At 39.2% G+C, this 103,217-nt stretch overlaps 1 long non-coding RNA gene across 1 annotated transcript; it reads left to right on the top strand.

Annotated features, from left to right (window-relative positions):
- The first annotated feature begins 28,470 nt into the window (after positions 1 to 28,470).
- Positions 28,471 to 96,136, top strand: LOC103278162 (uncharacterized). Its single transcript, XR_010001982.1, has 5 exons — positions 28,471 to 29,058; positions 37,725 to 37,896; positions 83,975 to 84,082; positions 87,577 to 87,793; positions 89,717 to 96,136. It is a non-coding gene; the product is annotated as an uncharacterized LOC103278162 (long non-coding RNA).
- The last annotated feature ends 7,081 nt before the right edge of the window (positions 96,137 to 103,217 follow it).

The raw sequence follows: 103,217 nt of genomic DNA, 5'->3' as shown, positions 1-103,217 counted from the left end.
GTCAGCAGTCCAGCTGGCACAAGGGTTTAACCTATTGTGCTACCGGGGGCTCCATGGGGAAAAGGTGAAACAGACATAATGCGGGATCCATTCACACTGCACTATTACATTGTTTTGTTCCACTTTTATTGGCCATGGTTTGATGCTATGAAAATCTTGGCCTGATAGTGTGCTAGGGCACTAGAAATCTCTGGTGAATTCTAGATGTCCCTCCCTAAACCATGGCAGTTAAATTAGAATAATAGCAATATATTTCTATAGGTAAAGGATAAAGCTATTCCCTTGACATTAAGTCTAGTCGTGTCCAGCTCTGCGGGTTGGTGCTCATTTCCATTTCTAAGCCAAAGAGCCGGTGTTGTCCATAGACACTTCCAGAGACATGTGGCCGGCATGACTGCATGGAGCGCCCTTACCTTCCCGCTGAAGCGGTACCTATTGATCTACTCACATTTCAATGTTTTTGAACTGCTAGGTTGGCAGAAGCTGGGGCTAACAGCGTGAGCTCACGCCGCTCCCCGGATTTGAACAGCTAACCTTTCAATCAGCAAGTTCAGCAGCTCAGCAGTTTAACCTGCTGCATCACCGGGGGCTCCATATTTCTATAGTGTGATAAATAAACAGATAACCTAGAATGCTGATAAAAATCCCTGAGCCTTAAAATTGGACCATTTCTCAAATCACGGCTTTGCTTTGCAGTGGCCTTTTCCCACAACTTTGACAACTGGCTTCTTTGTTCTGAAAGGCTCTAAGCTAAACATTCATTGGGACAACTCACTGGAATTTGTACAGGCAGTAGAAAACTTTGATAGGATCTGGCCAAATATGGTTAGGGCCCACCTAAAGGCCTACAGCATATAGCCCTTGGCCTACTTTCAAAAGCATGTTCCAAATGAACAATTCAGACCTTTGGCAAGAATGTGTTGTCCCTTCTCAGGAAGCTGGCTGGACCAGGCTGAAGTGGGGTGGGGTAAAAAGGAAGTGGGTGTCAGCAAAAGGGTGTCAGGGGAAAGGGGTGGCCCTGGGCATTTTGGGGTTTAGACCTCACTTGCTAATGGCTTCAGCCCTGTATGTTCATAACTTGCATATAAACCCAACACTGGATGGATTCCAGCAGAAAAATAACATATCTTATGGCATGTATGGCTATGGTTGTAAGGAGAATAACAATGAGAATAAATAAATATTTCTCCCCAGCACACTATACAAATGCTTACCTATCATTGCAGATGTTGATACTGATTAAGGGCTTGCTGTACCCAGTTTGAGACCTGGAGCCCATTCACACTCACCTAGAAAAGTGTGAACAGAATCCTCGGACAACTGTGCCTAACAATTTGTCTAATTCCAGCCTGCCAAGAGATAGAGCTTTTGTTTATTCTGTGAATCATCAACAGTTTTCCTTCCAATTGAATTTTCTTTTCAACTTTGAAAGAGACGGTAATGATGTGTGGTATTGAGATGGGGTTTGAGGTGGTGGTGGATCTGGCTGAGGGCATCATCTTTATTTCTTAATGTGTATGTTCTGTCTTTCTTCAACAGAGCTTTAAACAAGGGGGCTGGGATCAAGACAGTAGTCAGAGCCAAGCCTACTTTGCTTCAACAAGGTTGTTCCATCATGCATCTTCAGGACATAGCCCTTGGGTAATTGTGCATGTAGTTGGCTTCACAACTTTAATTACACTTGGAAGAGGCTAATTGTTTGGACCCATTACAGTCTTGGTTCAATCCTGACTTTGGAAACAAAACCATTTTGGTAGACCTGTTTGGGTCTTTTTTCCATCTGAAATGAATGGGAGTAATGTGAACTGTTAATTTTCTTGGACATCTCAGTAACTTTTGTCACTTTATTACAGTTTGGTCACATGATCAATAGCCAGCCATGCTAACTAGTTGTTTGGGGAATTGTAGAACAAAAAAGGAACATTTCTATATTTTGCTACTTGCCATGTGATTTTTCTGGATAGCCAGCAAGATGTGATGTGAATTTAAGTCACAGAGGTCCATTGTTCTGAATGTTATAGGAATGGAAGAAAGCTATGCTTTCATATCCAGTATGCCAGCTTCTCAGAGCCACTTGGTCAGCCCCTGTGGGAAATAGTCTAAAGTTAATATTATAGTCTTAAATGACTGTTCTTTTGCTATTGTAGGGTTCCTTGGGGTAGGGTTTTGTCACCTATCTTGCTGGACCATATGACACTATTGGCAGTAATTTCCAGATACATTGTTCACTAATATGTTTAACTGCTGTTTTAGTTGCAGTGTGATCTAACAGTAGCACAGGTAGGTCTCAACTGGTACCAAGTTGTAAAAATAAACAGTAATTATATATTCTGTTAAAAGAGAACATCCCTGCTCTGCTCATCCACCTTTCTCAAGAAAGATATTACTTTGATCATTTGAGCATTGTCCTGGAGATGGCTTTGCTTTTAAATGGTCAGAGGTATGTATTACTGGAGACTAAAATCTCTCAGTTTCCTTCAAGATAACATACATGGTACAGTTTATTTTGGGATCAACCTGGACCCAGCTGGCATCTTTCTATATGGCACAAATATCTGCTCCAATATGTAAATGTATTTGAATGGAGAATTGCGCTTGGCCTTTTCAGTTCTGATTGTGAAATTGTGAAACTTTTCCTGGATTGACCAGCCAGTGCACGTCCCCTTGACTTCTAGAAATGAAGGTTAAACATTGTTTTGGTAAACACATTAGGAGCTGCTCTTGCTTGTTTCATTATATTAGTTGTTACAGGCATTTTAGAAATATATGTATACACTTTATGATTATAATTTCACTAAAATTCCAGTGTATATTGAGCCTCATTCAAATTTCAAAACCTTTTTCTGAAGTGTGAACTGAAGACTACAGAGCAGAGGATCAAAACATAAATGTGCTAATAAATCTTCCTTCACTTCATGAGACAAAGGAAATCTCACCCATGGACCTGAGGACTGCAGAGGAAAACAGAGGTATTTGAGGATAGTAGGTTATGGGGATTGGTTGGGGCTTCTGGGAAACTGGGGACTGAAGACTAATCTATATGGAGGATCAGCAGTTGAGAACTTGTTGAAGGTGCATGTTCTGAAGATGCATGAAGTGTTGGATGTGGCTTTAGCTGGGGAGATGCCCTCTTTGAGTTGTATTGAAGATATACTGTACAATACAGTGAATAACCTGCAAGAACTTGGTACAAGTAAAAAGGCTAATGAAATTAGAAATATTTACCATTAAATTCATGACTTGTTTGCTATCTCTTCTGGGATCGATACAGTTTTAATGAATGCAATGTTGGCAGCTATGTTAACAGCCACATGGAGTGCACCCCATGCAACTGTTTCTTTGCTTTATTTTGTTGATATTGAGCACATTTTTCAGTATGGATCTTTGTGATGTGCCTCTCCCCTGTAACCGAAAGAGTTTTACCTGCTCATTTGGCCATGGAACTATAGTTTGTGACAGCAGGGAATGTAAGGTATGATAATAGCCTCCTATTTAGCCTAATTGAATTTCTTTTGTTGGATAATTTTCATCAGGGATTATCTTGTTTACTAAATCGCTCAGATTTACAGTTTAAAATTGAGGATTTTTTTTTGGGGGGGGGGGAGGATAAGGAATTGGAAAACTTTTTCAGCTTCCTTAGTACTTTTCCTTGGACTTTATAAATCAAAGATTACGGAGACAAAGGGAAAAGGACATTTTAAAAATTAGAAGAAAATTTCATTTTCTAGAAACTAGAGAAAACTGTCCATTTTGACTAAAGCCCATATCACATGATATTATATTTTGTGTTTAGAAGATTTGTATGGGAAGTTCATATACATGTAACATTTCATAAGTTATTTCCCCCCCAGATTTGTTTAGCTGTCTCCCATAAAAGCAGGATTTTAAGTTGTATACAATTATATTAATATTATATTATCCTATGTTTTATTGATTATTCAATAGATACTTTTCTTTTCTCCCCAAGCATCCTGTTAAAAATTAAGATAAAAGCATAGCTTAAAACTTACTTTGCAAAAATTACAAAAACAATTCCACAGCAATTCTGTTTAAAATGCATGATCAGAAGAATTTAAAATAAAATTTAAAAGCAATTAAAAGGATACAAGAAAAACAGAGCATCCAACTATTAAACACTGGACTGCCACATTATTAAAAATCAAATGCCTCCTCTTAAAAGGGTCTTTCTCTGCCAACAGAAAGAAAACAAGGAACGGGACTAACTGGACTACCCATGGAAGCGAGTTGTACAATCTGGGAGCAGCCACTGGGAAGACTCTCTCTTGTGTCTTCACCAAATAGGTCTTAGATAGTGGAAGCACTAATTAATCTTCCCCCCAATCTTAACATATAGGCTGGCTTGTGTAGGGGGAAATATCTCACTTTTCTTCAGGCATTATTGTCTAGAGAAAATATTTTAATATATTTAGATAGGTGGCTATCTAGTGATGAAATCAAATTGGGGTGTTGAGAAAGTAGATTAAGTGGAATTCATTCCATTGTTTCACTGTGTACCCTCTTCAGAGCTTAGATAAATTACTTGGGGAGACTACAACTCCCAATTCTGGAAGTTCTAATCTTTAAAACGTAGCTTTTCGAAATTGTGATATGTAGACACAGCCTGAGCCTGAAATCTATGGAACTTCCTCCCATAGGAAGCTTGGTTGGCACCACCTAGACCCTCTTTTTGCCAGCAGGGATGTTAAACAGTAAGGTTTAACATGCCTTTAGCTCATTGTGGAAGAAGGAAATTCAGTGGGTATGATGTACTTCTAACATTTAATATATGTCAAATTTATTTTTCATTGTTTCAAATGCACTCTTTAATTGAACGGGTTATTTAATGCTTTTTAAAAAAAGTTTTGTACTACCTACTGTTTAAGCTATTTTGTTCTAACAGCCATTTTGGGTCCCATATTGAGAGGAAGGCAGGATATTAACCAAACAAAGAAACAAATACAATAAGTTGATCACCAGGGTCAACATCAAGAGTTGGCACTGTAAGGAGGACCCTGTTGTTCTTTCTCAGTCCTGTTGTTTCCTATTCACCTGCCATACCTCTGTGTACAGTCAGTTATGAAAACATCTTTCACATGCTGCATGCTGCTCCTTTGGGCAGTTTGATGCACATGGGGAGAGGAGTCAGGATACAAACAAGGATTCCAAGACCCATCTGTCTAGTGACAGATACCTAACTCACCTTCTTCTTGTTGCCTTGCAGTGTACCTCCCATTTTGAGCAGTGTTTTTACCTCCAGGAGAGTTAGGAGTGGCCACAAGGGAGTTGGGACTCCCAGGGGAGCAGGCCTATAGCGAGGGAGGGGGGGGGGTTAGGGGTTCAACCCCCCCCCCCGAAATTTTTCAGGTTAAAAAAAACCTGGTTTACTCATGAATTTTAACTGGTTAACCAAATCCCCATGCTAAGTCTATGAGACGCAAAGCATTAAGAGTCCCTCCAGGCACAAACTCAAGCAGATATTGACAGGTCTGTAGCCGGAGGAGGGGGTGCTAGGAGTTCAACCCCCCCCCCCCCCCCGAAAATTTCAAAACCCCTCCCAAAATTTTTTTCTGGCTACGGCCCTGCAGGGGAGGGATTGTCAACATTTACCCATCCCTTCATTAACCACTATACGATATTGTCATACTATACAGTCATTGCATTATGATTCTTCTTTATCAGCCATGTGTACATTCTGTGGAATCCTGAAGTTTGCTGTTTGGTAAGGCACTAAAGATCTCTGGGAATTCTAAATATCTCCCTCCCCAAACCACAAATCCCAGAATTCAATAGAATGTTGCCATGATAGTTAAAGCAGAATTTAAATGCTTTAATCTATTGTCATATGTTGTCAATTTGATATGCGATGTTTTATATATGTGAGGCATCGAATTTTGCCATTGATTATGTTGTGAACCGCTTTCAGTCCCCCCAGGGGTGAGAAAATCGGTATATAAATGCAACAAATAAATAAATAAACAAACTATAGTGTGTTGTCTCCAAGTCAAGATGGAATTTTCTATAAAAACAGTATTTAATTATCATTTTATGAAATGAGCTATATATAAGCTATATCAGCTCCTTCTTTATATGACAACGTCAGTTGCAAATTGACATTTCATCAACTCTTTTGAACATTCAGACTTTCCTCAGGTTTGCTATGGAACTGGCTCCTTTTAAGTGAACATATTAAAGTTTTAAATAGTTTACAGAGAGTGCTGGACCTGTCTTTACCTTATACTGGAATTTCAGTCATCTCGAGTTCAGACAACTTGTTTGAATATGTTTGCAATACAACTGGTGAGGGCAGGGGATATAGATAACAGAGGCGATCCCAAGGGGAGAGTGCCCTGCATTTCCCAATCGTGAGTACATTTGTGTGCTCTGAAGTAAGCACACAAATAGAAAAAAAAATGCATGGTTCTCTGATGGGAAACTGGTTTGAAAAGTGACACTAAAAAGTTTTTAATTCATTTAATTCATTTGAACAGAATTCACTGTAGAGTGTCAATTCAGCCAAAGTTAAGTATTTCACTATTACAATTTACTATTGTTGGCTTACTCCATAACTATAACTTGTTCTTACGCTATAATTCATATGCAAATGTTGTTCCTTCATGCACAAGGTGTGATCTCCTTGAATGTGTTACAACTAGTCATTCAAGGTTCTGAAAAGATCAGGATATTAACTCATTGTTCAATGAGTAGAAGGAATGTAGTTAAACCTTTCATGCTTTTGCATAGTAGGACACATAAGTCATTCCCCATGGGCCATCTAGACTTGAGAACACTCTGCTGCTTCTCATGTATGTACTAGCATTGACTAACTTGGTGTAGGCAGAGGATCATTTTGTCAATTAAAATTGTTTTTTTTTAATTTTAAATAGTTACATACTATGGTTCATTGCAGAGAAATGGATGAAGTGACACTGTTAAAGTTGTTCCTCCTATTAAAATTAAATGGCTGTATAATATTTGATCTCTGCTCTGAGTAGACGAGAAGCTAATAATTATGACAAATGGAAGGCTAGCTACAAATATTCAGATAATAAAGCAAACAAATAGAACTTAAAGTAAATTTGTTCCTGACCCCTCCCCCCAATGTCGTTCTTCACTATATGTAGACAGGCAGGCAGACATTGGAGTATTAAGCAATCAAACTTTATAAATATATTAGCAAAATACAGCAGTTTTCTCAGAGACGCTTCTACCTTTTTCAGATCCTTTAAATAAAAGAAAGCAGCATTGAGAGTGGCAGTTTAGAAAACTATCACCAACATTCTTCAGTGGGTAATGGGTTAAGTATTCTCGTCCAGGTTGAGACCATGTAATGCTTAAGATCTTAATTCTTTGGAGCCAGAAATTCTTCTTCATACCCAAAGTACTCAAAAAAGGTAACACCTCAAGTTGAAACACAGACAAATCAGATAGATTGTGGTGTTTGGAGTTAAAATGGCATGCCACAGATTGCTCAAGTATTCTGGTCAGAATTGCAAACTTGTGATTCCTGAAATGTTTATGTAGATTGCAGGTTGTTTCCCCATCTACTGGAAATGACATCTTGTACTTCTTCATTCAAAGACATAGATAAGATTGTATAACCAACAGGAGATGTTTTGTTTAATATGATGGGTCCTGTCAATCACTGGTGACTTGTCTTCTTAAGATATACACAGATAATGAAGAATTTGGAATCGCAAGGGTCTGAATCCAAGGTTGCTGACTGGTGTTTTAAAAACAGCTTTTACCAGCAATATCCATAGATTAGGTGGCTGGTGTAAAACTATAATGAAGGGCTTGCTTGTGGCTCTTGCTCAGGGCAAAAGAGAGCTCGCATAGTGTAGTGGTTTGAGCACTGGACCACAACTCTGGAGACCAGATTTGAATCCCTGCTCAGCTGTGGAAACCCAGTGGGCGACCTTGGGTAAATTGTGCTTTTTCACATTAGAGGGAGGCTATGACAACCCCCTTCTGAACAAATCTTGTCAAGACAACTATAGAGTCACTGTAAGTTGGAAATGACATGAAGGTACACAAGAACAAACAAAGTACAAGGGTGAAGCAGGGAATTCTTCATGGAGACAATTGTTCAGGTCAGGCTATGGTATGGGGTGGCCACTAAAAAGAAGTAATGTGTAATCAAAACAGCATTGGGTCAAACAGGACTCAGAATTGCCTATGCTAATTTATAAATATGGTTGCAAAGTTAGCAAAATGACTATCAATTTATTAGAAATGCACACTTTGCCTTAGTGGAGGAAACTACTCACGGGCCTGTATGCCTGTTCCATCATTGTTGATTAACATCTTCAAGGTACAAGTTCATCTTTAACTGGTCCTGCACAGCTGCCCTTCCAAAAGAAGATTCCTTCAAATAGAAAGGACACATGGCCACCCTATTTTATTGGCTTCTGGCAAGAAAGAGCAGAAGGTTGGATTTGGTTGAATTTTCGAAGGCTATTTAGAGGCTAGAAGCATTGCCTATTCTTGCCACTGGACCTCTCTATAATGCTTTTCCCCCCAAAGCAAAGACATGTGAATAGAGGTATTTAATCCAAACCAAGTTCTCATACATGTGCCATACTTCTTATTTTAGTAACTTCTGTGAACTTTCTCAGAACAATGGGGTCCATGAGGAATTCAACACCAAAGAAAGTATAGTAGAAGCAAATAATACTGGTAAACTTTGCTTGCTTCCTCAGTTTCCCTGTTCTGTGTACTACTACTATTACTACTACTCATAATATGCGATACAAGGCTTTAAAGATCAAACTGCAAAGACTCTGGCACAGGCCAGTAAAGGTGGTCCCAGTGGTGATCGGCACACTGGGTGCAGTGCCTAAAGACCTTGGCCAGCACTTGAAAACAATTGGCAATCTGTCAGCTGCAAAAGGCCACCCTACTCAGATGTGCACGCATTATTCGCCGATACAGCACATGGTACTAGACACTTGGGAGGTGTCTGATGTGTGATCCAATACAACAGCCAGCATAGATGATGATGATGATAATAATAATAATAATAATAATAATAATAATAATAATAATAATTATTTCTATACTGCCCTATCTCCCCGATGGGGACTCATGTCTATAGCATGAAATCCCTCATTCTGCATTCTGCCAGATCTGCTCTTGCTCTCACTTCCTTTTTAGCTCACCCCTTCTTTGCATTGGCTTTGATTCTGCTTGTATAGTCTAGCAAGCTTTGTGTGGGTGAGGAAAGTTGGAGAGAAGCATAGGGCCAAGGAAGATCAAGCAGTAAAATAAAGTCTTGATGACATATTTCAGATTTTGTGGACTATAGGTTATCTCCTTGTCAAGGGCACTGCTGTAGTCTGGGAAAGTCTGAAAGAATTTCCTCCTGTTTCTGACAGAAAACACAGATCAACAAACATTTGGGCCTTCATTTCAGTTACTTTCCAAGTGCAAGTGTGCCTTGTTTACATTTTAAAAATCCATTAACTGCCTATCCTTTTTCTTCTCATTTCATCTCCTCTTGTAATGATTTCCCACAGATTGAAACCAACTGTTTTTTAAATAAAGAATATGCAGAAGATCCAAAAAATGATGCGTACAATGCTTAATAATTTATTCATTTTTTAGCATGCCCAAATCTGTCTTTGCATTTCCTCCTGCAAAGTGTACTCCCTTTCATTTGTTACTGTGTGGACTCTTCTCACAGTGTATTCAACTTGTGGGAAGAAAAGGAATGACTGCTGCCTTTTGAGGCATTTTCATATTTTAAAAAGTTTATACTAGGCTGGAGTGTGGGTTTTTTGGTCAAAGCATGATGTGGGTCTTTGTGCATCTGATATCCTGGTATTTTAACCACACTAAACAATCCTATGTAGCTTCTCTCAACCATTCACCCGCCCCATGGGGCAAACTACCTTCCTCTTATAAACTTGAATAATAATAAGGAGCTGTGTCCTCCTACAGAGGTAGAAAGTGGGCTGGCAAAGACAGCAGATTTTGGGGTGTCATAAAAGCACAGCAAATTTACAGTAGTTGCTACTGTATTTTTGCTCCCTAGCAGTGGCAAGCAACTACTAAAGACCGATGAACTCTTTTTATCTTCTTGGGCGCTCTTAATAAGAAGCAATGTAATCCAGTTGGTTCAGGATCTGCATGGAAAGGCTCTGCTCACATTTCCTCCAGCTGATTTTCAGAGCCATCTCTCTCATTACATCTTGTCACATTCTGTATTTTTCAGAGGCCTGTGGGGCTGTAATGGGGAGGAGGGGATAAGGAAGTAAGCCTTTCCCAGCCTCATTGCATATCATTCAATATAGCATTGTGTACATTTCTAAAAATGGATATGTACTTTTCTTAAAATGTTAGGAAACTGCTGTATTTTCAAAGATTTGGTATTCATAGTGAGTTTCCTTTGTATGTGCATAACACATAATTCTGTCATATACTCTTATGTGTTGAAAAAGACCACCCTAGGATCTGGCATCCTAAAAAATTAAAAATGGTTATTCTAGACAAGGAGGGTTTTCTTTTCCATTCCAATTTAAGACAAGGAGATGCAAAATACCAATGTAAATCCCCTTCTGTAGGGCTATCAAGCATCAACACGTAAGTTGCGTCGCCAATTTCTATGGGGATGCTGTCTTTTTTGACGCAGACCTCCTAATGCACTTCATAAATGTGAGTTTGAATGGAACGTCATGCTAAAAACATCCAATAATAACTTTCACAGACCATTAAGATTTAAAGCTACAGTGTGAGAGTTTATTACAAAGGAGCCCTGAGGTGTTGTACTTTCCTAATATCGGCATATGCTTTAAGCTGGAAAGTTAGTTTTGCCCAAGGGAGTTATTTGTCCTGAAGTATGAGGTAAGATTTTGCTTTGGCTGTATATTTATGGTCTGAATGAGGCTGCCATTGCCTTGTACCTTTGTGTTGCAAGGAAACCAGGAATCCAACAGGAAGGAGCAGACGATGGCCATTTCCCTTCTTGCACTTATTATAATGAAAACACTTGCAGAGTACTATTATTTATACAACCCAAGGCTTTATGGCTTTCTACTTTTCTCCACTACAGTTCTGGAAAAAATGAGTCCCTTTGATAACTCCCAGAATCCTTCAACTAGCATGCCCATGTTGAGTGGGGAGGTTCTGGCAGACGGCCATCAGCTGGTGTCTAGTTTTGTTATTGTGCTAGCATGAAGCTAATTCTGCTAGCTGTTGTGTATTTTCAGAGTTAAGAGTAATATGCAATTGGGCCATTGATTGTGTAAAGCAGTTGCATACTGATTATGCAACTAATAGGTTTTTTCATGCCAGGACTGACTTGAGAAACTGCAAGTCACTTCTGCTGTGAGAGAATTGGTTGTCTGCAAGGATGTTGCCCAGGGGACGCCTGGATGTTTTGATGTTTTTACCATCCTTGTGAGAGGCTTCTCTCATGTCCCTGCATGGAGCTGGAGCTAATAGAGGGAGCTCACCCGCACTCTCCCTGGGGTTGGATTCGAACCGGCAACCTTTAGGTCAGCAACCCAGCCTTCAAATCATCAGTCCTGCCCGCACAAGGGCGTAACCCATTGTGCCACTGGGGGCTCCAATAATAGGCCGTGAGACTGATTCCCAACTTGTTGGACAATTCAACAAGCTGTGCTAGGGAGGTTTTTAATTTGTCAACATTAAGCTGGATACATACTGTCCAAAGTAATCTTTTCAAGTTCTGTCCCCCCACCCCTAAAAACCAATTGTATTTTAGCAAAGTTAAGATATGTACTCCTGAAAACCTCTTCTACCTCTTGGTCATGGATTATATTATTTCAATTGCATAAAGATTGACTTTCTGTATTTTACAAATACTGTATTGTTCAGTGTTCCATACACTGCAACCTTTCAGAGATGAGAACTAGGACATGTGTGGCCACACAGCCTCAGTGTGCAGTCAAGGTGGCAACATTTATTAATGAGGAACAATGGGCAAGCAAGGAAAAGCTTTTACCCAAGTCTACTGGGAGGGGTAAGATTTTGCCCCTTTCTTTCCTCTCCCTGCTGCAGAATTAACAGTGTAAACTACTTCCCTACTTTGAGCTCAGTTTGCAACAGCTGAAGTGAGCTGTGGGGAAGGGGAAGGAGAAGAGAGAAATTTACTTTTAAGAGCACTTCAAAAGTAGGATGACATAATATTAACCAGGACAGTCCCTGAACAATTGGGAAGTATGATCTTGCCCATTCATTCCGCTCTTCTCCCTTTAGTTCTCAATAGCAAGTCAGAATTTCATGCTTCAGCCTGTTCCCCCCCCCCCCCCCCAAGTATTTTTGGTACTTCTCCAAACCTCAGTGTATGGGTGTTGTTGTTTTGTCTATGTAAGCAATGTTACTAACAAACGGAGCCCTCAAACAGAGTGTGATGGTGACAGACAGACAGGGAGATTGTGATATGGATATGCAAACATTCCATTCTAATTCTGAGGCAAGAAATCTAGGCTGATCATTAAACTACTGGAAAAAGACTGGGCCTTACTCCAGTTATTATAGTTCTATCTACACCAGATCTAGCAAATCAACTGACAAAGTCAACATTTATGTAATTTCCATTGATTCAGTGGGTTTGCTCTAGTTGGGACTAGCCATTGTAGTTAGATATTGGCAGAAGAAAAGTTTTGTATTACTACTGATATAAAATTTCTCTTGTGTTTCAAACAGCACTCAATTTTCCAGAAATAATTGTTTTTAAAAATAGCATGCAACAGTATAGTCACTAGAGCTGTGTTTTATATGCCTACAGTTTTTCCTTTTCTTTCCTCTCCCCCAATATTTTCCCCATTACATAGCTTTACAGTGTTTTTCATAGAGCTGTCCAAGGTACTGAATATATTTTGTAGATAAGGTTCAGCACTTTAGATAGTTCATTTAAAGTTCAAAATAAAACTGACTGAGTTCCCTGTCACATTGACAGGAAAGCCACACCAACCTCTACTGCTGTAGTATGGTGGAGGCATGTTATACACATTGATGACATGAACTGTGTACATACTCACTACATTTGTAGAGGTGGGTCTTTGCCTTAACAGCATTTACAAGTCATCTTTCCAGTAACAATTGCTGAACACAACACACAAAGCTTATCAAATTTTCTGGTGCACCCTTCAAGTGTAAATAATATGTGCTGAACTTATGCATCAGACCCCAAGTTTTCATATCCAATGGTATCACCTCCACCATTTTATTCTTGCCTGTTTTTATTTCTGCCTGGCTCAACTGGTTGATCTTGGTTCTAGTAAAATTTTGATTTTCAAATTTATATTTAATATAGATTTAATGTTCTGTATAATAATATACATAATATAATAATTATTATATTAATATAAATAACAACATAATTATTATTATAATATATATTTTGTTATCTGACATTTTGCGTATCCTGCAATCACTAGCAGTATGATTGTTTCCTTATCTGTTCAGTATTCCCCTCCTCCCTCTTTTTCCTCCTCCTGAAGCATAAGTTTTCATTTTGACAAGCAAGGGTTAGCTTAGAAGCAAAGAAAAGATAATACCCCCAACTTTTCTTTTTTCTTTGCATAAAATGAGATAAATGGAAGGCAAATGAGGAAGGGGGTTGAGAGGTCATGCAGGCACATTCCTAACTGTAGAACTATTGAGTGAAGGAAGATTAGACACTCTCTCAGTGGAGTTTATCAGGAATAGTGAAACACCTTTGCATACTTCTCCACCATTTAACAGCAGCAGAAGCAGTTTTGAACTCAGCCAAGAGGCTAAAGCAACATCACCAATCCAAAGTGAAACAACAGACATGTTGAAAAAGAAGCCAAATGTGAACAGAGATCCTTATCTCCCTTCTAGTAATTCAGTGTCAATGTACCTTGGCATGCTACCTCAACCAAACAATAAAGGGAGACAGTGGGAAGATTAGGGGCAAGCAAGAGCCCATGGTGTCCTTGTGCCTTCTCCTTTTCTGTCCTTTATCTTTGCTTCCTTCACTTTTCAAAGGTGATGTATTCATCTCAAAATCTCTTCTTCTTGTGACTTGCATGTATGCCTCATTGGGGTGACTTTGTAAAAAATGAAGTCAAGATGCTGACAGTATACAAGATGTGCTTCATTCAATCCAGGTTTTTTTAAAAAAAGAAAACTCGAGTTACATGTGATTCCTAGCCAAACCCGTCTTTGAAAAGGGAATTCTTCAGTGATAATGCATTCCAAAAAATGGGCCAATTCTGTTTTTGCTCTTCTTTATCTCAGTGCTAATTTCAATAGATTGCCTATACATTCCGGATCTCATCACCTCCATAGGTCTTGCAAGAGCCAATATGGAATAGTGGTTTGAGTGTTAGACCAGAATTCTGGGAGATAAGAATTTGAATCCCTACTTAGCCATGCAAACCCATTGAATGGCCATGGGCAAGTCCTATTTTCTCAGTCTCAGAGGTATTCAGTGCCAAATTCCCACCAAATAAATATGATGTCAGTGTACATGTATGGGTATCTCCTTAAGCTGTTGCCATCAACATGCAGGCATTGAGCATGCAACATTTGGAGTGGGGAAAGGAGAGAGATGGAACACAGCAGGGTATACATACTCCACAAAGTGCAAAAATCAATTGTAATTCCACATATACTTCATAGTGGAAGCTTGAGAAAGGATAATGATGAAGTTAAAAGATAAATCACCCAGCAACTCCATTTGTAAGACAATAACCTGGAAAGCTAGAAAGTATTTCATTCACATTCAGAAAATAAATAAGAGGCAAAGCTGTGGAAGTCTACTGGGGGCCCTCCTACACAGCCATATAACCCAAAATATCAAGGCAGGAAATCCCACAATATCTGCTTTAAACTGAATATATGGTAGTGTGGACATTATCTGAGTATGGACTCAGGTAACCCAATTCAAAGCAGATATTGTGAGATTTTCTGCCTTGACATTTTGGGTTATCTGGCTGTGTGGAAGGGCCCTGGGTTTAAATGGACAAGATTATTAATTGCAAAGGGTATTTTCAAAGTAAAATATAAATTCCCTAAGTAATTATCTCCAGTGTTCAACGAGGGCTGCTATTATAGTGAAAGAAGGAGCCCTCCTGCACCACTGGGTAAACTCTGGCACAAGAGCAATAGCAGTCAAGTTTCTGGCCTTATTGTTGTCCAGCCCACAATTTGCATAGGCAATTTCAAGTATTTGCCTGACAGCCTTATTGAGCAATTTAACCCTCTGAAATATCAAGGCACTTTCAGAAGCACATTTTATCCTTGGAAAGAATCACATCTAGACTCTCACTTAGGAAAACAAGAAAGCTAGGCCTCAACCTAATAGTTCCAACTATAGTGTAGTTCTATTAAATCAATGGGAATCAAGTATGTTAACATGTATGTAAGCCTCAATTAGTCGGTGGAATTGCTCTTGACTGAAATGAGGCCCTAGTAATTATAATATGAAATACATTGTGTTTGGAGAAAGTATAAGAATCCTTAAGGTGGACATGCAGGGGTCAGCCTCTTGAGATCCAAACCAAAATGTTCTTACAAAAAAAGAGATATTCAAATGTGGACAAAATGGTGGAAATGTCATTGGCAACTTTATGATTTTTCCACCTATGAATTGGAAAGAAGATCAGCATGTCTCATAAAAAATAATCTAGGCAATGCTGAGCTGGGTGCAAAAGTAATACTCTGACCACCAGCTAACAGGGAGCAACATTAACCTGAATTTGTGTGGAAACATTTACTAGGTTAGTATATCTTTCAATGTTTCTACAGTGAGTGGTCATTCTGGCCAGTTTTATTTTTTCATTGTAGACCAAGAGAAATGCAAGGCAGATTATATAGATATAGATTAATTTAGTTATTTTAAAGTTTTTGCTGTCTCTTCTAAAGCAACAGCCTTACATTTTGGGCACATTTCAACAATATATATTGAAAATTAAGAGAACAAAGAGAAAATCCAAAAGAATCAAGTGCACCCTTGATCAAGAAAGACAGAATAGCTGGAATCCTAAATTCTGTCATGTACTATGGTGCCATTTATTCATCAGACATTCATCAGCCACAAAATATTACAGAAATGTAATATTTGTCAGATTTTTGTGTCAGGAGTGACTTAAGAAACTGGAAGTTGCTTCTTGGTGTGAGAGAATTGGCCGTCTGCAAGGATGGTGCCCAGGGGATGCCCGGATATTTTTGATGTGTTTACCATCCTTGTGGGAGGCTTCTCTCATGTCCTTGCATGGAGCTGGAGCTGACATAGGGAACTCATCCTCACTTTCCCCTGGTTGGATTCGAACCAGCAACCTTCAGGTCGGCAACCCAACCTACAAGTCATCAGTCCTGCTGGCACAAGGGTTTAACTCACTGCACCACTAGGGGATCCATTTGTCAGATAACACTATGCAACAAAACTTGAAAAATGTTCTGTTCCTGTTTTGAAAGAGCTATTCTTGTTTATATGTATGGTACTTACTTTGAAAGTAATTGTTATACTCCAGAATCTTAGTTTTTGTGGCTGCCACAAATTATGTTGAATTGGTTGAGAGTCTATGAGATATTCATTGAGAAACTATAGTAAGATGTACTGCAGGATGTCCTGTAAAAACAAAGTTTTTCGCTTTAATAAACCTTTTCCATGATTTTTATGATAGAACCAATTAGAAAATGACATTTATAACCCAGGAACAAAAATTGTGTTACATAGTGTAATAGTCAGATAACAAGGGAAAGAGAATATTATTATTATGATTTTATACTGTTATATTTTTGTTTGTTTTATATTGTTTTATGATTATGTTATTTGAATATTAATATGTTCTTTTTAACTATGTCGTTGAGTTTCCCCATGTGAGCCGCCTTCGGGGAGATGGAGGCGGGATAAAATAATAATAATAATAATAATAATAATAATAATAATAATCTTCTTCTTCTTCTTCCATTTTGATTAATTTTGAATCAAAATGTTACACTTCATAAGGACATAAAAAGAAACCCTGTTGGATTAAAGCAATGGGGTATTCCGATCTTTTTTTTAAATTTTTTACATTGGTCATCCAAATGCCTGTAGGAAGCCTGGTACAGGACATGAGTAGATAATCTCTTGTCTCTCTCTCTGTTTTCTGCCCTTTAGTTACCAGTTCAGAAGATGACCTCTCTAGTTATCCCATGACTGATAGGTCATGATATGATTGCTCAGAAGTATTTGGTGAGGGACTGATCGAAAGCTTTCTGAATATCTGAGTAAACTTTGTCTATCAGATCCCCCTATCCAGAGGTTTACTGATACTCCCAAAGAACTGTAAAATGTCAGTGAGACAGAACCATGTTAGTTCTTCTCAACAATTCTTCAATAATATTATTTTTAATCATGGTTTCTGCCAAGTCAGAGTACAATCCTAACTGGCCAAAATGGTCAAGTGACAGCTAAATGGCATCTATTCTGGCCTAAAAATGGCAGAAATTACACCTTCCCCCAACTCATTGAGTGGGAACAAGGGAGAGGACATGCTCACAGATACCTTCCTCAGAGAGGCCAGGATGGCCCTGTCCTTGCTTGCCTTTCATCTGCAGATAAAATTTCTCTGCCATCAGGCATTTATAAACTGATGAGGATTGGGATTTTAAGGGCAGTGTGATTAGGTGTGGATAAAGTTTAATATTTTAAATGTTTAATAATTTTAATAATGTAAATTGTTTAATTGTTTTTTTTTAATTTTTTTACTTTATATTTTATTGTATTTTTAATTAACATTGTGGGTTTTTTTTTAACTTCCTACAGTCAGCACATTTTCAAATTAAGGATGCTTTGTTAATATCAAGTGTACACATTAAATTAATCAGCCTCTAATTTTCGGATTTCCCCATTCTCTGGGATCACTCTTTTAAAATGGTCATCCAACTTACCACTTTCCAGCCCTGTATCACCATGGCCGTCCTTTGAGACGTTTTGTACATATTTGTTAAAAATCAGCAATTTTAAATTTCTCTATGAACTGTTGGGTGGATAGCATCTGGTCCCAGTGATTTGTTAGTATCCAATTTGTCAATAAAGTCTACAATTTAATATCTATAATTTAATATTACTATCCTCACACTATCAGGCATTTATAAACTGATGAGGATTGGGATTTTAAGGGCAGTGTGATTAGGTGTGGATAAAGTTTAATATTTTAAATGTTTAATAATTTTAATAATGTAAATTGTTTAATTGTTTTTTTTTAATTTTTTTACTTTATATTTTATTGTATTTTTAATTAACATTGTGGGGTTTTTTTTAACTTCCTACAGTCAGCACATTTTCAAATTAAGGATGCTTTGTTAATATCAAGTGTACACATTAAATTAATCAGCCTCTAATTTTCGGATTTCCCCATTCTCTGGGATCACTCTTTTAAAATGGTCATCCAACTTACCACTTTCCAGCCCTGTATCACCATGGCCATCCTTTGAGACGTTTTGTACATATTTGTTAAAAATCAGCAATTTTAAATTTCTCTATGAACTGTTGGGTGGATAGCATCTGGTCCCAGTGATTTGTTAGTATCCAATTTGTCAATAAAGTCTACAATTTAATATCCTCACACTATTGTGATATTGGCTGCTATATAAGTATGCAATTGTCCTAAGTGAACTGAGAAGGCAAATAGAAACAGATTAACCTGAACTAAATTGCCTTTATCTTGCTTAAAGGAGTTGGCATAATGATGGCTCAGTTTCTGAATACGCCTATCATATCCAGAATCTCATGGAATTGTTGCTGCTTTGAGAAGAAGGTTTGAACAAGCTGAAGTGACAAGAAACTATTACAATGGCAAGTCAATCCTCAAAGGTGCAATTCACCTATTAGCTGGATCTTGCTTGGATGAGATTTGAAAGACACTTTGCTCACTTGATTGCTCAAAGGAGAATATTTTCTCTGGTCAGGTCAGAACACAGCTAATGGTAGATACTGCAGTGTTTAATTTTAAATACTTCTCCAGTCTCATGGCAGACCTTTGAACAGAAGTCTGTTTGGAAGCAGTGTGTGGCAGTGAGCAACTCTTTCTCACCCCTATTCTTAGGTGGCACCAAAATGGACCCTTGATTTGATCCCTTCATAAATTTCAACCATCCTGTACCTATATCCATGTTTCATTGCAGAATGTGACTGGCTTTTACAGTGTTTGTATATGCAGTAGAAAAATAAACAACAAGGCCATTAAAGATTGTGTTCTGTGAGATGAATGCTATTTTCAATATGGATGTTCAAGTTTTTGGTGACTTGCCTCTAAAGTTGCCTCTAAAGTATTTTGGTGATGTGATTGACTTATTTTCTCAACAGTTCTGGTATACTAGGTTGACTTATCAAAGCATATGTATCAATGTATCATTGCTCATAGGCAGTGCATAACCAACAGGGAATAGAACTATCTGTTAATAAAGGGGAATGTTTGTTAATTAAAATGACCCATAATCAAGCTGCCTACTTTATAATCAGAACTAATCTCATGTTTTTTTTTACTTTGCATTTTATGTGCTGCATGCACAAACCCAGGCTGTGTCTGTGCAAACAGTAGAACTAGCCAATAAGTAGGAATAGAGAGGCAAAATGTCTGGAGTTTCCCATGGCCTGGAAGTGACTCCCTTCCTGGCTTTGAAGAGCCACAGGTATGTTGTTAATGTCCAGCCCTCTCGCCAAAAGGCTATAAAATGTCTTTTCATCTTCTGTTATGTAAGTATCTACCATATAAGAAGGCTGTTATTACAAAGGCAACCACACTGAAAAAGGCTTCATTTACTCAGAATATCTGCATTAGAGGGTTGTGATGTCTCCTTGTGCTTTCGAGGTTACGGAGTTGCTTGTGGAGAGGAAAAGCTGGCACATCTTTGAATAACATGGGACTTTCAGCTAAACCAAAGTGGGATCTTCTTCAGAGTGCAAACATTATGAATGATGGTCTGTATGCATCATGCTCAGGTAGGTTTGACATATCTTCCTCATAAACAAATACAGCATGAGATTGTGACCAGGCCTGAGAAAACTAAGGTCAGATGTTGGAGCTCATGTGAGCATCAAAGGGGGCCAGGGAGATCTAAGATCAAATCTGTACATGATTGTGAGGTTCCTTGGGTGAATTTAGGCCAATAATTTTCCCTTAGTCAGAAGTTGAGAAAATTATATTTTTCAAGTTCAAGAATTGCCCAGCCATCCTGGCATACTCTCCAAAATAATATATGGGACACACATGGACAAATGTGGCCCAAATGACAAAAGTTATTAATGAGGAAGAACACAAAGGGTAGGAGAAATTGCAGCAGATGACTTTTGCTTGAATTGACTGGGTAGGGCTAGGTTTGCTTCCCTCTTCTGAGTTAAATCAGTAATAACGTTTGCATTTTGAACTCAATTTGCAACAACTGAATTATACTAAGGACAAGGGGGGAAAATAAGAGGAGGAAGAGAGAGAAAAAAATGGCTGAAAAAGTGGAAAGACAATTATTTGGGACTGTCCGCAACAAATTAGATAGAGACTATAGCATGGCCAATTGGTCAAGGTGGTAGAAGGTTATAGTTCTAATTCTGTTACTTTAGGGTGTATCTGCACTGTAGTTGGACACCACTTGAACTGCCATGGCTCAATGCTATGGAATCCTGGAATTTGTAGTTTGGTAAAGCACCACCACTTTTTGGCAGAGAAAGCTAAAGATCTTGTATTGGCTACAATGATAGTTGGAAACAAGATCACACCACTTCCAGCATGCTGAAATCAATACCTCAATGTGAGCCACCACTGGCCTACTTGGACACAATGGAACGTAATTGGCTCATGTTTCACAGGTTCACAGGTTCACAGTTGTCACAGGTGATCTGGGAAAAAAATCAGGTTTATTTCCACTTCCTTCCTGGACCGCCCATCGTATCCTCATTTGCCTTGGAAAACACTTCCTTTGTGAGCATCCTGTCCAAAAGCGAAAGAACAAACTGTGGAAAACATATAATTTATCAGCAGCAATTCAGTGCTAAAGGACATAACTACAGCTTTACTGTAACCTTTGGGTTTCTTCCTTGGTAAAAGAGCCTTGCTGCCTCACATGAGCAACTCACGTCATGGGCACAGGTTCAATATCCTTGAAGGTGAATCTGGTATGGAAATTGTCGGAGCAACACTTCGAGGAAATGTAGCTTTATGAAATCCTTGCTGTAAATGTTTTGACACCCCTGTTGTTCAGAAAAAGACAATGGGTGGCTTTGAGGATCCTGATGTCAAGTAGCTGTCACAGGAACTCATATGCCTTAACAACTTAAAATTATATCCCACTCAAAACAGCTATTCAGACTGACATCAAAGAGGGGGAAATGCGTACAGGTCAAGGAGTTTAATTTCCATACAACTTGTACTTCGATTTCTCATGCCGTGTACAGTAATGAATGACTCAAATGGCCACGGGCAACATTGTAATCAGAGCTTCTTGTGGATGAAGTGAAAATACAGCAGAGGTCTCTCTTTAGTAATGATCCTACCCCAAGATACAGTGATTGGTGACCTGAGATGCCTTCATTGTTCCTATGGCTGCTTAAAGCACTTTTAGGGTGTTTTTAAAGTTCAAAAAAAGAAAAGAAAGAATATAGTAGTATATATGGAATTTAGAATGGTTTGTTGCCTCTTTTGAAAACTAAAACCTTTTAATTAAAAACATTTAAAAAATGAGAACCTCAGGAAATCCTTTATTTAACTTCTTTCCAGATGTATCTGATATGTATCCTACCATTACTTTGAGAAGATGCATAAGGTGGTTTAAATAGTTTTTATTATTGTGTTGAATTTAATGGTTGCACTGTTTATCAGTTAATTTTTAAAATAGCATTCATATCTAGGCTGTGTTGTGACCAAAATGCATTTTGTGCCCTTAGTCTTACAGCTCCTAAATGGACGTGACTGCCAGCTGTGTGGCAGTCTTTTTAGTTAGAATTCCTCTGTGAGGCGAGAATGCTTACTGAACCTCTCCTTATCATGCATTTTTAAAAAACCTGCAAAAGTCAATGACAACTGTAAATATCTTTCTTTCTGCACATTCCTTGGGAATGGCCTTCAGGTGTTATCTCTGAATGTTCCAAGACAGCAAGAGTGTGGAAAAATAAGTGAACTCACCAACAGAGTCTATTTATATACAATAAAGCCCTTTTTCATTTTGTCTTTAACCATAGATCTCTCCCCCCCCCCCCCCCCCCAAAAAAGAAAATAATCTGATGGGGAATTAACCACAAAATATAAGGCAAATAGCTTTGTATTTTTCTCAAAAAGCTAATTTTGGGGTAGATTGGGAATTTGCAGAAGGTGGGACACTTGAAACTTTTTTAAGGAACCTAATTATCCCCTTGAGGTCATTAAAAAAATTATTCTATAGTCATTTCTTAAAATATTGTTCTCTCGAGTTCTCGTGGCCATGGCTCCATATCAGCAAGAAGGTGAATCCACTCTTGGTTTTAGCCTGAATCTTAGAGAGTTATACTCCAAATAGGCTCAACACCCTAGAAAACTCATTTGGACTAAAATCTGGAGGAAACCATCAACTATAACTGTCAAATACTACCCAAGGATAAAATAAGTTGAAAAGGTAATGTATCAAATCCAATCCAAAATAACTTTACTGGAAAATATATAATTTCTTCCCCAACTCTGTACCATCTCCCTTTCCACCACATATTCTTGCATTGCATGTATAATCTGTACACAGATGATGTCCAACTTTGTCACTCCTTCCTATCTGTTACGAAGGAGGCTGTTTAGGTCTTGTTTATCTCCCTGGATGAGGGAGAACAAAATGAAACTGAATCCAGACAAGACAGAGATCCTCCTGATCAGACACAAGGCCAAATAGGGCATAGGGTTACAGCCTGTGTTGGATGGGGTTACATTCTTCCTGAAGATGCAGGTTTGCTGCTTGGGAGTTCTCCTGGACTAATCACTGAGCCTGGAACCTCAGGTTTCAGCGGTGGCCAGGGGAGCTTTTGCACAAGTAAAACTTGTGCACCAGCTGCACCCGTATCTTGGGAAGTCTGGCTTGGCCATGGTGGTCCATGCTCTTGTTACATCCCGTATAGACTACTGCAACACACTCTACGTGAGGTTGCCTTTGAAGACTGTTCAGAAGCTCCAATTGGTCCAGCAGCTAGGATGTTCACCGGAGCTACGTACAGAGAGCACACAACTCCCCTGCTGCGTCAGCTCCACTGACTGCCAGTTTGCTTCTGAACACAATTCAAAGTGCTGGGTTTAGCCTATAAAGCCCTAAATAGTTCCGGCCCAACTTACCTATCTGAACGTATCTCTCTCTATTAACCATCTTGGAGATTAAGATAATCTGGAAAGACCCTGCTTTTGGTCCTGCCTACTTTGCAAGTGCGGCTGGTGGGGACGAGAGACAGGACCTTCTCAGTGGTGGCCCCTTGGCCATGGAACTCCCTCTCTAGCAACATTAGATCAGCCCCCTCCTTCTTAGCCTTCAGAAGAAAAGTATAAACCTGCATCTGGGATCAGAGCTTTGGAGAATAGTGTAGTGCAATAACTGAATTTGGCACATGTGCAATGGATACGGAAGGGTCTCAGACTACGATTTTTGGATGGCGTGATTTTAATATTGAATATTTAAAATGTTAATATGTATTGTAAGCTTAATTTTGCATGTATTACGGCAATGAATAACTGACACATGTAAGCCGCCTTAAGTTCTCTTCGGGGTAGAGAAAGGCAGGGTATAAATAGGGTAAATACCTAAATAAATTAAAAAAATTGTTAGCCAGCAGTAGCATGTCTTCCACTTTGAAGTCTTGAAGATAAAAATGTGCACAAGCAATTTATTTCTGGGCAGAATTCAACAAGCTTTTCATGACCTATAAATATATATTGGATTCAGACTGCATCTCCCTCTATGACTCGGACTTTTGAGATCATTGCAGAATGGCTTTCTTATGGTCTCAGGTACATTTGGGTAAAACACAGGAGACAACTGTTTCCATACTGTGACATTTTCTCCAATGAGAAGCTCTCTTTTTCACAGGACTTTTTGTTAAGAAAAGCACTTTCATCTTTTAATATAGTGGTTCTCAACCTGTGGGTCCCCAGGTGTTTTGGCCTATAATTCCCAGAAGTCCCAGCCAGTTTACCAGCTGTTAGGATTTCTGGGAGTTGAAGGACAAAACATCTGGGGACCCACAGGTTGAGAACCACTGTTTTAATAGATTGTGTTTGTTTGGGTGCAGCAGGGTTTTCCTAATCGCGTTGTACTTTTAACTATGGCGCAAACATAATTTAAAATTCATTTTAATTGGATTGTTTATTTAAATGTTAATATTCTTGAACTACAGTGGGATTTGATTCCAGGACCTCCATGCATACTAAAATCCACGGATACTCAAGTCCCATTGTATACAATGAGGTAGCAAAATAGTGTCTCTTATATAAAATTACCAAAGCAAGATTTACTTTTCGGATTTTTTTCAATATTTTCAAGCTGTGAATAGTTGAATCACAGGTGCAGAATCCATGGATAAGGATGGTCAACTGTATTCATTTTTTTGTTGCAATGTATTTTAATCTATTCTGGAATCTGCCTTTGATCCCACATTAGCAGGAAAAGGAACTCCAGCGGGGATATGTTCCCAGCCAGACTGGAGCTATCTTAAACTATGGATATGACCATAGAATCATCTGAATGACTTAGCAAATTACTAGAGAGACATTTTTTCCTGGGCACAGGTAAGTAGACTCACAGATACAAGTTCTGCAGTTTTGGTGGTCTTACTACATTTGCACATAACTGCTTGTAAATATCTGCTTTTGTGAATGTCACAGTGCAATGAAAATCGGCATGTGCTTCAGCCCACTGCATTCACTTGGGCTTACGTATGTATGACTCTGTGCAGGATCCTGGCCAAACACTCTAATTGTAAAAACCTACATTGGACAAAAGCTCTACTGAATATCACCCTTGTGCATTTCATGGACAAGAATGTCACGGAAAGAGGGCTGTATGTTGTGTTCTCAGAATAAATGATAACTTTCCCAAATGGCTCTGATTTATTTAGGTTATCTACAGACTACAAGAGCTACACTATTTGAAAAAAGGGGAGAAACAGGATAGTGAAAGCGAGAGGGCAAGTAAGCAAAAAGAAATACAAGATGTATAGAAAACAGAGTGTTGCTGGTATTATATATCGTATGCCAGTGAATAGCTTGAGACTGTTTTTTTGAATAGGACAGAAGTATGCAAGTCAAATACAGAAGTTTAAAGAAGCATATACTTTTAAGGTATATGCCTTTGGTTTCTGCTACTAATACATAAAATAGTACAGTAAATTTGTGAGTAGGGTGTCATTTTGTGCATCTTTGCTATGACAAAGGGAAAGTGGGCAAACTAAAGAAGGACCCATATGTTTTTCTTATGGCAGATCTTGGGAAGAAATGAATGTAATGACAGATCTTGAGAAAAAATGAATGTAATGATAAACTGAAGATATCCATTCACTTACTTAAGGGAAGTGATGTGATTCTTGATGACATAAAACCATCAACTAAATACTGATCAAATATTGTTGACTAATAGACATTGTTTTAAAAGCAACTTTCCAACTTGTGGACAAGATATTGAGGTGTTTATGTTAGGAAAACCTGGGGCAGTCCACATCACTGCCATTCCTGAAGGGATGGCATCTCTTCTGTGTAACAGAATGGCATTTGCTGTGCATCTGTTTCAACTATCTAGTGATCAGGGAAGCCAGCATGACAAACACAGCCAACAGTAAGGTAAAGTTGCTGGACCCACAAATCTGCAGAGCAGACTGAGCACATCCTAGTACAGTTATGGCTATTAGTACCAAATGCTGACATTCCTTAATACATTAAATGCCTTAGATTTTTTGGATGCTGTTACAAAAGGAGACTTCCCTGTCATATAGCCTTCTAGGGTTGCTTACGTAAAGATGTGTGTATAAACAGTTAGCTGGGCCTTTGGGTGTATAGGTGCTTTCAAGTAACCTGTCGATTTATGGAGATTCCATCAATTTGACAGGGTTTTCTTAAGCAAGTAGTACTGGTTTTGCCAGTTCCTCTAAAATAGAGGCTACAGCACTTCATATTCCTTGGCAGTTTCCCAAAAATTTACCAGTGCCAATCATCTTAGATTCCAAGATCAAACCTGATCTGGTATCTTTAGTTTATTTAGGTCCTTGGCTGGCTCCTTGCTGGTGTAAATTGAATGTTGAAGACCTTGAGAAACAGACCCAACAAACGTTGACTGTGGTTTCAATCCCCACTCATGCAAAATTTCCAGTCTAGGGGCCATAAGAAAGGAGTTTGACTTTCTGGTATTCTGGGAATACTTGTCAAAAAACAATTCCCCATAGTCTAGAAAAGGAAAAATGTAACCTTTCCTCTGCTGTGCTGCTTTGAGCAGTAAGTGCTGCTCTGTACTCTTCATACTTTAAGCCAAGGATAGGAATCATATAACCTTCCACAGATATCAATTCCTAGCAATCCTAGCCAGCAGACAAAATAGTAAGGAATGCTGGACATTAATGTTAAGCAACCAAAGGAGGACGGGAATGATATATAGATCGGTGTTAATCAGGGAAGCTCAGCTATACTGCTTTTAGCAAATTTCATCCTTGCTCTTACATTAGAAGCAGAGTGAAGTAAAAATTAGAGGGGAGACAAGTAGACATAAGGCTCATTGGCTTCCACAAAGCTCCACTACATATGTGTAATAGACCCGCTCCTTACTTTAACAGATAATAGGAAGAAGTCAAACTATTTTGCAGTCTAAGGGGAACAACAAGGGGGTCTTCCTTTGCTTTTCAGTGGTGAAGATAGCAAGGTGTGTTTTATTTCAGTACTGGCAATGGGTCATCAGCTGACCTAGCAGCAGACTTAGGTTTTGGGGAAGAGGGCAGGCCATGTGAATACAGCGCCCTGTCCTCTAACTTCCACTGCTGTTCTCTCCCCAGCACCCAACACCCACGGTGACTGTCATCCTTTGCCTAATGGTAGGACCAGGCATGCCTGATAGGATAAAATGCACATTTTACCACATCTACTTTAACCGAACACAGGAAAGACAACACAGCAGGTAATTTTCAAAGAAGTAGTCCTATTCTTCTCTTGCAGTTAAAAAAGGGTGGAGATGGGGAGGAATGTAGCAGCTCCTTTAAGATTAACTTGTGTTTCATTAGCAATAATTTTAACATCTTTAGCAACAGTAAAGTAATCCCTGATGGGATCAAAAGAGTTAAAGTGTCAGGAAATGGTGCCACACCAGCAAAGTGTATGCTAATCGCTGTCCCTTCATTGGCATGATTACCTTTGCCAGTACTCTGCCTTTCTACCCCAAATACAGTAGTTAAAGAGGAATGTATGCCTGTTTGACCAGTGGGTAATGTATTTCATGTTTCTTATTGTAATTGAGCACCTTCAAGTCATTTCTGACTTATGGTTTCCCTAAAGTCATCTTGGGATTGTCTTGGCAGAATTTGTTCAGAAGAGTTTGCCCCAAGGAGATTAGACTGGCACCCACCTTGTCCACGTTCCGCAAAGATCTAAAAAAGTTGATGTTTCATTGTGCTTTCAATTAAACAGTAATAGGAATTTCAGCCCAACTATAACTGCCATCAGTCCTTGCACCTTATCCCTAGAATCATAGAATAGTAGAGTTGGAAGAGACCTCATGGGCCATCCAGTCCAACCCCCTGCCAAGAAGCAGGAAATCGCATTCAAAGCACCCCCGACAGATCGCCATCCAGCCCTGCCCTTCGTCTTATAAGTTTAATGTTAAATGACATTGCTCCTTCAATTCTAATTTCTTATTCTTATTTATTTTGTCTTCCAGTCCTGTTTTAGAAGTATATTGCACTAGTCCCTTCCCCCGTATTTCAGTGCTCATTGCGGGATAGATTGTTGGTTCATATTATGTTATTGTCTTTTGTAATATTATTGATTTTATTGAGTTATGTTTTAATCTATGATTGGTTTTAATTGGCGTATTCCCCATGTAAGCTGCCCTGAGTCTCTCTGGGGAGATGGAGGCAGGATATAAAAATAAAGATGACGATGATGATTGTGTTCCTTTGAGGATGAGAGAGTATGATCTGCCCAAAGTCACCCAATAGATTTCAATGGCTAAGTGGGAATTATAATTGTGGCATCCTAGTGTCCTAGTCAAACAATGCTGGCTCTCATTTTTTATGGTTATACTTCTATTTTATTAAATGTGTAGAAAGCAGGGAATATTGGACAGTACAAAAATGTAGTCAGTAGGTATATAAACAAGTAATTAGACAGAAATTGGGCACATATATCAATGCATACCTCCTAACTGTCCCAGTTTGGCAGGGACAAATTCTCTGTCATTTCCACTTGTCAAGCTTCTTTTTAATTGTCCCAGTTCCCCTGTCCTCTATTTTGGCTTGCTTCATTTGCTGCAAGCTGAGTTCAAGGTGCAGAAGTAGCTTGCACTCAGCTTATCAATGGGAGAGAATAGGAGAAGGCAGTATTTTGCCTTTCCCAGTAGATTCAGGCAAAGCCAAACTGCTGCAGCATGTCCTTACTTGCTTCTTTATTCTAATTAGGAGCGTTTGCCTCTTGACCGGACTCTGATATTGCTTGGTCATAGTTTCTATATGTGACATGTTGGGTAGTATTTAAATGGAGACAAGCTCTGATGACAGATGGATGTCTCTTATCAGCACAATCTAATTCATATCTGCTGAAAAGTGAATTGAAAGGGACTTGTTGCAATGTGTATACAGGACCGCAGACTAGCAGAAGGTGGTAGTTAACAATTCTTCATATTCTTCACTTTTAATAAAAAGAACTTTTAAATGGTGCTTTAAAATAACTAGAAAAAGGAAGGAGATAGTTTAAAAAGAGCCACGAGAGCAGCTGTTTGAAATCTGGAAATGCTGCAAAACATTCCTGAGTTTGTTTTAGAAGTCTGCTGTAACAATAGGGATTGTAAAGTTCTCATTTGGTTTCTACTTTTTTGTCCTGTCCATCTGGTTGTCCTCCTTAACGGTGGCTATTGTCAGTGGATTCTGCTGCATTGATGATCTTCTATTTGGTGAGTTAAACTGCTAGAAGGGGAGCCTTTATTTATTCAGCCCATCTTTGTTTCCCACACAAGAGCTTTCCTTCAGAACAGCATGGTTATCATCCCTCTAGATGACTGAAATTAATGAAATGCCAACCAGCAGGTGGAGATGCATGAAAGCATTCTTAATCATGGACATGCTGCTTGAGATTTCATTCCCATGTCTCTAGACAAGCACTAAATGGGCCAGAGATATTTTTTTTTCATGAAGGCTACTTGACATTTCTTGGGAAAGTTTAGAATTAAGACCTTGGATGACTGACAACAATCATATGATAGAGCGTATCTGTTGCTACAAACTCCCTGTTCACAAAACAATGTTGGAAGTGTTCTGTGCTCTTGAGCAAGTTTGTTTCACATGACAATGAAGTGGACAAATGCTAGTTAACAACTCCCCATATCTGTTTTTCCTCCCCATTGTTGTGATTACATTTTGTTGTAGAAGTAATGGAATATGCCACAAAATATTGTGGTGTATCTCCATATTCTGAGAAGAGTATTTTTTTCGAACGCCAGACAGCTCAGAAGAGGAGAATTTTGAGGTTATTAATACTTCTTCGGGGAAGCTTCTGTAAAGGACCAAGGAAACATGAGCTCTTAAGATGCTATCATCTCCTGTGCTACATAGTACTAGAAGGATCCAATTCAGGGCAAATGGCTGGTCTAAAACCTAACAACCGTAGCTATCAGGAGAGCATGCAAAAGATAATTTTGAGGTGATGACTCACAGAATCTTTCAACCAACCTGACAAAGATGTGTGCGGGACACTGGGTGTTGTTGTCTGAATGGTTATTAAGCAGAGCCAGCATGGTGTAGTGGTTTGAGTCTTGGACTATGACTCTGGAGACCTGGGTATAATCCCACTCAGTTATAAAAATCCACCAGGTGACATTGGCCAAGTTACACACTCTCAGCCCCAGAAAGTCCCATTATCATTTTTTTCTTATGGTCACCATAAATTCAAAATGAGTTGAAGGGACACAACAAAAACAAATGTTACCCATCAAGCAGTCCAAAATATTTTAAATAAACAAGTGATACAAAACACAAAAATTCATCTGTGTTTTTAAATACAGATATCACATAGGTGATTTATTTTCAGAGGCACAGTTTCAGTCTGATGATTTTTGCATGTCATTTTCCCCCCTTTCCCCCCTCCAGCTACTACTATTCAGAGAATGGAGTTAAACATGCCAGTTGGGAGATAGAGTACTATAATATAAATACTTTAAAGCACCTTAATCACATTCTGTTTCCAGATGTGGAAATTTGCATTCCAGTTGAACCTTTATCCCATGGTTGCCTGCTGAACTATTGAAAGGACATTCTTCAAATGCAAGTTATAAAAACACATGGAGTATTCAGAAGTGATTTATCAGCTCCTAAATGGATTATGATGGAGAGCAGTTGAGTCTGAAGGGGAATTACTCATTAATTCCTATTCTAAAGGGTAAAACCCCATCTAGGTAGCTTAATAAAATAAAATCTGATAGAATAATAAACATCAATATTAATAAAAGCTAGAAATAAAAATAAAATGGAGCTATGTGTTAGCTCTATATCAACAAAACAGATTTAATTGTGACATTTTCCAATCGCACATCAGCTATGTTCTCTTAGGAATTTCCAAAACCTGTAAATAAAGCACCAAATTCAATCAAACAAAATTGATTTTAAAAACTATCAATGCAACTAGCATAAAACCTAAAAGAATCAGGACACAATAGCAGAAAATCAAAATAGACACCAGGAAATTGGGAAGGCAATTAGTGTCAGAAATAAAATATATAACAAATATACAACTGAATGTCCTGAGAAAATAAGATTTTCACTCGATACTAGAAAGACCACAGCATAGGCACCAGTTAAGCCTCCATAGCTGAGATGCCACCTGGGAAAACTGAAAATAAATAAATAAATGTGGCCTCTTTCTTGTCTACTTTCCCTTAATTTGTACATTTCTTCCTCACAAAGGTCAAACTTTATATCCCATTAATGGACATTAATATCACCAACCAGTTATTCAGTTATGTAGGAGAAAAGTATGGTTAACATCATGGCCTCAAGAGCAATGAGGTTTAAAAGATCTGACCTCTGTGTCTATGTTGTACTGCCCATTTACATGGCAATCCAAAAAGACCTCAACACTAGAAACCCTTCTGGGAAGCAGTATTTTCTGTCTTGTCCTGGCTGAGGTCCTTGTGGCCACTGGTGCCACACAACCCTTATTAGTTTGTAGATCCTCTTCTGCTTTTCTATTTTTGCTGTTTGGAGTCCGCTTTTTCACTTCCTTCTGAACATGTGCCACTCTCCATTTCTTTATGCCCTTTCCTTCTCCTGTAGGTGTTGTGCATGGGTAGGACAGGGTTTGGAGCAGAGTGTGGTCTGTAGGGGATCCATCCAGGATCAAAACAACTTTTTACAATTCTTTTCAAAAACCTTTTGTTCCAGAAGCCTTTCGAATTATCTCTAGAGAGAGCAGATGGAATTGGCAGGTGTTTGAACCTCTCTGGCTCCCTTGGGGATCAAAATAAAATTTTGTGAAATTGATTAAAAATTATATTTTTGGCTCAGAATGTCCCCAAATGTCCTCAGGGGGTGGCGGAGAGGAATGCTACAAAACAAGGCTCTAGCCAGTGTGTGTGTGTGTGTGTGTGTGTGTGTGTGTGTGTGTGTGTGTGTGTTAGGGATTCAAACCCCCCCCCCCCAACAATTTTCAGGTTAAAAAAAACTCATGAATTTGCTACAAATTTACTCATGAATTTTAACTGGTTAACCAAATCCCCATGAGTGTCCACTGAAGTTTATCGATGGAGCCTGATTTCTAAATGATTTTGTTTTATATTTATTTTGTGTCAAAAGCATTGTACAACAAATACATTTCAAATAATGGAGAAAAAAAGAAAGAAAAGAAATCACAAGCAACTAAATAGTTTTGGACCAAAAGCGGGCAACAGCAACCGCATTGACTGTAGCTTTAAACAACTCCTCCTCCGTACATGAGGCAGGGCATTGTGGGCAAGCATACATGTGCTGAGTTGTTTGTTCAGCTCCACAGTCACACAAGGTGGAGGATTCCTCCAGGTAGTGCCACCTTGCCAAGTTGTCTTTTGATCTGCCCACTCTACTTCTGAGTCTGTTCAGGGACTTCCAAGTTGCCCATTCTTGGTTTGCCCCTGGAGGAAGACCCTCTTGGGGGGCCATCCAGTTAGAATTGCCAGGTTTAGCTGCCCAGAGGGACACCCTTGCTGCTGCTGGAGGAACATCAAGAGGAGTGGTGGTTCTCATGAAGCCCTTACTTGATTTGAGTCTGGTGGGAGGAGGGTGATAGCCATGCAGTGGGTGGCTTTCACAATGTTCGACCTTTTTTCTCTCACCGTTAGCAGCAACTTCCCGTCGCACGTCAGGAGAGGCGATGCCAGCTAACTTGTAGAGTTTATCAACAGGTGTAGGTTTAAGGCATCCCGTGATGATTCTGCATGTTTCATTCAGTGCTATGTCCACCTGCTTTGCATGGGCAGACTTGTACCAGACAGGACAGGCATACTCTGCAGTTGAGAAAGACAAGGCCAGGGCTGATGTTCTTATTACTTGTGGGTCTGCTCCCCATGCGCTGCCAGTCAGTTTCCGCAGGATGTTATTGCGTGCAGCTACTTTGTGCTTGGTGTTCATGCAGTGTTTCCTATATGTTAGTGTTCGGTCTAAGGTGACACCAAGGTATTTAGGATGGAAACAGTGTTCGAGCTCTTGGCCTTCCCAAGTAACTTTCAGTTTCCTGTTGGCTTCGCGGTTACGTAGGTGGAAAGCAAACACTTGTGTCTTGGCAGGGTTAGGCTTCAGGTGGTTCTCTTTGTAGTAGCTGGAGAGATCTTTCAAGGCATTGGTGAGTTGCTTTTCAACTGTTTCAAAATCTTTTGCTTGTGTTGTAAGGCCAAGGTCATCAGCATATATAAAGCTCTTTGTGAGTGGTGGTTGTGGCTGATCGTTCATGAAGATATTAAATAAGGTTGGTGCAAGAACGCTGCCTTGGGGTAAACCATTCTTTTTGCCTCCTCCATCTGCTTTTCTGGCCCTGAAACTCCACATAGAAACTGCGGTTTTCTAAGAGGGTCTGGACAGTTTTTGTAAAGTCAAAGTCCTGGGTGATATGGTAGACTTTATGCAGCATTTTTCTATGTTGCACCGTGTCATAGGCTGCTGTAAGGTCCACAAAGGCTGTTCCCGTAATGCAGCCTTTCTCATAGCCTTCCTCGATATCAGTGCCGGTTCAATATGGAGGCCAATGAAGCCCCCGCTTGGGGCGCAGGTCCCCAGGGGCGCCATTGAGCGCCCCCCCCCCCCCCCCGCGGGGACCACTGGCTCCGTCAACGGCTAATGCGATAGGCCTCAGTTGAAGCCTTCCATGTTCGGCAGCGGCAGGCATGGCTTTTTCTTCCCTTCTCTCTCCTCTCTCCTCTCTCCCCCCTCCCTGCTTCTCTCTCTCTCTCCCTCCCTCCCTCCCCCCCCTCCCTCCCCCCCTCCCTCCCTCTCTCTCTCTCTCTCTCTCTCTCTCTCTCTCTCTCCCCCCCCCCCCCAAACTCTGAGGCCTGGATCCGCCCTCCTGGGCCTTCTCCCGGCCTCCGAGGCCTGGATCCACCCAACGGGGCCTTCTCCCGGCCTCCAGGCCCTTCGCTCGCCCTCAGGGGCCTGTGGCAGGCATCCTCAGAGGTTTTGAGGTCTGTTGGAAGCTAAGTAAGTGGGGTTTATATATCTGTAGAAGGTCCACAGTGGGAGAAAGAAGTTGGATGGCCATCTATAGGGAATTGTATCTCCTTGCCTGGGAGTCTGCTTATCTACTTATCTGGTGCTTTTTTAAAGCAGAGGCTGGATGGCCATCTATTGGGAGGATTCTAATTGTATCTCCTTGCCTGGGAGTATTCTTATCTGTTTATCTGGTGCTTTTTTAAAGCAGAGGCTGGATGACCATCTATTGGGAGGGTTCTAATTGTATCTCCTTGCCTGGGAGTCTGTTTATCTGCTTATCTGGTGCTTTTTTAAAGCAGAGGCTGGATGGCCATCTGTTGTAAAGGTTCTAATTGTATCTCCTTGCCTGGGAGTCTGCTTATCTGCTTATCTGGTGCTATTTTAAAGCAGAGGCTGGATGGCCATCTATTGGGAGGGTTCTAATTGTATCTCCTTGCCTGGGAGTCTGCTTATCTGCTTATCTGGTGCTTTTTTTTAAAGCAGAGGCTGGATGGCCATCTATTGGGAGGGTTCTAATTGTATCTCCTTGCCTGGGAGTCTGAGGAAATTTCCTTCCCTGGTGCTTTTTTAAAGCAGAGGCTGGATGGCCATCTATTGGGAGGGGTCTAATTGTATCTCCTTGCCTGGGAGTCTGAGGAAATTTCCTTCCCTGGTGCTTTTTTAAAGCAGAGGCTGGATGGCCATCTATTGGGAGGGGTCTAATTGTATCTCCTTGCCTGGGAGTCTGAGGAAATTTCCTTCCCTGGTGCTTTTTTAAAGCAGAGGCTGGATGGCCATCTATTGGGAGGGGTCTAATTGTATCTCCTTGCCTGGGAGTCTGCTTATCTGCTTATCTGGTGCTTTTTTAAAGCAGAGGCTGGATGGCCATCTATTGGGAGGGTTCTAATTGTATCTCCTTGCTTGGGAATCTGGGGAAGTTTGCTTATCTGGTGTTTTTTTAAAGCAGAGGCTGGATGGCCATCTATTGGGAGGGTTCTAATTGTATCTCCTTGCCTGGGAGTATGCTTATCTGCTTATCTGGTGCTTTTTTTTAAAGCAGAGGCTGGATGGTCATCTATTGGGAGGGTTCTAATTGTATCTCCTTGCCTGGGAGTCTCCTTATTTGCTCATCTGGTGTTTTTTTAAAGCAGAGGCTGGATGGCCATCTATTGGGAGGGTTCTAATTGTATCTCCTTGCCTGGGAGTCTGAGGAAATTTCCTTCCCTGGTGCTTTTTTAAAGCAGAGGCTGGATGGCCATCTATTGGGAGGGGTCTAATTGTATCTCCTTGCCTGGGAGTCTGAGGAAATTTCCTTCCCTGGTGCTTTTTTAAAGCAGAGGCTGGATGGCCATCTATTGGGAGGGGTCTAATTGTATCTCCTTGCCTGGGAGTCTGCTTATCTGCTTATCTGGTGCTTTTTTAAAGCAGAGGCTGGATGGCCATCTATTGGGAGGGTTCTAATTGTATCTCCTTGCTTGGGAATCTGGGGAAGTTTGCTTATCTGGTGTTTTTTTAAAGCAGAGGCTGGATGGCCATCTGTCGGGAGGGTTTTAATTGTATCTCCTTGCCTGGGAGTCTGCTTATCTGCCTATCTGGTGCTTTTTTAAAGCAGAGGCTGGATAGTCATCTGTTAGGACAGGTCCTTTTTTCTCTCTCAAGTCTCTCCTCTTTTTTTCTTTCAAGTCATCCTGCATAAAGGTAACTATCATGTCTCCAGTGGGTTAGTGAAATGATGTCCTTTTGGATTGAAAAAATATTTTCAAGCTATTGATGGTTGAATATGTGGGTACAGAGTTGGTTCAGATAACTTCATATAGCTTTATTAAACCACTTCTTCTTCTTTTAAAATATTTATTCAGGTTTTACATATATATGATAAAAGAAACATGGCAACGCCAAAAGACAAAAGAAAAAGAGAAAAAATAAAAAGGGGGAAAATGTAAAAATAAAATAAAATCAAAAAATAAAGTTCCCTACTTCTGGTCTGTAGGATTCAGGAAGAAAGGCAAGTGGGGTTTATTTATCTGTGGAATAATGTCCAGGGTGGGAGAAAGAGTTCTTGTCTGTTTGAGGCAAGTGTGAATGTAGCAATACAGTAGAGTCTCACTTATCCAACATAAACAGGCCGGCAGAAGCTTGGATAAGCGAATATCTTGGATAATAAGGAGGGATTAAGGAAAAGCCTATTAAAAATCAATTTAGGTTATGATTTTACAAATTAATTACCAAAACATCATGTTATACAACAAATTTGACAGAAAAAAGTAGTTCAATACGCAGTAATGCTATGTAGTAATTACTGTATTTACGAATTTAGCACCAAAATATCACGATATATTGAAAACATTAACTACAAAAATGTGTTGGATAATCCAGAATGTTGGATAAGTGAGACTCTGCTATACTTTTATTTTTGAGCTATTGGTTTTTTTGGGGGGTGGCAAAATTCGGGGGGGGGATGGCAAAATTCGGGAGGGGGCACCAAAATTCTGTTCGCTTACACTTGAAAATTATCTAGGGCCGGCTCTGCTCGATATGTTCAGTCAGATGAAGAATTTGACCTGTACAGTTTTTCCCTGGTCTGAAACCTGCTTGTTGTGCAATAAGCTTGGGTTCGATAACAGGTCCTAGTCGATTTAACAGCATCCTCTCATAGGCTTTATATAGATGACATAAGAGGGAGATTGGTCGATAGTTCCTGGCATTGGAGGCATCTTTACCAGGTTTTAAGATGGCAATTATCTTAGTTTTCCTCCATTCTCTGGGAATCTGTTTGTGTGCCAGGCATTGATTGTAGAATTTCAAAAGCCAGTTTTCAGCTTTGGCCCCCAAGTGTTTGATTTGCTCCATCATCAGGTCATCTAGGCCAGGTGCTTTACCAGTCTTACATCGCTTGATGGCTTCTCTGAGTTCATTCAGGTTTAGAGGAGAAGACAACTGGTGGGTTTCAAGTTCTGGCACCCTGTTGATTTTCATCTTTATTCTGCTGCAGTTGGTTTTCCCATTCTGAATTAGCTGGTGAGCTATCTGATCTGGTGTCACGTTCGCGTGTCCAGGGTTGACCAGAGGGTCACTATCCAGGCGTCTCAGCAATTGCCAGGCTTTTCGGCTACTCTTGGACATGTCCAGGTTCTCAAGCAGCTCTATCCAACGGTCTTTCTTAGCATTAGCTAAGGCTGTAGATAGTTTTTGGCCTGCTGCTATAGTCCCATCACTGTATGGGTTCTCTTGAAATAATCTGAGATATGATTTTGTGTTAAGGAACTACTGATTTTGATTTTGTGTTAAGGAACTACTCTTCATGATTTGCTAAAAACAAGTTTCACACACCCCCCCCCCCCCCCACAATTTTTTTTCTGGCTATGGTCCAGGCACAAACATGTTGCCATTGTCCCATACAGTGTATTTGGAGCTAAATTTGTCTTTTTCTTTCTTTTTTCTTTTTTGCAGGAGGGTTAATGCAACACTAGTTTTCCTCGGTTGCTTCTCCTGCCATTTCCAGCTTAGAGAGAAGGCAGGTGGCTCTTATTGGTGGGCAACTCAGGGAGGTTCTTCTTCTCAGTGCAATTGTAGCTAGACCAGTCTTCCAATTTGGGTAGAAGGTAGGAGATGGATTGGGGCCTGAACCAGAAGGGTAACCTAAGTTCTACTTACATTTAGTGGTATTGTTGTTCTCTAGCCAGATGTTCTGCGTTGCAGAATATTTTCATGTTAGTTCGAAACATCTCAGTGAAATTCTGCTTTCTATGATTAATTTATTTTCATTATTCACATAATTAAAATAAAATTTGTATTATCTAATGTACATATTTTATGCAATCGTATGTCCTCTATTTCTTCTTAAAATGATACATTTCCTCTTTTTTGACAATTTTTACACAGTGGTTACTATGTATTTCCCCCCTGTTTTTAGGTTGTCGACTTACAGTGATCCTATGGATGAGACACCTTCAAGTCACCCTGTTATCAATAGCTCTGCTGTGGAGAGGAAGAGAATCTAGCTCCTTCATAATTGTCCTTTCCAGTCCTAGCATTCTTCTGATTTCTTGTCTAGCATCGCAATTCTAATTAATGACTGAAACAAGGTATGAAAATCTTGAATTGTTTCAATGTCTATTTCATTGCCTACTATAAAGTTATATATATCATCTGTGGTCATTATGTTTGTTGACAGTTCAAAATCTCACCATGTTATTTAGTTTTGGTTTTGATCCTGCCATAGCACACCATGTTTGGTGACTCTGATCAAACATGTAGATTTGTATAGCCTAGCAGACTGACTAACAGATAAACACTTTGACTGATAGCATAGCTATACTTTGAGGGAGTTCAGGAGTTTTCATACTTCTTTTTCAATATTTTTCTTACAAGAGAATATATTAAGAGATTCGTGCTAATTTAATCTTTTTAAAAGTTTTAAAATTAAGCACAACCATAGCATTAGAAAAATATTTGTGGATTCAGAGGGAGTAAGCCATTAATACTATACTTAAAAATGTGAAATTTACATCAACATATCTGATCTGAGCATGCACTTCTCCCCCTACCCCTTGCAAAGCAATCAACGACAAAAGTCAATATTGTCAACAGAACTGATGTTTAAAATCTAGTACATGGGTCTAAAAATGGATAATTCTGGGCTGATTACCATAGCCGGCCTTTTTTTGAAGCTAGCACAGTGTAGTGGTTTTAGCATTGGATTCCACCTCTAGAGAACTGTTTGATTCCCTGCACAGTCACAAAAAACCTACCAGTATCTTGTGCAAGTAAAACACACTTTGCTTCAGGAAACTCCATGACAGGCTCACCTTAGGGTTATCGTATGTTTGAACAGAATTCAAGGTACACAGCAAAACCATTTTATAACTGGTCAGTAAAATAATTAGTTATGACGGTCATCAAAAATGAGCAAGCCGTAATTACACCTTTATGTTAATTAAGTAAAAATAAGTAAATAGCAAAACATGCTTAATACTCAGTGTCACATTTCCCCCCTCAGTCTGGGTCCAAGAGAACTCAAACTGACTTTGAAAGTTCCCTAATGCATTGAAAGAACTTTTGAGACCATTGATTGCAGCTTCAAATTGTATATTACATAAGATCCTGCCTTTAGTCAAGAGACTATTTGGCCTCAAGCTGGCTCAGTCATTCCTTTTAGGGATTTTCTGTCAAATATCCAGTCTGGTGCTAAAATGCTGACTTGAGAGCAGGAAGAATACCCAGGCAGGTACAAGTTTAACACTGTTGGCCTGTGTTTTTGTTTTCTCTTGATGGGAACAACTTTACACATACCAGACATTCCTGTTGATATTTCTCTGGTTGCCATCTCAGTTGCAAAATGTTGTATGGGAACTTGCCTTGACCTAAATAGTTCTTTTCTACATGGATGTTGTTGATCAGGATTGCAGCTGAAAGGGAGCAGTTTCCAGCAACAAGCTTGTTTTTCTCCCTGGAATGTCGTGCATCTTTTTTGTATCAGCTTGAAATTCAGCCTTTCCTGAAGAGGGATGTTCAAAGTTCTTGGCAGATTATGCTCACGAGATGGTCCATCTGTCTTACCTGTACTTTAATGACAACCTTTGGAACTTTTCTGTAAACATTTCTTCCCACAAATAAGAGGAGGCGGGATAGGAAAGGCTTATTCCCATCATTATTTCATATGTTTTTGGGTCTTAAAGAATAAAGTTTATATAATGGAAATACAATATAATTAGACACATGGGAGTTCTGGTTTGGAAGTGGTTCAGCAAAATTCTATGATAAAACAAGTCCCTGACCACAAAAAGCTATGTACAGTGATTTGACAGTCTAACATATACAATCACTTATGTTAAATGAAAGGCAATGTCACCATGTTAAAAGCTGTATACTGAAAGCCCTTATGTTATTTGCTGGCTAACAAGTCCAAAAGCTGTAAATCTAACCCAAAGTCAGTGTTAAATAAACTTTGAACAGACTTTTCCAAAAGGTGCCCAGGGTGGTCATGTTTATAAAGCAACATGTCTGCAAAGGAGCGGATTGTAACAGGATTACTTGAGAATGGCATCATTTCTGCCCTGCTGTGTAGCATGCAGGCTGCATGTTTTTGGTACCATTTAAAACATGCATCACTTTGGGACCTTGTTTCTAGAATAATCACATCTGTAAAGCTTCTATACTTAAAATAACCATCTTATTATATTGAAAACAGGGCTTAAAAATACTAAAACTGTAGACCTCATTAATTGCCTTTTCCATCACTGCTTCTGCTTCTTTGACTCACATTTGAATTGAATCTTAAATAAGAGCGCATTCCTTTTGGACCAGGCCCTTGGCTGTCGTAAAGTGGGAAATGGTTTGTTGATTTCAGTGGTGCATCAACCATTTTATCGGTGCAACACTGAATCTTTAGCTCAGAATTCCCAGTCATAGAGTCATGTGAAACAAGGAAGTGACCCTTTGTCAACTGCATTTTGGAACGGAAAATTGAAAATGATGGATAATCCTTTGGAGCAGAAGGAACCTCCCTGAAACAAATGACTTTGTAGAGATGCCAATGTTCCTGCATACAGTAGTGTGTTACGTGCTTCCAGAGAATAAGAAGTGTACAACTCTAGGACATGCATCAACTGTTCTGAAAGTATATGTTTATATTTTATTGTAAAGTTTTCTGAATAGAATAGTGTACATCAACATCTTGTGCTTAATTTATCAGTGATTAGCCAGTAAGCATTTTACTAACAATTGCTGTTAACAGCAAAAGAGACTGGATTAAAAAAGATATCATAATATATAAAATCAGTAGCCATGAGAAACCTTATATTATATGAAAAGCCTACCAGTGCAAAATATGTGGAGCAATAGCTTCCAAATAGTTGTCAGACTTTTGTTAAAATATTTTAGAAATTCCTTTTAAAATAATAATAATTTTATTTCTTACCTGTTTATTTATTTAATTTATATATCACTCTTCTCCCCAGGGGGACCCAGAGCGGTTTTACACAATGGCAGAATCAAATGCCACATTCAATACAACAAGAAGAACTCATGGCACAAGGCAGGACACAGCATAATCAAAACACATAAACATTGTAAAAATTCTATAAATATACATAATATATTTCTATAAAAATACATATTACAATATATTTCTATAAAATACATATTAAAATACACAGAACAGAGATTAAATAAAAGACACGAGTTTAAAATTCATGCTTAAAACTAGCAGGGTAGGCCTGCTGAAAGAGAGAGATCTTTAGATGATTTTAAAATTCCAACAGCTATTGGAGCTCTTCTGGCAGGTTGAGAAGGTCCTCTGGGTGATGGTCGCCAGTCAAGATCTGGCTGGTTAGAGTAGATGCACCCCTGAGGACCTAACTGTGCGGGGCAGATTGTACGGGAGAAGGCGATCCTGTAGATAACCTAGATCATATAAACACAAAAAAGTTGGAAGCCTTAGAAATGAGTGATAAGTTACAGGTCCAAGGCACATTTACTATTATAGTTAGAATATTTTTTTTAAAAAAAACAATTGAACTACAATATTTTGTAATTTAGTGAAGTCACAGTGCTATTATAATATTTCAAAAGGAATTAAGTTATTTTTGTGGAGTTACGGTTGTATTGTAATACTTGCATATTTTTATGAAAATATTACATATCTACAGATTCTATGGATTCAACCATCCAGATCTATGGTATCAACTATCCAAGGCTTGAAAACATGCCGTCATCAAAAATAAAATAAAATAAAAAATCCAAAAAACAAAGACTCATTTTACCATTTAATATAAGGGACACCATTTCATTACTGAATATAATGGGACTTGAGTAGACACGGATTTTAGTATCCATAGAGCATCCTAGAACCTAATTCCAGCAGACATCATGGGCCCACTTATTTATTTATTGTGTCAGAAGCGAGCCGAGGGTACAAGTTGTAATGTATTTGAAAACACAAACAAAGTTAAAAAAAACTTGGCATTATACTAAATGTCCTTTGAACAGTAGCTGGCCACTTGGAGTGCCTCTGGTGTTGCTATACGAAGGTCCTCCATTGTGCATGTGGCAGGGCTCAGGTTGCATTGTAATAGGTGGTCTGTGGTTTGCTCTTCTCCACTGTAATTATAAGATAGTTATTTTTAAGGTTTTCTATAACCTTTATTAGTTGACTTTTTTTGTTTTTAGGTGGATCTTGATTTGCTGTTTGGCTTTTTTATTGACATCGCGCGCGCACACACGCACACACACACACACATAGAGACCGTTAGTTAATTAGTTAGTTGTTGGAAAAACTGAAACCATATTTATCTAAATAAATACAAATGACGTCATTGCTTAATCTTCCATCATTTTCACTGAGCAATCCTTGCTTGATTTCAGTTAGGGCAGAATAGTCTGTGATCATTTCACAATGACCAGCTTTCGTGGCTCTGCTACTGATGCATCTTAGATAGGGATCAAAGCAGTCCAAACTTTGGGGAATTTTTACACATCTGCTGAATGCATCGAGACCCTCTTGTGACTTCAATAGTATATATAATCATTAGCTACTCAAGCAAAGATAATTTTCAGATTATCAAACTCCTGTGCAGAGGTTTTGTTTTGTTTTTATGAGAACTGTTTATCAATCACAAAACCCCCTAGCAAAATTCAGAGTTGAACAATATCCTTATTAGAGCCAGCACAAAAGTGTGCAAGCCTGTGTGTTATGTCGCTCTTTCTCATCAGCTAAGGTGTACATATATTAGAAAGTGGGGAAAGAAACAGGACACTCCAAAAATTAGGCCAGATCTTATAGCCATGAGGTGTACAGTTCAACATGGCTCCCCACTAAGAATGCAGACTGAAGAAGTCAGTGGTAGATTTGCAGATATCATTTGGCATTTAGCAATGTGTCCTGGCAGTGGTGTTCCATTCAGGCCATAGTGAGGTTCTGCAGAGGAGCAAAAAGATGAGAGCAGTGAAAATAGCTCTAAGTGAGGCTGGGGCTCTGCTGAGCTTTCTACTCTCAGCCTCCACCCCTTCCCATAAAGTGGGGAGCCTTAAAAGAACAGACCTCTGACTTGGTGCTCTTTCTCCTATCCACGAACTCCTGTCAAACATGGCGCTTTTCTTATAGGGATTGTGGAACTCCTAGAGGAGAATCTGGTCATCCCAGTGCCAGAGGTAGACCTGGGGAGCTTCAAGCTTGTCTTGGTTTTATCCCCTTTCCCAGCACTACTGGCTCCTCGGCTACTGTATCTCAGACAGAGTTGTACTCTTAGGTCATGACAAACGGTAGATTTCAGTTTTTGAGAACATATAGCTGACCTCTTCTTAGAACTTAAGGGATATCAACAGTAACAACCCACAGATTGACAGTTTAAGTTGCATGATGTGGCTTCCATGGTGACGTTAGCATTGTGGGAATGATAAATTGGAGTACCCTGCACAATTGCTTCTATCTGTCTGTAGTGTCTCCAATACTTTTATGACAACCAGAAGAGCTGGTCTGCATTAGTTTTTTTCATTAGTTTCCAAGAAGGCTTTCTCAGACCTACAGTGACAGATTTTTCCAAAGCTTCCTCTCTACTTTCCCCCCAGAAGTTCCAAGGCAGCAGCTATATAGGTCTCATTAGGCTTATTTGTTTGACTATGTTTTAAGAGACTTCTGCATTTTTCCCATGAAGTTTGATACTTTTCATTGTAAATCTGTGTTTAGTTTAATTAAGGGGCAGGTCAAAGTACTCTTTCAGAGCAGAACACAGCCAACTAGCCACTCATGATTTGAGCAGGTGTTTCTAGATTCAGAGCCAATAGGAAATGCTTGGATCACTTTTTCCTATCCTCTCAGAAATAAATGCCAGCATAGTTAAGGTCCAGAACTGCTTAACAATTACAAAAGGTTGCAAATGTCTGAAAGATGTGAATAGATAGAGGAAATGAAATTCAATGAAAGACACAATAGATATTGTCCTTCTGTTATCCCAAACTGTTATCGCTAAGCAGTAAAAGTAAAATAAAATATAAAAAATAAACATGCATCTCAACACTGAGTATTCATCCTTGTTCTGAATAATTAATGCAACAGTAGGCAAAGTGCTACCCTAAACCTTTTATGTATCCGTTTACAGGATATTTTTAAATGACATGGTATACTATTGAAAAGTGACAGCAAACTAATGTACCAGTGTTAATGGGAAAATGAACTACGTGTATTGCAGCCCATGGAACAGTTAATGTCATAGTCAATTTAGTTCAGTATTGATAGTATCATATTAATTAAAGTAAATGTAAGTACATTCAAAATTCAATTATGTATAATGCAAATATAGTATAACCAATGTAGGAAATGGAATTATAACAAATGTAATAATAATTAATGAAATATTAATGGATATTTGCTAATTTAGTTATTTTAAATTAAAATAAAAAGCTTTTGGCCAATTTGAGAATTAATAGAAATAGAAATAGCAGTGCCTAGTCATGAATGAATAGCTAGAAAGGTTTATTTTTTTAAAAAAAATAATTTTTATTGTAAGTTTTGTGAGCAACTTTGATACAGTTCTTATTATGACAAGAATCGTCTTTTCTGGATACAATAAAAGCAACTGAACAATATACACAGACAATGTGAAAGAAGGTGTAAGGGGCGCAAGGAGAGCAAGTAAAGAAGAAAAGTCAAAAATAACAAAGAAGCAAACAAACAAAAACAAAACCAAAAAACAAAACGAAAAAAGGGGGAGGAAAAAAAAAGGTTAAAATATATACATATAAACAGTTGCTATAGTATTCCTGTTACTTCCAGAGCCTGTGGAGGTTTTTGTGTACTCATGATTCTTTGAACTCATAGGATAGCACTATATCTTTTCAAATATATATGCCAATCACAAAATGTGCATGCCCTAACTTGTAGAAGTATAGATTCCAAAATATAAAAGGTTGGGTCCAGGCTTGTGCTCTCATGAGTCCTCCATTCATGGTCTGGATTCTAACCCAGATGTTCCCATTGGACAAAAGGACAGAGCAGAGGAGGTTTCCTGTGTTGCATTGGGATCAACGGGGGGGGGGGGGGAGGGGGGGGAGTCAGATAGCGGATGCTTCCCCCTGTGGAATGAGGTAGGGGGGAAGCCGGGCGATGTGGGGCATGGGGTGACAGGTTCACAACTGGTTTTATCTCCAGTGATTTAAATTAAGCCTCAATTTATTCACCCCAAATGTTTTCCTGATGCTGGTTCAAGATTTTCTGTTCCTTTCCTGGTATGATTAGGAAATCAAAAATAAAGTAGTATTTCTATAATTATGAAACTTCAGCACATATGTCAAGAAGCTTGTCCTGGTTGGAACATAACAGAATCTTGTGATACGTAATAAGCAGCCTTCTCTCATTCTCTAGAATAGATCATAGCTATCAATCCTATCTGAGGGCACCAGGTTTGTGAAGATTGTAAATTTTAGAGGGAACTAAAATCACCAAAGAGCATTTTTGATGACAGCAGTCCTGCAGTAATGACCAGAGCCACAATAAATCTGTGCCTCCACTACAGATGAATTGTCCAGAAGGATACCATAGCCAGCAGTATCAAAAGCTGCCAAGAGGACCAAGAGCAAATTAGATTCTGATAGTAGCATGTTATGAAACATTATGGATTTCCTCATCAGTAAACCATCACACTAAATAATTCTTTTGACTGGTAGCCCAGCCTCTTACGTTACCTTTCCCCCCATTAAAGCTTCACTTTATGTGGACAATGAATTATTTTGTTTGGTTCTTGTTCCAGCTGCCATCTCCTGTTTCTTTTCCCCATGGAAATCACCAAAGACTCGATGATTCAAAATGCTATGGGAACCCAACATAGCATTCCTTCTTGTTTGCCTATTGTAACGGAGCTCATTTTTCAGTGGAAGTTTCCCATTATTTCTAGGAAAATTGTGTTCAAACCCATGTACTCCCAAGCCTTTTGATCTCCTGAATCCTCTTCATATCCAAGATAAAAAAAAAGTCAGTGATTAAGACAGAGTTCCTTAAAGAACACATAGTCAGGCTTCTGTTTGACCAAAATGGTTTCCCACTGAATCAAACCTTTCTCAGCTCAGGAGGGGTGTTCCACAATAGACCCTGAAAAGAAGGATAGAGCAATTGTCCTGCTTAGTGATCCACGAAAGGAAAAGAGTTCTTAGTGAAGGGAGACCTTACACTAAATCTGACCTGACACTTTAGGAGTAAGACAATAAAAGGTCAAGGGGACTAACGAGAGGAAAAATTCAAACAATAGATGCCACAGCCAGCACACAGCTCCTGCCACACAGACTATGGGGCAGCGGCGTTAACTGCCTCAGACATGTGAAGGCTAAGTGAAGCGGAAAGAACGTGAAGTTTCCTTCTTAAGAATTGTGGCCCAGAATTTTCACAACTTACCCAGGCCTCCCAAAGAGGTCAAAGTAACATAGTTAGGTTTGAGGGGATGGTTTTCTCCCCCAATAAAAATTGAAATTATCTAATGTGAGTGGAAGGGGTTGGAAGAAATATAGATATTGAACAAACTTGAAATTAAAAAATGTTATTTACAGACTATAGGGCTCATCTCAAGGAAGAAAAAAAGGGGGGGCATATGAAGTAAGTCTGTTAACATCTTTACCTGTTGCATTGTTTAGAGAAAAAAATCCAAACTTTATTCATCGTCAATGTCAGCACCATACATAGTTGGGGGATCAATAGTCAGAACATCCTTCAACACTAGGAAACAGTGATTTTCTCTCTGTTTGATGTGCACATGCTTCTTGTGATCTGTCTGAAGACAAAGGGAGAAATGTTGCGGCACCGGTGTGTATCTTTGTTGTCAATCGCATCTCCATTATCACTTTTTTGTAAGAAGCCTCTGCCCTTGTTAAAATGAGCAGCCCCTTCCTGGTCAAGTTAGGCTGATACTCTAATTACCGGCACTTATTTTGGTGAGCATGCATCCGCAGGCTGGTGAACCTTTGCTAACAATTCCCAACAGCTTGTCAATAATAACAGCACTCTTCATTGGAGGCTCCAGTCTTTCCTTTTCCTGCCTTTCATACAAATGTGAAATTTAAATGGCAATTCTGCCTCCTCTCAGTGTTTTTTCTGCCAGGAGGGCCACAGGCCCTGCCATTCATAACAGTACCATTTCCAGGTTGTGAATTGCTGCACTTGAAGGCTTTTAAAAAAGCTAGCTATTGTTTTGTGACTTCAAATCGTTTCTGACTTATGCTGACCCGAAGGCAAACCTATCACATGGTTATCTGGGCAAGATTTATTTAATGGAGGTTAGTCACAACCTTCCTCTGAGGCTGAGAGATTTACCTAGGTCACTCAATGGGATTTACCTAGGTCATGATCAAATGGGGATCTGAACATTGGTCTTCCAGAGTCATAGGATGCATCTACACTGTAGACTTAATTCAGTTTGATACCATTGTAATTGCCATGGCTCAATGCTATGGAATTACATGACTTGTGGATTTATAAAGTTTTTAGCCTACTCTGCCAAAGAGTGCTGGTGCCTCACCAAACTATAACTTCCATGGTTCCATTGCATTGAACATGGCAGTTAAAGTGGTGACAAGGCATTAATTTTATAGCATAGATGTACCCTTAGTACAATGCTCAAGTCATTAAAAATGCTGGTTTTCTTTAAAGCTAGAGCAGTGATTTTTTGGACCAGGGCTCACTTTGACCAGGGCCCACTTGACCAGGGACCAGTCTCCAGCACGAGTACCAAAAGGGTTACAAATCAGTTTTTGGTCAACTTTCCCTTCGGTCTGGTTATTTGGGGTGCTGATTCAGAAAATTGCATGATAGACTATATCAGCTCTAGTTTCTGATACAGAACATATGCCATCCAGTAGTCACCATCTGCTCGCCCACAGAAAACCATATTTAAGAATCTAGAGCTGATGTGGTCTATCCAATGCAATGATCAGCTCTGCGGAAAGGATCGGAAATAAAATTAACAAAATAAATAAAGAGGAAGGAGGTTTGCGGACTGGATTTTTGTTCCTGTGGCTCACTACTGTGCTGTGGCCCACAGGTTGAGAACCACTGAGCTAGAGGGTACCTGAAAAAACATGATATTTACCATACAGTTAAGGGGTTGTGATCAAGAACATTTTTGATGGTTATATCTAGGAAGTCAATATCAAATTGGCCAGGGTAAGTGGGTCTACAAAACAGCCCCAGATAATATTTGTATGTTGATTCCCTCTTGCCTCTGAACTGTGTAGGCATAATTAACTAGTCTAGCCCTGACTGATGCCATTCATGAACTTTATTCTGGAGCTTGAAGAAGAATGGAGAATCCATGGAAACCTAGTTTGACTCCAAACCTTTTGACATGTCCTCTTGCAGGGAACAACAAAGTATTCCCTCCCCTCAAAAAATGTATTCAGTTAATCCATAACAGATTATAATGATTTTTTTTGCATTTTGGTATACAGTACACTCTTAAAAGGATTAAAAATTCCAATAGTAGAGATGTATCATGATATTACAAAAGAAACTTCAAGTAAGATTTCCAATTCTGCACTTTGGTAATGTTAGCAGTGAGTTATTATGGAGTGGTTACAATTTGAATGATGTACATAAAATTATGATTTATGATAAAATTTGTAATTTTGATTAAATCTTGATTATATCATTTTTCCTTCAATATAAATGTATTTACTTAGCCTTCAAATAATCACATTAAGAGCTACTATTTGCTCTTAAAGGGTAAATAAAAATACATTTTGGACATGTTTATATGTCAGTTGTGGTCCTTACAAGTGGCCAAGATCCAACATAGTAAGGGTAAAGGTTTCCCCCTGACATTAAGTCTACTTGTGTCCAACTCTGGGAGTTGGTGCTCATCTCTATTTCTAAGCCGAAGAGCCGGCGTTGCCTGTAGACACCTCCAAGGTCATGTGGCCGGCGTGACTGCATGGAGTGCTGTTACCTTCCCGCTGGAGTGGCACCTATTGATCTACTCACATTTGCATGTTTTCGAACTGCTTGATTGGCCGAAGCTGGGGCTACCAGCAGGAAGCTCACCCCGCTCCCTGGATTCCAATCACTGACCTTTCAGTCAGCAAATCAAGCAGCTCAGCGGTTTAACCCACTGTGCCACCAGAGGCTCCAAGATCCAACATAACTATATGTAATTCACAAAAGCAGGGATATGGAAAGGACTACCTATAGAAAAGAAATAAAAGAATGTGCACATGCCACTCATGGTGAATGCTTGTAATCTAACAATTAATTGTGTTCTGTTTTATCTGGCTATTTTACTCCACCTCGAGTCACAAGGAGAAATGGGCAATTAATTAATTAATTAATTATCACTACAAGTTTAATTAATATACTGTCAAATTTAATGCTGCCCATATGATAAGAAAAGTAGGTTGGTTTTTTGTTTTTTGTTTTCTATATTTTCTTTTCTTTTGTGTACACTACACAATCCTGTGAATCCCACCCATGGACAAAAAGCAGAATATAAATAAACACATAAATGAGTTCGCCCATTCCTGGAGTAGATCAATAGGTACCGCTCCAACGGAAAGGTAACGGCGTTCCATGCAGTCTTGCCGGCCACATAACCTTGGAGGTGTCTACAGACAATGCTGGCTCTTCGGCTTAGAAATGGAGATGAGCACCAACCCCCAGAGTCAGACACGACTAGATTTAATGTCAGGGGAAAACCTTTACTGTTACCCTTAGTGTAGCTCAGTGTTACAGGATGCACTTTTCATAAAGAAGTTAAACTGCAGAATGTTATACACTAGTCTTCTCCCTGAAACCGTATGATACATAGAATAAGCAGCTTAATGTCAGCTTGTAATAATCATCCCCATTTGCTTTGGGAGGTCTAGTGTCCATGTATGAAGGGCTGACCTGGACCTGACTTAATTCAGCCTTCCATTTCTAAAATCAGTCAGATGATAAGATTACATAGAACTAAAATATTCCAGCATCAGTTCATGGCATCCTCAGACAGGGCTGGGAAATTACTTCTGAACTCTGGAATGCCATGGTCAGTCTATGCAGAAGTACTTAGCTAGGCGGAGTTATGGTTTGCTTTGATATAAGGCACTACTATGCTCCCAAGATGCTTCTTGAAAGTTTCCAAGCAGGACATCTGGTAGCATCTGGAAATCAGAAGTTTTCTGCTTCTAACAATGGAATTTACATTGAGCTATTATGGATAGATGAGAACGATTAATATTCAATGTCACTGGTACAGGAAAAAGGATAAGATTTGCAGCTGTTTAGGGTTAGTGACTGTTAGTGATGCCTTGGAGCAAACTACAAACAAATCAGCAGCAGCTCTTCTTAGAAGTGGTCCTACGTTCCTTTATCAGTCATGGCCAACTGTGCCAAAATAATCTGAATGTGAATGTAAATAATATCAAAGAAATTTCAGAGACAATCACTAGTCTGGAGAAAATCCTCTATGACTCAATAAAAGATATTTATATGTACGGGCTATTGTCATTTTGCCACCTTGAATATTTTAAGGCCAGGGCACAAAAGGTTGTTTGACTAAGTGCAAATTCAGGTTCCATCTTTGCAACAGATAATGTGATCAATTCATTTAGGTCTGCTGTGCATGATTTCCTTAAGAAACAAATAAATGGCAGTACTGGCATACTATTAGTTGAATATAAGGGTGTAAGTACAATTGATGCCTGTGTATGTATATTTTAAATGGTTGCAGAGGAAGGAATTCATTTCAAGGTTCAATGACAGCAGCATCCTCTGAGTCTTCCCAGGGATCCCTTAAAGAAACATGTTGTAGCCCAGCATCTGGCTATAGCTACCTAGCTATGGGCTTTTCAGACACATATAAAACCATATAAACGGTTTAATATACTTCCACATTAAAAATAATAAAATTATTTAAACAGTCTACAAACATATTAAACAAGTCAACAAGTGAAAACAAATTGAAGAGATAAAATGATTACATGTATGTAGATATACATTTGAAAAATAAACCAGGATAAAAAGAGAAGTTTAAACTTGGTATCAAAAAACAGCAACACGGCCAATTGGACATTCAAGGGAAGGGTGTTGTATAAACATGGAAGAAAAGGCCCCGATGCAGGTAGAAGGTTGCATAATAGGATCTGATCTGATAACTCTCATCATATATTCTAATTACTGGAGTGATTGGTTAACCTGTTGACTTTGTCTTGGTATGGGACCTAAGGTGGCTTACAAAAAACCGAACAGAGTAGATCTGAGCACAAATAGATTTGATACAAAAGTGTTTTGTTTTTTTAAAAAATAAACAATTCTGTTAAAACACAATTTGTACAGTTTGAAACAAAGTAAAACAATGAATACAATAAAAACCCAAATTAACTTGCCTAAATAAAAATATCTTTGCCTGCCAATGTAAAAAGAGCAGATGGAGCCAAGCCTCTTGCAGGAGGAAGGACCACAGTTTAGGAGCAGCTACAGAGAAGGTTTTCTCCTGTGATGATAGGAAGACACAATGAAAACGCTCCTCAAAGATCTTTAAAGATTTTTTTTAAAAAAAATCCAGAAAGTATTGCACCAAACAAACAACTTCACACACACTAAAGGATCTACTAAATAGTTCAATACCTGCAGTTCACACTAGGTTTCTTGGCTAATGGCTATTCCTCATCACTGGATGAAGGGAGGGAACAGAAAACTCTCTGACAATAAAGATTTTTAGAATTTGAGAAAAGAAGCATGCCAATATGAGTCTCATAACAGCCAGAGGCTATATAGTGAGTAAATGGATGGAAGAGATGATCAACCAAATAGCTCAGTTTTTAAAATCAGAATGATTGCTGGCCAATTGCCTATAGCTTCCCTTCATTCTCCTCACTTCACAACCTTCTGGCTTCTATAGGGACTACATGAGAGGCTGTTGTGGATGCAAAATCAGTGTCAAACATGCCAACCAGTAACAATTAAGAGGCTCTGTTGCTCAAGCTCAGACCTATTTGCACGAAACTGGAAGAGCCCACAGTCTTTCAGACAGTCTGGACTTCAGCTGTGTAGAGCACAGTTTTCCAAACGTTTGATGTTTGTGACACACATTTGAGACCTGCATCATTTTGTGATGCAGTAATTCAGTTTTATTAGCAAACTGGAGGTTAAACCAATCCCTTATAAGAGATATAGACACATACATAAATTGTAATAATGAAGTATATGGGGATATAACATAGTTCATGAAAGTCTTTCATTGTATTTTAGATTTTTTATTTCATTTAGACTTAGAGGTGTCTTGTTACATTTGTGTGACACATCTACACACTGCAGCTGACATACTAACATGTCCTGACACACAGTTTGCAAAGCTCTGGCGTAGGTTTTTAAATGTCAACACCAGGACTTAGTTACAAGCCAGTAGCCAGTGACGTTTTTGCAGCAAGGACAGCAGGGTTCTTTATAACCACCTCTGTTCAACAATTTGGAGTTCTAACAGTATTATCTCTTTCTGAGGCATTGTATTATTCCTTGTGTTATCAGCTAAATGGAATAACTGAATCCTTAAAAGTTGTAGGACAATAAAGCATGCTAATCCCGATCAGCTAATCCATGGATATGTTGGAAATACACATTAGGGTTTGCAGCCATATAATGACAGTCCCTTAGGAGAGAAGGCAAAGCAGCCTCCTCACTAGTTCATTTAATACTAACCATATATGCTGACCTGGAGAGTGGCCACAGCCAGAGTCTGGTTAGCTAATGCAGATCCTAGCAAACATGCTTAAACATGATCACATTCCAAAATGAAGAAAGCTACAAAAGCAACAGAAAACCAATGACAATTTGGAATTTGAATTTCTCACATATCATTTCCATAAGATCTGATGCATATAGGTATCATGAGATCATAACAATTGCCTTGATGCTGTTTATTTTAGTGTGTGCACACTTGCCTAAGTACATACATTTGTGTTTATCATTCACCACTTCTTAATATTAGCTTTCTTAGATTTTTTATAGATCATTTGTGGAATTTTGGCAAGTCTTTTTCCAGGCAGCACTTTTTCAAAACACAGGTGTTGCAGCTTCTTGAAGTTGCATCTCCCAAAACATCTCTTTTTACCTTTGAAAAATAGCATAGTAGGGTTATTTTCTATGAGTCTTATGGTAGTTTTGTATTTCAGGACATGTTGGATGAGCCACACTTGACAATATAACTCACAGATATCCTTCTCTCTGGCTGATATTTAGGTCTGCCTTCACAATTTAGCAATGCAGTTTGAAGACTTTTAAACTTGTTCTGGCTTTTTAACCTTGTGCTGCCCAGGAGTATTTCATCATTGTTCTTTAATTATATTCTAGGTACTGCCATTTATAGGATGTTTATATTTTTATTTTATGGTTGTTGGTCTTTTGTATTGTTCTAGTACTGTGTGCATTTAAATCTTCTTTAAATGCAGAATAAAGAGATTTATTATTTTCCTCCTCTCTTTTTGGATTGTCAAGTTAATTTCTCCCTGATTTGACAATTAGCTGGGGGTTACTCTCAGATGATAGGTTATCAATAAGCCGAACATTTAAGAACATGAAAACCTTTAACAAGGATTGATAGGAAATCATTGATTCACAGAGGAAGCCTCAGTTAACTGAAGATTAATTAAACACTCTTTAAGGGATGAGCAAAGCTGAGAGATGAGAGAAGACTGAATTCTGCCTGGAGCAAAATTGATATTGGATCTAGAGATTTGGAGGGCAACTGATAAGAACATCTTGGTCCCCTGGTTTTCTAGCGAGGAACTCATCTGAACAATCCTCAATACTATAAAATGGTTACCGTACTTTAATTTGTTTCAAGGTCCTCAAAAGTACATATCCAGAAACATAGCTATGAGATTTGGGAGGGGGGGGGGGGAAATAAAAAATACCTAAATAATTATTCTGCTCTCTCCTAATAAAATTGTCCTTCAAGCACCATATTTTTAGAATTGTAGCAAAGCTTCAGTTGAACATTTAGAGTACAGTTTAGCCAAAGTAAAAGGACAGGCCAAGTTATCAAAGGAATAATCTATCAAAGGAATTGTACTAGGTCCTTCTTTCTATGTATTTTAGCCATCATTTTATCTTGCATTGCTGCTTAGTTTCCCCACCCATGGAGATGATAGAACTGTGCCTGGTGGTTGATTGATATATTACTAACTATTGTGATAATATTCCAGTTTTATATTGTATTGCTGTTTTTATCCTTTATACTGTGAATTGTGTATTATGCTTTCGTTAATTCTATTTAATTATGTTGTCTGGCTTTGCCCCATGTAAGCTGCCCCGAGTCCCTGCGGGGAGATGGTGGCGGGATATAAATAAAGTTTTATTAATATTATATTGTATGACACAGCAAACAAGATAGATATGCTGGATTTTGTATCACAAAATCACAAGTCGAACACTTCCCAAGTGTCTAGGACTGTGTGATGTATTTTCGGTCGATGCGCACAGATCCCAGTAGCGTGGCCTTTTGCAGTTGGCAGATCGTAATTTTGTCAATGTCTATTGTTTCCAAATGCCGGCTGAGACCTTTTGGCACGGTACCCAATGTGCCAATCACCACTGGGTTTTTCCTGTTGTTTTTCGTCAATGCGACGGTCACCTGGGATGGCGACATCAATGATCCAAACCTTTTTCTTTTCCACAACTGTGATGTCTGGTGTGTTGTGTTCCAGAACTTTGTCAGTCTGGATTCAGAAGTCCCACAGTATCTTTGCCTGCTCATTTTCCAATACTTTTGCAGGTTTGTGATCCCACCAGTTCTTTCCTGCTGGGAGCTGGTACTTGAGGCATAAGTTCCAATGAATCATTTGGGCCACATAGTTGTGCCTCTATTTATAGTCTTTCTGTGCGATTTTCTTACAGCAGCTGAGGATATGATCAATGGTTTCGTCGGTTTCCTTGCATATTATTATTATTATTATTATTATTATTATTATTATTATTATTATTATTATTATTATTCCAAACACACCAAATGTAAGAGCTGCAAGTGCAAAGGAGTTTCAGTATCTCATTCTCTACTATGCTTGAAATCTGAAGAATGAAGGAACAGTTCATGGGGGAATTCTCATTTGTGAGGACATGCCTTTAAATTCTTTCCTCTGTAAATGGCTATCCTTACTTGTTATTTACAAGATCTGCTAAAAGTATTACTTTTTGAACTAATGCTCCCAATGGGCAGCTGGAGGATTCAGGGAGTTGCCTGTCAAAAGAGTAACTTTCCCATACTGTCTCTTAAAATAAAAATGTCACAATGCTTTCAGCTGTCCATTTGTGGTATAAAACACCTCAAAGTGCTGAGGCCACAGAAATACTATTACTATGAAAAAGAAAAAAAACTCCACAAATCTGCTACAAAACCCCCAAATTATCCCTCCTAAGGTTATAATTATAATGTTATTTAGTTGTAACTTAGTTCTTGCAAAAGGGGCATTGATTACAAGCTGCATAGAAGTTCATTACATTTTGACTTGTATTTGTACAACTTCAGTTTAGCATAGCAAAAAGACCAGCTTCTGGTGCTGACTCTAGGATGTCATTCTATTTGCTGGATTTTGTCCTTTTCAACAGAAACCATTCTGTGAGATAACTTGTTTTGGAAAATGATTTAGCTTGACTGCACCTTTACTCAAAGTAATTCTCACAGAGTTCAATTGGATTTGAATGTATGTGTCAATGTTTATGTGCAACTTCAAGACACCAAGACACGCAAGATAATATCATGAATTACACAGGGTTTTCTTAGGCAAGGAATAGTCAGATGGGATTTTGGTAGATTTTTCCTCAAATGTGAAGCCTATATCGTCTGGTATTTGTTAACAGTAAAGGGGAGTTATTCCTAAGTAAATGTGCATAGCATTGTAGGCATAGAATACAATTTTATCCATTGGTACCAGTTGCATAAGAGGGAAAACTGATGGTGCATCTATGCTGTAGAATTAACACAGCTTTACACCACATCAACTTTAATGAGTCAATGCAATGGAATCATGGGAGTTGTAGTTTTATGAGGTCTTCAGCCTTATCTACCAAATAGTGCTGATGCCCCACCAAACAAAAACCCCAAGGAAGCATCAACATTACAGAATTAATGCAGTTTGTCACCACTTTAACTGCCATGGATCAATGCTATAGAATCCTTGGAGCAGTCTTGCATGTTCTTTAACCTTCTTTTCCAAAGAGTGCTGGGACCTCATCACACTATCCTACCGAAGATTTGGCACCTTATGGAGGCTAGAGGCTCTTCCAGCATGGTGTCTATTCATGGTGATGGAAAGACACCACTAGATGCAACCCTTAGTTTTCCAGCTAAACACCCTCAAGATATTTTGGATATCAATGCCCGGTAGTTCCAGCTGGCATGGCCATGAAGTTCTAAGAACTGCACTTCAAAACATCTGGAGGGTGCCAAGTTGAGGAAGCATACCTTACTGAATATACTTATGAAACTGTGGTTGAAAACAGAAAACAAGCTCAAAGAGAGAAGAAATTTTTGATTTAGGGAACATGAGCCTAGGCACATTTAGTTGGAGCAAGTCTTGTTGAGTTCCATGATGTGCTCCCTGGTATGCATATTCACTTGTGGATTCTGAACATTTTTTCTGATAGCCACGGAATAATGTATATTAATAAGGACAGGGTTATGAAAGAGTGATTTGTAGCTGCATTGCTCTTAAGAAGTAGTATGACAGCTGTAAAGTTTACATGGAAGTTTTAGTCCACCAGTACCTACAAGTTGGTATTTGTTTACACCAATGGACCTCAGTCTTTCACTTGTGTGTTTTATACCAAACTAGCCTTTATATACATAGCATTGTCCCTTTGTGATACACAAAATTAGGTGGATTGTTTGTTTATTATAGATTCTATGAAGATTTGTTACAAGTTCATTTAAAAAATTTATTTATAATGTGTATAGGCATTTTGCTTATTTATTACCAGACTCTCAGCTTGTTGATTTCCAAGTTGTCCACCCAACGTATAGAAGGAAAAGGAAAGAATCAGAGAAATCTCTAAAAATACAGTGCTTAAGGCATGAGAACATGAAAGGAACCATGCAGGATTAGATCAAAGTTCTTTTTAGTCCAGCATTCAGATGCCACCGAGGCAAAAAGCAAGTTATGCATGGAAAGCCCACCAGCAGGAGATGAGTGCCAGCAGAATCTGTGTGGCTTGGCCTAGAATTTGAGGCTATTTCTTTGTTACATTGGACTATTTCAGATTCCCAAAAGCTGCACAAAAAAAATAAGCTCTCCTTTGAAGATCAAGGGTGGATTGAATATATGTCCCAACATGCCTTTCAGCTTACCAGATCTCTCTTTACAGTCTATATGTTGTGTAGTGGTTTGAGAACTGGACTATGATTCTGGAGACCACAGCTCAAATCCCTGCTTGCCCATGAAACCCAATGGGTAGTCTTAAGACAAGTCGCACTCTCTCAGCATCAGAGGAAAGCAATGACAAAAAGACTTCTGAAAAAAATCTTGCCAAGAAAACCCTGTGATAGGTTCAAATTAGGATTGCCAAAGGTTGGAAATAACTTGAAGGCACACAACGATAACAAATCATTCAAATGTCTTTCATGTGGCAGGATTAATAGCTGTGAAGCACAATTTCACTTTATGGGTAAAATGTTGAGTTTTTAAGCATGATCATTCTGCCTGGTTCTACCTCTTTATATAAGTTTTGGGAAATAGATTGTTTTTAAAAACACTGGTAAAAGAGTTCTTTCTCTTTTCAGTTAGTAACTAGAGACCCTATTTTCCCAATCTCCATAGCAGCTGTGTGTGAAATGTGAGGCATCCCTTGTTAAAAAGTACAGAAGTCATAGACTTTCTAAGTATGGAAGAAATCCACAAAATACTAAAAGGAATGCAGTAGCACAAGTCACATGGAATGTTAACCGAATCTAGCATCCTAGTCCCTCACGCCTTTTGAAATTTCTCTATCTTAGCAAGCACTTTTAGACAGTTTAGGCTCGCCCACGTTAAGATGAAAGCTCCATTTGGCACCCTAATAGCAAAGGTGAAAGGAAAGACAGATATTTCATTTCATGTTGAAGTTTGAATGGTAATGAGAAATGTGAACATGTAGGAGCTGCAGGAAAAAAAGAGGAAAGTCCGAGGGTTAAGGTAAAATATAATCATGCTGAGTTCAATTTAGAAATGTTATTGGCTTCTTTTTGGAATTAACTAAACCAAATGGAGGAATGTGAAAAAGTGAGGGAGAGGGAAGAAGAAAAGGAAACCTTCTACCACAGGATTGCTTTGCCTTGCCATATCCCCAGAGCTATTTCAAACCAAATTGTAATTTTCTGCCACCTATTGAAACACACACAGAAAACAATTTAAAGTAAAAAAAAAGTCACTCAGATCAAACTGCTATATTTTCCAAAGGCTTTATAAAATTCCAGGCATTCTTTTGGTCTAACAGGAATAAATCTTTTGCAACTATTATCATTTGTGTCAGTCACAGAAGGAAATTGACAAATCAGTAAAGCTCAAGTCAAGCTGCATGCAGCTAAGGACATAATTTAGACTTCAGCTTGGCATTTCTCCTCCTGGTTGGAATGTGAAATATGGATTGACCATGATCACCCACTAATGGATGCTTTTGAAGGCAATCTCTTGTGAGGCCACAGAGGAAAATAACAAATACACAAACTTTATCCATGGGGAAAATGCTCTCTTTCCTCAGACTGCTAGAAAAACAAGGAAGGGGTACCACAAACATTTCAGTTTGTCTTGTACCAATAATATGGACAGGAGATGTTTTACCACACAATGTTTAATTGTACCATTTGGTCTTCACTATACAGTGTTAGCTTTTTGCAAAGGGTCTGCATTGAAAACAATTTCTGCCACATCTGCCCTTATGTAATCTCCATTACCCCAAACTCAGATGTGAAAAACGTATTAACATAAGCATGGCTGTGTACTTTCTAAATAATATGAAACTCTTGATTATTATTCCTGTGGCTTCAGTAGTTCATAATAAAGTCAGGAAATATTGACCATTTCCTCTCCAGCCTTTCTGGAGACTCATCTTCTTAGACTTTATTTTCTTTGTGTTCAGAATACAAAAGAAACTTAGCACGCATGGTTCAAAACAAAGCATTTAGAATAATTATGTAGGATTAGATTAATTATGTAACACTTACGTAATAGTAGAATAGTCCGCCTTTCTCTCTTCCATCCTACCTTCATCCCTCTCACTCATTCTTTCTTAAGGTAAATGAGGTAACTTCTAAAATATGCATTTGCTTATCTAGTTGGATTCATCCAGACAAGTTAGACCTTATTTGGAATGGATGCCATCTAAGCTCATTTTCAAATAATGTCCTGGCTATTTCTGTTGAGAGTGTCCAGTTCATTTTTGCTCTCATGAGCATCTTTATCCAGAAGTCTGAGAAACTTTTTCCCATGGGTGGCTGAGATAGTGACACCTTTGTTTTCTGATGGTTTGGTGTACACAAATTTGGTTTCATGCCCCAAAATATTTAAAGTCGTTTATAAAATTACCTCCAGGCTATGTGTATAAGGTGTATATGAAGCATTTTACACTGGGGTCTCATCTTCAAGATATCTTATTGTGTAAATCTATTATGGGTGTGCATAATGCCCCCAAACCTTATTGTTTTTGGATCTGTTTTCGGCTGGAGCCCCGTTCTGTTTTCTGGGGAGGGGTGTGCCGTTTTCATTCTGCAAAGACAATGGGGAAAACTTTAGAGGCTTGTTTCTCAGTCATTTTTAGACTTATCAGGAGGAAACTTTCCTCTCTTCTAGGCCACATGTATGACTGCAAAGTACCTGCCAAATTTCAGAACGTTTCGCCAATTCACTAATTTAGGGGGATTTAAAAAAAGTTTTTACCATAACCACAAGAGGCTTCTGGGAATTGTAGTCACTGCTGGTTGTGTCCATTGTCAGACAATCAGAAATCGTGGCTGGTTGTGTCCATTCTCAGTTAATCAGAGAATGGGCACAATCAGCACTGATTGGCTGAGAAAGAAACTTGAGAAAAAGAGAGAAACACTTCAACTCCCATCATGTACTATGCCAGGGAGGGGCCTTTGGGAATGAGGCTGGGAAGCACTCAGCTTCATCTTCTAAAGAAATGAAGAAAAAAGGAAGGAAATGAGCCAAGAATCAATTAATCAAAGAAGGAAGAGGAAGAGAAAGGAGGCAGAGTGCTGCTAGTGTTGCTCAGTCCCCGTTAGCCAAAAGATTTGACTATTCGTGACCTGTTTCAGATTAAGGCTTTGGGTGGCCCTTCCCGACCCATTTCACCCATTCCAAAGGCCAAATTAGCTGAGCTTTCAGAGGTAAAACTGATACCTGCACACCCCTAATATCTATGCAAATCCAGATATACCAAATTCTAGAATCCCAAACCCTTCCCAAGCATATTGGATAAGGAATACTTAATATGTATCATCATCATAATTATTGTCACCACCACCACCACCACCATATCATCTTCTACCCTTTCCCCAATTTAGAACACAGTGCAATTTATAACAGACAAAGTGTTAACCTACACTGCAATTATTGCAGTTTGACACCTTATTAATTGTCATGGCTCAATACTATTGAATCATGAGAATTGTAGACTTACAAGGTCTTCAGCCTTCTCTGCTAAAGTGTTGATGCTTCATCAAACTATAGCTTCCATGATCCCAGAGCATTGAATCATAGTAGCTAAAGTGGCGTTAAACTGCATTCATTCAACAGTGTAGATGCCTATAACTAAAATTAACCTCACACAGAAGTTTAAAAGATAATAACCAACCAATACATTTAAAAATAATTAAAAACGTAATCAGTTAATAAGATAAGCAAGCCAGGAGAGGGCTATACAACATTTAATTATTTTAACAGTTTTTATCTTTAATTTGTTTTAATGGATTTTAATTAACTAGTTTGTTTAATTCTATTTCAATATTTGTGTGCTGTGGATTTTAAATGGCACTGTTTTTTAATATTGTGAGCCATTTTGCATCTCAATCGAGATAAAGTAGAATATAAATACATATCATCATATCATCATATCATGTTTTTGATTAATTGATTAATATGTTCCTTCCATCCAAAGTTTCACATTGGTACATAGATATGCTTTTCACGCACATTTCCTAATTGTGAAAATGTCAGTATTAACCAAAGCCTGTGATGTAGAGGGCACAATGTTATACTCTTTACTTACTTATTGCACATCTTTTTCTTTGAAAAGCCTAAAAGAAACATAAAGGATTGTGTTTCCTTTGAATTTAAAAGGACTGGAAATGTGGAGTGATATTGCTCATATTAGTTTTATTTAGCAATATACAGCTGGATCCCATTGGAAGCAATAGCAGGTAACACAAAAGCTGATCCTACATCAGATTTCCAACATAACACTATGAAAGCTGAATCCTGAACCCAGTGTTGCTCTCCAAGCTCCTTTCAGACCAGTAATACCAACTCCAAAATCATAGAAAAATGTGCCTGTTTGCTCTAAATTTAAATATGCTACAATGGTTTCTTTGTCCTTTAAATAGTGTGATGTTTTCAAAAAACTAGAAAGCTAAACTGTAGAGAACATCCTACCATGATAAAAAAGAAGCAAAGTAAAACAATATTTTTCTATCTTTCCCTGGTCACCCATTAGTGTGGCAAGCTAACCAATTCATAGTCATCAAAACAGTAGAAAATCTGTAACATTAGTGTAGAAATTATTATGACCAACATCTTAAATATGGACCTGATTGCGTTCTATAGCTTGGTCTTGTGACTGAAACATCTCATGTTTAAAATTAAGACAATGATGTCATTCACGGGGTCATTTCTCGGCAAGCCATAGTGGAAATTTACATTTTCTAATTCTGTTTCCTATATGCCTGTCTTAAATACAGATGCATGTACACCTCAGTATAAAAGCTTAGAAGGCAGTCTAATTAAAATCAATAGAACACATTTCCAGGTAAGAATGCTTAAGAAAAACAACATTTAATTACATAGCCCAAGCAAGCAAATATACCATGAAAATGCCTTTCCCTCACAGTCCTTGAATAGAACTATAAATAGTAGTGGGAATTCGTTGGACTCAATGTTTCCTTTGATTTGAATTATTATGGTGTCTTTCCTTGCAATCAGTAGCCACGTCGCCATCCTGCAGTTCACTATCAGAAAAAATAATTGTAAATTCCAGAAAAAATAACTTTAGTCATAAATTTAATTCCTGAATGCCCACATCATGTTTGTCATTCTTGATTTATAAATGAGAACTGAGACAGAAATATATCCAAAAAGCATGGAGAATCTCTCCTGCCTTGAGTCCCTATAATGGGGAAAAGATGAGATGAAAATAAACTACAGTACATAAGCAGATAAATGAATAGTGAAGTGTTGTGTGTCTTCAACTTGTTTATGATTTCTAACCTGATCATGGGTGCCCTCCTTGGTTTTCCGGGCTTTTGGAAGCCTGAAGAACCAAGATGGGTTGTGGGGACTGGCCCCCAGTCCCCACTGGCCCTATACTCCATTAGACCTGGGCCTTTCAGGAAGGCCTGGGTCTAATGGAGTATCAAAGTAATTTGGGACAAAGCAGGGTTTACCTCCTTTGTCTCAAATTTCTTAGCTTAAAGTCTGACAGGGTCTGCATTTTGGACCCTGTGTATGCAGATGGCTAACAAAGAAAAAAGTGGCCTCACACATATCCTCGTTCCAGATAAGTTTTGGATTGTAATAGTTAAAACTAGCACTTTAAATTGGATTCAGTGCCATGCTATTAATATTATATGCCCCAGGTTGCTTTTATCACTAACCAAGGGTGTTCAACACAATTTCAACTGCCAGGACTCAATGCTATGGAATTGTGAGGGTTGTAGTTTTACAAAGTCTTTAGCCTTCTCTGCCAAACAGAATTTGTGTACCATCAAACTGTAATTCCTAGGATCCCATAGCATTGAGCCATAACAATTAAAGTGTTGTCAAACTGCACTTATTCTACAATATAGATGAACCTCAAGTTGGCTATTATTGCTATAAACAATTAAACAGCAGTGCTAGAGAGAGTACATTGTAAATATTTATTCTCATATCATTAAGGCATTGATTGTTCATTTTAAAACACAATCTTAATTGCATCATTTTGCCTATTCATATATTGTAAACAAGGAGCCCCTGGTGGCGCAGCAGATTAAACTGCTGAGCTGCTGAACTTGCTGACTGAAAGGCTGGTAGTTTGAATCTGGGGAGCAGGGTGAGCTCCCGTTGTTAACCCCCAGCTTCTACCAACCTAGCAATTCAAAAACATGCCAATGTGAGTAGATCAATAGATATCGCTCCTGCAGGAAGGTAACAGCACTCCATGCAGTCATGCTGGCCACACGACATTGGAGGCATCTATGGACAACACTGGCTCTTTGGCTTAGAAATGGAGATGAGCATCAACCCCCAGAGTTGGACACGACTAGACTTAATGTCAGGGGAAACCTTTACCTTATACTGTAAACAATGAAGGGGGAAAACATTTTCATAAAATCCTCCGTTCTTTATCCACAACGATTAGATGGTATCTTTCTTCATTAAGGTTCTTAACTAAACCACCTTGATTTCAGGTACTACAATACGTAGATATTTAAATTTTGTGAAAAGATCAGATGTTTCCAACTGAAAATAGTGGCAGTAATGTTGCCTAAATGATTAGAACACTATTGCAAAATTAAAAAGTTTAAGAAAGTATGCTAGAAACAGTTGGAGAAAGCCAATGGGGTGAACTGCATCAACAGGAATCTTCATTTAATGCAATTTGATCATTGCCTACCAAATTCTTTGCAGTAGGTCCAATGATGGTACTAAAATTGGTTCCAAGCCTCTCAATGTCTTCAGACGGCCCTGATTGAATTGCATAGTGATCATTGATTTGCACTGAAGTCTCAGAGTACCACTGTTTCCTCCTACTGATTCATAATAAATGTCACTTATTCAAATAGAAGATTAATTAGTATGTGTGGCTCTCTGTTGGTGTTAAGCGGAGACCCTATGGTGAACCTGCATTTGCTATGGTGGCAATTAGGCACAACACAGCCTTGTTGCAATCAATGGAAATGAAATGCAGATAACCCATACTGAAAGTAATTCAAATTACTTGCTTAATTAATGGAAATTAATGACTTCCATTTAGATATAAAGAGGATTATTGAAATGTAATGGAAGTCAATACAAGCAGTTACAAGTGGTTGCAATCCAGTAAGACTTATTGATATTAACGATCTTCAGTACACTTGCAAAGAGAGAGTTTTCAACTAACTACAGGAATCACACTGGAAAGACCAAAAGAGCCAGTCACATAAGCAAAAACATAACACTAAAGTTGAAGTGGTGGAAAAGTTCTATATTTCACTAAATAAATATTCTCACTGAGATTATAGTTTTTGACCAATGTTCCGACCCCCATTATAGGAATAACTGTTTCTTTCATCATTCATTCATATAGGGATATATACCACAATCTTAAGTGAATTTCTTGGAAGCAAGGCACATTTACTTTTGGTGAGATATAACAAATAAACTGTGGCTTTTGTATATGCATATTATTTTTAAAGAAAGTGGTTAAGAGGGGGACTATTTTAATATATACAATTCAAAGTGCTGGTTTTTACCCAGAAGGCCCTATAAGGCTCCAGTCCAGTTTATCTCAAGGACCATATCTTTTTCTATGAATCTGGTAGACATCTGCAATCTACTGGGGAGGGCCTTCTCTCTGTCTCGCTAAAGTGTGTTTGGTGGGAACACGGGAGAGGGCCTCCCAGACAGCGGAACTCATTCTCAGTTTCAAGAATCCCCCAGCCTTCAAAAGTCACTTTATAGGCAGTTATAGAGGAAGGAGAAACTGGAAAAAAATTCTAGTGGAATTATCGTGTGAACAGAACTCTCTTCATAAGAAACCTGGATTTAATTCTGAATTTTTATTTTGAATTCAGATGTTTTCATCTAAGCCATGTAAAACCATGCTTGTATATTTCTAGGTCACTGAGACTATAAAAAAATCTGATCTCTGGAATGTGGATTTTGTGGATGTGCATAGTTTCCTCCTACGTTGCTTTCAACCGAAGTCCAGAACCAGATTGACCACATTAGCTAAGTCCTGGTCTGAGTGAAGACAAAAGTTAATCACCACTTCATAAAGATTACACCAAATGGATAGGTCTATGCTGAGATTTCAGACAAGGAGAATTGCTCAAGTTTGAATGTCTAGATAGGACAAAGAGAAACCAGAATGTCTTTGCCAGCTGTTAAGATGATTTTCCCAGCTCAGAGTGAAAACCAAAACCACAAGTCAATGAAGAAAATCTGATTCTCACTTCTTAAGCCTGATGGTAGTGCTGAACTAGATGGGTCCACTTTGTTAACTGCTCTGTAAAGACTATCCTTCTCTTGCTCACGAATGCCCTTCATACTAAGCATCTGGAGTTGTGGTTTCTGGTAATTTCCAGTCAAGATTAGGATTTCATCATTTCTTTTAAGTGTTTATGGCATTTGTTTTATTAGGATTTAAATGTATTTGTTAACTCCTGAGTAATTGCTATGAAAAAGTATTCTGGGAAAGAACTTAAGATGTCTATTTACAATTTGAAAATGAGGAGATGCTTCTGGTATGTATATTTTTCTCCCATTCTTTGAATTACGAACATATTATATGACCCTTTTATTTGCAGGGGATACATTCCCAGGCTTGGCATGGATATTCAAAATTGCAGATACTGTAATAGCAAACCCCATTGAAGGCCTCCTATTGGAGGAATAGCATAGAATCATGCTGGAAGACCTAGAGAGGATACTTTTTGTCAGATGTGGATAAATGTAACTGTGGGTACCGATCTCACGGATACAGTGGTCATACTGCATTGTATGACTTCTTTGTCCTCTTACTCCCCCCTTTGTACAGTTTTTACTTTAATATAATGGTTAAAAAACATATACAGTAGAGTCTCACTTATCCAACACTCGCTTATCCAACGTTCTGGATTATCCAACGCATTTTTGTAGTCAATGTTTTCAATACATCATGATATATTGGTTCTAAATTCGTAAAAACAGTAATTACTACATAGCATTACTGAGTATTGAACTACTTTTTCTGTCAAATTTGTTGTATAACATGATGTTTTGGAGCTTAATTTGTAAAATCATAACCTAATTTGATGTTTAATAGGCTTTTCCTTAATCTCTCCTTATTATCCAACATATTCGCTTATCCAACGTTCTGCCGGCCCGTTTATGTTGGATAAGTGAGACTCTACTGTATAGGAAAACCTTTGTGATGATGGCGGTGAAAAATATTTTCTTTTCTATTATAGCTATGGTTGCTAGTCGCTGGAATTTTTATTAATGGTAAACTTTGTTTGGCCACTGAATCATTGGCAATGGTGGATCATGTCCACTGTGTTTTGATGTAGCTGTTGTTGTTGTAGCAATGTGGGTTTTTTCAACGTGGCATAGGTATGGTATATTCTTCTCACACTAGAAATCTAGATCATGAAGTCTTTTGCATTGCCAAACTTTGTAAATGTATGTTTTTGTTCTGATTTTTGCAAAATACAGCTATAATAAAATAATGAGAGATTCATATTCATACCCTCTGCCCAACACACTTTGAGTAGAAGCAGCTGACAGCTTGAGGTAGAGGTAAAGTAGGGAAGAAGGTCTAATTATTGGGGAAAGGGAAGAATTTGAACCCTTCCATTTTCCTTCAGTCCCAAAATACTTCATAATTGTCCACATGGATAACTGAGATTGTCCACATGGGTAGCACTTTAGCTTTCTGATGGTTCAATGTACACAGGCTTTCTTTCATGCACACAATATTTAAAATGTGTATAAAATTACCTTCATGTGTATAAAATTTACCTTATACTAAATTTGCCATCAGTCTACGTGTGTAAGGTATATATGAAATATAAAGGAATTTTGTGTTTAGACTTGGGTTCTACCTCCAAGATCTCATTATATATGTACAGACAAATATAGTAAAGGTTAAAGGTAAAGGCTTTCCCCTGACATTAGGTCTAGTCATGTCCGACTCTGGGGGTTGGTGCTCATTTCCATTTCTGGGCCAAAGAGCCATCTTTGTCCATAGATGCCTCCAAGGCCATGTGACTGGCACGATTGCATGAAGCACCGTTACCTTCCCACTGGAGCGGTACCTATTGATCTACTCACATTTGTATGTTTTCAAACTGCTAGGTTGGTGGAAGCTGGGGCTAACAGCAAGAGCTCACTCTGCTCCCCAGATTCAAACTGCGGACTTTTCGGTCAGCAAGTTCAGCAGCCCAGCGGTTTAACCTGCTGAGGGGGCACAGGCAAATATAGGTATCCCAAAATCCAAAACACTTCTGATCCTAAGCATTTTGGACAAGGGATTCACAACCTGTACATGGCATGCACAATTTTTACTAACTGCCATGCCAGCAATTTGGGGATTGTGGAGAAATTTTTGGCGGAGGAGTGGAGGTTATTTCCAGTATACCTCTGGAAGGATAAATACTGAGACAAAATATTTGTGATTGATTTACTGATTGATTGATTTAGGAATAGAAGCAAGTGAAGCAATAGTCCTGAAATAGTAAGAGACTTACCAACCAGACCACCCAGTAATTCAGATTCTGGTCTAGATTAAGCTCTGTGTCACATTTGTCCCAGTGCTAGTTCAGTATTTTGGACAAACTGGCATGTAACTGACCCTTGTCTTACCTCGGCTTCAAAGAAGGGTCAATAAGGATAAGGGGTACTTTCAGGGGGGAAAACTCTTCAGAGGTGAATAGTTTATGGTCAGTTGTAGGATAACCTCTACAGAAAGGTTATCCTGGGGTTAGTGTTTCGTGTGAGCTAGACTTCAGACACCAAGCTTTAAAAAGTTTCTCCAAGTCATAAATCAGTGTGAAAGCTCTGGTGAAGCTCCCATTTGCTTAAAAATAGTGTCAGGCCTGCCTCAGTTCTTTGGATTTTGGATTTAAGATGATGTCTCAAACCAGGTGGGATTTTCAGTTGAGGTTTTAGACAATTGCCATTACGGCTGAACATGGAAAATCTGGAAAGAATGAGAGAAAGTGTAGGCAGTGGAAATATTAAATGGGCAGCGCATGGCCATGTGAAGAAATGCAGAGGCCTTCGTTTCAAGTGCAGTGATGGAAAGGATCTGCGGGCTACATCCAAAGGCAGCTTATTTATTTATCTGTTTTAACTACCATTCTTGTTAGGAAGGCAAAAATGTGAAACTGATATGGCTCATTTTTTTTTCAATGTTGGGGGGAAATTGGCTGTGGTTGCAGAACAGCACTGTCCTGTAATCTCATTCCAAACGTGTGGGTGCCTTTTAGGTTTTCTCAAATATTTTATGGACGCTTTTCAAAGATTTCTATAAAATCAGGCCAGCAATGTCTGCATCCTCTACCACATCAGTGAAAAAGCTGCACCATCTTTCAAAAGCCATGCAAAATCTACTTTATGGGAAGCATTTATATTTGACAAAGTATAAATTTAGCAGATCATTTCCCTGAAGTAAACATATTACTGGTGAAACTCTATGAACATCCTAAGATTACACCAGGCATCCATTTGTCCTTGTGGACAAGAGCTAACAAACTGAAGAGCACTTGGCTAGCTATCCTCATATGCACCAGAAATCGGTTTCAGATGACTATTTCCCATTGCATGGCAACATCTTTATTCACCAGGGAGAAGAAATCAGAAAGCCTGCTTCCTCTATAAGGCTCTCTGCCCTCAACCACTTGTTTCCAACAATGGGGGCATGGCTGCCAACACAGCATTTTGGCGACGCTGCGCAGCTGTGGGAAGGGCTGACTGGCTAGTTGAGGATGCAAGCGGCAGAATTTAGTTGAGAAGAATTTGCAAAGCTCATTCATCGCTATGGTAAGTGCCTAGATTTGAATGGTGACTACGTGAAATGTGGTATTTGGGTGTGGCTTTCAACTGCATATGGTAAATGTTTTCTCCTATACTTTGTTCATTTTTAATTCCAAAACGTAACCTACTTTGTGGATAACCCTCATATGAATCTACACTGACTGTATGATGTGGATGGCTCGGAAAGGGGCCATACCTCAGATCACAGGTTGGGAAGGAGTAATAGCAGACTGTCCAAAATGCAGGACTGCATATGGTCCTGGGGAACCATTTCCCATGTCCCAAAGCTTTCAGATCCCCCCTTCAACACTTTTGCGTTGTTTATTCGTTCACTCGCTTCCGACTCTTTGTGACCTCATGGACTAGCCCACATCATGAGAAGACAGGAAAGCTTAGAGAAGATAATCATGCTGGCGATAATGGAAGGAAAAAGAAAGAGGGGCTGACTAAGGGAAAGGTGGATGGATGGTATCCTTGAAGTGACTAGCTTGACCTTGAAGGAGCTGGGAGTCATGATGGCCGACAGGAAGCTCTGGCATGGGCTGGTCCATGAGGTCACGAAGAGTTGGAAGTGACTGAACGAATAAACAACAACAATTTGTCAGTTGTCAATCGGTATGGTTACCATAATCTTGGTTTTCTTGATGTTTAACTGCAACCCAGCTTTTCCACTTTCTTCTTGTACCTTGGTTATAAGGCTCCTCAGCTCCTCCTCGCTTTCAGCCATCAAAGTGGTATCATCTGCATATCTAAGGATGTTAATGTTTCTTCCAGCAATTTTAACTCCAGCCTTGGATTCATTAAGCCCCACACATTGCATAATGTGTTCTGCATACAAGTTGAATAGGTAGGGTGAGAGTATACAGCCCTGCCATACTCCTTTCCCAATCTCGAACCGTCCTGTTCCATGGTCTGTTCTTACTGTTTCTACTTGGTCATTATACAGATTCCTCAGGAGACAGACAAGGTGACTTGGTATCTCCATATCACCAAGAACTTGCCACAATTTATTATGATCCGCACAAAGGCTTTAGAATAGTCAATAAAACAGAAATAGAAGCCAATTTCTCAGTATTGAATGTGACACCACATTCAACTGCATCAGGAATGGTGGTGCATCTTGTGTAGAGGGATCATTCCCAGAGTAACCACAAGCGATGTCACATCACCTCCTGTTCTGTTATTGATTTGTTGTGAGAATCTTTGATAGAATTGTGGAATACAAGAATTAACACCTCCCCATCCCGTACTGCAATGAATTTCACATGCTGTACTTACTTTTAAGTCGAAAAGAAACTAATAAACCAATGGATGGAGCTGCATTCTATATATTTAATTTAAGGTCTAGTTCGACCCTGAGTTTCCAGGGAAAAAGTTTTGAAATGCTGGGGGTGCAACTGAGAAGCCTCTGATTTGTTACTGCATCCGTTTAACCTCATTAATGGGTGGGATTGCTCAATATATTAATGGAGGAGAGATTCATATGGTCTTGCTCATTATAGTTTCATGAAAATGACATTACTTTTTTTGGGAAAATAGCTTTTACAATCTATATAATGACAAAAATGTACCTACCATAGAAAAAACGGTTAAAAAACCCCCCAAACCGGCAAAGTGTGTTTTCTGCCCCCTTTCCTGGAACCAATTAGAATTCAAAATTTCCAGTTTTCTCCTTCTTTTGGAGCATGTATTTCAAGCATCTGTAAACTAGATTTCTGTGTTATACTCATTTGGGAATGGTTTTATAAATGCCTGAAAAGAGGCAACATATTAAATGATGCTTGAAGAGCAGAGGGGGATGCTTCCATTTGAATACAAGAACATCTGGTTTATTGCAGCAAAACTACTGTAATTATATCAGTACTGTCTGCTAGAAGAACTGCTCTAAGTTAGGCTGTATTTGTGGGTTTCTGTAATACACATATGAAGGGACACAAGGGGCCTCAACATATAGTTTTGAAGAAGCTGGTGGTAGGGTATAGGTTGAATATCTGAGCATGTTGGAATGCCGAGCCTGATCATGATGTGAGACAAAGTTAAAAAAAAAGGAAAGGAAAGGAAAGCTAAAGCACAGTCTTTCCTGAAATGTGTTTGTTGAACTGTTCAGCCTCGTCCTGTTGATGTTTATTTAAATGTAAACCTATTAGCTGCAATATGTGTTTTGTTTTATTTTTTTCGTAAGTAACTATAGGGTATATCCACACTGGTAAGTAAGCATAATTACAACTGCTAGTGCTGTTAGTGATGCTTTCCTTGTTACAGCAAATTAGATATCTTCTAGTGATGTATTTTGCTTTCCTGACCAAAAGCACTTTGAATTCATTTTGTAGTGATTGAAATAAGCTGAGCACAAAGGGGGAAAGTGGTAAGATGAGAGGAGAAAGAAACGGGAAGTCCATTTATACTGTAGAATTAATGCAGTTTGACACCACTTTAACTGCCATGGCTCAATGATATGGAATTATGGGAGTTGTAGTTTTACCACGTCTTTCTCTTTCAAGGAGTGTTGGTGCTTCACCAAACTACAACTCCCAGGATTCCAAAGCATTGACCTGTGACAATTAAAGTGGTGTTGAACTACATTAATTCTAAAGCGTAGGATCAGCTGGGAATACAGTCGAGGATTAACCAGGACTGTCCTTGCCAAATTGGGACAGTTGGAGGGAATGCTGCTGAATCCTATACGGTTTTTTTTTTTTTGGGGGGGGGGGGTTATTTGTATAAGCAATCCCCCAAATTGGATCATGATCAGATTCAGTCCATTTAATTCACTATTTCTTCTCTTGGCGTGTGCTGTAGAAAATATTTTTTTCTTTCACGTTAAAAACAAGTTTAGGTTTTGAATATTGAAATGAAACACGATAAACATTGGAAAAATCCTATGACATGGTTTTCAGTTCTCCTGCTTTTGTTTCTGTTTTTATAGTGTTTCATTAATAACCTCTAGACAGCAAAAAAATTGCTCATGGCTGACTGACTTCCTCCCTTGGTGCTCGTAAGTCATCGCTGATTGGTCTGCTGGTCTTTCATCTCTGCTGAGCTCAGACTTGTTCTGAGGATGTACTCATTACCAGCTTGAGGGTTGACACCACAAATATATAGACATATAATATAAATATATTTTATATACATATATTTTTATATTTAATATTTGTATAAGCATAAAGCTATTTATTGGCATTAGTTTTACTATGAACAGAGAGGATGGTGTAGCAGGATCTTTAAGAGGATCCAGTTGCCTACCTGTATAATATTTCAACTTTTCCCCTTTGAGGGGTTGTATCACTCATTCCTGGTTTGATGGAGGTATTAATATGCTAATTTGCAAAAGAACACAGACTGAAAACACACAGATGGAAGCAATCTACTCTCCTGTGGAGGATATCGGCCTCTGAAAAGTCAGTATTGAATTTTAAATCTTGGGTCTTCTGGGAAATATGGTTTGGAGCAGCCACTGAATTGTCTGAAATGCTATGAAAGTTGGTGGAGAAGTCGTCTCTTACACTGACTAAATCAGTGTCTGGAAAACAGTGATACCATCATTTGGGCACTTGCGTGTTTGCATTATTGAGAAAAATTGCATATCTTTATTAGCCTCTAGAAATGTCACCAAGTCTGGGAGTATTTCAGAATATTTAAAAATGCTTAGAATGTTTAATGCGTGCGTGTGTTAAAGTATGTTGGTGGTAGTTTTCATACTGTACCTCCAGTGAACCTTTCTTAGACCATGGGAATCCATTGGATGACCTTGGGGAAGTCACTCTCAATCAGCCTCAGAGGGTAAAGTTGCCAATCCCCTCTGAAAAAATCTTACCAGGAAAATCCTGATTTAAGTTTGCTTTAGGGGTACACAACAAAAATCTAACTTACACAGATTTTTAAATTAATAAAAATACAATTTTAATAAATACATAAATAAGTAACTGTACTCTCCCCCTACATGGACACCAAAAGCCATCTGACTGGTTGATTTCTCATTTTACCTAAGAGTAGCCTGATCTTGGACAGTTACTTGCATGATGGCATCCTTTAAATCAGTGGTTCCCAACCTGTGGTCAGTGGAACACCAGTGGTCCCCGAGAACTAAAATATGGTCTGCAACCTCACTGTTACTACACTGTTACAACAAGAGTGACTGGTCTTGCAAAACCCTCTTATAGTGCCGAGGCAACAGGGATGTCGGGAGGGGAGAGGCTGAATAATAATAATAATAATAATAATAATAATAATAATAATAATAATAATACTTTATTTTTCTATCCCGCCATCATCTCCCCAGAGGGACTCGGGGTGGCTAACATGGGGACACAGCCCAAAACAGAGACAAAGTATAAACAGTTAAAACACATGGAAAAAAATTAAGAACAAAGATACAACAGTCAAATAAAAAGATCGATTAAAAACATTGCATATAATAAGACATAAATAACCAAGCAAATGAAGTAATAATACAGACATCAACCACTATGGGTAAAAGGGGGGAGGGTCAGGCCTAAGAAGATACATGATTTCAAGGCCTTTTAATAAAGTGCATGGACAGTGACAGAGCATCGGCTGGAATAATGTGGGATAGGGTAAATAGGAAGGGAAACAAAGTGCTAAAAGGCAAAGTGTTAGAGATAAGGGTCTATCTTGTTGGATGCTGTTCAAACGCACACTGAAAGAGCCATGTCTTCAGCTACTTGATGAAGGCAGACAGGGTTGGGGCCAATCTAATCTCCCTAGGGAGGGAATTCCAAAGTCGGGGGGGGGGGGAGAGGGGGGCTCCTGACTGCTGCTTCTCCTCCTCCTCCCTCCCCTTAATGGAGCTATTCCAGGTGGCACTTCGAAGCGGGGGGCACCTTGGTATCTTTGTTTTTAGGCTTGTTCCTGGGGTTATTTGGGGGGTACTGATTCAGAAAATTGCATTAGATAGACCACATCAGATCTAGATTATTAAATATGGTTTTCTGTGGGCAAGCAGATGGCGACTGCTGGATGGCATATGTTCTATATCAGAAACTAGAATTGATGTGGTCTATCCAATGCAATTTTCTGAATCATCATCCCCAAATAACCAAAACGAATCTAAAGTTGACCGAAAACTGATTCATAACCCTTTTGGTACTAATGTTGGAGAGTGGTCCTTGATAGTTGGGAACCACTGTTTTAAATGTTATGCTCTTAAAATGAGAACTTCTTTCCCATCTGATCCAGCACAGTTCTTATATATAACCTTACCATGTTCTGTGGTTAGCATTGTCAACCTGGGTTAAAACCCACCTTGTCAGCCTGTCATGGAGGAACAACTGGTACGGGTACTGCAGTTTTTGGGTTTCAGGGTGATATTTTACTTTACTTATGTTTATACTTCTATTTATACCTTATACTTCACTTATATATCTATTACTCTATTTTTATACTATCTGCTTTTTATTTGTACTTTGAAGATGGTGCTGTCAATTGTGTTTACTTAAGTTTGGTATCCCAGATCAATAGCCTAGGTAAGAATGAAATTGCTGAGTACTAGACCTGCAAGGGTTGCTTGATGCTATGGTTGGCAGTAGAGATGGCCACTGACAGGTCAAGAAGGAGGAGAAAGATCTCACTGCCCTGAGTGAGATTATTTCATCCCCAGCTGTAGACTGAAAGGGGAGCATAGAAATTAGTGGAACGTTGATCAGCTAAGAAAGAGGTGGTTAGACAGATTCTGATGGAATTTCTTAGCAGAAAAATTGGTTGGATACAGTGGAAACATCATAGGACACTTTTATGGAAATCTGATACCCATTCATCAACAATACTATGGTGAAATACATATATACTGACACATTTATACTATCACCTTTCTACACAAGGTACACCCTCATCTCATTTAAAGCTCTGGAACAACAGACTATGAACCCTGATTGATTTTGCCAGGAACAAGGTGACTGGTCACTGAACTATATTGTAAACAGGGAAAGGGAGGTGGTGGGGTGGGTAATTGTGTTTGTGTACGTACACACACATATGAGACTAAAGTGGATCCAAATAACCAACAGTGTCAGAAATTGCAAGGTTAGCAGTTTCTCCCTCCTCAAAGCTTATACAATCCTGCTGCTCTTACTGTGGCCTGGGATTGATCAAATTGCCTTTTCCAGTGATTAATCCAACACTCCTCTTTATTACTATATATAAAAATTAAATATAAGATATTTGATGCCACAAAGTTATGTAGGGAAAATAACGAGTAGTGTTTTTAGATCCAAAATGTTTTTTGATGGTTAAGCAGTGGATGTTAAGTGACATAAGAATGATACTGACAAAGTGAAAAAGGTGAAACTCAAGAATGCTGGCTTTCTAGTATCTTTTCAAGGCATTTAAAGCTCAAAGGGAGTAGTCACATGGGTATCAGCCATGGACTCGAGCCCTTAATGCTTAATATAGTTTTCCAAGCCATATTGATGTTGTAACTCTAGTCAATATATTAGACCCACTGAATTACAAGATGTTTCATAAGATTAAAAAAAACATGTTTTCTTAATCTATTGACTATCATAAATGGTCACTTCTGGTTTGCTCTTCACACCATCTGTTACTGACAGATTGCATATGTAGTTTTAGGACAGAGAATTAATATTTAGCTGATCTTTTATAAGTGCTAAGTGTATAGAAGCTGTTCTTCAACAAATGAGAAATGTATCCTACTATGAATTTGGTTAGATTCTTTTAGCAACGAAACAGGAACTCATTCTGCACGAGAATGTTTTGGATAATTTCTCACAGCTACATGTGATACAAATAAAACAACCATATAAGATGTTGACTCTGAAGAGGCAACAAGATTATTATATCTTGTGTTTCACCATAGAAAATGCTGAATTATGAATGTCATGTTGGGTATAGATTAAAATATTTTGCTACTCTCCATAGACCCAGACACTGTTGTTTCTTTTGCACAGATAAATTTGCCAGTCCCATATAAGCTCAGTGTTAAAAAAGATCCTGTTTACCTTCTCAGGCATGCAGGACTTATATGTGGTGGCTGGGAGTATTGTGGATCAGCTCAGTAAGCTTTGCTTACATCAGAAATTGGGAAATTTTAGTGTTGAGGAAAGGGATAGAAACTGTATCCATATTTCTCCAGGTGAGCCCTCATGATATATGAAGCTGCACTGGATTGTTTCCCAGGATAAAGGTGGAGATATAATGCCTACAAGCAAGCAAAGAAACAAATTGATTTGTTAACATTAATAGTCTTCAATCCAATGGGTAGTTCCAATTAAACTATAATCATATAAGGGATGCATTTTATATCAGCGATGAATTATTTAGCAATGAATTCAGGATGTTTATCTTAGCTGGGTCTAGTAACTCATTCCAGGCCACTATATGTAAAACTGTTGACAAAGATTGACAGTTCTGATGTACAAATCAGATCATGATATAAATATATACCTATATATAAGGAGCACTCTGATACTTCTTGGGAAGGTGGTTGAGAAGCTATAGGCATCAATAGTCCATGGCTTCAGCAAGGAGGGGTGAATCATCCTGCTGTGACAGGGTGTCGTGATCATTTATTCAGACCACAATTCGCAAGTAATCAAAAGATCCAGTATGACTAGCTGCCCTTTAACTTACCTTCATCTGACAAAATATATCCTCTAGGAATTTTATGGATTTTCCAGGTGATTCTGTGATATGTTTCTACCAGACATTATCATAGAACCTCTTTGGAAGGCCTAGAAAATTCTTACAGAGAATCTTCAAGATTTCACAGGGCAATTCTGTGGAAACTTCTTGTGGGAGTCATTTATTTCATTCATTATCCATGGTTTCCTATTCCCATGGTACATTCAGGAACATATCTTCCATGATATGGGAATTATACCATACTGTGGAAACTCTTTTCCATCAACAAAAATCCATCACTGGAACCGTCTCAGGGATGGAGCATTTTAAAGACGCCAGCGATCTTCAAATATGCCCCCTTACTACACCCATAACAGGGCCCATTGTGATCAAGGGGAGGGGGCATTTTGGAAACAGGAGAAAAGGCAAAAGGCCAGTCACATCCACCATCTGCCCTGGCTTCTGAGATAGCAGGCTATCACAGCTATGGCCCACTTCCACTACTGCCACCATTCTGGTAGAGGTAGGACTGTTTTGTTGTTTTCCACTTTCTACCCTCACACTAAAATAATAACTTTGTCAGTTTTACAAGGATTATTTATGCACTCCACATTTGTGTATTTATTTCATTTTCCATTGGTGTTTCATTATCATATGCTGCTTTGCCACAACCCAGACTATGTCAGTTACATGAAAGCAAGTGTTGTAGTTCTCAGGTGTTGCAAGGGAGGTTTTTTTCATTGAGATATTCTGAGGTCTTTAACATAACATCACAGTGTTATAGTGTTACATTCCACTTTGCCTGCCATTGTTCCATCTTGTGGAATCCTGGGAATTAGAGTTTACAGAAGGGAATTTGGAATTCTCTGCCAGAGAACTCCAGGGCCACATCAAACTATAGCCCCAATGTTCCATAGGCAGAGAATTGTGTCAACATGTTGTTTTAAGTGTTTAGTGGGAGTTGGCCTTAGAGCTCTCCTTCACACGGGGGTTTTGAACCTTAAAGGAGCAATCCAAGGTGCTAAACCTATTTTTTGTTAGCATATTGGAAAGGCCTTTCAATGTCTGGACTAAAACCCAACAAACTCACTGACAGGGATGAGGCAACCTCCTTCTGTTTCCTGCTCTCTCAGACTCCTTTTCATTTTCATCCACGTTCCCTAGCCAACTCTGCTGTTGGTTAGAGTAAGAGAAGTTCACCAAGTAGGCTACAGCTCAGTTTCCAGTATTCCACACTATTATGGAAGTGCCCCTTCTTATATCTGAAGACATTTCTTAGGGCCCCTGAGCAGTCAGGGGGAACTTTTTGATAGACAGATGGTGCCTCAGTGTTGAAGAATCACTCTGGGTAAAAGGTTGCTTCCTTTTTTTTAATGAAAAGGGGGGGGGGGGACCCGCACCAAAACACCTCCTTCCCTCAACATGGACAAGTTGAATGACTGATAAAAATGAACTCTTTAACAAATAGCTTTGAAGTGAGGATTTCTCTAGTGTTTGGAATGCAAATATTGCACAAGACTATGGCTCTCTGAAAATGAAACTTCCAAGAAACAAAAGTGAAACTTTTCATGGTATGTACAGAAATGCAAGCATAGTGCTTGCTGAAAGGTTAATTAGATCATTGCTATTATATCAATGGTTACTAAAACTATGGCAGCAAAAGAAACTAGTTTTAACCCCCCCCCCCTCTAAAATGCACCTGTTAATGATGCAGGAAAGTTTTGCTGGTAATAATCTGTGAGAAGAAATGTTTGACTCATCTCACCACTTGCATCTGTTCCCTGCTTAAAACATCTCTGATACCATGGGAAGGGTGTGAATTGTGACCTTGAGTTGTATATTTAACCAAATGATACTACATATCTTTCTGCAAGGCAGGAACATCATAACATTTGTCTCGACTGGGCTGTTAAAATGAACATCCCACAGGCTAAGGAGGCAGGTGGTGTCTCAACCACCCGCCATGAGCCCGCTGCCACTAATCTGGACTGCCAGGTTGAATATGGGAAAGGAATAATCTTAATAATTAACAGATCTCAGAAGACAACATACTGAAACAGTTAAACCAGTAAGAAACATGTGGCATCTTCTTCCTCATACCCTCAAAGTCATAATGGGGGGCAGGGGAAATGCAGCAGCTCCTTCTTTGGGCTGCTGCATTTCTCTTGCCCCCATTATGACTTTTTAGTGGAGAGTAGGTTGGTGGAGAGGAGGGTGGTGATAGAGAAACATCCACCTATGGCAGTGCTTCTCAACCTGGGGTTCCCAGATTTTTTTGGCCGTCAACTCTCAGAAATCCTAACAGCTGATAAACTGGGATTGCTGAGAGTTGTATGCCAAAAACATCTGGGGACCCCAGGTTGACAACCACTGACCTATGGGGACCTGTGGACCCTTCCGTGCTCTGTGTTAAGCTGTAGGAACACAGTTCCCTCTCCACCACCCTTTTCTCCACGGGGTCAGTAAACAACCATGTTCTACAGGAATGCAGCAGCTAAGTTGGCTTTGGGGGGAGTGAGGGAAGAGATGTTGCTTAGTTTCACAGCATAAGACCAAGGGTAGGACTAGAGGGACTAGATGTTTCAGAATTCTCCAATGTGGCTGCAGGATTTTGTGAATTGCTGTCCAAAAATGTCATGCTTTCAAGCTCTGGCATATAACCAATACATATTAAACAGGATCAGAAAATTTTGCTTTACTTGATAAATATCAGAGTTTAGGAAAGTTCTGTATTGGACTACCTTATTCCAGGGATTCTGGGAGTTGCTATCTTAAAATGTGACTTCACCTCAAGCTCTGAGTGACCCTTTGAACCAAGTGAACAACAGACATTATAATTTATATGCTTCTTTTGAGAATTTGAGAATGGACGGGGTGTTGAGAAAAAAACATGTTAAAAACATCATCAGCTGTGATACAGATTCTTCCAGGGCAAGCTAGGGGTACACCAAGTATAAATGTTTAGAATTTAGTATGCATGAAGGGAATCAAGTTAATCCCATTCTGGAACAGGTCCTTTCCTTACCAAAATGATTGATTATTCAGTAGCTTGCTCAGCACTCACTAAATATGCAAGTTCCATATGTTTTAGGAATGTGAAAATGCAGGCTCCACATAGAGCATAAACTAAACACCTGTTCAGATGCCACTTTCAAAATGTTTCCTTGCACATTGTCAGAGCAGATAAGAGAGATGATATGAGTGGAATGTTGAAGGAGTTGAAGGAAAATTCCCATCATGCTTACATCAGTGTTTGCTTTAGCTCTTTCACTGTAAACTTCTATTGCAGAATGTTGTGCTGGAATCAGTTCAGCAACAGGGTTATTGGGCTATAGACTAACATTCTAGTACAAAAGAGATCTTAGAATGAGGGTTTCTTTTCTGAATTCCATTTTTGTTTCTGGAACTGCAGATAAGGGGTTGGGATCAGACAAGATAATTCTGATGACGAAACTGTTTTTGTCAGTGGGACTGGGAAGCTATCCCTGTTCCTTATAGCAGCCCAACCCCCCCGGGAACATAGCCAAATCCTGCTTCAGAATTCTGGGAAATACCTTGTGATAGTACAAAAGATTGCAGTGGCAGAAGTAAATACATTTTGTAGATTTCAGTAAGTGCTGTTATAACTGTGTTATCCTAATACCCATGCAGAATGGACCACTTTCCTCATTTAAGCATATTGGTGGTAGTGATGATGGGTAGTGGATAAATGCAGGATAATATAGGTTAAATAGCTTGCAAACGTATAAAAGAGAGGACATGCCACAATTTCTATTATCTGATTTGTTTGAACCAGAAGCCACAAACTCTGTTTGGGAAGGGTTTAAGAAAGGCAAACTGGGTGGTGTAATTTTTCTCAATGGCTGCACAGCTCGTGTTTAAGGATAGGCCACACAAAGTTCCTGAAAGTCTGTTTTGCTGCCCCTGAAACTCCCTGGAAATCTCTGAAGTCTAATTAAAAAATAAGCTGAAAAACTTTACAAAAAATCCCAAACCACCACAAAGGGTGACTGTTTGACTTCACAGGAATGAGCCATATTTTGAATGATTTCTGGAAGTGGAAGTGGTGTCATGCCACTTCCAGTTGTAGCGAGAGTGGTCACATGGCCTGTGGAGAGGCACTTGGGAAAATGCACCCACTGTCCATGCAGTGATTTCCCATACCTTAGATTTTTGCAGCCAGGAAAAGCATATTTTCAACAATGGCCAGGTGTGCATTTGTACAGTTAAAACTAGCATGTTGGCTATGCTCATTCTTGGAGAAGCCAAATCTGGCACTGGTAACACATGCCTTGATTGCATCCCATTTGGACTACCATTAACACACACCAAGTGAGGCTACCTTTGGAAGCTGTTCATAAAATTCAAATGGTCCAACATGCTGTAGCTGAATGGTGACTTGGTCCAGACAAAGCGAACATACAATCTCTTTGCTAACATCGCTTCAGTAGTTACCAGTTTCTGGGTACAATCCAGAATGCTGGTAATGACCTATAAAATCCTATATGACAAAGATCCAGTCTATCTCATAGATCCTGTGTCATATATGAACCTGCCAGAGTCTTAAGAGCCACGGGGAGGGCTTTCTCATGGTCTGGCCACCATCACAGGTGTCAGGATCCTGGCTGCAGAGCACCAATAACCTTACACAGAGGCCAGTCTCTATCTAATATCTTTATTAAAGAAATATATAAAATCAATAAGTGAAGAATATAGTTCAGAAGCAGACCTTTCAGATAAGGTCAATTATAGTCCAGAAATGTATTGTCCAATATAAGATATTAGAGTTCAAAGTTTTAATCCACTTGACCGAAACACACACCTTGCCAAGCAATAGTGTGGGGAAACAACAGAGTCTTTAAAGTCCAATGAAGCTTGGCAACAAGGCTGGAAAATAACTTGATTCTCGACTAGATCCTTGACTGAAGGCAAGATGAACATGAAGCATGAAACAGAGTCCGTGGTAAAACGTGAGACAAGGCTAGACTTGAAGCTTGATCCGGGAAGCAAGGAACTGGGATTACGAAGTCCACACACGATCTCTTTCCTCAAGCTGATCAATTGACTCCACAAGGAAATCCTCGCGCCAAACACCTATATTGGGTCTTGTTTTCCCACCAACAGAACTCTTTCCCTAGAGAACGAGAAGCGAACCCCAACTCTGTCCAGATGCATGACTCCTTAGAATTTCCCAAGGGAAGCAGACCTAATCAGCCATTTGTTTGGCAGCGATTCTCAGGCTTCTGCGATTAGCCTCCCTGGCTCCCTTATCTTTAGAATAATTTTCCCTCCTGGAAAATGGGGGAGAGTTCTGCCCAAGGCCTGTTTGGCTGAATTCTTGTGGACAAACATCAACATCCTGCAGGTGAAGAGGCTCCAGCTCTTGCTGAACCGGCGAAAATCCCATGTTTTCCTCTTCATCTGCCACAATAGTACTAGGAACAGGACTACAAGGCCCATGAGTCATCACACCAGGTCCATTTGGCTTTGGAGTGGCCACAGGAGAGATTCTCAGTGGCTGCTCCCACCTTCTGGAACTCCCTTCTATTGGTGGCTAGGCATCCCCCTTCCCTGTTCTTGTTGCCAGAAAGCAAAGACTTTCTTGTTCAGGCAGGCTTTTAATGAGTAACTGCTTGTAAGGAGCTTCTGTCTCTCTCTCTCTCTCTCTCTCTCTCTCTCTCTCTCTCTCTCTCTCTCTCTCTCTCTCTCTCTCTCTCTCTCTCGTGTGTGTGTGTGTGTGCATTTTAACTTTTGTATTCTTTTTAATGGTTATATACTTTGCATAATTTTTTTGTTTTAATGTGATTTAATTGTGCTTAAAATTGTATTGTTCAGGTTTTAACTGTATCCTTTTGTGTGCTTGGATCCCATTCTGGAAGAAAGGCATCATATAAATGAAATAAATAGATGAATTTTAGACAGTGACAACCTGTAGACTGAACTATGCAGATGAATCACATTTTGCTTGCTTCATTTGGTTGGTATATTTGGTCATGCTGATGAGATCAGCATGACAAAGCCATGTGCCACTTTCATTCATATTACCATTTTTTGCAAATAAGTTTTTTTTTTTGCACCCTCTGAGTAGTGATGAACATGACTGAAAGAAAAGAGGGCTGGATTTGTCTTCAGCTACGTCTACCCCTTTGTTCATTCCTGCAACATATTTTAAAAGAGTCGTACCTCAGGGATATTTCTTTCTTCTAGCAGAAAGCTATAGTTAAGCACAGTGGCATGCTCTTCAAACATACTCTTGATGAGTGATGCTGCATGTAGCATTATCTAATTAAATAATGGCTAACAACTTTTCCAGCGTGGGTGATATTTCAGCACGCAACCTCCTCCTATCACTGCCAGGCAAAACAATTACATGGTATCTCAAAGGGAGATCTATCTTGCGCAGCTCATCATAAAATCAACACATAGGACGCTGCTCAGCAGTGGAGTCTGATGCTGATTCCTGTCTTGGCAGGTATGGTATTCCTCTCTTGGCAAGAGTGTCCTTCAAGAACTTGCTTGTTGAAGGAACAAAAGCATTTATTAACTAAAATGTTCTCTGCAACAGGCATGCTGCCTGCATTGAACTCAGGATTTCCAAGAATTTCCTATCACAGCTTGGTGGAGTTGCATCACTGTCTCTTGACATAATAGAATCCATTCTGATGTACACAATTTCTATTGTGTCTCAGCCACAGCTTTACTGATTTCGTTCCCAACTCTAAATGCTCACATGTAACTCAATCTTTTTTTTTTGTAGTCCTAGCACCAGAATAAATAAACTTTTGCAAAACATTCCAAAAATATAGCAATGAAATAAAAACAACATTTTGCTTGGAAGGAAGATTGCAGTTCTATTAATTTTGATATCACCAAAAAAATTCAGTCCTGTGATTTATTCCCCATAAGACTGGAATGATTGCTTTTTAGTGAATCCAGTTTCATTGGAAATGTAATATCCATGTGGATTTTACTAGACTCCTTCAGATGCTGGGACCAGCAAAAATTCTAGTCCCTTTTCTCCAGTTCCTTCCTGAAGAAGCCACGTGGATTTCGAGAAATTCTGATGTAATGTTTTCCACGTATTATTCTCCATGGGAAATGGTCCAAAAACACCAAAATCAGCCCTACAGCACTGTAGAGTGTGATCTTTTTCAAAAGAGGCCCAAAATATTTCTGTTGCTCTTTCTTTTCATGGTAGATTGATTTGCCTGAATGTGGTATGCAGAACGGGAGTGTGTGCGTGTGTATGTATGAAAGCAATATGCTCCAGGAAATCTATAATGTCTATTCCCATTGATATATGGTTTGAAATTATGACGGCCATGCCTAGAATAAAAAATGAGGTAAGAGTTATTTATATGATTGACATTCTGCTTCAGTGTGTTCGCACAAAGGCCTCTCTCTCTCTGTGATATGCAGACTCCGCATTCCCCACACATTCTTGCAGCCTACACCACATCCTTGAACAATAGAGAGCCTTCTTTCATTTTCCTGCCTAGTTTCTGTGAACAGGACTCTGTTGACAACAGAGTCTGTTCTCACTCCTGAAGAATTCCAAAAATTGAACAATCTAAGGACAGCCTGTGACTTTCAGGAGGCATCTTTTAAAAGCATTTTAAAAGTGTAACTAACGGAGTCTCTCTCTGTCTGTTTTTCTCTCTCTTTGCTTGTTGTCAGTTGTTTCAAGGGAAGCCTACAAAAATGCAGTTGCTCTACAAATCAGTCTTCGCACCAGAGAGGGGCTGTTTTTGACACGACACCATTAATGGAAGCAATAAAATGCAAGTATGCAAGGCGCTCACTTTCTCCCACTACCACAACTGCATTTTTTCCATCTCTCTCTCACTCTCTCTCTGTATTCGTGTGGGGTGAACTTTAATTCTCATGGTGGGTGCCAGAGTTACAATCCCATGACTTGAGATCTACAAAGAGATTGCAACGAATTCAGGCAAAGCTTCCACATAAAATGGAGAGAGGCCACCTACAAGGGCAGCCTATTCTCATTATCTCTATGCTTTGTGACCCTTCTATTGCCGTGGAATATCAGCTATGGCTTGCCGTACTGTGAGCGCAAGGCAAGCCTGCATTTAATATAAGGTAATTTAATCAACAATTAATGCAGAGTAGATTGAAAAACATCTGGGAAGTGGTATACACAGGCACCATAATAGTCTGATGTAGATACAAGGTTTGTTCCTTCTAAACCAGAGAGGAAGAATGTTCAGCTCTCAAGGTTTTTTACACTATAGTTCCACAGTCCTTTATTACTAACTGTGCCTCATGGAGTTGGTGAGAGTTTGTTGTAGTTCCTACGTGTTCATACACAAACCGACCATGGGATCTGTTTGCAAAAGAGGAAGAGCTATTTTGTATAGAAAAAATATGAGTGGTAGTAAGGAGGTAGATCTTAGAAATGTCACTTTTTTGGACTATAACTTGAATTTGCAGCATAGCTACTGGGCAAGCGATTTGTGAGGAGAATGGTCAGGTGCTGTTGTGTATAGAGGAAATCTTATATGTAAAAGGTTTTTAGTGGTCAGCCCTCCATGTGAAAGAGTCCTTAATTTCAAGGACTGTGTAGCACAAGACTGATTGAAAGGTAATCTCATTTTGAAGCTGCCCATTAACAGTGAACACCTGGATGACAGACTAAGCTGACCCAATACGCCATCAATCACAGTCTTCCTTGTTGTGGCGAGATATACTGTAGTTTGGTTTAAAGTAAATTTTAACCTCCATATCTCTCTAGGAATTTTCTAAGTCCTCTATGGTGATTTTTGGTGGAAGCCTTCATTTCAAAAGGTTTTACTATTAACCAATAATTTCCTGTCTCCATGGTGAATTTAGAAAGGTATCCCTGCTGTTAGCCCCAGCTTCTGTCAACCTAGCAGTTTGAAAAACATGCAAATGTGAGTAGATCAATAGGTAACATTCAAGTGGGAAGATAACAGTACTCCATGCAGTCATGCCAGCTACATGACCTTGGAGGTGTCTAGGGATAACACCAGCTCTTCAGCTTAAAAATGGGTATGAGCACCAACCCCCAGAGTCGGACACAACTAGACTTAATGTCAGGGGAAAACCTTTACCTAATCCCCATAGATACAGGGGTTGTACTACATAGAAATTATCTTTAAATGTGTGTGTGTATGTATATGTGTGTGCACGTGTATATATATATATACACATATACACACACACATTCATACAATTTATATAAACTGCGCTCCACTTTTGTTCTGTTCATGGCTAACATGTTCTTTATAATTACACACTCCAGTCAGGAAATTCTGGAAAGTTGTAGACTGCAGCTGTAGGAGATTATAACACAGGGAAGAACAATGGAACAACATTGATATAAGATTCATTAATGGAGTTTTCCCTTCAGTGAAAAGAGATGATCCCATCACAAATCAAACATAATTCAACTATGTCTTTATTGTAAGAACTGTTTGAAAGTAGTACAGATTGGCTCAGAAGGTGGTTGACGCTTCTTCTTTTGACGGCTACCAACAGAGGTTGAATGGGCATCTTTCAGGAATTCTATAGTTGTATATTCCTGCATGGCAAGTGATTGGACTAGATCAATGGTTCTCAACCTGTGGGTCCCCAGGTGTTTTGGCCTACAACTCCCAGAAATCCCAGCCAATTTATCAGCTGTTAGGATTTCTGGGAGTTGAAGGCCAGAACATCTGGGGACCCACAAGTTGAGAACCACTGGACTAGATAGACATTATGGCCACTTCGATCTATTTTATGATTCTTTAAGGGCCTAAGTAGTCACAAGAATAATTATGTTTCTTCTCTTATCTATCTCGTGTTCCTGAGCATTTGCAAAAGGCTTTTTTTCTCAATCCTTCTGCTTCTCAGAGAGGTGGTTATGGTGATTGGCATTCTAAAAAGTGTCTGCCCTGTTAACTCGACATACCTCAGTTGGAATGTGCACACTCACTTCATGGAACATCTTCTTTTTTAAATTTTATTTATCCTAACCATTTTTTGGCACTTGACATTTTTGGGTGGTTTCAAATCTGGGCCAAAATACAACATTAATCAAGACAGCTACTGACGCAATTTAAAAAAGAAAACAATTGGAAAATGACAATCAAAGGAAGGTGAAAGATCTAGTTGCAGGGCATCCGTTTTCAGCTGGATAGTTTATGCAAAAGGCTGACAGATAATCTATGCCAGATAGAAGATAACCAATGTAGCAAGATAGCGTGTTTATCCATTTCATTTTGTAAACAATCACACACCCTTTTATCTTGGGGGCAGAAGTATACATCTTTCGCTTGCCTTCTTAAGTAGCTAAAAAGGCAAACAATTTGCATAAGGGAACAGGAAAATTATATGAACACACCAGAACTTTGAAGTTACCCCCAGAACTACATTTTGAAGACAACTCCCAGAATCCCCAACAAACACAGGGGATACTGGTAAATGTCACCCCCAAAGGTAAACTCATGGAGCCCCAAGAAATGTTTATATATTATATTACATTATATGTTATTTATAATGTATATGTATGTATGTGTGTATATATCAGGCATGGGCAAACTTTTGGACACAGGAGTCTCATTGCGTTTTAAAATTTGATAGATATGCTGGGTCAGTAGCAGATGGATGGCGAGTGTTTGTCAACTAATTGAAAAGGAACATGCACACTGCACATATCTCATTTGTGGTGCAAAAAAAGAAGGAAGGAAGAACAGTGCAATATTTAAAATGAATAACATTTTAACTAACATAAACTTAACAATATTTCAGTGGAAGACTTCAGGGGCCATCCAGTCCAACTCCTTCTGCCATGCAGGAAAAGCACAATGAAATCACCCCAACAGATGGCAATACAACCTTTGTGATGATGATGATTATGATGATGATGATAAGAGCAACCTCAGGGGCCATCCAGTCAACCCCCTTATGCCATGTAGGAAAGGCACAAAACTCCCCTGACAGATTGCAATTCAGCCTCTATAGTAATAGTAGTAGGTAGTAGTAATAGTAATAGGAAATAACAATAACAATAACAATAACAATAATAATAATAGCAGAAACTCCCTTCTGCCATGCAGGAAAAGCACAATCTAAGCACCCCCTCTGCGGTGGGAGGGAAATAGGGTTTTGGAAGCAAAGAAGGTGGTGGTGGTGGTGGTGGTGGTGGGGTCTGGGCAGTGAAGAAGGCGGGGGAGTAAAGGCTCTGTGCCCCGGGAGGACACTGGTGGTGTTGCTGCTGCTGTTTTGTCAGCTCTAAACTTTAATTTCCCTGCATTTCTCAGGAGGAAGAGGAGGAAGAAAGAGGAAGCAGCATGGCGCCACTGAGCCCATCATTATCACTCGCGGAGCCCCAAGGGCTCTGTGGAGCACAGTTTGAAAACCTCTGATGTAGAGTATTTGATAGCAATCTACAGTCACATATGTACACACCACCAAGACACTACTCTTGAAAGGCAATCATACTTGGTTGCGGGTGATAGCCTATGATGATGTTTCATGGTAAATATATTTTGTTTCTAAGAATTAATCCTTCCTCCGTTTTAGTGCTCTGGCTTAAAGGTGTCATTTGGTCCAAAGTGCAGCCACTCAAGTACTGTCCAAAACACCAAGACTGGAACATTTCACTGCAGCTTTACATTGGTTATGTCATTCACCAATTTGTTTCCAGGCTTAATCCAAGTCAGTTGGTTTAGACTTTTAGGTAGCAATTCTATATTCTCTGACTTGGCAATGAATCTCATTGAAATACAGTAGAGTCTCACTTATCCAACACTCACTTATCCAACATTCTGGATTATCCAACGCATTTTTGTAGTCAGTGTTTTCAATGCATCGTGATATTTTGGTGCTAAATTCGTAAATACAGTAATTACTACATAGCATTACTGCATATTGAACTACTTTTTTGTCAAATTTGTTGTATAACATGTTTTGGTGCTTAATTTGTAAAATCATAACCTAATTTGGTGTTTAATAGGCTTCTCTTTAATCTCTCCTTATTATCCAACATATTCGCTTATCCAACGTTCTGCCGGCCCGTTTATGTTGGATAAGTGAGGCTCCACTGTAGTAACATTTAACTTCTGAACAAACATGCACAGACTTGTAATATGAAACCCTAAAGTGCTTGGGACAGAATATTTTAGAATTTACACCATCTTCCTGGGTCCCTATATGTCATTTTTCCAAATTGCTAGGTTAGCAGAAGCTGGGGCTAACAGCGAGAGCTCACCCTGCTCTCCGGATTCAAACCACCAACCTTTAGGTCAGCAAATTCAGCAGCTCAGTGGTTTAATCTGCTGCACTACTGGGGGCTCCTTCTATTCAGAAGTAAGAATTGCTTCATTCATTGGGCTGTGGAATGGAAGTGCTTTTGACCATGAAACAGCCCTTTAAGATTCATCATTTGTATCAGATGCTATGGATAGAAAGTTAAGATTGAAATGCTGAAGAACACTCAGGGAGTTCATATAGAATTAGAAGTGTTATTGATTGTCTTGTAGGCAATATTTTATCAGTATAATACTAGAAATTAAAATAGACATGTGTGATTGCATCTTAAATACTGTAACCTAATCAACTTCTGGTACGCATGATAACGTGGCGTTATCAGTTTCCTGTTCATTAAATCGCTTCCAACCCATCATTGGCAACAAAGTTAACGTAAGAAAAATAGCACTGCAGATACTATGATAGCTGTCTACAAAACTGATTGATAACTTTCTGAGAAGTGACTTGACCCATCATGTGGCTATCATCTGGCTCATAATTAATACCTCAATCTTGAGCATAGTAATAATAATAGTAATAATAATGATCAGAAATTGCAAATGCACATCTCTCCCCTTTGAGGATGCAGCATCTTTCAGTACTCCAGATGAGACATTTCTCACATATACTGTTCCTCTTTTCCTCAGGCCCTAATGAATTACTTTGAATCACAGGCCTTGGATATTGATTAGCCTCATTCAGATCAAATCTAGGCTTAACAATCTATACTGGTCTATAATTTATTTTTGATAATATTCCTAATAAAGAGCTGCAATTAATCCACATCAAGAGGGGAAATCAATTAATACAGATTTGTTTTATAAAGGGAAAAATCCTACTGAACTGTGTCCACTAATCCTGACGCTTAGGCTTCTTCTTTTTTTTCTTTTTTCTTTTGCTACTGAGCTGAAGAGACAAAAAAAGTATTGATTTCACCCTATTTCTAAAACAAACAGTGCCACAGCAAAAACAAGGAGGACAGAAGGTGCTTATCAGGTTTTTTTTTAAAGCAGTAACATATACAGTGTATAGTATATGAAAGAAGATTATTTTTCTTTCATATTGTACTTTTATATATTTTGGAAAGTGTACAAAAACCAGTTTTGATCATTGTCCATTTGCATTTTCCACTTATTCATTTTATTTTTATAGGAAAACAGTGATATCCACTTCATCTCTTCCTTGCCACAACTCGACAAATCTCTGTGTTTTGGAAATGGACTATCAACATACTTGTTATCATTTCAAATTATGACCTGATTCCAGATCTGGAGCCCTGTTTTAGTTTCATCAGCCTGGGAAAGAACTTCTTTCCCACTATATTTTAGTCTGGTGGTAAAAAAAAAATGAAGGCGTTCATGCGTGTTTGTAGTGATTCCCTTTCTTCTGTCTTAAGTTGGATGATATTTCTAAATATTGTGCTGTCTAAACTGATGCACAGATGGTATCTGTCTAAATTTTTCCCTATGAAAAATACCTATGTTGTTGTTACTACGGTCCCTTTGCAGGAAGCGACACATAAACAGAATGGAATCTGCATTTACAGTTTGTTCAAGCAAACGTTATAGCTCTTATAAGAAATAAGACTATAACCTGTCATTGTCTCCACACAATTCTAACTCTAAACAGTTTATAAAATGTATTCTTATCTACGTTCTATAATTGCATATCTCATATGAATGCATCACCAGCCAGCTGTTGTTCTGCCTGCCTGCCCCATAATAGAAACACTGCATTTTCCCATTGCAGCCATTGCTATTCTTAACATACACTGGCCTCAACTAGCTAAAAATACTAGTGTTCAATTGCTTGTGGGAAAGTTATACAGCAGCTATTTCTATTAAAATGTTGAATGTTGGATCTTTACATAGTTTCTCTTATTGTGCATGCTGTTCACAGCTTTCTTCTTTTGGCTCAGTTACGAATATTTAAACATCACATATGGCACATAATACCCTAATTCAATCTAATGCTTGTATTAATATGAACAATTAGACCTAAGATTAGTACTAAGAAATACTAGCTTAAAATGGGTCAGGGTGCCATAGCAACAACTTTATTGAAAATTAAGAGGTATAGATTACTGGAAGATTATAGACTATGTTGGCAAATGATAAAATGGGCATTTGCAGTTGTAAAAGGACTCTCGTCTACAAGACAAATACGTCGTTTTGGTAACAAGAAGTGACCTGCTCATGTGTGAGTCAAGTTTGCTCGGATGCACTTCTACATTGATTCCATCCATAATTGAAAGGCAGGGGAAATCATGATAATTCTGCCATGTCACCTTGACATTGAAAATTAAATCACTGTTTGAATCTTCATGGAAAATGTAGATCAAGTCTCATGGTGTGCGGAGAGTTCAATAACTGTGGGTCAGCTTTTGAGAATGTGCACTATCATCTTCTTCTTCACTCACACAGTCATTTCCGACTCTTCATGACCTAATGGACCAGTCCATGCCAGAGCTCCCTGTCGGCCAACACCGCCCCCAGCTCCTTCAAGGTCAAGCCAGTCACTTCAAGGACACCATCCATCCATCTTGCCCTTGGTTGGCCATTGCTCTCGTCCCAAGAAGTAAACGTCTTCTAATTTCCTGGCTGCAGTCTGCATCTGCAGTGATCTTCGCACCTAGAAATATAAAGTCTGTCACTGCTTCCACGTTTTCTCCTTCTATTCGCCAGTTATCAATAGGTGTGGTTGCCATGATCTTGGTTTTCCTTATGTTTAACTGCAACCCATCTTTTGCGCTTTCTTCTTTCACTTTGGTGATAAGGCTCCTCAGCTCCTCCTCACTTTCAGCCATCAGAATGGTATCATCTGCGTATCTAAGATTGTTAATGTTTCTTCCAGCAATTTTAACTCCGGCCTTGGAATTGTCAAGCCCCGCATGTTGCATGATGTGTTCTGCGCACAAGTTGAATAGGGAGGGTGAAAGTATACAGCCCTGCCACACTCCTTTCCCAATCTTGAACCAGTCTGTTGTTCCGTGGTCTGTTCTTACTGTGGCTACTTGGTCTTTATACAGATTTTTCAGAAGATAGACAAGGTGACTTGGTATCCCCAGACCACCAAGAACATGCCACAGTTTATTATGATCCACGCAGTCGAAGGCTTTAGAATAGTCAATAAAGCAGAAGTAGATGTTTTTTTCTGGAACTCCCTGGCTTCCTCCATTATCCAGCAGATATTGGCAATTTGGTCTCTGGTTCCTCTGCCTTTTTTGAACCCAGCTTGGACATCTGGCAACTCTTGCTCCATGTATTGCTAGAGTCTGCCTTGCAGGATCTTGAGTATTGCCTTACTGGCAAGGGAAATAAGTGCTACTGTACGGAAGTTTGAGCATTCTTTAGCGTTTCCCTTTTTGGGTATGGGGACATAAATTGATTTTTTCCAATCTGATGGCCATTCTTGTGTTTTCGATATTTGCTGGCATATGGCATGCATCACCTTGACAGCATCACCTTCCAAGATTTTAAGCATCTCAGCTGGGATCCCATCGTCTCCTGCTGCCTTGTTATTAGCAATGCTTCTTAAGACCCATTCGACCTCACTCCTCAGGATGTCTGGTTCTAATTCACTCACCACACCGCCAAAGCTATCCTCTATATTATTATCCTTCCTATACAGATCTTCTGTATATTCTCGCCACCTTTTCTTGATCTCTTCAGCTTCTGTTAGGTCCTTGCCATCTTTGTTTTTGATCATGCCCATTTTTGCTTGAAATTTACCTCCGATGTTTCTGATTTTCTGGAAGAGGTCTCTTGTCCTTCCTATTCTGTTGTCTTCTTCCACTTCCATGCATTGCTTGTTTAAAAATAGTTCTTTGTCTCTTCTGGTTAGCCTCTGGAATTGTGCATTTAATTGGGTGTATCTCCCCCTCTAGCTGTTTCCTTTCGCCTTCCTTCTTTCTTGGGCTACTTCCAGTGTCTCAGCAGACAACCATCTTGCCGTCTTGATTTTCTTTTTCTTTGGGACGTACTTTGTTGCTGCCTCCTGAACAATGTTGTGAACTTCTGTCCATAGTTCTTCTGGGACTCTATTTATTAAATCTAGTCCCTGAAATCTATTCTTCACCTCCACTGCATAATCACTAGGAATGTTTGTTAGGTCATATCTAATTGGTCTGTGTATTTTCCACATTCTCTTTAGTTTGATTTTGAATTTTGCAATAAGAAGTTCGTGGTCTGAACTACAGTCAGCTCCAGGACTTGTTTTCACCGACTGGATAGATGTCCGCCACCTTTGGCTGCAGAGGATGTAGTCAGTCTGATTTTGGTGTTGACCATCTGGTGAAGTTCATGTGTAAAGCTGTCTTTTAGGTTGTTGGAAGAGAGTGTTTGTTATGCACATTGAGTTTTCCTGGCAAAATTCTATCAGCCTATATCCTGCTTCATGTTGTTGTCCCAGACCATGCTTGCCTGTGATCCTGGTTATCATTTGACTGCCCACCTTAGCATTCCAATCTCCTGTAATGAGAATAATGTCTCTTTTTGGTGTATTAGCCAATAGGTGCTGCAGATCCTCATAGAACTGATCTAATTCTGCTTCTTCAGCAGCTGTGGTTGGGGCATATATTTGGATCACTGTGATGTTAAACGGCTTGCCTTGAACTCGAATTGAGATCATTCTATCATTTTTTGGGTTGTATCCAATCACTGCTTTCGCAGCTTTATTATTAACTATGAAGGCTACTCCATTTCTTCGGTGTTCCTCTTGTCTGCAGTAGTAGATCTTTTGTGAAGTGGCCCATTCCAGTCCATTTCAGTTCACTGACTCCCAGAATGTCTATCTTTTATCTTGACATCTCACCGAAAACCACGTCCAGTTTGCACTATCATACACCCAAGAATATCAGGAAAGACACACTTCATCTTAGAGATTGGTTGGTTTCTTCTTTGCAATTAATTTTTATTCTACTCTTTTCCCACTATTTAATTCAAGTTGGTTTGTAATATATATTAAAACAGAACTTGGCTAAAACAATATATTATACCAGTATTTTTTTAAATGACACAAACAATACAATTACAACATGAATCTTAAACTGTTAAAACATGTGTACACAGTACAGACAATTAAAAACCTTTGTAACCCAATGATCTGGTTTAATTTTTTCAACGTCTTTGCCTGCTGGAAAAAAAGAGAGTAAAAAGAAGACCAAAGGAGTTCCTTCAAAAGTAAGTTCCATAGTCCTACAAAGTCTGTCTTTTGTGTCCTGACCAGATGTTTCTATGGCTGAGCAGGATTTTGTGGATGGCTAGAGAAACCTATATCCAGAAGATTGTAAGATTTGGGGAGGCTCATAAAGAATCCAAAGTAGCCTGGGAGGGCTCATGGATACTTTTGATGTCAGTAAGAGGGTAAAGAAATCTACATAGAGAAGGTTGTATATAACGAATGGGCATATAATAATAATAATAATAATAATAATAATAATAATAATAATAATATACTTTATAACTCACCCTATCTCCCCAAGGGGACCTAAAGGTGGATGCCTACGGAAGTGGTGGTCATCAAGGTTTCATTGTTCTGACTTTGGGCACATTTTTTAAAAAAAGGAATTGTGACTAACTTACTAATAACTAAGACTAGATTGGGTTTTATGGGAGATTACTATGAATGGTATAATGTAGCTGCTAAATGAGTCCAAAAATGACTTTTTAATGACTTCATGTGTTTTTTATTTGGATGTATATCAGTTCGTAATCATGTTGTGTCCATATGAAATATACCCATAAATAGGCATATTTTTTTCTGTTGGAATCCAATAGTTCATAATGGATATTTTGGCCTCTTTTTACTTTGCTCATTTTCCAGTAATTTGACCATGGGTTTGAGGTGGGGGCTGTTCAGTTTTTAAAAGCAAATGTTATTTGGAAAGCTTCTTAAATAATGAAATAAACTGGGAAGCCTCTACCAGAATGTCTTGACTTTTCTGGTACTAGTGAACAAAGGCCTGTTCTTTCCTATAATCGCTCTTGGTTTCATTTGGATACTCTTTAATTGTTGGAGATGTTCATATACAAAGAACTGCAGCTTACTTCACTTTTTCATCCATCACCTTTCTACATAATGTTTGATGTTGCTTTCATTTCCACATCTGGCCATGGCCTTTCCGCAGGCTTCCTTCCTTTTTTCCTGGCGATGGCCGCTTATGTGGAGCAGAGGTGGGACACTTAAAATGCAGTGATGTCATGCCCTACAGGAGACAGAAGAGAAGGAAACTCTGGCTCTGCTGTTATCATGTAAATGTGCAGTTTCACTCTAAATAACAAAGACAGTTGGCTCCCAGAGAGACTTTGTGAATTACAGCTTTCAATTATGTTACAGTTCTGACCTGGAATTTGTCATATGCATTCATTCTGCACATCTTTGTGGGTATAAGAGGGAATTATAGGAATCATTTAAAGCCTTTGAAATCTACTATGCAAAGAAGTCTTGAGCTGAGTAGCTTAGAGGCCCTAAAGCAGGGATCTATGTGAACTAGCATGTATATTTTGGGGAAAATGTTTTGTGGTTTTCAGCAGGAGATGGTGAGCAAGAGACCTTTATCATGGAGGTAGGATTCAAAGGCATAGATGTATTAGCCTGGAATATCACTATGCAAAGGCATCTTGTAGCACCGTTGAGACTGACAGAATAAAGTTGGTAGTATAAGTTTTCATAGGATCTAAGGATCTCTTCTACAAGGTCCCTTTGCATGCATCCCTTTTTTATTCAGGCAGGCTGAATAAAAGGTTTTAAAGATCAAGCCAGGGGGTGCTGTGGTTTTTAACTTTGAATATTTTTAATGGTTTTTAACTGGGAATTTAAAAACTGTTTATATTTAATCCTGTCTAAATGTTTGCATATTTGTATATTTTAAATTGTATTCTGATGCTTTTATGTTAAGCCACTTTGAGTCTTCTGCAGAAGAGATAAAGTAGGGTAATAATAATAATAATAATAATAATAATAATAATAATAATAATAATAATAATAATGCAGAGACAGTTGATGAAGCTTGTTGTGGAAGCTGAAATGCTCTGAACCTGTGGCTAAACTTTGGTTGCAAATATTCATTACCTTGCTGACTCATAGGTCAAAGACACCACCTCATTTGCTGGTGGACAAGCGTCAGCGAGTCTGACAAAACAATTTCCCTGCCATTTGGGACAATGGTCAATAGTTAGGTTTGACCTTAGTGGTAAAGGCATAGATTAGGTTTGCACATTCCAACCCAGGCTACAAGCACTACCAACAATAATCAAATATATGGATATAGTGTCCAAACTGGAGTGTTTGACAAGTTTTTTTCCCCCCCTAGTCGCCCATGAGTATACTGTAGTGCCAGAAAACCCATTGTCAGCCTCCACTTTGCTTAGTCTTCATACTATGGCATGGGGTTACCCTTATCATAGAGTCTTTGCCAGAAGGTCAGCAACTCCTTAGACCTGAATTATTGGAATTTTTTTCTCTGAAATGTGTTCCCTGTGATGCAATTTCTTATCTGGAATGCCTTGTTATTCAAACTGACTGCAGGTCTACATGTCATTGTAGTCTTGTGTAATAAAAAGCATTGCTGGATGATCTCAGTTGCCTCAGGTCATTGGGGAAAGTCCATTTATAATGGACTTCAAATGATAAATCACATGAAAATGATATTTTGATTTGTTTACTATCAAACCTGATTGAGATCTTTGGAAAATGTGAATGCATGGAGATCATATTGCAAAATTCAAGTCAACCCAAGACTTTTTATCCTAATAAAGATTCTGAAATTCCTTTGATGGCCAAAATGGCTACTTTGCTTTGGATAGGTGCCCCCAAAAAACCCAGCCATTTATGAATACACAACATGTATGATGACATCCAGAAAAGTCTTTCAGAAGAGTCTTCCATTATCCAAAGTATGAAAAATGGAAGTGTATGTTCACATAGTTGGCGGCATGATGTGACATCTAAAAATGGCAATGTGATTCTAGGCTGCATCAATAAGAGCATAGTGTCTAGACTGAGGCTAATAGTAGTACTGATATCGAGAGGTCAATCACCCCCTGCTTTCAAGTTAATCTGACCTGCAGCAGGCAGTTCCACAGGTCCCAAGACCCACAATTGGATGGAACGGGGTGGGAACGTGATCCAGTCTGCAGCCACTCATCTCAAATGCTGCTTCTGATCTCTTTCCTAACCCCAACCTTGTAACAAATCCCCTAATAAAATGTTTCCTAACTTGCAACTTTATTCTTGCCTTCTGATATTTTGTGTCCTTTTTCTTCCAAAAAATAACAACCAAATCTTATAAACTACATTTTGGGGCCGTGGGAAGCCACTGGCCAACCCAGGGGGCCTCCATAGGCAACCTGGGGGGAACAGAACCACGTTTCTCCAAACCGCGGATACGGAAACCTCATTAACCCCGTAACTGTGGATCAGCTAAAACGCTCCGTTTCGGTGGCATATTCTTCCTGACTAAATCCTAACATTAACTGCTATCTCACTTTTTGCGCCAAGGGCTCCTGTGCTCGGAAAATAACCTTTTTGTTTTAAGAGCCAAATTTAAAGGGACAAAAACAGCTGAACGGTGGAAGCCCGCTGCCGCCGTCATCCCCCTCACCAAGCAGGGAGCCTCGGTGGCCGTTCCTCTGGATCTCCCTGGAATGACACCACGACTGAGCCACGACTTGGGAGGAAAGCTATAGTCTCCCAAGAACCAAGGGCCAGCTCTGGGGCCCCCGCAGAACAGGACTTTGCCTGGGATTCACCATCCTTCTAACCCCATGTAGACTGCCAGCCTGCTGCCAAGAGATCCAGATTTTCCACTATGTCTCAATGCTCTAATTTCTCTCATTTCCCCTTTATATGAACTGTATACTTATATGTTTATGAAATATTGGAATCAATTCTTTATTAACTGTTTAGCCAAATGTAACTTGGTCTATGGGTTCCCTGGAAGACCCCCAAACTCATTGGTTTCCCCTTTTTCATATATTTTATTACACAGAAACCCGAGGTTTTCCCTTTAAAACCGGAGGGAATCTGAATTCCCTCTCTTCTGTCCTCAGATGAACCGCGATACTGCCGGATTGCCTACCCCCAGCATACACTTTCATTCATAACTCACTCAATTTTGCACCAAGAATCACTCCTTTTCATATTTATGGCTAGAATTGCCTAATCTTTAAAATACAACCACCGGAGACCATTTTGGACCATTTTTTCTCTCCTCGTCAGCTGATTGTCAAACTGTGTTCTTTGCGTAAACAGCTTCCCGCCTTGCGCTATTAGCGTAGGAATGGAAAATAAGCTATAAATGTTAATATTTCGTACTTTTTCCGGTAATTTTGGGGTGAAATTGCTAGAATATGATTCTCTATATTTCTAAATTCCAATATCTCTTATCCTTGTGCCTGACCTCACGCTGACCTTCTACCCAGTTTTTTTTCCCCTCTTCCTGGAAGGAAGCATCCCGCCGATTGAAAGAGAGCAATCAGCTTATCATACAAAGTTAATCCCAAAGTACATTTGCATGGGACAAGACAAAGGAAATCCTCCTGGTCTCGGAGTTGGTCCATCAGCGAGGATCTCCGCATGGAAGACTTAGTCATTTTGCTTTGGGGATCCAAAATAGCCTTAGGAAAGCTTTTTAATCCCCACAACAATAAAAACTTTTTTTCTATATTGCACATCCACCCCAGTCTCACACTGAACCGTTGAAGACAGGAAAGCCGGACATAATCCTATCAATGTCTCATCCAAAAAGACAATAACTCTAGACTCCCCTTGTAGGCAAAAAAGCCTCAGGGGTCGATCTGGCAGCCCGATTACACATGAATCATTCATCAGTACATTGTCTCTCCCTGTCCCGCCTCCCTGCCTCCTGATTCGCTGCCACAGAGATGAAGAAAGCCCGTGATTGGTTCCTGGAGCAAGGGGGGAGACCAAGCCCCTTCCCAGCTGGGACTCGCCGGCCAATCAGCGGCCAGTGGGCGGGAGGAAGAGGGCGGGAAATTTGAAGAGGCTTCACTTTGAAAATTGTATAAAAATGGCATTTTTCTCTGTATCCACATGCTTTGCCTGACGAACTATCGCGGCATCGCATCCGCTTCAACTGAATCGCAATAAAGATCACCTCGGTGGCATTTCCTTCAACTTTGGCTGAGTCTTTCATTTCGTCTCAGGAAAAAATAATAGATCTATAGATTGGGCTTCCCCGGCTCACCAAAGTAGCGATCCCTCCTTGTTGGGATCATATTGTCTCCCCTCACTGGGGCAGACTTCCCAAAGTTCGCGGTCGATTTCAGTACAACTCAGTTCTGCTTTGCTTAGATCTAATCTGGAATATTATGTCACCATAATTCAAGAAAGATGTTGATAAGATGAAACTTATCCAGAAAATGGCAACCAAAATGGAAAAAAGTCTGAAAACCATGGCCTATAAGGAGCAGCTTAGGGAGCTGGGTATGTTTAGTCTGGAGAAGAAACGGTTCAGAAAGAATAAGCCAGTCATTTTCAAATATCTGAAAGAATGTCATATTGAAGATGAAACCAACTTGTTTTCTGCTGCTTTAGAGACAAGGGGTGCATCTACATTGCAGAACTAATGCAGTTTGACAGCACTTTAACTGCTATAGCACAATGCTATGGAATCATGAGAGTTTTAGTTTTACCAAGTCGTAACCTTTTCTCCCAAAGGATGCTGGTGCCTCATCAAACTACAGTTCTCAGGATTCCATAGCATTGAGCCATGGAAGTTAAAGAGATGTCAAACTGATTTATTTCTCCAGTGTATATGTCCTAGTACAGGGGTCCCCAAACTAAGGCCCAGGGGCCACATGCGGCCCATCGAAGCCATTTATCTGGCCCCCGCAGCGGCGGCTCCCTCTTTCTCCATTGAGGAAGGCATGTGCAGCGCAAGGGAGGAGGGAAAGGCGCACATCTTTCCCTCCTCCTCCCTCACCTGGTGTGCGCCTTCCAAAGCTTTGCTTGTTTATAATGGTATTTTAATTATTATTTAATTAATAATTAATTAATAAGATCTGTGCAGTGTGCATAGGAATTTGTTCATATATTTTTTAAACTATAGTCCGGCCCTCCACCGGTCTGAGGGACCATGAACTGGCCCCCTGTTTAAAAAGTTTGGGGGTCCCTGTCCTAGTAGAACACTGAGTAATGGATTCAAATTATACGAAAAGAGATTTGGCCTAAATATTAGGAGGAACTTTATGATTGTAAGAGCTGTTTGACAGTGAAATGTGATGCCAGGAATGTGCTGGAGTCTCCTTCTCAGGAGATTTTTAAGTAGAGGCTGGATGGCCGTCTGTCTGAGGTGCTTTGAGTGTGTTACTGCATGGCAGAGTGTAGGACTGGATGGCCCTTGGGATCTCTTCCAACTCTATGGTCCTAGGAACCCCATTTTTCAAAGAGTTTTAAAGCAGAGGGTTTAAAATTCTCCTCCATATTTTTAATATTCCTCTATTTTCTTTGTCCATATGCCCTCTTTCTTTGAATCTATTTATTTATTGGTTTTTAACACAATCAAATTCTCAAACAATATAATATACTCCCTAAAACAACCAAAATACAGGAAAAGGGAAAGGAGAGAAAAGACAAGAAAAGGTAAAGAGAAGCACAGAAAAGAAAGGGGAACCATACAGTCAGCCCTCCACGTTTGTTGCTTTTGTTCCAGACACAATTTGACCAAATGGAGCTTAGTAATCTTCCTTATCAGAGATTGTCTCACTGTTCCATGCATACAAACCTCTGTAGTTTTCCTGGAAGGACCTATTTTGCCTATTTCCTGATCATTCAGTCAGGGCTGTCTTTCACACTACACAGTTATAGCACTATGATGCCACTTTAACTTCCAATGGGATCTGTGGATTTGTACTTTGGCGGAGCACTAGGGTTCTTTGGCAAAGAATTCTAAATTCCCCTCCCTCTAATACAAACCCCAATATTCTATAGGTTGGGACAGTGGCAATTAAAATGGAATGATAGTGTTATATTTATGCAACATGAAAAAACTGAGACTTCTTCACAATTGGTTTCTTTTTCTTAAATTTCATATCTTTCCACGGGATTGTATTTCTCCTGTAGGGATATTTTCCCACATTTCAAAATCTATCTTTGGTGTCGTAAGAAAAATGCATTTATTTCTCTTAGGTAAAAGTAAAAGTTTCCCCTGACATTAAGTCTAGTTGTGTCCAACTCTGGGAGGTGGTGCTCATCTCCATTTCTACACTGAAGAGCCGGCATTGTGCGTAGACCCCTCCAAGGTCATGTGGCTGGCATAACTGCATGGGGCACCATTACTTTCCTGCCAGAGTGGTACTTATTGATCTATTCATATTTGCATGTTTTCGAACTGCTAGGTTGACAGAAGCTGGGGCTAACAGCGGGAGCTTACTCCGCTCCCCGGGTTCAAACCGCTTACCTTTCAGTCAGCAAGTTCAGCAGCTCAGCGCTTTAACCCACTATGCTATTTCTCTTAGCACACTGAAAACTGAAGATCCAAAATGTGTGTGTGTGTGTGTGTGTGTGTGTGTGTGCATGCATGCATGTGCACAGACAGGTACACACGCTTCTCTCACTCTTACACAGACACACACATGCCAACCCAAATCCTTACCAGAATAAAAGGTTTAATGAATTAATAATGGAGAAATTTTAATAATTTCATTTTGAAAAGGACCTAAGGTGACAATGTTCTTTTCATCTCCCACCTTCCCTATTTGTTCTCAGCTTACTTCAAAAACAGCAAACTGGATTCAATGTACACACCTGCTTTGCACTCAATTACCTCTACAGGGTTTGGTATCTTGCCCTTCCAAGTAGGCACAGATAAAAAGTTAACTGCTGCAACCTCTCCTAGATGAAAACAAACTGCTTCAACTTCTAAATTAATAACTTTGGCCATTTTACCCACACTCTTACGTTGTTTGATGACAAACAACTTGGTGTTCCTTTGTGAAATGTTGGATAGTTTGCATTTAGGTTAATATATCAACAAATCAATGAAAATGAGTAAAAAATGATGTTCATTGTGATGTCAAATCAACCCTATAAAGTAGGTCATTGTTCATCCCTTGTTCAAAATGGGAAGATGAACTGTTAGAGATGGATCCAGTTCTGCCAGGAAATTCTACATGCCAGACCTGTATTGAGCAGGGTAAGAAGCAAAAGTCAAAAGATCATGATATGGCTTAGAATAATTTCTCCTGAAGAAGCTATCCAAAATATGTTGAGAAATATTGATTAAACTTACAATTGCACATCAGCAATTTAACTTGTTGTCATTTTCTTTAATTTAGCAAATCAAAGAATCCTATGCAACATTTATATCATCTTCTCCCTCTCCCGCCCTCTTCTCTCCCACACATGGACCTAGACAGAGGGTGCTGTTTAGGAGCACACTTGGAAATATTAGTCTTGGCCACCACTTCCATGGAGTTCAGCAGCTGCAGCAGCTGCCGTCATTTTCTGCATTAACAAGTAAGGTTTCTGAATTTATTTCAACAGTTTTTGAGCTCAAGCTCAGTGCCAGCAATTGCTTTGACCAACTGTTATTTTTAAAAAAATGTTCATGGAGACCTGGCTATCTCCTGGTATCTTTGAAGAATTAAGGATCTAATTCTCTGAAAGAACTTGGGATTTTTGTAATTATGGTGTGAGCATGTGTGCAGAAGTTCCCATGACGAACTTGTGGCAAATTCCCACTGGCAAAATCTCTCCCTTTATCCTAAAGTAACAGAGTCCTCCTGTATGGCTCAATGTCTGGCATCTTGCTGGTGTCAAATTAAGACAGCTGTTAATATGAATAAATAGATAGTCCAACATCAGGAACACATAGCATTTTCCTCCTCTGACAATTTTGTTTCTCTCAAGAAAGCTATGTGTCTTTTTGACACTGGAAACTCACATAACTGACCACAGTAGTTTTTGTTCCCATTAAGCTTGCTGTACTTGCGGTTTGTCCAAAGCCTTTTTCTTGTTTCTGGATACCTCAAACTAAATCTAGTTGCCAGTTCCAATGAAAGTAGTCCTAATGAATCAGTCAGATTTACAAAACAATTGGCCTAGAACTCAAATTTGATACATAGAGTCTACTCTATTAGAGCAAGCAAAAAATGGAGCCTCTGGTGGCGCAGTGGCTTAAACCCTTGTGCCAGCAGGACTGATGACTTGAAGGTTGGGTTACTGACCTGAAGGTTGCAGGTTCGAATCCAACCCAGGGAGAGTGTAAATGAGCTCTCTCTATCAGCTTCAGCTTCATACAGTAACATGAGAGAAGCCTCCCACAAGGATGGTAAAAACATCAAAAACATCTGGGCGTCCCCTGGGTAACGTCCTTGCAGATGGCCAATTCTCTCACACCAGAAGTGACTTGCAGTCGCTCCTAGAATCACAGAATCATAGAACACACAAAAAAGAATCATAGAACACAAAAAAGCAAGCAAAACAGATTTAGACTATGAGTTGAAATCGATATAACTGCCAAGAGAAAAATAATTGAGAAGGAGTTGTTTCATGGGAGATCAAGAGTTCAGCCTCCTCCTCTTCATAACTTTTAGAGACTTCATAGTGATTTGGGACCAGGAATATGCTGTGTCATGTTTTTTTATGGCCTAAAGATACCATACTGCATGTTTCATTCTGCTTATTTTGG

The sequence above is a fragment of the Anolis carolinensis genome, chromosome 1 (genome assembly GCF_035594765.1).
Source record: "Anolis carolinensis isolate JA03-04 chromosome 1, rAnoCar3.1.pri, whole genome shotgun sequence".
Taxonomy (NCBI): domain Eukaryota; kingdom Metazoa; phylum Chordata; class Lepidosauria; order Squamata; family Dactyloidae; genus Anolis; species Anolis carolinensis.
The sequence above is the reverse complement of the archived record's forward strand: the minus strand, read 5'-3'. Positions and strand labels throughout refer to the sequence as shown.